This window comes from Gymnogyps californianus, chromosome 5 (assembly GCF_018139145.2).
Source record: "Gymnogyps californianus isolate 813 chromosome 5, ASM1813914v2, whole genome shotgun sequence".
In the NCBI taxonomy this organism is placed as follows: Eukaryota; Metazoa; Chordata; class Aves; order Accipitriformes; family Cathartidae; genus Gymnogyps; species Gymnogyps californianus.
In genome coordinates, this window is record NC_059475.1 from 22,536,920 (window position 1) to 22,681,098 (window position 144,179).

At 39.7% G+C, this 144,179-nt stretch overlaps 4 protein-coding genes across 8 annotated transcripts; 2 read left to right on the plus strand and 2 right to left on the minus strand.

The window, feature by feature from the left end:
* Positions 1-9,621: 9,621 nt before the first annotated feature.
* TRAF6 (TNF receptor associated factor 6) lies at positions 9,622-21,279 on the minus strand. Of its 2 annotated transcripts, XM_050898243.1 has the most exons (7): positions 20,984-21,279; positions 15,265-15,415; positions 14,496-14,654; positions 13,524-13,595; positions 12,076-12,153; positions 11,106-11,226; positions 9,622-11,042 (listed from the first exon to the last, which is right to left on the minus strand). In XM_050898243.1, exons 1-7 carry the CDS (start codon positions 21,277-21,279, stop codon positions 10,345-10,347), a joined length of 1,575 nt encoding a protein of 524 aa, XP_050754200.1. In that variant the 3' UTR covers positions 9,622-10,344. The 2 variants fall into 2 exon arrangements, with proteins under 2 accessions (XP_050754200.1, XP_050754199.1); XM_050898242.1 differs by having other exon boundaries at positions 9,622-11,226.
* Positions 21,280-37,588: 16,309 nt separating this feature from the next.
* Positions 37,589-40,699, plus strand: RAG1 (recombination activating 1). Its single transcript, XM_050897115.1, has one exon. The coding sequence runs from the start codon at positions 37,589-37,591 to the stop codon at positions 40,697-40,699; it is 3,111 nt and encodes a 1,036-aa protein (XP_050753072.1).
* Positions 40,700-48,991: 8,292 nt separating this feature from the next.
* RAG2 (recombination activating 2) lies at positions 48,992-50,599 on the minus strand. The gene has a single exon (XM_050898378.1). It carries the CDS (start codon positions 50,597-50,599, stop codon positions 48,992-48,994), a length of 1,608 nt encoding a protein of 535 aa, XP_050754335.1.
* A 419-nt stretch (positions 50,600-51,018) lies between these two features.
* Positions 51,019-97,148, plus strand: IFTAP (intraflagellar transport associated protein). Of its 4 annotated transcripts, none has more exons than XM_050897699.1 (7): positions 51,019-51,066; positions 64,068-64,220; positions 80,665-80,822; positions 82,221-82,292; positions 83,110-83,164; positions 89,829-89,959; positions 96,012-97,148. In XM_050897699.1, the coding sequence occupies exons 2-7, from the start codon at positions 64,118-64,120 to the stop codon at positions 96,162-96,164; spliced, it is 672 nt and encodes a 223-aa protein (XP_050753656.1). In that variant the 5' UTR covers positions 51,019-51,066; positions 64,068-64,117; the 3' UTR covers positions 96,165-97,148. The 4 variants fall into 4 exon arrangements, with proteins under 4 accessions (XP_050753656.1, XP_050753659.1, XP_050753657.1 ...); XM_050897702.1 differs by having other exon boundaries at positions 89,832-89,959; XM_050897700.1 differs by lacking the exon at positions 51,019-51,066 and adding an exon at positions 51,452-51,509.
* The last annotated feature ends 47,031 nt before the right edge of the window (positions 97,149-144,179 follow it).

Genomic DNA, 144,179 nt, shown 5'->3' on the forward strand with positions numbered 1-144,179 from the left:
ACAGGGCAGGTCTTTTCTACCCTCATGGTCATCCACTTGAGAAAACCTCCTGGAAGAGCTGTCAGAATGGGAAGAAGAGATTTCTCTCACCACCTCCCAAAGTCTGTTACCTTCTAAGTGGATAATTACCTAGATTGAGTCACTTCCCATCACACCGAATCTGTCTTTTCTTTTTACTCTGTCTCCTCTTCTTAAGGCAAAAGTGATTTATTCTCTGTGTCCATACAATTCTGTCATAAACTTACTGAGGGGGCCTCAGCAGAAAGCTGTTCTTAGTACAACTGGCCTTTTTCCTGACATCCCCCATAGGCAAGCAGCATGTTTTTATTGCCAACAAGCGGAGCTTCTTCAGTCCCCAGCTGGGGGGGCAGCAACCTGGTTTATTTTTTGTTTTTTCTGTCATCTGAAGAAGTGCAGTAGATCTTGGTGCTGGCACTGGTGGCAGCAGGGGAAGCGCTGCAGAGTTTGGATTGATGCTGAGGTAGGGTATTGCCCTTTCTTTTTAGGTCCGAATGGCAATGGGTTCCCCTGGAAGGAACGGTCTTTTGATGCTTACAACGCTGAGTCGGCAGACTGAAAATGCTTGGCTCTTACAGGCAGCCTGTGTTTCCCAGAGAGCAGAAACTGAGTGTCTAGTGAGGGACCAATTGTGGTGTTTATGGTGTACTTACTTACATGAACTTCTTAATTCTGCTGTAGACCCAGAGTAGCCAATTTCCCTAACTGGATTCCCTGTTCCTTCCCGACCTGGCTCCTTCCCTGTGCCAGCAGCCAGGCTGCTGGGCCAGGCACACACCTCGTATTGTGTGGGGGGGTTTCCAGCGAAAGAAAGGGGAGTTGAGCTGTGTAGAAACTCAGCCAAAGTTGATGACGCTGACTTGCACTGAGTTGCCAGAGACAGAATTGCAAGTTCTGTGCTAAGAGCAAAAGATGCTGCCTGTGCAGAGGGCTGCAGGCAGAGCCCTGCCGTGACAGTCACGCTCACACTTACGCTCTCTATGGGTCTTTCTCATACTTAAGAAAGGCTGAAGCAGAGTGATTATTAAGTATTGGTGCTATTCAAGTGAAAGTGAGCTCCTCTCCTCATTCACAACTGAAATTTAGGGGCAGATAAAGATCCATTCAGCTGTGGAAATTGCAGTCAGCAGAAGTGAGTGATTGTGTTTTATCCAGTGATTTTAGTGCAGCAGGCACCTATCTGTACCATGAGGCCAGGGCCCCTCCTCACAGAGCCAGAGTCAGGCCCTTTCCATAGCCCTGAAAATCTCCGTGCAGTTTGGTCAGCGGCATGCAACGGGCTGTGGAGGAGGCTGGGAGAGTGCATCTTCCTGTTAGCCTGCCCTTTGTGGTAAACCACCTACTCCTGAAAGAAATGTGCGTGTTATATCGAGCCACGAATTGGGCATCTAAACTCCCGAAAGAGGTGTCTGCGCTCCCCGGCTGCCCCCTTCCCTGCGCAGGATGAGTCTCCACAGAACCAGCACTGTTTCCCACGTGGAGCAGCCTGGCTGTGGAGCTCAGGAAAGTGGATGAGAAAGCAAGACTTAAACTGGCGCGGATGCCCCATGGTGCCCAGGGAGTTTCCCAGGGGAATGTGAGTTGGAAATTCAGCCCACAGTCAGCTTGTTTCTCACTCACAAACACTCCAGCTCTGTAGGAAAGTCGCTGCAAATTTTCCTCTTAATTCAAAGCAGGAAGAGCGTGGCTAGTATTTGGTATCTCCCTGAGCAAAGAGGAGATAATTAGTCGTCCTATTAATTTTTCAAATGTGGAAGGCGGATCTGGCAGCACAACAGCTTAAACGGGATTTTGTTACTTATCCACCCATTTGGAGAGTGCTTACTGTCCCCCTTGTTATCCCAACAGCTCCCAGTGAGGGCACCAAGCACTTAACTAAACAAAAGCTTCAAAACAGAAATGCCAGCTTTTAAAGCAGCTTAGCAGCAAAGGAACAGCACGTTCTCATTAATACAGTGCTCAAAATTGCATGCGGTAAAATAGCTGCCACTTTCCACCTGAGAATTGGCTGCCTTTCATTCATTACTTACACCTGAAGATACCTTGAGTACCTGTGTTAGTTATATCCAACCATTATTCCCACCTGGGAGAGCACGTGCTGTAGAATTGTTGTGCCAGTTTACATCTCCCCTGTGTGTAAATTCATGCCTTCCAGGGAACGAATCCTGCCCCAAGCACTTCTCCAGGTCTAGTGAAAGCTGTCCTAAGTACACAAGGAATGGCAGCTCGGGGTGTGTTAGTAGTTTGGGCTGCATTTCTCCAGTCCAAATGATAAAAATAAATAGCAATTCCAGTGAGGAAATAAGTGAACTGAAAATTGTCATTACTAATCAGCAGTTGCTAGTTGTGTATGGCCAACACATTCTCTGGGCCACAAATATGGGTGCGCATGTAGGAGACACATCTGTATGGGAGAACATATAGGAGAGGGCAATGAAGAAGAAATACATGCAAGTAAAGGAAATAGCTGACTAGATTAATCTTTTCCCAGATAACTGGTATAACAGAAGGTGGGGTAGAGGCTTAATTATAGTTTAGTCATCAGAATTTTCAATGAGCAAAAGGAAAGCAAACTCCTGAAAAAAACCCCAAAAATACAATGGCTTGAAGGGTCTCACCTACCCTAAGCTCCTACCATAGTACAGAGCAGCTTTGCAGTAGGTATAAATTGCAGCAATATTCAGGGAGTCCCTGTTTCAAGTGTCTGTCATTAAGCATCAGAGCTAACTCCCACTTATGCCAACAGCTAGATCGTAATTCTTGTGGCATAATTATAGACTGTGCAGTAACAACCTCTGTTATGTTGAAAAATAGATTGGAGTCACAGAATCATTCTTTCTGATCATGAAATTTATGAAGACAGCTGCATTGGCTCACACCCAGGAGTTTTCTGCAGTTGCTATCATCATTGAAAATTATTTTTTCTTTTATTTTTTTAACTCATACTTTAACAAAAACATGAGTTCTGTGAGAATTGCTTGGGCTCCTCAAAGAGCAGACAGGCCAGTTACGAGATGCTCAGGATTCAAGTCAGTACTGCACCAGGACTACCTGGAAAGTACCAGAATTTATATATCTTAAATGTCAGTGAGAAACCACAGAATCTGTGCCATACATCACCTACCCTGTAGGCCTCTTGGACTGATTTACACCCGTTATTGGTAAGCAAGCCCTCTTTTCCACTGTGGGTTTTTAATCCACTTCACACTAAAAGCTTATCGACTAACATATATCAATGGTTCTTGGAGCAGAAACAAGAAGTCTTCCCTTGTCTCCTGCATATCTGTCTCTAAGGGGCAGCTTCACTATTACAAGTGCTAAACCTGCTGTCTTTCTTTGGGCTCATCTCAGGCCAATGAATTATCATTTATTTGCTGTGTGGTTGGATATAAGAGATGAGAGGTTGGGAGAGGCTGTTCTGAAGGGGGGACCGACGGTACGTGTGAAAAGTTCCCCTTAGGTGGTATATGCACTATATTTACAAGAAACGCCCTGCTCTAATCCTTTTTCTTTTTTTCCTTTGGTGAGGATGGGAGGGGAGCTCCGATGTGCATATGGGACTTTGAATCCCAGGGATTCAGAATGAATCTCCTTTACAAGTTTGAGTGAGTGCTGGGGAGGGGAGAGAGGAGGGGATTTCTTGTGATTTTCCCCCATGCTCAGTTTTTTCTCAGAAGACAGTGGTGGGCAGCTATTACACGCTGAGCATCACTGCATTTGGTAGTGCAGATGGAGCTCCTCTGTTCAGCCTGGTGCTGGATATCATCAGTCTCTCTTCTGGCTCTTAAGTGTTAGACATCTTTTTTCCCTGAAAGCCCAGCGGCAACTGGAGGTGTGCTGCCCACCGCACCCATAGTCCTGGTTAAAAGCGCTGGCTATTAGGGGATAGCACTGTGGCAAAAAGCGGTTGCTACCACCTAGTCATTCCCCCGTCAAAGAGAGTGTCCCCTAGTATTTAAAAGTCCAGCTCTTTGAAATGAAAATAAATGCCAAAGTAAATGAGGCCTGACAGCATTTACCACGAGCCCCCTCCTAGTTTATTAGAATGTATAAGCTGGTATGAACAAGACACCCATGCTTGTCAGCCAAACAAACAAAAAAGCCCATCTTCAAAAGCTTATTTCTTTGACTTTCCCCAAAGCTTAATCTAATTCACTGGCTGTCTGCATCGTTATTGAGAGACTAGACAGTGAAGCAGGGCCCCAGGTTTTGAGCAGAAAGATTATCTTCATGATGCTGTATCTGTCTTCATCTGCTCCTCCTCCATCATAAAATAGCAAGGTAAATTCATTTTTACAATATCACATATTTTTTTGAAATAGAGAAAATTGCAGTCTTTTAGAGGGGATGAGAAGCAGTGATAATAATTCTGCTTGGAATAAAATATGAGTGAGAGTGGACTCAAGCTGTAACTACTACTACAGAATCTCTTTCTGTTTCCTTGCAGGCAAGAGGAAATGAAAAAAGAGAGAATAGGAGAAACCAGGACAGTTCCATCTGTGGGTTGGTTTTTTTAATTGTTGTTTGCAAACTGGAAAAGACTGCAGAAGTAGCACGAACTCTTCCCACATTCTGAGCTCTGACAAGCTTAAAGTAACTGTTAAATGGCTGCCTCTGTGCTCAGAGACATGCATTTTTATCAAGGAGGTTAGGTTTAATTGAAAAAAATTAAAACCAGTAAAGGAAAAAGACACAAAGGCCACAGATCCTGAAATTTTGTATTCCAGGTCACTAAGACTCTCAGATCCTACAAGGGTGGTGGTGGCACCAGGGTCCACTCAGTCCAGCCTGGTCAAGCCACCCCTTCCAGATGGAGCAGACAAAGGCTCAGTGGTGGAAAAATGATGAGAGTGAGACAGTGGTGACAGTGAAGTGTGTTTCCTTTGGTCATTTTTCCTCCTAGCATAACAATTTCCTCTTTGAGTGGCATGAGTGCAGGTTTGAGGTTTGGGGTTGGGTTTGTTGGGGTTTTTTTTTGAGCCAAAATGTGCAACAGGCAGAATTCATCAGCCATCTTACTCATTTCATCCAGACAGGCCTAGTTTCCCTACTCACCATTTTTGGTCCATTAACCTCGCATTCTATTGCCTTGTATTTATTGCAAATGTTAATAGCATACTTAACCCTCATCAGCGCTAATTTAGTAAGTTTTGTTGACTTCTGTAAATGCTGTCTTGGAAGAGGCTAAATAGTCACAGCATCTAAACGAGAAACACAGCACAGAAGAGCTCAAGTCTAGCACTGTGTGTATTCACCCAGGATAGTGTAGTAAGGAATTGCACAAGGAGTTTTCTCTTTCCAGATGGAACAGCCTTAGTGCTGGGGTAGTGCTTTTTGGAGATGAGTAAGGCAGCAGAGCAGGTGGTATACACTAGTAAGGATTTTAGCTAGAACAAACACATTCTTCCTGTGAAGTCGCTGCAATGAACTGTTATTTGTCCAATAAAATATTTAGTCAGAATATCCTGGTCCACATCTATTTTAGCAGTACAAAGCCAAGTTTTTTCAGAAATATACAGGTACATGAGACATTTGTATTTACACGGATATGAACGTACTTTTATGTTGTTGGCATCTTCAATTTCTGCATATTGATTTTCCATTCATAGGTGCAGCTGCATATGCCTATTTTTCCTGTTTAAAAAAAGGCCATTATTACTTCATCTCATCAAAAGATTTTAGTGCACTTAAAAATATGGAGCATTAAAAATGGATCAACACAACAGATACTGGTATCTGAGCATGCTTTCCTATCCATTACTCATGGAAGCTATTAGGACCAACTTGGATGAAAGATAAAGTCATAATTAACTTGACATTAACTGCACTGCATTAGATACTATGTTCAGTAAATACCACTATGTTTTCTCAGAAGAATTTGAAAGTCTTGAACATTATACACTCTATAGGGCATGGAGTCCAAGATCAAGATTTCCCTTACTGCAGATGCTGTTAAAAAACGAATCCAGAATGCCTCTGTGGTTGAGATAAATTAGCAGATTGCCACGAAGCAAACACTTACCTGTCTTATTGACAGAGGAACTCCCTTTGGTTTCTGATCTGAGTATCTTGCAACAAAGCTTCAAACCATAGTTGTTTTTGTGACAAATATAACAAGCAAGCAGGATGTGGCCAGAGACGTGATAGTGTGCAGTATTTTTCAGAGCTGCATCTTAAATTACAGGATGATCATGAGAACACATAGTTTATTATCAATTACACTAGCTATCTCTTCTAGTAATGAATAAAACTACACCCTTTATAAATGACAGAAGTTTTTTATCTTGAAATATATTCTTTGCCTTCTTGGTGCTATATGACACATGGTCTCTCCCTCATTAAAAACCAGCCAACTCTGAAACCCACAAGACAGAGAAACTACCACAGAAGTCCTGTTAGTTAATCAGGAGATTAGTAAGGGATCAGTTAATCTTTTTGAATAGCCCTCCATACGAATAAAGATGCAACACACAGTGCACAGTTTAATTAGTTTATTTTTAAAAATCCTGTCAGAAATATAGCTGTGCATTAATTACAAAATATATTAAACAATCTATCAATACTTGCAAGGGAACAGGAGTACTTCCATTCTGTTCAAATGCAAAGCAATACAAACCTTTAACACTGACCCCAGAATAATCTTTTGCATCCATCATGAATATATTTGATGTGGAAGCATCTCTAAATAAGAACAGAAAGGCCACTCTGATTTTATTTCATTAGCAAGTTTAATCCCTTGATAGCAAACATGACCAGGCATATTATGAGACCACTTGAAAAACAAGTCTATACATCTCACATTATCTGAGCTCCCACATATACATTACATACCAACATTTTTAGTAAAATAATTCTCCCTGCCCTGCAGGGGAAGACATTCAGAGGCAAAAAGAAAACACATTTGCAATATATTATAATTGGAAAATCTGTGCCATAGCAGCTTTGCAAATACACATACTAAGAGTGGCTGACTTACTTAAAACGTGTTCAAGACAACAGAAATTTGGAAGATAAAAGAAACTAAGCCACTTTCTAAAACACCTTGAGATCCAGTAATGCTGCAAAGCATCAAGAGTTACAGAACTAAGCTCCACTCCTGAAGAAATTACACAGGAAACTGGTTAAATTCCCATATTTCTTCGTATTTGTTTTAGAGACAACTCTTGACACTGTATACTGTTTGCTTCCATTTAAGTAGTTCTAGCAATTACACCTCAATCCACCATGGTAAAACAATTTCTCAAAAAAAAAGATCAGATTTGGAGGAAGGGCAAAAAAGAAGGTGCTGTTTCAGTGAAAATATATTTTCACATAGAAACTGAATCTCTTCATGCTAACCTGAGAAAAATTTGAGTAAAAGATAATAGTCGTGAAGACTATATATTGAGATGGTAACAATGTAGACTCATAAGTTCTTCCATTAGCTGAAGATGATCTTATTTGTAAGAGAAAGCTCTGGAACTGCAGTTAAAATGAAGAGTAGCTTGGAAGGTGGGGGAAGAAAGATGAAAATGGAACAAGTAGATGAATAAACATTTCATTAACATTTACAATTTTTCATAACAGTAGGATTTAACTGATATGTAGCAAATTAGCTCTGAAAGTCTCTCATGTAAAACTCTGGCATTACAGTAATTTGGTATCACTCAGAGTTCTACTTGGTAATATTAAAATACAAAACCAGTAGAATAGCAGCAGTGAATAAAGCATTCATATTACTGTGGCCAATACAGTATTATACATGCAGTAGCCTTCTATTCCCTATTGGTTTGTGCTATTGTACAATATTAACCTGAATCATTTAAACTCCTGAACCTGCCACCAAACTGAGCTTCCTCCCAAGGCAGAAGTATATCAGATCTAGCAGATAAGGCTCAAAGCAAAAATTCAGTTCATAATGCAAAGCTTCAAAAGGAAAGAAAGTATTAATGCACTTAGTGGGTCTTGGGTATAAACTATTAGAACACAGGACATTTTTGTTAATATCACTAGGGTTGAGAAAGGAACTGTAGCAGGAAGAAGCTCTCAAATTACAAGTGTTTCTTCTGCTCTTCCCCCCCCCCCCCCCAAAAAAAAAAAGAAAAAAAGAGAGGAGAATGGTAGTCTTTGAGCATCTTCGAAAAACATGGATAACTAACATAGCTCGAAAATGATTGGAGAACTCGTGTACAGTGCCTTCTGTATATAGTGGGTCTGGGCACTGTCACGTACATTAAAAGCTCTTGGTTAAGAATGGTTTAACTACTAGGAATGCTCTAACTGAAGACACTCCGAAACAATTCAGCTAATAGGATGAGGCTATTCAGTATAAAAACTACTTAAGACATTTAAAAAGACAGTTTTAAAGCATGGATCTTTTCCTATTTTGAGTACTATATGCTCACCTGTCCTCTAAACACACAGAATACACTAAATAAGTCAACAACTGACTGCATTTACCGTTAACCATGAAGTTCATGTTTCAGTAGTGACAATACTCCATTGAACACAATCCCTCTTCAACTAATAGGCTCTATCTGCAAAATAAATCTTGCTCATCTGGATATGATGAACAAAGTGGTAGGCTGGGTCCTGGAACTTTTAATCTTATGCAGGCACGCAGAGTATCCTCCCAAATCAATATAGTATAGTAGTCTTCCATTAGCGTTGTATATATTAAGCACATGCACTTTCCCCACTGATGATCCTCATGGGATTGCTCTGATGAGGCCAAACAGTTGGAATACTCTTCAGTATCTTTTAAGTTGCAGTGTCTCAAGTCTTTACGTTGCTTCGCTAGCTTGGAGAAATAATATACATTGCTTATGTATGGCTTAGTTCTTTCTTCGGTATCAGACTCTGTACTTAAGTTATTGGGTGAACAAAACTTTTTTCTTCCCTTGTTTTAAAGACAAGATTCAGAACTTTATCAGCACCATGGTAAGTTAAAATTTTTAGCACCAGTGAACTTGAACTACTCCACTTTGACTGGTCAAAACTAACATTTATATGGCATACAAACAATCAGTACAGAAAACAATAACACACGCAACATTAGGAAGCTCATGAATTCTTGACATAGTGAATCTAGTGTTTGGTAAATGAGTAACTATGGAAGCCAGATTTTTTCCTAAGAGCAAACAGGATTGCAATTTTTCCTCACGCTGTCTAATTAATAGGCTTTTCTTCCCCTCCAAAGTGTTGATGGTGGCCCAGCTTCTATTATCTAATGGGACAGGAAATGCCCACGACAGCTGGATGTTGATATGGCCAGCTTTCCACTAAGAATTCATAGGAGATGACATAGGTCATACGTCACCCGGAACACCAAGAGATCACTCAAACAGATGCACGTCACAAGTTCAGCTTTGGTACAAATTCAGGTTTCAACAACGGTAAAACAAATTCTGCATCACCCTATCTAGTTAGTACATACTTATGTACTTATGTATCCACTCACAACCTGAAAAATGTCCAGCACTAGGAGGAGATCCCACCAGCACAAAGGTATCTCATTCAAATGCTATGCTTTTATCTCTCTGGTGATGGTGATTGACATTCTGGGCCCAGAGCACACACTTACAAAAAGATTTATCAAAATAAAGAGAATTGGGGGGGGGGGCTTTCAGACCACATTACAAATATTTCTTCAGTGAACTCAGCTCAGAGTCATTTAGCCTTCTTGACAACATTACCACATGTCTTTCAGAAATACTAGTATCAACTCTACACCAACATGCAACTTCCTGAAGCTAACTCCACAGGAGAGGAGGGTCAAAGCATACCTCAATCCTAAGTGATGTGAGCAAAGTCTTAACCTGACTTCAGATTTCAAGAGAAGCATAGCCAATTCAAAATTCTACATAAGTCAATACAGAAAATGTCTCAACTTTCCCAAGCTCTGTGAAAAACAAACAAACAAGACCCCCCTCATCTTTATTAATTTAGCTATTTCCCTGCTACAATATCTATTCCAAGGCACTGAGGCAAAAGAATTTACACGTCTTTTCGGATACAACTTAAGTTTTACCAACTGAGATGTACAGGTACTTCAACAGGATTTTCCTGTAGGCAGTTAAGTTTTGATTAACAACACTTCATTTAGTTAGCTTGCTACAGAAGTAGCTTATTACTTTAATAGAGAACAATACCAAATATTTGAACACATGACCTCATACAGAAAAAAAAGTATACCAGCAACTACAAAGTTCTATTCAGGTGAAGATCAACTATGTTGGCAACTATGATCTTTTACAAATGCAGCCTATATGGATGATGAAGCACGCTTGTAATCTGTGGTGGAAGAACATGACTAGTGGCTCCATTCCTCCGGTTAAAACTTACAGGCTACATAGCTCCATCAGTACTGCGAGCTTGAAATCCTTCTCTGCGGAGACTGTTTAAATCTAGACGCGTTAGAACTTCACAGCGCACCAGAAGGGTATCATCCTTTATGAAGGTTCTTTGTTTCAAGGTTTGCAGGTGCATGAAAGTCACATAACCAAAACCTTTTGGGTTGCGGTGAATTGTTGGTCTCTGGAAGGCTAGTAACTCTGGCTTGGCTTCCATTACTTCTTCATGATTCTGCCTTTCAGGGCCTTCTGATTGATCCAAAATAGAAAGTCGTATAGTGCCTTGGAAAGGCCAAGGCAGATGGCTGTCATATTCTCCTTGCATAGTGTGGACAAACAGAGATATAAAATTAGCACAACGCTGAGCATTTGGTAATTGGATATGCAGACGCAAACACAGCTTGTAGCCAGGCTTTCCAGTATAGAAGCCAGGACTGTGCATCACAACAGGTCTCTCTTCTTCCTGGGCTTTCTGAAGTCCACTGAAGTTCTCAATCTTCCAGATATAAATACCATTACATTGCTGTGCCTCCATTTCAGTAATCTTTCCCTCCAAATTTCGGATAGTACGTTTGAGTTCTGCCATGTGAGTGTTCTGAGTCTCCATTTTAGCAATGAGTTCTCTGATTTGGTGATCTTGTCTTACCAGACGACCTTCCAACTGCTGAATAGTTTCTTTGAAGTTTTCAACTTCTGGATTACAATCATATGTGGCATGTGACACATGTGAGAAGAGGGCAGGCTCAAAGGGTAGGCCATTGATGAAGGGTACAGGATTTGTAGCAGTAACACTGATATTTTGAAAACTCTGAGCCATCATTCTCATGTGAACCTGAGTGAACTCCTGCATATGTCGTGCCAGTTCATTCCTTTGCATCTAGAATTTGAGAGATGTGGCATTAGGAACATATCAAACATTACCTGCAATCACATCTTAAATGTGGCTCTGAAGAAAATCAAACAACTAGTTGCTTCTGTTATGTTTCCAGAACTAGAATGTGAATCAAGGACAGGTGATGTGACAAAGTAGCACTTTACCAATGGAGGGCTCCAAATTTAAGACCACTGTTATGACAAATGAAAAAAGTTCAAATGCCAGTGGGCAAATATTGTTCAACTCAAAATAGTGACATGGTGAAAAAGTGTTAGCGATAAACATACATGTAGTATTTTTTCTGTGTTCTATATCAGCATTGTATTCCCTTCATTGATTTGCTAAAATGCTCCATAGTACCAAATACAAAGGTATATGAAAACTGATGTGGAAATGATGAAGGGAAAAGATCCATTTTTACAAAGAGGTATTAAACAACTAGAAATAAGAGTATCCAGATTAAATAATTTTAGAATTTAATCAAATTTAAAGCACTGTCAGGTTTTCTTCACTGAACTCTAAGAGCCATAACTGTATTTGGCCATAATGTGGAAGAAATGCTAGAAGCTACTTTATTGACATGAAATCTGAGAAAACACTCATGGTTTAATAAAAGCAAGTTCATCAAGCAAATCATTCACAGTTTTTTAAATTTGAAAAGGACCCTTGAAAGGCAATGTATCTACATGTATTGTTTTAGAATTAAGATACCTCAAAACAAAAAACCCCACAAATCACTGAGGATTTGGGCTGGTGAATGAGACAAGAATAGGAAAACACATTAAAAAAAACCACCCCAACAACAAAAACATGCAGAAGGTCTGCAATTCATCATTCTGACAAAAGGCTTACCTTTTCAGGACACCCAAAGGCACTGTAAAAACATGGCACAGGGGCAGTAGGACAATCATTGTCATAATGGTTAGGCATCTAAAACAAATCAGATTTGAAATTAAGTTTTCCATAGAGTGTATTCTTTTATAACAACCTAAAAGAATACAGCTGGATGGACTCTGAATAGGTACCTGAAGTCAGATCAGTTTATACCTATATAATTGCTCAAAGAAATATGGAAGTTTTGAACAAAAATATTAGCCGATAATAAAAATTCTGCATACTCCTTGTATGTACGTTAACAATTAATTGCCTTCGTTCTTACATTAGGCATCAGAAAGCATTCAGGTTTTCTTGCTAGAACAAATGCCTTTTGTTTCTAGCCTATCCTCAAGCTAGATCACAGTCCATTTCCTTCCCTTCTGAAGCACTACTTGCACATACTTGTGTCTCTCCTCATTGTCCTCTTCCCCAAAAAGCTCACGTTACTTCAATTTTTCTTACGTTCTGTGTTTTCCAGATGCAATTATCTCACTGCTCTGGATCCTCCCTATCCATCCCCACCTCAAAAGCTGGACAGCTTCAGCTGAGGCCTTACAAGCCCTAAACAGAGCAAAAGGTAATTCTGGGTTTCACAGGCAAAATACCTGTTTATACAACCCAGTATGTTTGCCTTGTTTAAATATCATGATGAAGTAGAACACAAGCTTAATATAGGTCAGCCATTAATTCTAAACCTAGTTTAGCATTCTCTGTTCCCTATTTTTGCAGTTCGTTATTCTACCTAACGACAGATTTTTGCCTTTGTTGTTACTGAACTCAATCCTGTTTTTCAGAGTATTTCTCCACTTTGACAAGATCATTCTTTATTTTAACCCAGGTGATTAACATAGTTGCCATCCCATTCAAACAGGGACAGGATGCAAATTAAATAACATTCATCATTTTCCTGTCAATGAAGTTACTATTGAATAGAACAAATAATAATGCCTATTACAATAGCAATGTACAAGCAGAATTCCAGCCAGCATCTACAGTTTGATAGTGAATTATTGATAGCTACTTTCCAACAGTGGCTTTCCAATTACAAATACTCTCCCTCTCTGCCCAAATCAAAGCCTTGTCTTCTAATGTCAGCCATAACCACTGGCAGCTGCTTGGTATTCTTTAACCTCCATTCAAGATCAAAAACATGCAGCACGGCTCCTGTCAAGAAGCAGTATAGCTAAACAATGTGATTTGTAGCCAAAAATCCTACAGAGGTTTACCAGACTGCAATTGCAAGCTGGAGCACCATTTAACAGAGTATTACACCTGCACTGGATGCAACATTTTCAGGGAGAGACAGTTAGAGATTTATTAGCTAGTAGACAAACTGTTTCTTCAAGTTTAATTTCAGATTATAGAAGCAATATAAATACAAAACATCTGACCCAGATTAAACACAGAGAAAGGTAGTCTCTTACCTGCTCTCTGATGAGTACTGTGTTGCAATATTCACAAAATACATTGGCGAGTGGGCAAGTTTGGTCATGAAGCTTAGTTATCAAACAGAAAAAGAGAGGAAAGAAAGAATCAATAAAGTTACACAATTTAAAAGAGTGCTAACCACCTCTGATAAGACATTAAATTTTTATTTACATTTCAAGTTTTGCATTTAGCAACTGTGAAACAAAGATAATCCTCTTACCCTAAATAGTATGTTTTCTGTGATTACTGTTTTTTCCTTGACTCATACAAGAGATTCATAAAGTTGCAGATATTTTATTTCCTAAAGCTCTTATGCTCCAAAGGAGTCTGAATTTATCCAGAAGTTTCTGAAATTCATGTTCAATTGTAGTGGAACTATATTAAAGTTTTTTTTGTATTGTTGGACTATATGAGGTATTTTTATTTGACAATTCACAATATGGTATCATAAAATTAATAGCCCTTGAGATAAAACCATCCATATACAGATAAAGAAATGGAAGCTCAAAAAGGAAAGGATTATCCTCAGTACCACCCAAATAAAAAATGCAGAGCCAGGAGAAGAATTCAGAAATGATCTCGGTCTTGTGTGTTAGCAGATATCCCCAAAAGATGCATCTCCTGACACATCCTTTCTGCCAGGCATAAAAACCTGTAAATGTAAATATTGCTTTGTGTGTTACTTTGGCAGTAGATACCGGCCTCTCTGATGGTAAGGCCAAAAATCAATGGTTCTTACACAAGTCTTCACACCACAGGGTTCCCAAAAAGTTTGTATTTAAGTACAATTCTCTCCCCAGCTTTCACCTGTTCTAGACTAATGTCCTGAGTTTGTAGCTTCTCACCTGTGCAGCACAAAGAGCTCTTCTAGATCAAAACCTTTTTTTTTTTTTTTTTTAAACTGATGTTCCATTTACAAGAAAACCCATATGAATGAAGGTTGAAGAACTGAGACTCCTGCTAAGTACCTCTTTATCTTCATAGGCCATAGATGTGGCACAGTTTGGACAACAGACTTGACGCCTCGGACACTCCTGTGTCATGTGCTCTTTCAGACGGTTCTTCTGGAAGGCTCCTTGGCACTGTGGGCATTCCACAGTGGAAAAATCACACTGCAGCTGGTGGTCCTGAACAAGGACAAAAGAGGAATTTGATACTACAAACAGGTAATATAGTCTCATCTGTTTTCAAGATAAAGCACAGTACAAGAGGAACAAATTGCAATCTTTCCTTCATGCAAGCAAATCCTTATACACTTATACTGACTTTAGCAATGGCCTGTTATTGACCCATTACTAAGATCAGGACTTCATGTATTCAGAGCCTTAAGAATGCTCTCAGGTAAAAAATCAGCTTTATGTTTATCCTTTTAACTTTGTATATTATTTTCTAAAACAATTATTTCAACTAATATATCTAGCTGCTTTGAGGGAATATTAAACTGACTTAAGGAAGCTTGTGTGAAGTACAGATACAGCTGATCAAAAGACAAACATGAATGATCCTAAAGAGAAAGCTGCATTAGTACAATTTTCATGCACTACGATGTGCACTTGAGAATCGCCTAATTACAATTAGAGAGTCATCAAAAAACAAATACGTGTAGCTATAGTCTTGAATGAACAATGCATTGAAACAGCATAAACAGGTATCAGGTACGACCATCTGTGTTAAGTTATTTTGAATTTTTACCTCTCCATGAAAACAAGGTTCCGTATTTCCAAAACTAATTCTCACCTCCAAATGCCTCAGCTCCATCTTCATACTGCAGCCCTTGTTGGGACACTTAACCATTAATGAAAGGATTTCCCGTTTAGCGAAGTTGTCAGGAAAAAGTTGATTTTCGAGCAGAATTTCATTGTCTACTGGACATTTGTGACCTGCATCTCTACCATGCAGAAAAGAAATGAAAAAAAGATTCCAAGTTTCCTTTGCCCTTCATTTAAAATATTTTTATACTAGCAAGACATTAGTGGCCAAATTATAACACATTAAGAAAGTCTTTGAAAACAATGGCATTTATGTGGCAATTCGCAGAAAGTGTACAATGTACATCAGAGAAATTGACAATACACAAGTTTCACTAGAGGTGGCATGACTGGGATGGCAGCACTTTTCTAATTCAACAGTTTTTATTTGGACAAATGCCTCTGGAAATAAACTTGAGGAGGATGTAAAGAAACTAAGAACTTACGGTCCCGTTTCTGTAAGTACTTCACATAGCTCAAACATCAAAGAATATTTCACAAACTATTTCAGAACAATCCTTTAAAGATTCTTGGACCTTCTCTCCTTTCTTTCCCACTTTATAAACAGCTTGGCTGTTGATCATAGCTGAGAGATCAACTTGGTGATCATAGCTGAGAGAAAAAGCAAAAATGTCTTTTTTTTTTTTCCAGATTCACTTCATCTATTTGGCATTACTTTTCATATAGCTTATTTCGCTGTTTTTGTTGTACAACCATTTGATCAGTTGGTCATCCTTCAATTTGTTTATTTATACAGCAAAGAAGGGTGAAAAAACTCCAGACACAAAAATTACTAATAACTATGAAAATTACACTGGATTTGGAACCGGATGTTGTATCTGAAGCCATTTTAACAGCAAACAGACTGAAAGTCAGTGCTAACTGGCAAAAGTTTGGAGTCTGATGGTGGAACACGGGTGCATGCAACTTGCACAAGGGAAGTAACAGCCTATTCCACTTCGTCAGGTTCTGTCTACCTGCATTTAAACACAAGAATCATTAGAAATGGAGTAAAAAAGGATCACCTCCACCAAATTTTCCTTTAAAAAAATATCCAGTATCAGCTCATTTCTGAAAGCAGTAGGTCAACATATCTATTCACAATTAAGTAATACAGTTAAAGAGGCACGAGGGATCAAAGCTTCTGAGCTGAAGTGCTAATGGAAACAGCAATAAAATGGAAAAATACATGGGGTGGAAAAATGTCAGAGAGCACTTGTGGTGCAAAGATCAAAGGCCAGATCATTGTCACTGCTTGCAAGCATGAGGGGAAGTAGAACCTAGTGGGCTGTGGAGACCAGGAGGGAATTTGTGTTCTTTGTTGGAAAAGGAAATAATTGCTCAGCAACTCCTTCATCAGCAACGCTGCTAGAGGAAGCAAGGGTAAAGTTGAGACTTCAAAAAGAGACAATGAACTTCCTTTCTTAGGTTTTGCTTGCAAGAGCTAGCTTGCCACAAGTCTGATAGTTATACTCCTAAACAAGTGGAAAAAAGAAAATACCTAGCGTGCCGTTTTGTTTCATAGCTCCCTGAGCTACGATCAGCGTGCTGATCTTTGTCACAACCCAGAAACGTTCCCTCACTTTGCAGGCAACCTACAGGAAATCAGTTTTCACAGGTATAACTTGGTTATAAATACCCTGTTTAGTGAAGTATAATGATAGTTCAGTAGGCCTGCTGATAAGACAGCAACCTCATTTCTACACAGAAAAGCTAATCATGTATAATAACAGCCAACAACAGATTAATTTTAAATAATGATTACCAGATCCCCAGTTTAAATAACTAGCAGACAAAGGGTAAAATAAGAATGAACGGCAATTTTCCAATGATTATAGTAAGGAAAGAGCAATAACTTATTGTAGTATATTAAACAGACTTCAAACACTATTTACAAGTATCGGAATTGTGTTTAAAAGGCTGCTTAGATCCATCTACAGACAAAGATGTTGCTATACATTTCCTATCACAGAATTGAGTTTATGCACCTCAATTCTAATTTACGTTACAGTGGAGGCTTTCCTATGCTGGAATTATTTATCACATTGGGCTGTGCCACCCACAACAGTACCTGTGAAACAATAATCATCTGCTACAAAGTACAATGAATATGCCTATAATTTGCCTTGAAATTAAAATATAGGTATGAAAAGTAAAGCCAGAATAATTTTGTTTGAAGAAAAAGCCTGCTCCGTGATATTAGCAACTGAGCAGTTTAGCCTAGAAGCTGAAACAGTTGGCATATACTTTAACTGCAGCCATGCTGGCTGTTTGATGAATTACTACCCAAAGCTTTCCTTGCTGCCCCTTGTCAGCTCATAATTCTGCTTTTCTGATAAACAGAGGTTTTGATATTTGGCGAGCTCTACGACAAGCCCTAAGTCAGCTTTGACCTAACATACAGGAGAAGAAAGACCAGAGCGAAATTTAATTAGCTACTGCATCTGAACTTAGCTCTTCTAAAATTTCTAATCAAGTACTTTGTAGACAGTAACATTCGTAAACTATTATTTGTAGTTACTTAGGTAGATAAGCTTCTTCACTACCATGACTCATAGCACTTCAGACAGCTTTATTTAAAAAGATGCCAAGACTTTCTGGGAGGCAAACATCTACTGTGATCAAATCCAGCTGGTCTAATCATGCCCCTCACCTTGTAAGATCTAAGACTCCAGTCTTTAAAAGCTTTTTAAAAAATCTTTCTAGTTGCAGCCACAACTTCTTCAACATGGACAACTACAATTGTTTAAGTCACAAGAAGTAATTACTCAAAAACTGCTTGTCCATCCTTTATCATTCAAAATCCTTAATCTCTGTGTTCACTTGAGCTAGACAGTGGGGAAATGAGGAATAAACAGAAGCAATTTTTTTCTGATCAAATAGAGGCTGTGACAATCACTTAATGAAAAAAACCAGCACTTAGAGAATGTAAAAATCACTTTCCATTTTCATTTTAGTTCTGTAGAAGCTTCTCAATGACATCAATCAACATTGTACTGTAGACACTATGTACTCCAAATCAATATTGTACTGTAGACACTACATACTCCAAATCAATAGCTTGATCCATGGATCTCAACTAGCATGCAATTCAGCCCTTCAGAGATTCAGAGGAGTCTGGCTCTTTAAGTTGTCTGCTCTGCTTTCAAAAGCATTCACTCAAACTGCACTCCAAAGACAGATTTCAGTGGGGAATGACGGAAAACATTTACTATCAATGAAACATCTGAAATATCACAGTGATGATCTATTGTCTCCAAGATGAAAAATGCTTTCCACCTGTGTTAAGTATCCACTGAAACAGTCAACACTATCCATAGAAATGAAGTAAAATAGGGAAAGGGTGTAAAAGAAGCAAAAGCTTCTCGTCATTGAAACTGTTTCTGGACCTCAAACTTTGAGCAGAGCAAATGCTCTGTTAATTTAGAAAGGAAGAGAAACCATTTCCCATGCCTGGGGTTTAAGAAGGAAGTTTCTCTACCTGCTAAGAGATGTTGCGTTCTGAGCATGGGTTCACTGCAGTTCCTCACTCAGTCCTGTGGTAAATTCTAACCAATGACCGTAACTGTGCAGCTCATCAGTAGAAGCAGAAGGATTAGAAAACAAGATCACCTTAGCTGTTAAGGATATGAAAGACTGGAAATGAGACACCCATTTTTGGTAATTTTAAGTTTAGTCATTTTCCCCTCAGTTTTCAACCTAAGAATTCTGTTGTCTTTGAAATGATTGGTGAGTAGACATTTCTAAAGCTCATTATACTTAAGTACAGACTAATTTACCTTCAGGATTTATAGACATCATACTCCCATGAGAAGGTTTAAAGATTTCTTTTCTTTCTTCCAGAAATACCAAAGTTAAACAAAAGTATAAAAACTGCTACTGCCAACAAATAGAGCAAGCTCAGAGAGCAAGTAAGGAATTCCAAAATTTAATGGCCATTATTAGTACAAACATCTAATTCAATGCTTACAAGCATGCATGAAATTATGTACATTAACCTCTTGAAAGAATTTAGGTTGGAATGTGCAAAGCAAAGGCCAGAAAGTGAAGCCAGCTGCTTGTGCCTAGGGAACTGGATTACAGTCAAAGCTAACAGGTTCAGGTTTGGGCTTTTCTGCCTTCTTCCATGCACCTGGCTGACGCGAATACCATTGAGCGATGCAGTTGGCTAAAGCCCGACGTACTTTTCTTGCAGAAGTAGGAACATAGTGAACAAGGCAAGGGACTAAGGGAGCAGGGTGATCTCATGGCATGGTTAGTGGACAACTGAATATCTCTCAGCTTCCTCCGCAGAATCCACAGGTGAGTCACTTTTCATGGGTGAACACTGGTGGTATTCTGCATTTTCTGGATAATGAATTTGCATCCTTTTCTCAGAAATATTGATGAAACTAATGTTAACAAGAACTGTGCTGCAAACACACACAATAAATTTCTGTGCTTGCTAGAAAGGAAAATAGCCTGCTCTTTTGCTATCATAAGTAGGGAATGCAAAATTAAGTTTGTCTTCTCACATTCAACTCCAACATTTCCCTCCTTGATCTAAAAGGGATGCCATGAAGAAATAAAGTAGCATCAGATACAACAGTGACAGAAGCCACAGAGAAGCCCACAAAACCCACAAAATACTGTATTCAGAGAACATCACTGCTGGCATACTATTCATTTAGTGAGCTACAAATGATGGACCATGGAGAAAAAAAAATGGAATAGAACTATGGATAAATGGTATGGCAAACCAATCAAGAAAGCACTGTCCATTTCGCATGCTAAAAAAAAATGCCTGGGAAAAACAACGTTGTACGGTAATATTGAAGAGAGTTTGATGATCTTTACACAAAGGTGTGCAAAGTAAGGTTGGAAATTAACCAATTCTATATGCGGGTCACACAGAATTAAATATTTAGATTCCTACCAAAGTACTGTGACATTTGAGCTAAGTGAGCAATTGATAAGAAAAAATCTGGCTTATGCTGAGAAGGAAAAAACCTACAGCATAATATCTAGCCTTCTATCAACGTGTTCCAATACTCACTGACATGTGTGGGACACTGATGACTGTATTTCAGGTTTGAGGGAAGTCCACTCTACCAGCGTACTTTCTGCCCTTCCTTGCTCTTTCATTTTTATGAGCTCAGCCTGTTCTTGCCTTCATATCTCATTCCCACTCCCCCATATGCCACCTAGTTTCATCTTTCCACGCTTTGTTCGAGACTATTCCCTCATTACATTCTCTCTTCCAGCTCAACAAGGAAGCAGCTGATTTCAATTAAAGAACTGAAAGCATGAACTGCTGTATCTGCACCAAGAAACCATGCTGTTTGTAGTTGCCTGTAGTTATAAACAATCATAGGGAAGACAGGTTTTATAATCCTGGGCTGAAAATGGAATTTATTTGGAGGATCTGACTACTTTTTAAAAATTATTATTTAATGTTTACTCAATCAAATTTTTAGATTCATAACCTGGGTAAATTTGTATAAATGGCAAAATATCTAAAGCTCATGCAACCTCCAAACTCATAACATTTTGGCCATACATGGTGTTTATTAGAAAGCATCTTTAATGAATTATAAATTCCCAGAGTTCTATTAGTACTCACTGGTAATGCACCTTAAGCAGTTCTATTCAGTTTACATTGCCCTTAAACTGCTCTGGTTTGGTAAGTGAATTTCTTCTTAAAAGCAACTTCATAAATTTTCCTTTACCTTATTGATTTGACAATGCAGCCTTTGCAGAAACGGTGTCCACATGGTGTCTGCACTGCTTCCCGAAGAGCCATCAAACAGATTGGACATTCATATTTACTTTCCAAGGGTGGATCAAACTCCACATCATATCCTTGTGTTTCCTCTGTGAAAGAACTTGGAGGGTTTCCAGTCCCACTGCTGACGCTTACGCTGTCTTCTTTCGCTCCAACGCTGCAGGCACTGGCCATGGCTGCACAACAGCCACTTTCCACGTCTCGAGCTCCACAACTGTTATCACTATATAGCAAGCTCATAGTAGCTAATCAAGTGCTACACAGAAATGCTCTGCAAGATGACAAAAAGATGTGTTAATTTAAAATATTCCAAGACCTTCCTTTCCAGTCAAGAACAAATTTTATTTCTGACCAGAAACACTGGAACAGTGGTGCAGATTTGGTTCTACTCAAAATTACTGGTTTTGTTTTGTCCCAGTTTCTGTTATCTATCTTTTTTACTTGTGATATATAGGAAAGAGCACTGCATCCCATCATCCTAGTTCAAACACAAACACACACACCTTTCTGTAATCTCTTTCATCTGACTACCTGATTTCTGTAAAAAGAGGAATACTCTTTCTCCTTGCTGTTTACTGAAAATGCCTCTTTACCCCTTCAGTATTATTTACTTCTAAAGCATTAAAATATAATTTGCATGAAAAATGCTGTATAAAACCAAGTTTTATTGGATGACAATAGCTCAATTCCATATTTCCCTTGCAGTGAATAAATGTTATTTAACATTTTCTGTATACAGCAATTCACAGTATAGGTTTCAAATCAGTTTAGGTGCACGTCCACAAATAAAATGCAAGTCCAAGTACCCAAACCAAGCAGATGCTGTGCTGCAAATGAAATTCAGATACACAGCACTGCTGATAACATTTTAAAACTGCCAATAGGACTTGAAATTGAGTAAGAAGCTACACATGAGATAAGGCTAATACTTTCACAGCTCAAAAGCTATCTACAAACTACTAGTACTCAAACAGAGTTCTTGTTCTGCTTTCCCTCTTCCAGTCTAGCTGGCAGGGAGCACAAGGGACATGACTGCAAGAACAGAAGTTAAAAGTCGTATTTCCCTGAAGAGCGCTGAATGGCATAGTAAAGCCTGCTTTTAAAATACTGTTCACAAAGCAGGTTGAACTCAAAGGTATGAAATTAAAAAAATGCTGGTATCCCCAAACAGATTGCCAATGTTTCTACATTGAATGAGGGAACTTTCTTTAAAGGTCTAAACAACAAATATAAAATCTAAAAGTCCAAGAAATTTTCCTCTCCCTCGATTTTTTAATGGTTATAACCATTTTCTCAGAATCCTATTGTGGTTAGTTTTCTATAAATGACACTTCTTTGAAACACAGAGGTTATCACCAGCTGCAAGGCAGTATGAGTAGGCTGAGGGTTACAGAGCCAGGCACGCGAAACAAGGCCACTAAACACAGATTTGATCTTCTTTTGCACAGCAGTATAGGCAAAGGTCACCTACTGCATTCACTGTAATACCATTGTATCATTTAAAGCATATTAGGGATGGAAATCTAAGGATTAATCAAGAGCTGAACTGTAAGGATTGTTGATCTGCATCACTACTGCAGACTCTAGGGGCGGTGAGGGATGCAGAATGAATAGGGTTACCTTGACCACAAGCTCACAAAACTGAACTTTTTCCTGCCTTTATCAGAATTTGATCATCCCAACTCATTTTAACAAAATGTTCATGGATAGGAGGAGGACATACAGGTAGTTTTATTTGGGTACTTATTATATGACATCTGACAATAACATCAACAGAAATACTGATCACACAAAGCCTCAACTAGCATTTACTGGAAATACATTTTGAACACATGCAACATTACAGAAATGTGCTTTAGGCCACCTACATGATAAAAAATCAGTAATACTGCCCATGCTAACAGTGTACAAGCTAATTTTTTTCCAGTTATCCAGACCAAAAAAAAAAGGCAGATCTACCAAACAAAACCAAACAGGCAAACTTACCATATTTAGGTCAGTTACATTTAGAATCAAAACAGAACTTTTATTCTGTTGTGTAAATATGTGACTTTCCATTTCATGGAGGTATGCAGAGGTATGAGAAGTATCTGAAGTGTAGCTCTGCTGGTTTTGGCTGGCATAGAGTTAATTTTCTTCATACAAGCTAGTATGGGGCTATGTTTTGGATTTGTGCTGGAAACAGTATTGATAATACAGGGGTGTTTTCCTTATTGCTGAGCAGTGCTTACACAGAGTCAAGGCCTTCTCTGCTCCTCATACCACCCCGCCAACAAGTAGGCTGGGGGCGCACAAAAAGTTGGGAGGGCACACAGCTGGGACAGCTGACCCCAACTGACCAAAGGGATATTCCATACTGTATGACATCATGCTCAGCATATAAAGCTGGGGGAAGAAGAAGGAAGGGGGGGACATTTGGAGTTATGCTGTTTGTCTTCCCAAGTAACTATTACCCGTGATGGAGCCCTGCTTTCCTGGAGATGGCTAAACACCTGCCTGCTGATGGGAAGTAGTGAATGAATTCCTTGTTTTGCTGTGCTTGCGTGCGCGGCTTTTGCTTTACTTCTTAAACTGTCTTTATCTCAACCCATGAGTTTTCTCACTTTTCTGATTCTCTCTCCCATCCCGCAGCGGGGGGGGGGGGGGGGGGGGGGGGGGGGGAGGTGTGCAGGGAGTGAGCGAGCTGCTGTGTGGTGCTTAGTTGCCAGCTGGGGTTAAACCATGACAGTAGCGTTCCTGACATTTCCAAAATACCGTTAAGGTACAGAATCTCAAAGCACAGTTTGACAGTTTAGAGTTCTACTGAACTGGTCAGCAATGCTCACTTTATGCAGAAATAACTCTATAGTAGAGCTGTCTGGGACTGCATCCAAGGAGTGACGTTTACTTCTATACCTGCTCTCTGCCCCCATGTATTATCCCTATACAGGCTTTATAATCAAGGCTCCTGAACACAACAGCAATACAAACTAAACACCAAGTAAATTCTCAGCAGTTGCTTCAGGCATAGTCCAACAATGATCAATTTAACCCCATGGAACTGAGTAGCTCCCCCAATGACTTAGAATGGAAGCAGAAGAATCAATGCTTAGAAAGATGCTCTGTGACAGAAAGATTTTTTAGAATGCCATCGGTAGGTCTCCTTTTTCTGGAGCAAAAAAAATTGTTTCCATTGTTAAACTAACATAACTTTTATTTAACAGCTGCTGCAGAGGATGATTAGCCCACAGGCCATATTTCACGAAAAATCACAGGAACTAAGTTGGGCCAATGGAGTTGGAATGTTGGTATGCAGGATATTAGAATCCACAGGCCAGCCTAGGACTGAAAAATTCACATTATTCTAAGCCAGAAGGGTATATTTAGTGAGACTGAGAAAGGGAAGAGGAACATATATCCCTTTAGCAATGTCACAAAGGAATTCAGGAAGTTGCAAGGAGGAAAATACAATAGCTTCACCCAAATTCAGCTGTCATGTTAATTGCAAAGAAGTGCACGACTCTTCCCTTGGGCTGTTCCTAGGAAAAAAACATACAATTTAAATATCATTCTTATAAGGAAGAAAACAGGATGGGACTCAGTATAATCTCGATAGTTGAACACTTTGTAGATTTAAGTGCTGTGCAAGTGGTGTCTCTTTGCCCATTTAAATTGTTTCTACAGACATAGCAGGTACGTACATTCAGTTTACAGAAACAAAAACCCTATACCAGAGTCATTCTAATGAATGAGTCACTGCAACCAGTCAACATCCCAGTCTCACACAAAAATCCCCTTGTTCAGTGATATACTCCACTCCCACATGGAGCTTTTCGTCTGCATATGACCAAGGGGTTCATAAAAAAAGAAGTGCAAGTATCATTGGCTCCTCTTTTTAAATAGGGAAATTCAGGCACAAAGAGGCAACTTAAACGAGGTGATTAAGAGCCAGATGTTTAATTTTGTTCATGTTTTATATAAGATAGGATTCCTACTACTACTCTTATCTATTTCATCTTATCTGTAAGGAAAATCCTGCTTCCTCCACACGTATTTATAGGTGTGGGGCAAGGCACAATTTTCCAAATCAAAATCCACACTGCTGTTACACAGACCATTAACTGAGGCCTGATTACTCTACCACAGTTTAAAACAATTCCTCTACAAGTTGTAACTACTGTAGTAGGAATTAGTTCTGTTTCTTGTGGCACTTATTTTACCCTCCAAGAATAGGAACATAGATTCAATCTTCTTGAACAAAGCAGTGCTAGTGCAAAACCAATTAGAGAAGAGTATACTTTGAATGCTGATGACAGGTCTTTCCCCTGATGAAGGTGGAGCAGACAATTTGTGGGCCTACTGCAGCAGTTTTGCATGTTCCTCCCCTGGGGAATTTAAAAAATTTTCAGGCTAGAAGACTATGGATTTTAAAACCCAAACCAGTATATATTCCAAAATTCACATCAAATTGCTACCCTTCCTTTTTGATTACCAAACAGATTACCAGTGAAGTAAAACGTAACAAATATCCCCCCAAAACCACATCAGTTTTTCTTCCTATTGATAATAGTTGTTATTCTTCCTCTGTGCTGAACAAAACTGAGTCAAATACAAGTACAACAATATGCAAATATTAATTTATAATACCTTGTCTACACAACAGCCTTTAGAATTTATCCATTTTTTGACGTTGGTAGTTTAATACATTAAACACTTTGGTAGCCTGCTCTATGACCTTTTTTGTTTGGACAACATCCAGCCTTCAGATCGAGGAACAACTGAAATTAAACTGGATCATTACGTGGTAATTCTTGGTTTTGCTAGTGTGAAGTTTCTCAGGCAGAGAAAGCTTTAAAACTATGTTTGGTAACGCACCTGAAATGCCCTTTTCTAGAGCTAGGAAGTCCTATCAGACTTGCTGAGTAGATACATAATGGGTTTTAGCTTGCACACACAAGGTACCCAAAGTCCTTGGGCCAGAAAAGGTTGATTTCTCTCTCCAAGGCAACAGCTGTATTGTTTGACAACAGAAAGGAAGGTGCTTTCCAGGCCAAATGGTAATGGACAGAATTTGTTTGATCATTATTTGTGCTGCAGAAATCTGGAATGCCCTAAGGATCAAACCTTCATGCCCCAGAAAAGACACAGTTAAGACTACAGAGAGTCCCCATACTACTCTTCCAACTTTAACATTAAACCATAACGAAACCCTTCTTCAGTAAGTAACCTGTGCTATGTTGCTATTTACACAGTTGCATTACAAAGTGATTAGGTTGATCTGAGATAGCACAGTCAGAGCACAAGAGCAAACTCCTGCAAGAATAATGTACCTTATGATTGACAAAAACAATTTCAAAACAATTAAAAACGACCCATATTTTAAATTAATACACACAACAAAACTCAGTACTCTGATTTGCGAAGTCCCATAGTATAATGGAGTTTAGGTAGGACTTTTACAGATTTTCACGCTCCAAAAAGCCACAGGATTGATTCAGAAAGTTCTCTAAATCAAAAAATATTACTGGTACCAGAAGATATCTTCAGATTGCCTGGAAAATTACACTATAGTTAGAGTAATAGCGAGGAAATAAAAGTAGGCATTGTATCCTATTTACACTGAAATATTAAATGATACCGTTGAGCATTTGGCAAAGGTGAAGGAACACTGTACAGAGAGTGTATCAGTTACCATGAAATAGAAAATTTTGAATATTAATCAGTAAGTATTGAGTACAATTCATTTCCACATGCCCTTTCCTAGAAAATTCACACTGAGCAGCCATATAAATAAGGAAATCAATACAGAAGACTATTCCAAATCCCTTTTCTTACTTCAAGTTCACAAACATAATTAATCTGCTTGCAGCCTGGCCAGCACACAGCCATCAGGGGAAATGCCTTCAATGCCGCACGGACGGAAAAACTGGCCAAATTTTTCTCTTTTCTTCTTCTGCCTCACTGAGAACAGTTTTGTATATATAGATTTCTGGGTCATGAGACTGACAGACCAGTGGAGTGACTTTGGATAATTTGTTTATGAAGCAATACTTGCAACGCTTATTCCCAGGCATATTAATCAATGATCTACTGACAACTGATAAGCACTGTGTGTTTGCATTATGAGGTTTGTAACTATCACCACTGTGGCTTCATCCAGGCAGAACATATAAAATGATGCAAGCTCCTTTTAATTAATACCTATAAAACACTTTCATTTCAAAGCTATCAAATGGCTAGACAAGCCAAAGCAATAGGAGGTTCGGGCAGAACTCGTAACTGCAAAAACCAAATTCTGGTTTCTTGTAAAAGCCTGCAAACATGTTGCAAACATTTTGTTGAGATATCAACTTTTTTTCTAATAGCAGTAACTGTTAAGACTTCCAAGTCTTTTGGATAACCACTATACTTATCATTTTAACACGTGAACCTAAAGACTTAAAACAAGAATTTTTGTTTGAGGCAAATACAATTGAACAACAATATTAAAAGCTCATTAGACACTATCAAGAGCTCCTGCTGCTGGAACAGAGCAGCCTTTGGGGGTTTCTGAAGCTTTCCAGGTGATTTCTGTTTGCTTGGAGAGAATGCTGTCAGGCTGTAATCTCATATGTATTTTTATGCTTAAGTGTTACTCAGGAGATTAGATAGTGGCATAGTCCCAGTTATGTTCCTATTTTATCTTACTTAAGTACGTCAAAACCAATTTAATTTTAGTGAGCAGTGGAAGTGCACTATACTGTATTTAACACCAAAATATTCCATGGATTTTTCCATAATCAAAAAACCAACCCAAACCAAAATCCCCCAAACCTTTCTTCAATTTATTAACTTCTAGAGACATTTCACTGAGAATTGTGCAGATTAACAAATACAAGGAAAGCATTGTTAGTGAGAAGAACAATACTATTTAATTCTTTACTTTGTCAGAGACTCTGCTCTCTTTGGCCTCTACTCTCCCTTTGCATACTGAGAACACTTTGAGATATGCATTGTGCCTTTCTATATCTTTCAGTAGATCTGCAGAGAATTTAAGATGCTGCCATAATGGGGACAAAGTAAACATCAGGACAGAAAGTACTTCAAAAAGAGGCAGGGAGAAATATGGCTATGAACAAACGTCATTTCCACAAGGCGCAATCTGCAGGCTAGATTTAGTAATTAATCTACCTCAACAAGCATTAAGCTTGTATCTGGCATTAGTAAAACTATTTGAGACCCTGGGAAAAGAAACAGTGAATTAAACACATATTCTGAAACAACTAAAACATTTCTCCGTTTCACTCTGCCTTACGTTTACTTTTATTTTCTTTTTGACATGCTTTCTACCCAGAATCTTTTATCGTTAGTTTTCACAGTCTGGATCTAAAACTTTTTTATATTTGTTTAGCTAATTTGTGTTACTGGGACACAAAAGTTACTCTTCTTGACATATTAAACTCATGAAAGTTCAACAAGTAAAGAAAAAGCATGTTCCCCTCAGACATTTTTTCATTCTGAAGTTCTATCAGCATAAGTATCTATTGTGTGCATTGTCTTTTTAAATATAGTAGCACATTTTTTAAATAGAAAGCAGTATTGCAGTGATGCAATACTACAAAACTTAAAAAGCCATTTATGTCTTGATGACTTCTCATTCAATGGAGCCTGACTGAGCTCCACAAATCTTTAGCTGCTGAGAAAAGGTGAAGGTAACGTGGAAGATGCACAAGAATTATGCCGAAAGTGATACCTGCCATGAAAATGATCCAAGTGCTTTTATCAGCATACTTCTGTGACCTTTTTTCCTTCTGATACTAGTGGGACTAGTTTCATGACCCTTTCGTACTATGGAAAGACAAAGCAGTTTGCTTGCAAGTGTTAACACAGTTGGTGAACACAGGGTAAAATGCACTGGAGACGTTAAACAAGCTGTTAGTGCAGCCAGCAACTTTGCCTCCCCCTGTTCCTTTTCCTACCTCTCCCTCACCAAAAACTTCAAATCAATACTTTCTTAATCATTCTGTCAATGGTATCTAAGACACAACAAAATCCACATAGCTCACAGGTAGCTCTGCAGCATGCAGAACTTGTCAGAGGCAAACACAGAGAAATACTTTCAGCTAGGTTTAACTACTGGGTATAAGGCATATAATTAGAACATTTTCCTCCCACCTACAGCTAAGATTTCCATTTAAGTATGAAAAGACTCAGTGTGACCTATCTAAGATGAAACTGATGGAAAGTACTATTGAATTCGTAACTTATTACTTGTGTTAATAAATTTACCATGAAGTACTGCCAGTCTCTACCAGAACACAGAGCTATCAGTTTTAGAAACAGTAATCTCTCTTGCAAATTATCCTTCCAGACCTTTAACATGTTCCCGAAGAACTTATTGAGTATCTCCATTTCACAGCTGGAAAAACAGAGCCCACTTTTAAGGTGATGTACTCGAGGCTGCACAGGAACTAACAATTCGGACTACAACTCGGAAGCTACCCGTTGCTAATGCTCCTACAGCTGTCCGATAGCACACCCCGGACAGTTAAGAGGCAAGGGAAAGTCATTCCAGCCAGGTTCCCACCCCACTGAGTAAACCAGCGTAACTCTGAGTCCCTGCCGCTGACAGGCACGGTTGGGCTTACAGCTGCTGAGCTCGCCGTGCAGACCGCGGCACAGTTTCAATTTCGGAGCAGCACAGGCTGGCGTGCCTCAGCCCGAGTAACCGCCCTGCTCTAACGCAGGCCCTCCTCACCGGCAAGTTCCCGGACCGACGCAGGCGTGAGCCAAGAAGCCGAGTCCTGCTCTCCGGGAAAAGGCCATAGAGCTACGCGCCGCGGTCCGCCTAGGCTCGGCAGGCGGGTGGCTCCGCCCGGCAGCGAGGACCGCGCTCCGCTCCCGAGCCAGCAGCCCCGGCCCGGGTGGGAAAACGCTCCGCGCCTCGCGCCTCGCCGCACGCCTGCGGCGGCCCGCGCCGGCGGAGCCCCGGCCGGCCCCTCGCTTGCCAGAGTCCGGCGAGCCAGGCCCGCCGCGACCCCCGCCGCAGCAGCGCCGCAGGCCGCGGGCAGGCCCCGCCGCAGCCTCCGCCCGCAGGCCCCGGCGGGCCGGCCGCTGCCCGGCAGCGCCCCTCCCGGCCGCCCCCCGCGGCCCACCCGCCCGTACTCACCGCCGACCCGCGGCCCTCCTGGCCGCTCCCCGCCGGGCGCCACTTCCGCCTTCTCCTCGGGAGGCACCGGGGCGGCGGTCGCCCAGACCAAGCGGGGAGCACCGAGGCGCCATATCCGCTGCAGCGCCCCCTGCCGCCGCGGAGGGGGAACGGCGGCAGGGTAGGGGCGGGGCGGCCGGCCCAGGCGCTCGGCCCCGGCCCGCCGGGCAGCGCTGCAGGTCCAAGGAGGTTCTCCGCCGTGCGGGACCGGGAAGGTCTTGTCCCTATTAGGAGTCGGCGTCCATCTCTGTATACCCCGGAGTGGGCAGCCTCGCCAAAGCTGCGGAAATCTGAGTGAAGCTGTCATCCCTTTCATAAAAAATAAATAAAACCGTCACCAGTTTTTGTGTCAGCAATGAATTTTACTGCCGTACCAGTTTTAACTCTGCGCTGCTGCTGCTGCTTTTGTGAATAACCATCAGGATTCACTCAGCTCCACTGTGGGTGCTATTAAAAATGAGGCATTGAAAGCTGGTTGAGGGGGGTTTTGCAAATGGCTTGGGATTCGCAAAAAAGCCATTTCTCAATGTAAAACAAATTCTTAATAGAAATAACTTTCCGTCTCAACCTCAGCTGACCCAAAGGGACTCCTGCAGGAACTAAAGCAAGGTGCCCTACCTCCCTCAGGGCAGGCGCTGAGGTTAGCCTTTCCCAGTGGCTTGCGACTAATGGGCAATTTTAAGGAAGTGAAAAACTGGGACAGTGTGAACACAAAGACAGCTTCATTTCCTTAAAAACGAACACAGGGAATTTGGTTGTTTGCATCAGTGAGTTTTCTTGGCAAGAATCTCTGACTAATACATATTTAAATCAAACACTTCTGTTCCCAGCATTTGGGGGGATATAATCTGGGGCAGTTGTGGGGCCACAGTTTTCCCGTGATTTTCAGTGTCTCTGGCCGCGTGCCACATTCCCTGGGAGCTGGAAACCAGGGGCTGGTGCCATCGCTAAACTGCCTATCTCCCTCTAAGTGCTGAGCTCCCAGGCACAGGCAGGGTGCTGCTTCTGGAGCAAAGGCGCATGCCAGACCCTAACGCACCACTCCAAGCACTGCTTTTGTCCAAAACATACTTACATTTTTTGTTAGGACCTGCCAGGAAGCTAAGAGAGGTAGCTGGGTCGTCAGATAGGGCTCCAAAGTACCACAATAAAGAAATAGTTATATTAAGAATAAATGAAAAAATTAAAACTTTGTGGACCCTTTCTTGGACAACTGGCTGAATTTCAGAGCTATCCTTTTTCTCCTGCCAAGTGAACAAACTGTATGTTACTTTCATTAGCTGTAAAATGAGGAAATTTATCATTACATAGCTTTGTAAAACAGATATCCTTAGATGGAGAGTTTTCTATGCCTGAAAAATACTATTTTTAGTAATCTGTAAGTTACCCAGAGCACTGATGTCCAGCCTATTTTAACTGAGAATTCAAGGAACTTATCTGGAGTTTTTATTTCAAGTGTAAATGAAATGTCTTTATTCAGAGCAGTTTTGAAATCTGTATGGTTTATGGGAAGCTTAGGCCCATAGTCATGTATTAATGCCCATGCTGTAATAGAAACCAATGCAAAAATGCTCTTCTCCACTCGGTGGTGCCAGCTGCACAGGGAAAACATTTTCCAGCATGATCTGTGCAGCTCAAACTGTTGCACAATTATGCTCATATGGACATAAAACATACCCAAAGCTGTAGCAATTGCAGATCAGTTAAAACCTTTAGTTGCCTGCCGTGTCCCTACAAGACAATATTTTTTCAAGGTGATTTCCTGGGTGCTTTGGAAGTAAAGCACTTGACTAGACTTACATATGCTCAGGTAGCTCCTTTGATAACGAAGCTGCTGCTTGCACAGCACCATTTGCACAGGAACTCGGGCTCCCAGGGGAATGGGGCAGGTAGCCAGCTACCTGGGTGAAGGTTTGAATAAGCACCCCAGAGGGAGAGATTTGCTAAACTACTTCTCAAAGAGCCCCAAATCCCTCAATACTAAAAATGCATATTGTCAGGGAGCTGTGTCTGCCATTTCAAGAGAAGGAAGGAAACTAGTATGTGACTGCAGAGAGTCATTTTGATTGATATCTGGTATTGCAGCCCAATCAGATACGTTTTTGAAAAGGTCTCTCCAAATGCTAGGAAGTGAATAGTAAAAATAGGCAGGTTGTTAGGAAGTCCAGGCAAAACAGGGACAGCAGAAGAGCTGGGCTCAGGACCCAGCCATCTAATGTTCTCAGAGGTCTATAATGCCTCAGCCATGACGTCCTTGTCCCACACTGCCTTGGCCTGGAATAACCTCTACGATTTCTGTTCTACCTTATCCTGACACTCCCATTCAGTTGTTTCTGACTGGGATTTATTTCACATTAGGGTTTTGCATGAGTCAGATTACATACTCCATACATACTTTGTTTACTTTCTCCATACGTTACTTGCTTTGGCGTGAATCATTACACTTGCTTACTGAGGAACTGTTGGCCTCTCGTGTGGCACACAGACTCAGGACTAACCACTTCTCCAAGACATCATCTTACAAGAATGGCTTGGGGACGAGTGGCTGGAAAGCTGCCCGGTGGAAAAGGACCTGGTTGACAGCCAGCTGAATACGAGCCGGCAGTGTGCCCAGGTGGCCAAAAAGGCCAATATCATCCTGGCTTGTATCACAACTAGTGTGGCCAGCAGGACTAGGGAAGTGATCGTCCCCCTGTACTCAGCACTGGTGAGGCCACACCTCGAATACTGTGTTCAGTTTTGGGCCCCTCACTACAAGAAAGACATTGAGGCGCTGGAGTGTGTCCAAAGAAGGGCAACGAAGCTGGTGAAGGGTCTAGAGAACAAGTCTTATGAGGAGCAGCTGAGAGAACTGGAGTTGTTTAGTCTGGAGAAAAGGAGGCTGAGGGGAGACCTTATTGCTCTCTACAACTACCTGAAAGGAGGTTGTAGAGAGGCAGGTGTTGGTCTCTTTTCCCAAGTAGCAAGCAAAAGGACAAGAGGAAATGGCCTCAAGTTGCACCAGGGGAGGTTTAGATTGGATATTAGGAAAAATTTCTTCACTGAAAGCGTTGACAAGCATTGGAACAGGCTGCCCAGGGAAGTGGTTGAGTCACCATCCCTGGAGGTATTTAAAAGATGTGTAGACGTGGCGCTTAGGGACATGGTTTAGTGGTGGACTTGGCAGTGCTAAGTTAAGTGTTGGACTCAATGATCTTAAGGGTCTTTTCCAACCTAAATGATTCTATGATTCTAAGAATTGGAAGCATTGTAAGATCAGAGTGGATAATAGAGAGTGAATCCTCTCACCTCTTTTAGCTATAGCAAATGTGAAATATTACAACTTTTGCTGATTTTCCCTCTGGCTGCCATCAGTGTTGTGTAAGATGCTGTCAGGTAGAAGCTGCATTAACTGGGAGATTGTGAGCCACAGGGAAAGCACAGTGGCCTCCCTCATAGCCTCCTTGTCACGGAAGAGTGTTAAAGTTGGAAATGGATTTGAGTCCTATAGGATCACAAAGTCTCCTGAGAAAGGGAAATGCTTGGGTAGGTGTTTATGTAGTTATGCTGCTATTGCAAATTCCTACTTCTGGAGTGTGAATTTATGTTCACATTTGGAAAGACTTGATGGATTGCTAGAATTTTTGCACAATGTTATGTGTGGAGACTGAAAACTTTCAGGGTGCTGTTGTGTGACAGAATTCGGTTTCTTTCCACTTTGAGTCAGTTTTTTAGACAGTTGCTCTGTTGAAAATAAGCATGGGTGTTCGACTGGGCTTCTCCAGAAAAGAGACTCTACTGCCCACTGTCCATGGCCACCTGTGGCCTATACCTGGTGTAGTATCTATCAGTTACTCAATATGTGTATAGCTAGCTTTTATATTGTTGATTTGTCCTCCCTGCCCAGAGCCTTGAAGACCCCAGACATACATCACCAAAGAGGTAATATTCTTGAAAATTAGATACCAGTATCAGAAGAAAGGACATTTTGTGATCCCTGTTGTCAATTCACCCAAACCTCAGAAGCGTGGCTGCTGTTGACCTGAGGAAGCGGGCCATTGGCCTTCAATGAAATAGCTTTGATGTGGGACAGTGGTGTGACCAGACACCAGGTTCTCCTCTCTGAGAGTTAACATTGAAGAAACCAGCTCTGAAACTATAAAGAAGAAAGCCAAATGCAAAACTTTGTATTAAAAAACAGTGCAGGTGCTCCTCAGAGAGAGTTTGCATACTTATCTCAGAGCCCAGGAGTCTCACACAAGAAGACCTTGTTTATATGAATTTTGTGGTTAAGCCTCATAAATTGCCAGGTGCCACCTGGATTTGAGAGTTCTGTACTGTGTTTAGTTGAACTAACCTGTGGTTAGCACCAGGGTGGTACTGGGAGCTCAGAGGGACAGGGATAAGTGAGATAAACAGCATTGCAGTTTCTTTAAAAGGCAGCGGGAACACAGAAAGAGAGAGAGCACACAGGAGAGAGAGCAAGCAAACTTGACATTTGGAGCAAACTGGGCAGACATAGCAGCAGCTCTACAAACCGACAGTGAGCTAAAGGTAGGCTGGCAGTACTAATGACAGCATCCCAGATGCTTGTAGGACATCCGAGTATTGGTCCCTTTTACTAGTTTACTGTGCAGGTCAATGATTTTATTTTATATGTGCTACCTCACCTCAGAGGTTGTTCTGTTCATTTCAGTGAGACTATCTATAACGCAAGGTCTTCCCTGATGTGAATAAAAGTATTGCAATCTTGCTCATCTTCAGAAATGTATAAAATATTGTGACCTGGGAAGAAAAGGGATTTCTTTTCCCTTTTCAAGATAAAAAGAGATGATATGGGACACAGCTGTCAGAGTCAATTAAATAACCATGGCTGGGGGTTCATGCCTGGGGTTCACTCCGTAAGAATCTGAGTGGGGTAGGCAGGGAGAAGAAAGATTGTTCAGTGTGACCCCCAACTAGAATAACAGAACACAGGCAAATTTAGCATGAGTAGGAGGAAATATTCCTAGCACTGGGAATATTTCTAGCTCTCCCAAGAGAGCTGCTGAAATGTCCACTGCCTAGGAGCTAGGCAATTCAAAGCATTTGATGAGTAGCCTGTTGGCAACAATTATCTACTGCAGGAGGTGAAGGGGTGACCTGAGGGGGCGGCTTTGTCATTCATTTCTTTCAGGGCATGTTCAATGAAAGAGAAAAAAAGAAAAGAATGCTTGAACTTTTCTTTAGCAGGGGTAAACCCTGTCTGATTTATTGGAGTTGGTGATTAATAGCAATGGTTTGGTCATGGGTATGGCACTACGGTGGCACTTAGTCAAAGGATTAGAAGAGTAGAGAAGGTATTAAATATTTTGCTCTAAATGTACTTGGTGCTGGCTGTTTCTTTGCAATGACTCAGATACCACCCTGAGGAGGCATTGCTCATGGTTTAAGAGATTCTGAAGGTGCTGCTGGAGATGGTGAAATTACACAAAATTGCATAGGGTGTTATGTAGAAGATAAGGATCTGCAGACAGTATAGAGCAACTAGCTATTCAATTACTCTTCAGATAATAGGAACACAGGACTATTCAGGGGCAAACGGGTTATTGCTCAGTGGATAGATTTTACCAAGTCTGCCACAGGATGCAGCCAAGAAAGCGAGACAGTAGTAATGCTCTGAATACACCTGGCCACAGCTGCACATCACAGATCTATGAACAGCAGAATACAAGCAAGCATGTTGCCAGGCTGCATCAGTGATGGACAGCAGGGGACCTCAGTGCAGACAGAGATATTTAGCAGTACAAGCAGCTGGATGGAGCAATGCAGGCAGATGGGGACAGTGGTATGGGCAGCTTGTTCTCAGTGGGACGAAATGAAGAGAAGCTGGGAAGAAAACAAACCTAAATTTTAGTTGCCAAAGCCTAATGAACATTTCTGAAGTTAAACACAGCTCTTAAGGAAAGAGTTGAGCAGACTGATATGTCATTCTGGATCTGCAACGTAATCAAAGCATGCAGTCCTTTCCCAACGGACTCTGAAAGACTGTACTGAAATGATGCTTTATTGAAAGGTTATAAATGAAATAATCTCAGAAACACCCTGGGCATCATCACTTTAGACCATGACTTGGATGTATTTCTTATGAAGGACACCTTCTGAATAGACACTGAACTGAGATTTCTAGCAAGTCATGTGAATTGCTAAGTGGCAAATTGTTAAAGAAACCACAGCTATACCCACGTCATTTCTAGTTCTAGTATATAGTCTTAATGTATAGTTTTCCTCATTTTTATTACTCACACAACAAACAAAATAAATCAGAAAACATAACTGAATCTTCTCTATACTGGTTGTTTACTTTGCACTTCTCATAGCCAGGTAATGAAAAATAGGTTAGTCACTTCTGTTGTTTCTACACAATTTTGTTTTCTAAGTCTGATGCAGTAGCAAATGTTTGAGGTGAAAGTCTTGTATTTATTTTTATACAATGTCATATTTCCATGGCAACCACATTGATATTACTTTTGGCTGCATCTCTATGAAAGCTAAAATTGGGGTCAAATTTGAACAGACATTTTCAGCTTTCCAGTACCAGTAATCCTTACAGAGAGAGTTCTCAGCAGTGTACTTAAACAGATGACTAACTTACAATGTATAAATATTCTCTGTAGAGCAAATCTGCAGCCAGTATAAATTGCCATATCTCCTTTAGAGTCCAGGGAACTATAGCACTTTGCATCAACAGAGGATACACTCCTCCTGCTTTAATGGAGCTACTCACATTCATTAAGCACATGTTAAAGTGCCTTACAAAACTGGGGCCTGAATAAAGTCTACACCAGGATCAAGTAGTATGTGCTGCTCTGCCCATGTAGAATGGCATGTATTAGACACTTCAGATCAGATCAAGGACTAACAAGTGGTGTGAGAGCAGTGGTCTTGCTGAGTTACATAATATAGCATGAGGCAGACAAAATTCTATCTTTCAGACACCAATCGAGTTCAGTTTCATATAAAAAAGTCACCAAACTTTCAGAACATAATTCTGTTGTCTACAGTAGCTTTACTTGTGGTAAGCTCAGCCAGGTATAAGAAGGAAGGGGCAGATCTGGGTATTCATACTGGATGACTAATGGCGTTATGTAAGGTGTATCAGTGATCTAATAGACATGTGGATGCCTCAGGATCAAAGCCAAAACACATTCGGGTACTTATCTGAGATACTGAGTGGAGAGCCATGTCTGGGCCTCTCAGTTCAGTAGGTGTCTTGGATGAGTAACTCACTTTCAAAGCATTTCTCAGTTAACGTGATTAGAACTGTTCTATTAAAAACCATGGCATTATTATTAATTTTGGAAGATAAGCTAACTTACAGCTTCTTTCTCTTTCTCAGGTGATCTGGTTTCTGCCAGATTGCAGATGTCAGTGGCATCACAAATGGACCTGCCTGAAGAAATTCAGCATCCGTATACAAAATTTTCTGAATGGAAATTCAAGCTGTTTAAAGTGAGATCATTTGAAAAAACACTTTCTGATGACAGTCAGCATATAAACAAAGATCGGGCAGAAGAGGTCACTTCTTCAAACAAAGAAATCATACTGCGTAAAGATGAAGCAGTGCCAAGAGGAGAAAAGATGGACTTAACGGGCAATAGGCAGGCACTTGAGAAAGATGCCAATGACATGAAAACTCAAGAAAATAAAGCTCATCAGAACAATCTGAAGCATCTTTGCCGCATCTGTGGAGTTTCATTTAAAACTGATTGTTACAAGAGAACTCATCCAGTGCATGGGCCGGTGGATGATGAAACTCTGTGGCTTCTGAGAAAGAAAGAGAAAAAAGCAACCTCTTGGCCAGATCTTATCGCTAAGGTTTTTAAGATTGATGTGCGGGGGGATGTTGATACTATCCATCCCACTCGATTTTGTCACAACTGCTGGAGTATTATCCATAGAAAATTCAGTAATACTCCATGTGAAGTATATTTTCCTAGGAACAGCACGATGGAGTGGCAACCCCACTCCTCAAACTGTGATGTATGCCACACTACCAGTCGGGGAGTCAAGAGAAAAAGCCAGCCACCCAGTGTACAACATGGCAAACGTGTGAAGACCATTGCAGAACGTGCTCGAATAAACAGAGGTGTAAAGAACCAAGCACAGATAAACAACAAAAATTTAATGAAAGAGATTGTCAGTTGCAACAATATACATCTCAGCACCAAGCTGCTTGCAGTTGATTACCCAGTAGATTTCATTAAATCCATCTCTTGCCAGATCTGTGAGCATATTTTGGCAGATCCAGTGGAAACAACATGTAGACACTTGTTTTGCAGAACTTGCATCCTTAAATGTATCAAGGTTATGGGCAGCTATTGCCCCTCCTGCTGGTATCCTTGCTTCCCTACTGATCTGGTAACACCAGTGAAATCCTTCATGAACATCCTTGATAGCCTGGGTATAAGATGCCCTGTAAAGGAATGTGATGAAGAGATCTTGCATGGAAAATATGGCCAACACCTCTCCAGCCACAAAGAGATGAAAGATAGAGAGCTCTACGGCCACATAAATAAAGGTGGCCGACCGAGGCAGCATCTCCTGTCTTTGACTAGGAGAGCTCAGAAACATCGTCTGAGAGAACTGAAACGGCAAGTCAAGGCTTTTGCTGAGAAAGAAGAGGGCGGCGATATAAAGGCTGTATGCATGACTTTGTTCCTGCTAGCTTTAAGAGCAAAAAATGAACACAGACAAGCAGATGAATTGGAGGCTATAATGCAAGGGAGAGGATCTGGACTTCACCCTGCTGTCTGCCTGGCAATCCGAGTCAACACGTTTCTCAGCTGTAGCCAATATCATAAAATGTATAGAACGGTAAAAGCTGTCACTGGGAGGCAGATCTTCCAGCCTTTGCATGCTCTTCGCACTGCTGAGAAAGCCCTCCTACCAGGTTATCATCCATTCGAGTGGAAACCTCCCTTGAAAAATGTATCCACTAACACAGAAGTGGGAATTATAGATGGACTATCAGGATTGCCACTCTCAATTGATGACTACCCAGTAGACACAATTGCAAAGAGATTTCGATATGATGCAGCCTTGGTTTCTGCCTTAAAGGATATGGAGGAGGAAATCTTGGAAGGCATGAAAGCAAAAAACCTGGATGACTATTTGAACGGTCCCTTCACTGTGGTAGTAAAAGAGTCCTGTGATGGAATGGGAGATGTCAGTGAGAAGCATGGAAGTGGGCCTGCTGTCCCAGAGAAGGCTGTTCGCTTTTCTTTCACAGTCATGAACATTGCTATAGCACATGGGAATGAAAGCAAGAGGATCTTTGAAGAAGTAAAGCCCAATTCAGAGTTGTGTTGCAAGCCCTTGTGCCTTATGCTGGCTGATGAATCAGATCATGAAACTCTGACGGCAATCCTGAGCCCCCTCATAGCAGAAAGAGAGGCTATGAAAAACAGTGAACTGCTACTTGAAATGGGAGGCATCCTGAGAACATTCAAATTCATCTTTAGGGGTACAGGATATGATGAGAAACTTGTGCGGGAAGTGGAAGGGCTGGAGGCCTCAGGTTCCACTTACATTTGTACCCTGTGTGACGCAACCCGCCTGGAGGCATCCCAGAATTTGGTCTTCCACTCCATAACCAGGAGCCATGCTGAAAATCTGGAGCGATACGAAATATGGAGGTCCAACCCATATCACGAATCTGTTGATGAGCTCCGTGACAGAGTGAAGGGTGTTTCAGCCAAACCTTTTATTGAGACTGTTCCCTCCATAGATGCGTTGCACTGCGACATTGGCAATGCAACAGAATTCTACAGGATTTTCCAGATGGAGATTGGTGAAGTTTACAAGAATCCTGCGGTGTCTAAAGAGGAGAGGAAGAGGTGGCAGTTGACTCTTGACAAACACCTCAGGAAGAAGATGAACTTGAAGCCTATGATGAGGATGAGTGGAAATTTTGCTAGAAAGCTCATGTCCAAAGAGACAGTAGAGGCAGTATGTGAATTAATAAAGTGTGAGGAAAGGCATGAAGCCCTAAAAGAACTAATGGACCTTTATCTGAAGATGAAGCCAGTATGGCGATCTTCATGCCCTGCCAAGGAGTGTCCAGAATTGCTGTGCCAGTATAGCTACAATTCCCAGCGTTTTGCTGAGCTCCTATCTACAAAGTTCAAGTACAGATATGAAGGCAAGATTACAAATTATTTCCACAAAACCCTTGCTCATGTTCCTGAAATCATTGAAAGAGACGGGTCCATTGGGGCCTGGGCAAGTGAAGGAAATGAGTCTGGAAACAAACTGTTTAGGAGGTTCCGAAAAATGAATGCCAGGCAGTCCAAATGCTATGAGATGGAGGATGTCTTGAAGCATCACTGGCTATATACCTCTAAGTACCTCCAGAAGTTCATGAATGCTCATAAAACATTAAAAAGCCAGGGCTTTACCATTGATCCAGAGGATAGTTTAGGTGACTCCTTGCCACTGGAGGTCTTGGAAAGCAATGATTCAGCAGAACTCTAAATGTAAAGTGTATTTGGTGTTGGGTTTGTGATGGTGTCTTCCTGCAAGGAGGCAGCTTCTTTTTCAGGCCTGTAGAGGTACAGGGAAGTCTGAAATGATCATTTTTACACTCCCTGTTAAAGGTGCTGAGTGGAGTTTAATAAACACCATGTCTGTTGGGAGTTTCCAAGAGGCAATGCAGTGGTGCATTTACCAGTTGTTATGTGAGATGAAAGCAGAAACAAATTGCAAAGAAAGAAGGGTCTTCAGTTTATTTTGGTCTTAGAGTGTTGTTTATAAGTGAGAAAGCCAAAGTAAACAAGGTTTTATATAAAGTAGTATTTTGGAATAAATATGATTCTGGAGACTTATGACAGTTGCTGAAAAAGGGAGCATGGCTATTTGTTCTGTTTGCATTTTTAAAACTATTTTGCTATTTACTTTTTAAGAGGGTTTGATTATCTTATTGATGGTCCTTTGGCTTTTAGAAGTAAATGTTCGTCAGTGAGGCACTTGGGTAATTGTTTTGGGATAAAGTTCAATTATTTTTGTATAAAATACTGACTAAAGATGCAAACTTTGATCTCGCAAACTTTGATCTCACAGACTTTAAAAAATATTATTATTTAACATTTTTATTGTAGTACTGCTTAGGAGCAGATGGTGGTATCACCATGCTAATTTACTATATGAAGATACAGGAAAGGTAGCTGGAATTTTTTAAAGATATTTTTATTGTAGTCTGTTTACTTTAAAATGCGAACTTTTACTTGTGCTCCTAAATCAGGATTTACAGTGCCTTGTGGTTACCTCACTATACAAAGTACATTCAAGCTCTGCTGTGTAGCCTGTTGCTTCATGAGCATTTTAGATTTCTATGGTATCTTCAGTATATAGTATAATTTGTATTAGTAGAGTTTATTGGGTGAATTCGTGGCCTCACTGAAGTCACCAGTAAATCGTCATTAATACCAGCAGGCCCACGGTTTCACCAAGTGACTTTAGTCACGGCAGGCCCATTTCTCAGGAGATGGATATTACCTTGATGAGATACATGCCAGTGTTCTGATGTTCTCTATTAGGATATTTCACTGACCACTGCTGATGTGCTCCAACTGTATCTAATACCGAGCTTTTTCACACCTGGGATACACCACACTCACAGTCTCATTTTCCAAATCTGTAAAAGAGGAATGATATTTATTAATCTCAAAGATAGCTGGCATACAAGATTAGTTAAAAAGCAATGAACTGTCTTGAAATTACTGCATACTCTATTTTACGTTATTACAGCAATGTTTAGTTGGCATTCCTCTGTACTGTATTAGATGAACCATTTTGTTGGTGGTATTTGCCTTTCTGAAGTGGTATTTAGTATATTCATATACTAAAATTATATGAATTTCATTCAATGACATATTCATGAAATATACTCAAAAGTACCTGAGAAGGCCTGAAATCATCTAGTCTTTCAGATTTGCACCTGTAGCTAGGGCATTACTGTGTTTGGAGTAATATTTCTGACACAAGATTAAATGTAGAAACAATCAAAGCACAGACCTAAAAGAATCTCCTTTTTATTTTGATGTGGCAGAAGCTGGTTTGTGAGTGTAAGTGAACAACAAACTTAAAGAATTAACGGTCTGAGGTTTGTTTAATAGTATCTTCTTCATGTTACTTACTGTATCTTTGAGGGTCTGGTATTTACCATTTATGGACAATGAAAAAATAGAGTTAAGTGTTAGTAATTAGTACAAATATTAGTGTAATTCTGATTATGTCTTTCTTTTGATTTTATTAATTAAAATACTATTTTTTAAAGTATTCTGTAATTTAGGATTTTGTTTTAATATGGCTTCTTTAAGCATAGTTTAACATTATGTCAAAATTTGCAGTTGGAAATAATGCCTTTTACTTAAAACATTTACTTTTCTAAGCAGTCTAAAAGACTACAGTGTTTTCATATGGTGTACCATGTACAGCTACACTTACCGAATGTTCATTTCTAGATTATTTTTTTCAATTCTTGGAATAAAACAACTATTTCCCACACAGCATAAATACCAGGTTTACATAAGTATCATTCTTTACCAATAAATGCACACAACATGTTTCCCAGGGAGTATAAATATCAGGTATAAAGAGCATCCTTTAGCAGTAAATGCACATATAGTTTCCATTTTTGGTCGGCATATATTTCATTATGCAAATAGTTGCACACTTTTCTTTTTTCTCTGTATGCATATTTGGGACAACTGTGTTACCTTATGTTTTATCCCTGACCCTGCTTGAATAACCTAGGGCCCAGTTTAACAATCTTGACTCACCTCATGGTGATTTTCACTCCATTTAAGTGGTACATACAGGTTTTGCTGCCTTTTGCGCAGGAGTGAATTTCACCCCCAAGTAATCCAGACCTGTTCATAGCAATACATATGTGCCACTGGAGTGACAGACCAGACTTTGTTCATTTTGCACATGTAATTTCAGTGACTCCACTGACATTTTCAAATTCCAAATTCACTTTAACAAGCTGCTGATGTAACAGCAAGTGATTCGTCTCACTTCCTTCAAAAGGGTTGAGTAAGTTTTATCCATATATGTATGATTTCTCAAGATGAGGCTTATATCCTAGGGTAACTCGTCAGACTGAACAGAACCTGGACGGGGACACAGGAATGCAGTGGCACGTGAAAGTATTCTTTTGTGAAATATTATTAAGCCATCAAGACACATTTCACATTCTACCAGCTTGGGGCAAGATAGCTGACACAGAGAACTACTACTATTTTTTTTTTCTTTTCTTTTCTTTAGACTTGAATCTAGTTTAATCTTCTTTTTCCCCATTGTTGACATCTTCTGTAAATCAAGAGACTCTCTTTGAGAGTTTTGAACTTATTGGAACAAACAGCACTGAAAGGGTAGGTACCTGCAAGTGAAGCTTTTGTAAACAGGGATAAAATAACAATGCTGCATGCACACAGCCATGCATTGGAAGGCAAACAAATTCTGACTGCAGACAGGTGTATCATTTGGTTACGCAGTCTATTGTTAAGCTTTTTGATTTTGAAGAGGCTTTAGAAAAATGGAGACACTTTTATTCATGGTACTCTTTCAAACCTTCACATTTTCTTTTTTATGTTAATACTTGGTACAAATCCTTCAGTAATTTATGGTAAATAATTTTCTTGTTCTTAAATTGTATTGACTGTATTTTTTATACAATCACATTATGTACCTTGTTTTCTTTGGTTTTATTCAAGGGCTTCGTATTGTGAATTGCCATGTTATGAAACGATGTGAACTGTGTTAGAAGCCATGATTCTGGTCTCACGTATTTTTTTCCTCACAGGAATAATTCTATTGATTTTAAGCAAATCAGCTTTGACTTTCAGTCAGGTAGTTCAGAAACAAATTCTAGGTATTTACAGCATCCTAATTTCTGACTACACTGAGTTCTGTGCTTTGTGTCACCGCACGGCTTCATAATTTTACTTTTCCTTACTGTATTACAGTTTCTTCATGAAACTTATTTAAAATAAATGTCTTATAAATATTTAAGTTTCCGGCTTTGTATTTCTTACCAGTTTTTCAACTATGCACATAATTTCTTGGTAACGGTCTTACTTCTCATTCAAATTGTGGATGCTCTTCATATTTAGGCTGTTCTAATACCCAGAGACAGCTGTGATTCCAGCCCTGTTCTGGAAGTCACTAAATTAACACAAATGAAGATTACTCTGTGAGTCTCAGCAGTCCTTTCAGCACCTTTCCTCACAGGCAACCATTTGACAGAAAACTAAACTAATTTAAAAATGGTTTTATTTAGTCTGTAAATGGCTTTTGCTTCATTTACAAATACCACCCCAATGTTTGTTTAAAATCAGCCTTGCACTGTTATGTCTGTGCTAATATGTTAAGCCTCTTTACTGGCTTCTGTGCATCCTTTGCATCAAATTTTGGCTTCTCATCATAGACTGAGCTGCAAAGATTAGTTCCAATCTACCTTTCAGTTAATGATTTGTAGCTTCCCTTTATTCCCCTTTAGAAAATCTTTCTTTCTTCCCTGCAATGATATCTCAGGGTCAAAAGACTTATGTAAACCAACTGGTTTGGATGGAATTAATGATGAGCAAATTAAGCTATCTGATTTCCTTGTGCAATCAGGTAATTAGACATCTAATTTCTGGACTTCGTATCACCAACTTAGTTCTTTCATCTGACCTTGAATAAAAAATGTTGGATGGAAAAACAGAACCCATATAAAACAAAAAAACAAGCCTCAGAGATTTTCTTGGTAAATTACGATGATTTAGGTCCTTTATTCCTAAATCTGTAATAACTGACTGAATTTTACTTTCCGTGTATTCCTATTAGAATCAGGATCACATGAAGAATAATGAGGCCTGTCGCTGCTCTTCTTCAGAGTACTGTTTTAGGTGACTGAATATGGCATAATTTTCAAACAGCTGACCAGCTGCAACTCCTAAGTGTGGGAGCTTTTCTACCTTCTGCATTAAGCTTAATGTTGTCCATAATACAAAAACACACATTAGAAAGGATTTAATTAGCCTTTTCTAGCAGCATTGGGCGAGAAGTCACGAGGTGTATTTTCAATGCCCAACTCTTTCTCTGAAGAGGGGCATTCTGAACCAGTGGACAAGGAAATACACAGTAACTACCATGTGAAGGAGGTCCTGCACACCTGTGGTAGTGGCCAGCATGTTCTGTATATGTGTAGTGAGAAATCGGCAGGTTTATAAGGTTATTGTCTTGCTTTTTTTAAAGAAAAAATGGGCTTCAGTGTGACAATTTCAAAAGTCAAGTAGAGACACCAAATTGGAGTTTGATTTTCAGAGGCTGTTGCTCAAGCCTTTCCCAGAAGTTAGTCTTGTTTGAAATGGGATAGAGTAGGAAATCAAATATGGAGGGAGCTATTCCCACCAATCATGAAAAAAAAGAAGCAGGCCAGTCCCTCTGTCTTTAATACATTGAGTACAACAGTAAATAACTTTACAGATTCCTTTTCAATCTGAATTCAAGCTTTTCATTTTGCTTTGGGCTCCCAGTTGCATTATTTCCACTCCTTTCAATGGTCTATCGGTGCAATGAGTTACTCTGAACTATGACACATGCTTTAGTGCTACCACTAAAGTTTGTGCTGTGCCTTTCCTGTAGATTAATCAGGTACTTCAGGGTCCAAGCACCTTTCAATAGCAGTAAAATCCATATATTATTCTCGTAAAAGCTGATAATAACAACATAGTGTTACTAAAATGTGGCTGGGAACCATGATACTGCTTGTTGTGGTTACAAAACACATAGGTCAGTTGGATGCAGATACAATAGAGATTTACTGCTGCACTCAAATCTACTTCATTTTACCTTCTTATTCTAACCTGCCTGAGGAAGAAACATCTTGTATTGATTAGCTGGTTTTGAAGACAATCAATGCTCTAACAAGTACATGACTCAAAAGTGTCATTAGAATTATCAGGGAATTAAGTACTTTCTGCAGTCTTGAATGCTATGATGTCAAGCGTCTTCTTTACAGGCTGATGTTCATATATCTCTTTATGTTCGAGTCCTTTGGAACATTATATTTTACTTTACTTATGACTTCCTTTTCCTGCAGTGACTACAGTCTCTGAGCTGTGATTTAATGCTGCTTGTACTGCCCTTCACTGTGAGGCTGGGACATTGTTTGACCAAGCAATTTCTCCCTCCTACTCAAATAAACCATACATTTAAAAAAAAGCACAGCTCAAACATACTAATGTTCGGGCCTAATGAGGAATATCGTAAAGTCTGACTGTGAATTGCTTTTTTCAAAGCCACAGCCTTAAAGTAAAGAACAACAACTCAGGTAAGAATTGGAAGGGGCTGTAATGTGTGCTTGTGCTTGCCACGTGCTGAGCATACCTGCTCTCGGCTCCTAGGGGCTCAGGGAGTCACTGCAGCTTCAGGAGTCAGTTCTGGAAATTCAGATATGCTCCCAACATACTGCAACCACACTACCAGTGCCTGAGCCACCAGGCTTTATCTCAGGCTGAACATCACTTCTGCTAGCCCAGAGTCGAGCTTTCCCTTTGGAAAATGTTTCCATCCTTTTATTTGTCTGCACTAGCAGACAAATTTGTCACACAATGTGGGGTCTGAGGAATATGAGATAATGACAGTAACTGGGAGAGGTAACAGCCAAAAACTCGGACTGGACATTGCCAGGGAGTTTGATAATTGTGAGGAGTCTTTCGTTGTTGTAAAAGGGAGAAGGGACGAGGGGTGGAGTTTTGTTGTGTGAATATATTGTCCCCCTTTGTTGGTGTTGTGATGATGTGGCTTTAATTTTGGTGTGGATTTTTTTTTTCGTTGATGGAAATGAAGTCTATGAAGAGTGCATGATGAATGTATATTTTAATGACAATTCAGCTGAATAAGACCTATGACTAACCTACAAAAGGGGATGTTGACTATTCAATTTCACCAGTTTGAAGGGACTTTACATGGGCATGATATTCATTTATTCCTTGGAAAAACATATAGCACTATATACTGTGAGCTTACGTAAAGTAGCACGACAAAGGAAATGGGAAGCTGGCATTGAAATCTGTGAATTTATACCAATATCAGACTGGTGAGAGGGGAGTCAGGGTGATATACTTCATATTTACAAGCTCTACCCAAACTATAATCTCCCTCAGCACATGACAATACTTTGGAAATGGAAACTTTGTATGGTTGCCCTTTACTTTCCTCTGCTGTTGACTTGAGTTGAAGGTTTTAAGGGGAGTACTGTGCATACACGTCTGTGTTGATAGGAATACTGTGCTACGCATGCTGCTTTGTAAAGGAGTGGCTGCTCAGGGTCTGCACATAGTGATCAAATGGCTGACAGCTGCTCCTATTTTTCTTTTTTATTCAGGGGTCCAGCATGAGAGCTGGACTGTGAATACTGAGCTATTATTGTTGGCTCACAAGTGTTGAGCTGATGGTATTGATTTTTTGAAAAGATGTTTGGAGCAGTAATAAAAATAAAAAATAAAGTTAAGAATGATGAGGCTTTACAAATAGCCAATAAAAGAATCCACAAAAAACTTAGTAAACTCTTGGGCTATTCAACCTTGACAATGTCCTTTTCAGTGTGAATCCAATCTTCTCCTCGTGCTTTGAGCAGCCAGCTGCATTTGTTGCCACCCTCACAATGCTCCACTGGCTCAATGAGTCACTCTGAGCTACAGCTTGCACTTTCAAGCTTTCACACTCTACAGAGTCACCCTGGGAGAGCAGAGAAAGAAATGCATAGTGGAGGACCTGGAGTAAATGATAAAAGTCCTGTTCATCAGAAGGAACTTCTTCTGAAGTCAACGGGAGCTCACAGCATGGGGTGGCTGTGAAGCTAGCCCCCTTATCAGAATTCAGATGGACCTCCCAAGCACACATGCTGTCCTTTCATAGACTTTGGGATTTACAGTGTTTGATTTACGCCATGAGTAGGTGAAAAAAATGCAGTCATTTTTATTATAAACTTTATTAGCTTACTAGATTTTTAAAAATACAAACACAAAGCAGTTGTTGAGCACAGTGGTTTAAAAAAGCAATTTGATTTTTACTATGAGATGATATTCTACAACTGTAGCCAAAACTGACATATAATCATTCAATAGCTCTTAAAATAAAAAATTAATTATCCAGAATTAAATGCTCCATATGTAAGCTTTCCATAATGGAAGTCCCTGAAGAAAACTGACCCTCAGTGTCTGAATATTTCATTATTTCTGACACAACGGACTTAAGCCACCACTATAGTTTAAAACCAGAGTAATTAGTCTAATTTTATTTCATTACACCAACATAAAATTGGAGTAATGCAGCTATAAATTAGGCCAAATATTTCTAGAACTACTCACTAAGATAAAAAATTAAAATGGGTAATATAATGTTCTTTATGGACAGATGCTAACAGCACTGAGTACATGGGATAATGTCTTATCCTACAAGCAGTTCCATTAAACTCACTGGGGATAACCGGGGAGTAAGTTATAGCATAAAATACAGCACACAGTTACCAGTAACTGGCTGTGTGTTTGCACAATGCCCTCTATGATGGGGTTCCTATCCGGCTATTACAAAAATACACATAAGAGACAAAATAAATTCATGAGCTGTAACTGAAATATTGAGATAATTGAAATTAATTAAATAAATAAAAAGATCTTTTTGAGCTCCAATAACCCATTCTGCTTCAACCATTACTAGCTGTCTTTGACTGTGATTTCATTTCCTCCCAGGTGAATACAAACCAGCAGTGTAAATCTATTCAAACAATCTCCGAAGAAAGGACTTTTTCGCTGGCGTTGTTAACTTCATGGTTGTCTTTTTGCGCAATGGTTTCATGGGTTGCTTTTTCAGGTGCACCACCTTTTTGGGAGTCTGTAGCCCTTTATTAAGGTCAACGTGCTCGTTGCAGAAGTACTTGACATTTGCTTCTGAGAAACGTAGGAGCATGCTCTCTGAGAGATCCATACATTGTGCGTGAACCCAGTGGCCAGCCCCGCTGGAACACAGGATCATTGCAGGCTTGTTGAGTTCTGTCGAATAGAAAGGGACCCAGGTGTTAATGTCAATATTGCAACTGGCAGAGCAGGTGATCCAGTAGCCTGTTTCTGATTCATCTTCTTCATCATCTTCATTGTAAGTATCAGTATCATCAACATCAAAGCTATCGGCTTCAGCACTAAAACAAAACTCTTCTGAATCTTCAAACGGAGTGGAGTCTCCAGGGTCTTTGGTCGATGTCTGACTGCAAATTTGTGCTGTCAGTTCTTCCTCCTTGTCCTCTTCTGCTCCTTTCCATCTCAAAATGTAGAAGTAGTTTGCATCTGAGATTAATTGTTTGTTGTCCCCTGGAATGCCCAGCAATACAGACCCTTTGCCCATATCACAGCCAAACCACATCCTGCAGTGTTTAATATCTGGTGTCCAGTCCGGGCTTGCCCTTTCAACAATCTCTATCTTATTATCTTCCAGAACTATGGTGTTACACACCAACCGTTTCTGGTTGTCAGACTGGTAGCCCCCGACAAGGACAAATTCGGTATCACTGGTTTGAGTCACTATAGCACTTGACACAGATATGCCCCCTGGCAAGATAGTGCAGGTCACGGCTGGGCTGCCCAGTGGGAGGTCAACTTTTAGCTTGTACAAGCTGGGGGACCTGGTGTTATTTTGAAGTGAATGGCCTCCTAAAATATAGATTGTATCATTTCTGGCAACTGAAACGTGGAAAGCAAGTCCATCTTGAAGCTCTGGAAGTATGTATGATGTACAGCATCCAAACTCAAAATCAATGAGAAACACAAATGGCAAACAGTCAACTACGCTGTTCCATTTTTCAGTGGTTCTTTGTGCAAGAGGAATATATGATCTCCCTCCAAATATAACGCTCATGCTTTTTCCCTGGCTATGAACTACGTTAATTGTATGCCCATATCTAGCTTCAGGGACGTCTCCACCCAGGTCTTTCTCAACACATTGGAACGTGGTTTTCTTGCTATTTTTGCTTACCAGACTCATAATGTAAATCTTATCAGAAAGGTCATTGTTAGGTGTTTTCCCACCATGGATGATATACTGGTACTCATCAGACTCCGCATTGCCTCTGAACATGCAAAGAGCAGGGTAGCGTAGAGGGGGGAGGTAACAGGAGTCTTTAGAGAAGAAGGCAGGTTTCATTTTGAGCTCATTCTGCTTTATATCGAGGAGGAAAACACCAGTGGGACAGCATCTCTTTGGCCATCCTTTCTGCCCAAAAAAGAAAACATGCCCATCAAAATTCAGGAGAGAGAAGCCCGGCTGAAGCAAGGACGAATTACTGACGGCTGATACCACCTGCAGCGACATTTTGTCTGCTGACTGGGCCATACTGTGGCCAGTATCTGAGAAAAAAAAACCACAAAAGAAACAGATGAAACATGCTTTAGACCCTATGAGAGTTGTTTAACAGTACTTGAATAAAGCGTATTAAAGTTGCATTTCAGTTCACACTTTGAGACCCAAAAAGAGACTCTTGTCTGCAACTCAAGACATGAATCAAGCAAGAGCTGTGTACCAGTTCCGCGCGATTTTGTACAAACTATGGCCTGTTAGAACGTAAAACCCGAACATTCGTGTGCGTGTCCCCGGCGCCGCGCCCCGCAGCGCTGCACTGGGGCGACCCCCCCGCTCCGAGCCCGGCCGCTCCCATGGAAACGGCGGCCCCGCGGCCTGCTGGGGCCGGTAGTTCTCGCTTGGCGCCTCGGCCCGGCGCGGCGCGGCGCTGCCTGGCCGCCGCTCTGCTCGTCCCCGGGCGTGAGGAAGCGGGACTGGAGGCGTTAGCGGGCAGGCGGCGGGTAAGTGGGGCCGCGGGGCCGAGGCCGGGGCCGCCAGCGGGCGGCGGGATTCGCCTCCGGGGGCGGAGGGACCAGCGCCGGGGACGACACAAGGCCGGCTGTTTCCTGTCCGTTTCTCGCCCCGAGGCTGCCGGGGCGGCCGGGGGTGCCGGGCTGGTGCGTTGGAGCCGCCCGGGCGCAGGAGGCCGCCTCAGCAGGCAGCGCGGCATCTGCAGAGAAGGGGCGCGGGTGGCACGGTCACGGCCCCTGGGGGCCTGCCGGGGGGCGGGCCACCTGCCTGCGCCTCGCTCCGTCCCTGGTGCCGCGTGCCTGAGGGGTTCGCCTGCTCCCCGAGACCAGCACCCCACTTGTGGGAAGGGTGGGGAGCTCCCCTCCCATCCACGCCCCTGAGCCCGGCCTCTGGCCAGGAACATGCGGTCGTGTTCCGTAGTGAGTGAGCTGAAGTAAGTGCGTGCGTAGCCGAATGCAAACTTCAGTTGAACATTTTGCAGGTTTACAAGGAAAACATCAAGATTTGTTGAAGACATTTAGGAGCAGTCAATGCCAGCTGTATTTCTAACAACGCAGGTATCGCTGAAGGGGCAGAGGTAGAAGCTGTTTGTGCCAGGGTGAATCTCACACACTTGGGCTGAACAGCCTGCTTGGGGTAAATGTGTGGCTTGGGAGTCTTGCTGCCAGGTGTTTTCATAGTGTGATCAAATTCTTTATCTTAGCTGTTTGCTAATGCTTTCATGAGTAGATTTCAAGGGGTATCTTTTACTTTTTTTTTACCTGTTTGTTCAAAAATCTAAAAGAGTTTATGTGGTCAGCCTGGATAATAACACTGAAAGCTTTGGCGAGCACAGACACCAGAGAGGGAAACAACTGGCTGGTTCATTGGCACTGTCCTTTGGTGACAGCAGAGTTGTGCCTTTTAGTAAATGTCCAAGTTCTCTGTCCCAGCCTTTGCCAAATCCCCAGAATTTAAAGGTGTGAACTAGCTTTCAAATACAATATTTGAAAAAAACCAAACCCCCTACATTTTAAAATATAATTCCTTGTTTTGAAATCTTTAGGATTCATATTTTCCTTGCTCCTGCTTTTCATTTTGCTGTAACAACAAAAAACAAGACACATAGGGTTTCTTTTTTAAGGAAGGATCGGTATCTTCTAGTTATGTGACATCAAAATCTGGGGACTCTGGAACAACATAGTGTACAGTGAGCGTCGCTATAAAATCATGGGAACTGATGACACTGACTACATCAAATTGCCATGAGTGCATGTTCTCATGCACCGTAGGAACTGTTGTACCACATTCCTGTACTGCCTGCCCGCAAACTGGTATGCAAACTGCTGTGCCAAAATATGGATCTGCCATTAAATGCTCGCAAAGGTAGGTGAGCCTCGTCAGATGTGCTTAGGCCAGAGCACACAGACAGAGTAGGCATAGCTGCTACTGAGTGTATTTAAAAAAATAATCTGTGGAATAGCTGTCTTACCTTTTTGCATGTTGTGGAATCATACAAAGATCATGGTCAAGTTCTGTTCACTGTGCAGCCAGTGCTAATGCCTCTGCCCTGAAGGTGGTCGTTTTTTCTACATTTGGATTCCTTTTCACAAGTACTGCACTGTAGGTGAAGTTCAGTTACGAGTTAATTAAATTAGTGAACCCTGTTCTGAGCATGTCAGTATACATAGCAGGTTTTGTTCTTATTATTTGCATGAAGAAGGACTTGCCAAGTTATTTACCTTCAGGTGATATGCTAAACAGGAATCTCTGCTGCTTGTTTCTTATAGCCATTCAAAAATATTATTCTTAGAAGAGGTTGCACTAAGTTGGGTTTACTGGATCAGATTTCCTTTGTCTCTTCTTTCATATTGTGTGGTTACTTAGCTTCTTTGTTTTTATAGGATCTTTAGAAAAGTAATACGTCTTCCATACTGAAGATGCCACGAGCACATCTGTAAGTTAGCGTTCTGTATTTTGTAACGCTAGTGTTCTACATTTGACTGATGGTTTGTATTTGAAGTGTAACAAGAGCATTAAAAATGGTAAACAATTTAATTGAAATGTTGGCATTCATCTTATATTCTTACATATACTTCAAGAATCTCCAAATATGGCAATTGTTAGTGTCCACAATGTCACAAACTATTTCCCAAATATCGAGCAGTACTCAGTTCTGAAGAGTATACTATCTGAAGAGACTGTTGCAGATACAGAGTGGAGAAAAGACCAATGAAAATGATTAAAAGTGAGATTGATAGACACACAGAACTTACTGGTTAAATAAACACACTTAAACACACTTCCTCCTTGTCATCCCTTAATATTTCGTGAACTTTACATAAGCAAGCAGTTCAGTAAGTAACGGAAAGAATATTTATCCCAGATTCTCTGACAGCACTTGCTGGAATTGCTTTGGCTTTCCAGGTTCTTTCACGCTAATTATGGTGTGTTAATACAGTGTGGTTGATCTTTGGCTATGCTGACCTCCACTTCTAACCTTCCAACACCACTGATTCCTTTGGGCCAATGCTCATCTGACCCTGAGCAGCTTCAGGGAGCCCAGAAGGTAGAAATCTAACCTTATAACCAAAAAGTTTAAAGTTTTTCAGTGGCATTATGCTCAAAACCATGTCAGTGTGGAGTCGGATTAGCATTAGTGCCAGTGTGGAGGGAAACAGACAAATGCCTTTATTGTGGTAGAGCACAAGATAGAGGGGAAAAGACACTACGAGAAGTAAAGATGGATAAATAGAGAAGGGTGGAGTTACATGAACAATTATCAGTTATGGTGACTTGAGTCATGCTTCATCATATTTGCTATTTTTACGAAAGATGAAGCTCCAAGGATTATACAAATAAGTGAGAATCTCAGGATTACTTTTATAACCCCTATATTTGAGAAGCGAACTGTAGAGATCTGAGCTAGAAGCTAAGCTAACAAGAAAACGAATATTCTCCCCTATTTTATTTTAAAACCAAACAGGATCAAATGAAGAGAGAAGGTGCTTTTTAAAAGCACTAGCTAATGTAATTTGAAATGTGCGTAGTATGGAAATAGATGGACATAGTTACAATTTTGTATGTGGGATATTATTTCAGAAACTATATTAAGCTTTCACTGAGAAGTATAGGATGAATGTGTTTTAGAAACAAGGAGTAGAATTCAGGTGCCTAAACATCAAGTGACATTTCATATGCCTTTGGATATTCTTCTTGTCTTCTAGCTTCTGCTATGGAAGGTGGCAAGTCTCCCATAGGTCCTGTGTCCTAGGTCCCAGTAAATCTAGAGTTTATAAAATGTCACTAGATTACTATGTTTAGGCACTGAGTCACTCTGAAACTGTGTTTACTACTTATTGTTCTCTTTGACCTTATGTAGTAATTTTTTGTTCACCTATGTGCTGTTCCTGTTACCTGATTAGGCAACAAAAACATTTTAAACAGGAGAACAATATTGTTGTTCAGTGTGATGTTTCATATTAATATTTGTCAACATTTGTCAACATTAAAAAATACCATATTAATAATAATTTCACAGTAATTTGGAGGCTACCAAGTAATGAATGATCTGATCTTATGAACTGTAGCAAACCCAAAGCACCTTTCATTTACACAAAGATAAGGCATTTGAACAGCACTGATTGGACACTGAGAGAATGGATTGCAGGATAGCATGGAGTCTTAGTTGGTAAATGGGCATTGCTGACCGTTAAATTCTGTCATTAGTTTGCAGTTATTTTTAACTTGGCATGAACACAGATATCTACGGTAGAATTAAATGCATTTTGCAATATTGTATATTGGGTTTTTTTTCCTGACTGATCTGCAGGGTCTCCCTTTGCAAAATGAAGAAGCATACCCCTGAAAAGCAAGTGCTGTTCCCAAATTCTTCACAATCAAAATCATATCCAGACACTCACAGAGCTCTGAAGTCCTCCATAAACAGGCTTAAGGAAGGAAATCTTTATATAGTATTTCTCAAAACATTCACTAAGTGTATCAACCAAGTTTGCTTTGGGCAAAACAATAAGTTAGACGTACCTGGCTGATAGGGTTTTTTTGCGTCCTCCGAAATCTTTCTATGTAATTAGGATTCAAATGTGAGCACTTTGAGGAATCTTCTCTGACAGCACAGGGGGCTTGTGGCATGGAGACAGCCTGATGGAGGGGAATCTATCTGCTTAATTTGCAGATGTGCTCCTGAGAACTCAGTCTACTGTGGCTAACTGGCTGTGACCGGTTTTTTTTTTCTTTCCTCTCTTGTCTTCAGATGGCACAACAAGAAACCCACCAGCCTCCAGAAGCTTTAACTCTTTGCAGTAGAACCAGACCAGAGTGACAGTAGATGTCTGTTAGTTAGATTGTAAATGTCTGCAGCATACGCTCCTTTATAGTTTAATTTTTTACACTGCTAAACCTGTCAACCTCAGGGTCTTTTTTGGAATTTTTCAGTGCTATTGTAATATAAAAATGTAATCTAAAGTAATTTTTGAGTTCAAAGAAAAATAATTTCAATAGCTAGTAAAAGAAAACAACTCCTGCTGATTGGTGTACTACTGCTTTCCCCAGGAATGCTCCGCTGCTAGTAGGTAGTGACATTGAAACAGAGCAAAGGAAATGACAAATGCATGCAACCCTGTGAGTGAGGGCTGACTAAAAGTCTAATTCAAAGTCCACTGAAGTAATTAGGAATGTCTTTTTTCTACTTCAGTGGCCTTCTGATCAGACCTTAGAAGACTAATAAAACTTTTGACCCTTCTGTGGCATTTTTCATCAGTTTCATAGCGCTTTTCTCTGACAAAAAATAACTAGACTCTGGGAAGTCCTCTGGGAACATATCCTTTCAACAGCTAGCAGTGCTGGGGCACAGAGGATAAGCCACTTGCATAACATAGCACAGAAATAAACAGAAAAACCTGGAAAACAATTCGCTCTTCATAGCTCCCTGCTTTTGTTTTCCTGGCCCTACTTCACCCACTCCTGAGTTACAACATCTGCTGCACAGTATTTTAGAAATATCTCATCTCCCATTTGAAACTGCTGTGAGAACAGAAATAGAAAGAGCTTGAAATGGAATTTGATTAGTGCAGCAAAGCAAACATACTGAATGTTTGCGAAAATTGTCTTGAGACGTTGAATAACTGTAATCCAGATAGGATGTGGTGACGTTTCTCATCTGAAACACAGCAGCTCTAAGGCACTGTGCCCTGTAGCATCCCTATGGGCCTATTACTTCTCTACTGAAACAAAGTTAGAAGTAGACTACACTGCAGACTTGAATGCTGAAGAACTTAACTTCCCCCAAATTTAAGGGCATTCAGATCACATTTATTTCTATTTTCAGTAGCATCTAGATATGATATCTGACAGCTTCTTATTCAACTGCTTGACATAGTCTGACCCTTGTTTGGGTCTGTGATCAAAGATCTACTGGCAAAAGAGATAAAAATGTTTAAGCGAAAAATCCAGCCCCCCAATTGTGTCTAATGTTTTGCATTCATTTTATTCTCCTTCTACTGGTTGACATGCCTTATCTTTAGAAATTCTTTTTGTAATTATTGTGGCTGAGAAGATGGAGAAATTAAAGTTTGTTGGCAACAGCATGTCAGTTTTGGATGAGGACATGGTCTGTCCAAGCTGGTCTTTGTAACTGTCAGTGACAAACTGCTTTGGAGGAGCTGCAGCAAGTAGCTTCAGAATAATATATCTATAAGGCAGGAAAATCATGTTCAGAACTGTCCAGGTCATAGCAAGAATGTCTAGGATTTGCATCCTGAATTTATTTGGCAGAGAACCCATGCAAAAATGAATAAATAGACTTCTCCTTCACAATTTCTATTTTAATAACATTGACATAGGTAGTATGCTTTCAGCAGATTGCTCACTGTTATGGAAATGCTTTGTTTCACTTGATCTTCTACAATTAATTACTTAAAATAATATGTAGTTTACATCTTCTTCATCCCAAATCATTCCAAATTGCATTGAGATATTTCCAGGCTTTTCTGCCAGTAAAAACACAGTCATCTCTGAGCTGGAACGAAGCTGGCTCCCTGTGGGTTGCAGTAATGCACTCCAGCTCAGCAGGGAAAGGGAAGGCTGCCTTACTCGTTTGTGTAGGGTTAGCTAGCCAGAATGCAAATATCGTGGATATTTAGCCAGGACCCACGGGCTGAAACCTGTGAAAAAATGGCACAGGGAGTCCAGCGTCCTACAGTCTTCAATTTTCTGTCTCATCTAAAACCATCAGTAAACAGTATTTAACATGTGAGGGACAGGGCTTTATTCGGAGGCCTCATCTAACATAGCTGATTGAATCCAGCTGTGCTTTGACTGTCAAATCCAGGATGATCGTATTCCGGGGGACAGTGGCTACCGCATTTTGGAGGAGTGCTTGGTGCACAGGAAACGTTACCCTTGTCATAGGCCTCCAGGTGTTCTTTAAAGGGAGCAGCACTCTTGAAGCCATTGGAAATTCATTAAAAAAACCTTCTGATCATGTACGGGACTAACATAATAGCACTGAAATCAAACAGGATCAATGTGCTTGCTTGCAATTAAAGGCCTTAGATATATCCCTCAAAAGGTCATACAAGGTGAGCATGAGAGGCATATGTTTTTGACCATCGCAAAGGTCGGCTCTGAGGCTCAGTAAAGCACTTACGCAAGCAGATGCAGTTCCCATCCACGCAAATTGCTGATGAATTAAGTGTGTGCCCTCAAGGCCTCCTGCTGAAGGCAGTGGCAAACATCCAGTTGATTTAAACAGGATTAGCTCTTGCAGATCACATTAAATTGAGAGATGCTGCAAGGAACCTCATCTGGAAGTTTTTGTCCTTTGTAATTGAAACTTTTTCTTTCAGTTTGTTCCCATAGTTCAGTTGACCCACACCTGCTCGTGGCCAGTGCTTGCCGCTGTCGGGTTCGCTGCAGGAGCTCTGCCTCCCCGCAGGTGGTGGGTAGCAGGGAGGAGGGGGGAGAAAAGTAGGGCAGGACAGTAGAGCAGGGAGGGCTTTCTTTTGCAACTGTAGCTTTGCAGATGTCTAGACAAGAAGGAACACTTGACTGCCTTCTGGAAAGTGGGTAACCTTCCTGTGCTGCCCCACTGAAAATGTTTTACATCTTTCTCGAGGCAGGAATTCCCAGAATCACTCCTTTTACTTGGCCCACTTTCAAAGTGCCATCCTGGCCTGTTTGTTAATGTAGTGACCACAGTCCATAGCTAACAACAAATATTTATTAAGGACAGTCTTGAGTTCCAGCTTTGCATGCCTCTTTGCACCTTGGGGGCTGATGATCTGCACTCCAGGCTCCAGCTCTAGCAGTAGTGCGGGTACGGGTACCCTGGTAACATCTGCTTTTGCTAGCATGGAGGAAGCACAGCATTCTGTGCCATTTGTGAGTGGTGTTTCTGATGAGGCTGTGTTTTCAAGGTTGCATAAACAGCTATGACAGGCTGCCGAAAGGGCCAATCCTGCATCCTTCCCTTGCTCCCACTGCATGTTCCCACTGTCCCCTTGTGTAGGCACTCACGATCGTATGGCTGTAAGGCAGATCAGAAAATGTGTATTTAAAACAGAACATATGTATTTGCTCAGTTTAGTTTCAGGTTTTATATTGGTAGTTTATTTTGTCTGGCCAAGAGTTGGGCTGGAATGAAAAGCGAAGGGGTAAAGAGGGAGAGAGGGGAGTGGTGGCCTTTTTGGGAGCAGCCGGCACTTAGATAGGCTTAAATTGATTATGACTGCAGTCGTCTGATACAGGCTTATTCCTTTTGCAAAGGTGCTACCTCATTCTTTACTGCTGTAATAATATTGTAGCAAATCCATACTCCTTTAGAGTCTCCTTGACTCACTAATGTAGTAAACAGTAATAAGATAGCAAGGAGTGGAAATCAGATACTTTTCCTCCGAAAGTACTAATCCCTGCTTTTCAGATTGAGTTTACTTTTGTTGCTAACAATATAGGACCTAAGTCACTCATTTTGTGTGTAATTAAACCAGCTTCCTTGAGCAAGCTTCACACAAATATATGTGTACATATATTACATGGAGTGACTTCTACGGTACTGCTGTCTAGAGGGCAGATTGGGATATTATGGTTTTTTGTAAAAGACAGCATGCTGTTACGGAGCTCCTCGAACAGGTTGGAGAGGAGACTCTAATGTCCTGAATCACAGTCTGCTTTCTCATCGTCCTTAGCAGGCAGTAACCAGCTCTGGTGCTGTACTTGGTCCCTTGACAACTTACTGCACACTTAAGACTTGCCTATACGCCTGCAGTATTGCCTAACTACATGAGTGGTCAACCCGCAGAGATCATTTCTGCATGGCCTTTACCAGCCCGCCCCGTCACTAGTGACAGCTTTTATGTTGCTGAACTAGCCAGGCCAAGAGAGTCCCCAGAGTCAAGGTCTTTAGTGCAGACTGACATGTAAAACCTTTACAGATGAGAGATGTTATAGAAATGCTTGTTGCTTAGTTCTGTATTGTGGGTTGTAAGAGAGTAGGATTGCTTTTATGAGAAGTTAGTTAGATCTGAAGTATTAAAGACCCCTTTGAAAAAAGTTAGTTGTGACAGGTGTAGTGACTGTGCTAGCTCTATAGGGAAAAAAGAGCAGGCATTGTGCAGTGGTAACAGAGTATAAGATGTAAAAATAATGTATTTGTGTTCGATCTGATTTTTGGACACATAGGTTATAAAATGTCGAGAGCAGGTGTATCTAGTGATGTTTTCCATGAACCTATGAGTGAGGTATAAATAAACATTTCTGAATATCCTTTTTTTTATTGAGAATGACTTTTGGGAGAGCAAATTCATAGTGTGGAAACGTGACTTTAACCTATGCCAGAAATACTAGTGAAGTATATTTTTTTCCGAGAAAAATAGAATTATGTAAGGTTTTAGTGAGTTTGTAGAGAGGATTAGCTTATTGCTCTTCCCATGTAAAAATTCAGAATCTTAATTTTTCTTTCATTGCCTATATTATATTTAAAAGAAACATAATAAAGCACTCAAAAACACAGCATAAAACAGGAAGCCTATATTCCACCACATTTTTTTATTGTCTAATAGAACTAATAACTGCATAATTGAAATCATGCTAATACTTGAGCTGCCTCTCTGATTCAATGCAGAGATTTCTGGTTTGGCTTAAAGTGCTGGGAAGAAGACTGCATTTTGAGAAATAAAATTGATTTTGCACAATCTGCTGATGATCAGCAAGGCTTAATGAATGATCGCCTCAAGAAACCTCATTACAGTAATTTGGATGAATGAGCAGGAGTGAAATGCAAAAAGAAGAAAGTACAGTTGCTGCTTGAATGCATCACTTATTGATATTTGGCTCTAAAACTATCCAGAGCCAGCACGGGGAAAGGATCAGATATCCTTGCCTTACTTTCCTTGAAACCTCCAAGTTAGTTTGATGCCTTTTGGGAAAAAGAAGATAAGTTTTTTATTTCAGTAGTAGTTACTCTCTAGCAGAACAATGCAGTCATTTCATTCATAGAGGTGGGATTGTATCCAGTTCATAAATTGTGGGTGATTCCAATCCATTATTGTACATTTTTTTCTTTTTTCATGACAGTTCAAAGAAGTCATTACCTTGAGGCTGTGAATTGGATGATTGCTGAAGCCTTTTACTTATGTAGAATCTACCGGTTAGCTCCTTAGCAAATGTGAGAGTTTTCTGGTCAGCCTGGTTTCAGCTGTTCACATCACAAAACTTCTCTGCAGCTGACACAGTATAGTGTTCATTTGAGAGAGACTCAGGAATAAAGTAGGTGGGAAGCAGCAGAAAACCAAAGTGGAATGAAAATGAGAAATACAAAAACCTTGATAGGTTGAGATAAGTTTCTGAACACCTCTATTGTACCATCCATCCTAACCATATGTTCAGTTTCAGGGACAGTACATGTTCTCCAAATACCATTCTCTGTGCTTGCTTTCATTTAGGGTGATGCAATAGCACCCTGAAGTTCTTCAAAATAATTGAAAACGCGGGGGGGACACAGGTAGTTCTAGCTGCCAGTCTCTCCTCTCTATTGTTTAAGTGAATGGCTGTTCTTCTGACAGAACTTAGGCTTTCATTAGGACCTAGCTGGTTTTTCCTCGCCATGAGGAGATGATTCTGTAGATGTAAATAACAGCTGTGCAAGGGAAGATTTGGTCTGTGTTGGACTATCACGTCCGTAATCCATCTTGCATTTTATTTCTTGCTTTAGATTTTTGAAGCAAAACTGTGAAGTTCTTGTAAAAAGCAATGGAAGATGGATGCCAAAATGGCAGATAGGGTTTTTTCCCCTCTTTTCCAATTTAGGATTTATTAAAATATGAATAATTTAGTGAACTCACGTTCCAAAATATATTCTTTGGGGTTTTTTTCCGGAAGAAATAATGAGGAAGTGTGGCCTATGAATTACAAGCTATTTTATTTTCTTAACCCAAGATGAATACCTTTGACACAGGTGATAGCAGATCTCATATACTAATGCCTGTAATAACTATATTGGCTATAGGAGAGCTACTCTGGATTTACTGCTTTGACTCGGGTAAAAATTTCGTCCATTTTCTGGTAAAAAAAGCTGTTAATCTTGAGAAAGTAATCTTTTCCCGTGCTTGGAATACCCAGGGAATTTTCTTTGCAATTTTTTTTAAAGTAATACTGTTTTGATGATGCTTCTCCCAATGCATACATATTGAAGTGCATGCTAGATGAAAATATATAGGCTCAGTGAAATGTATGTTTAAAACCTTTAGGGGTAACTTCCTAATCTCCATATGTCAGGAGATTTCAGGTATTAAATGCTAGATTATACTCCAACAGCATGCAGTGCTTGTTTTTCATGAGGCTAATGTTCAGGATTTTGTAATCGTAGTTTGGCTAAAACTTTGTCAGGTTGAATTCAGCACTGCGTTTCCCAGCTAACTGTAATGAGTCAAAACCTGGTGTTTATCCAAAGTCTTGTGGCAGTGTTGCTCCTCTACAGCTTAACCAGTAGAGGATGTTAAAATCTGAAGTGAAGTTTCCCAAGTTCTGTAGGAAGTAGAGGCTGTGCAACAGGGTAAGAATTGAGCTATAGCATTTTGGTAACCCCTGGTCTGGATGCTTAATCTTAGGCTGATGACCTGGTGGCTGTAGAACACGGCATTCACTGAGAAAGCTGCCGTTCAACTTGGTTAAGGATACAACTATTTCCCCAAGTTGCTTATCAATTTTCTAGCTTTCTAGAGCATTTTAGAGTAAAGGACTCTAAGCTTTACTGACAGCCCTCCTCTGATTTGTTTATAAGTCATTTAAACTCTTGGTGACTCAGTTTTTTCATCTGTTATTGGGAATAATATTTGTTTGCTCTTCCTCATGGGACTATTGTGAAGTTTATTTCATTAATGTTTATAAAGGACTTGGAGATCCTAGACGCCAGATGCCAAAGAAAAACAAAAGGTTGTTATTACCATTTTCTTGATTAAATATATGTATATATTTTTTCTTTGACACTAGCCTTACAAATCACTGCAGTCTTTCATATAATGAAATTTACCTCAAATAATAACTGTAATAAGTGAACAATAATGAGGAATAGAAGGCATTGGTTCCCTCTGAAACCACTAATTTGCATAAACCACTCTGAGAGTCTGGTAAATTATATTCTGCTTGATCAGTCCACAGAGAGATTAATACTGGTTTGTTTTTTGTAAAACATTAGAAAACTTAAACTTTAGGTCATGTGGGTGTGCATGTGTTTTTATATCTTCAGAACATTAGTCTTCTTTACAAGCTGGCAATCGAACAAAATTAGAGTTTTACATTAGAAATCATGCTTTATTTTCCTACTGGGCTCTGAACAATTCTTGTTCGATCTTATTTAACTTTAAAATCAAGTTGGCAGCCTTTCCTTAGTGTAGTTGATTTGAAGTTTTACTGAACAATTAAGCTTTCATTCCCAAAAGCCACTTCTTAATGCTGTGGTAAATCAAGAGAAGAAACACGGCAACACATGAAAATCAAGCACTTAGTGTATAATGCATTCTTGCATCTTTCTCACTTTTATGTATGCAAACTGATAATTTACATTTTTTAGTTAAGTTGCCACTGTGTGAGACAATGTGCCAGTTATGCGTGTCCATGCCCTTACCTGTGTTTTTCTGCTTCTAGTAGTCTGGTCCTATGTGTATAAAAAATTAGTAGTAGTATTAACTATTTAGCATCACACAGCTGTTAAAATGCTTTTACCCAGCTTTTTTAAGTGAGGGGCAAGGTTGACTTCAGCATACTTCACCAAGAGCTGTTTCAGGGCCATTACTCTTCCCTTAGAGTCTGATAAAGTGATGAAGATGGGCTGGAAAGCTGTTGCTGTGTGACTGAAGAGTGGAGCTTTCAAGTCCAGAAAAGCCTCCATGGCGTTCCTTCAGCTCTCAGTATTTGTTCCCTTCTCAAGAGTGGTCCTCGCCTTCCTACGTGGCTGCCCAGTTCCATCATACCCTCCCCGTCCTGTGTGCTGTCTCAGCATACACACACATGTCATCATGATTTAACATTACCTCCAAAATCTGGGTTTAGTGGCTTTGATGGTACAGTGAGCAGTGCACCTGCAGAATGATGGATTCAGTCCAAGTTTTGAATGTACACGTGTCCCAGTTGTTAAATCCAACACGCTAGTGAGTGGTGTCACTGTTTCTGCAAAGAAGGCGGGGGTTGTAAGACTGAACAACTTAAAACGAGGGGGAATGAACACCACCAAGAGAGGCTGGCACTTCTGTGGCCCATATTACCCGAGGACATAAATTTCAGGCATAGATGATCACAGTCTCTCCCTTTGCACTTAAAATTACTATGTCCACTTGAATTGTGGGGGAAATGTTGTGCAAAGTCCCACTGACAAGATCAGAACTTCACAAGGAGAGAGGAAAAATTTGACATTCTGGTGGTCATCTATGTGAATTAGGGACTCTTCAGTTAATTTGTTTTCTGCTTACAGATACATACGGCTCTTTTCTTTCTGTTGCAGAAGCAGCCTGCTAAAGCAGATATACCTGTTCGACTGTCAAGGTGTGGATCATGGGAGAACAGCTGTTAAACAACAGCATCCTTGATCGATTTATTAATAGCCATGAGCAGTCATATGAAGAGTTTCTAAATACATTCACTTATCTTTTGAAAGGTATGTAACTTCCCAGGTCTCCCATTAGAAATCACAGCCAGAAGGGAAGGTAAAAAGAGAAGCAGTAGTATTTAGTGTCGTTCTGCTACTCACTTGCTTTGTGACTGTGGGCAAATCCTTGTCATGCTTTTGTTTCTCCTATCAGCAGTGGTATCCCTAAGGGCAACTTTCCTTAGCTTGGTTCACGGACTGCTAAGGTAGGTCTCTACAGGTGGTCAACCACGTTTTGCTCACTTTAGGGAGGTGGGGGAGCATGCACTATTTGGAAGGATAAGTTTTCCTAAGTATGCCCTGCATTGTTTTGCTAGAGAAGTTTCCATAAAAGAAGAAGAGCCTAAGGAAAGTACTTAATAGTACGAGATGGCCTAAGATTAGGAGTGTGCAATTTGGATACTTTCACAGGTTTACTAACACTAGCTTGCTGTGCTATGCTGTTGTGTGCGCCAAGCTAACAGATAACTTGGATGAAGGCACATCAGGACATCAGATTAGGATGATTAGACTGAAAAGGTCTCATGCTCTGCAGATGAAATAAAAGGTGGGGCTTAACCTTGATCTGAGCATTGCTGAATTACAGGCAGTTCAGATCTGGATCCAAATTCTGTAGCTCAGGTTCATTTCTTTTGGCCATGTTAAGTCAGGTGCCATAAAAATAAATGTGAGCTACATATTACTTACAGTTCTCTTTACCACAGCTTTGCACTAAAAATGATGTCCTCATATTATTGCAGAAGCACTGTATTTTTCAATTACAGCATGTGGCATGCTCCATTGATTGGCGCTCAGAAGTCTGTCCTGTCCTTGACCTTCAGGCAGAACTAAGTGTCAGTCACAGGCATTGAGCAGAAAACCAGTGGGGGAGTCGAAGCTGCCATAGAAGTAATCTTGTGGCAACCTTCGAAGAGAAAGGACACACTGGGGGATAAGTTAAGAGGATTGAAAATTAGGTTTTGGTCTTCTTTATGTATGATTGATACACTGGGGATAGCTCCTATCTTAGAAGCATGCTGCATATCATGATGCTACTTGCAAAAAGCCTCAGCATGTATTTCAGTCACTTTCATTGTCACTATAGCATCTGCCACTAAAACTGTATAAGTGTTGTGGTTTAACCCCAGCCGGCAACTAAGCACCACGCAGCCGCTCGCTCACTGCCACCACCCAGTGGGATGGGGTAGAGAATCGGAACAAAAAAGTAAAACTCGTGGGTAGAAATACAGGCAGTTTAATAGGACAAAAAGGAAGAAAATAATAATAATGATAATAATAATAAAAAAATAAAATTACAATAATAATAATAAAAGAATTAGAATATACAAAACAAGTGATGCACAATGCAATTGCTCACCACTTGCCGACTGATGCCCAGTCAATTCCCAAGCAGCGATCTGCCCCTCCTGGCCAACTCCCCCCAGTTTATATACTGGGCATGACGTCATATGGTATGGAATATTCCTTTGGCCAGTTTGGGTCAGCTGTCCTGGCTGTGTCCCCTCCCAGCTTCTTGTTCCCCTCCAGCCTTCTTGCTGGCTGGGGATGAGAGGCTGAAAAATCCTTGACTTAGTATAAATACTACTTAGCAACAACTAAAAACATCAGTGTGATATCAACATTATTCTCATACTAAATCCAAAACACAGCACTATACCAGCTACTAGGAAGAAAATTAACTCCATCCCAGCCAAAACCAGAACAAAAAGGTAGAGCTTTAGCTGAATCAAATGCTTAGAAATGCAGTTTCCTATGCTGGTATAAACAAAACAGCTCAGCTTGTTTTCCTCCCACCTTCATTTTCCTTTAAAAATACCCGAAGGTGCTGGTTTGCATTATAAACTAATGACCTGCAAAAATTCCACTTAAAGCACAAGGCATTTTAGCATCAGAACAGTGCAAAATACTCTATAAAATATCACATTCTTAGTTTCTTAATTTTGCATTTGAAAAATAGTCATTTGACTTGAATTTTTTTTTTTAAAAAGCAACTGTGATAGCTTAATAAGACTATCTGCTAATAGGCTCCAGAAATTTTCACTTTTATGTATGAGTTCAGGTATTTGCTGTGGGGATATATTTGTCGTTACTGTCAAGCAAAATCTGACCATTTTCAGATTACCTTTCTGAATTTGGCCTGATAATGGTGTTGATCCACACACTAGATCTTTGTACAATGAGCATTAATGTCAGAATTTGCAGTCCTGCTTAATTAGATACGGAGATAGCTGTTTGTATACACAAATAACCAAGCCCATTCAGTTGTGTGTGTAAATATCATAGAATCATAAAATGGTTTGGGTTGGAAGGGACCTTAAAGATCATCTAGTTCCAACCCCTCTGCCATGGGCAGGGACACCTTCCACTAGATCAGGTTGCTCAAAGCCCCAACCAGCCTGGCCTTGAACGCTTCCAGGGATGGGGCATCCACAGCCTCTCTGTGCCTCACTGTTCCAGTGCCTGACCACCGTCACAGTGAAGAACTTCTTCCTTACATCTAATCTAAATCTACCCTTTTTCAGTTTAAAGCCATTACCCCTTGTCCTATCACTACATGCCCTTGTAAAAAGTCCCTCTCCAGCTTTCTTGTAGACCCTGTTTAGGTACTGGAAGGCTGTTATAAGGTCTCCCCGGAGCCTTCTCTTCTCCAGGCTGAACAACCCCAACTCTGTCAGCCTGTCTTCATAGGAGAGGTGCTCCAGCCCTTGGATTGTCTTCGTGGTCCTCCTCTGGACTCGCTCCAACAGGTCCATGTGCTTCTTATGTTGGGGGCCCCAGAGCTGAACACAGTACACCAGGTGGGGTCTCACAAGAGTGGAGTAGAGGGGCAGAATCACCTTCCTTGACCTGCTGGTCACACTTCTTTTGATGCAGCCCAGGATACAGTTGGTTTTGTGGGCTGCAGACTCATTACTGGGTCATGTTGAGCTTCTCATCAACCAACACCCCCAAGTCCATCTCTTCAGGTCTGCTCTCAATCCATTCTCTGCCCAGCCTGTATTTGTGCTTGGGATTGCCCCGACCCACATGCAGGACCTTGCAATTGGCCTTGTTGAACTTCATGAGGTTTGCACAGGCCCACTTCTCAAGCCTGTCAAGCTCCCTCTGGATGGCATCCCTTCTCTCCAGCGTGTCGACCTCACTGCACAGCTTGGTGTTGTCAGCAAACTTGCTGAGGGTGCAGTCAATCCCACAGTTCATGTCCCCGACAAAGATGTTAAATAATACTGGTCCCAATACGGACCCCTGAGGAATGCCACTCATCACTGGTTTCCACTTGGACATCGAGCTGTTGACTGCATCTCTTTGAGTGCAACCATCCAGCCAATTCCTTATCCACTGAGTGGTCTATCCGCCAAATCCATACCTCTCCAATTTAGAGACAAGGATGTTGTGTGGGACAGTGTCAAATGCTTTGCACAAGTCCGGGTAGATGATGTCAGTTGCTCTTCCCTTATCTACCAATGCTGTAACCCTGTCGTAGAAGTCCGCCAAATTTGTCAGGCACGATTTGCCCTTAGTGAAGCCATGCTGGCTGTCACCAATCACCTCTCTTTTTTCCATGTGCCTTAGCATAGTTTCCAGGAGGATCTGCTCCATGATCTTGCCAGGCACAGAGGTGAGACTGACTGTCCTGTGGTTCCCCGGGTCTTCTTTTTTTCCCTTTTTAAAAATGGGGGTTATGTTTCCCCTTTTCCAGTCAGCGGGAACTTCACCAGTCTGCCGTGACTTTTCAAATAGGATAGATACTGGCTTAGCAACTTCATCTGCCAGTTCCCTCAGGACCCTTGGATGCATCTCATCAGGTCCCATGGACTTGTGCACATTCAGGTTCCTTAGATGGTCTCGAACCTGATCTTTTCCTATGGTGGGCAGTTCTTCATTCTCCCAGTCCCTGCCTTTGCCTTCTGTGACTTGGGCGGTGTGGCCGGAGCACTTGCCGGTGAAGACAGAGGCAAAAAAGTCGTTGAGTACCTCGGCCTTCTCCATGTCCCGGGTAACCAGGTCTCCCATTTCCTTCTGGAGAGGGTCCACATTTTTCCTAGTCTTCCTTTTATCACAGATGTACATATAGAAGCTTTTCTTGTTGCCCTTGACATCCCTGGCCAGATTTAATTCTATCAGGGCTTTAGCTTTCCTAACCTGATCCGTGGCTGCTTGGACAGTTTCTCTGTATTCCTCCCAGGCTACCTGTCCTTGCTTCCACCCTCTGTGAGCAAGGACAGGTAGCTATAGGAGCTCTTTAAAAAAAAATCCTTGAAAAACATCACCATCTGATAGCTTTTTGAATGTCATAACCTTGGAAACAGAAGACACACAACTAATTTCCCAGGGTACCGTATTTAAATAAGGTGATTTTTACTTGTGCATGAATTTGTACTGGCTCCCTAGTCGGGATCACAAGGATATTTTCACCAGGAGTTTCTACATTATTCTTGAAAGCATCTCATAAGTATCTGATTTCCTAACTAATGGTTAACTTGTCTTCATTAGATAAATTTATACACAGTGAAACTGAAAAGAATATACCTTGAGTACAAAGACCCAAGCATCCTTTACTGTTCTGGCCTATCTAAAAAGAACCCTTTGAGGCTATAAATGTCAGCCTGGAGTAGCCCCTGTGAGCACATTAGGGTATTTTGCTGACAGAATGTTCCATTCATGTAAATATGGGAAACAGTGTCAATGAATTTTTGCATTCCTGACTTTCATTGGCTTTTTAAGGATTGCTAATATCATAATCAAGAAAATCACATTTTTAGAATATTGTCTTTTTATATCTGAATGTGTGATATTACCTTTGGCTACTCCTATTCTTCCTTGTGTTATTTGAAAAGATATTCTCTTAGCTCAAGCAGAACAAGATTTGGAGTCAAAATAAGGTCCTTCTAAATTTTGTGCAATTAATTTAGTGATATGTGTGTGGTTTAAATAGCACACAGATACGTTATAACTTAGTTGGACCATAAAATTATATCTTTCATACAGGAATTTAATCTTCCTGATTTTAGTATTCCTAAAAACCCCAATGATTCTGTTTTTTAAAGTGTGCTTGGTGCTGTGACAGAATGAGAGTTCATAGACTAATTGACAAGTAAATCCTATAGTAAGGCTTTTACGTCACTTCTACCAGATCTGATGGGGCATGGATGAACATACTTAAATGTCATTTTAAAACTCTGAGCTTAGCATTTAAAACATAGACTCCAACAGAACATGACCTATATATCTTAAATGCATAATACTCAAAAAGTATGGGAGCACTCCCTCCATAATTAGGAAAATTTTTAACCCTTTTTATTGATTCTGTAATGGATGGACACTTGAGGGTTAGGTTAAGATTCCAGTAAGTTTCTTAGTTTTCCTACTTACAGCATCCAAAGTGTGTTTTTTGTCAAAAGGATAATATTAACAGGATTAATAGATAGGTGAAAGGGCTGGTGAACCCATGGGAATATAATTTAGTAATTAGAGCACAGGTCCAGAAAGATGAAATTTTTCATGCTCGCTGTAAAGCTTTGCAGAAGTTTTCAGCATCTGGAAAAAAATGACCACGTCTTGTGCAAATCCAAAGCAAAGATATTGGTAAGAGGAATCATTTTATTAGTCATTTATTTTAATACATTCATTTGTGCTGCTCTTAGAATCACTGAAGCCCCTATGCTTACGCCAAGTTACATGCTTAGTTTTGTTAGTTTGTTCTTTTAGGTTTGAGTATAGAAACAATCTGATAATAAAACAGCTACCTGGCATTTCCTTTGAGGTTGTACAACTCCACTATGTTTTTTAAGTCCAGAGAAAAATCTTAAGAGTGATTCTTGACAGTGCAGTTGAAGAAGCCTCAGAAGAGTTAGATTTACAAAGGAACCGATGACACAGATTTCTGTAGATGTGGTCAATGAGTGGTCTCTTCAGAACTAAACACTTCCTAGAACAACTTCGAACAACATCTCATGGAAATAGACCCAATCCCCACTTTTTAAAAAATTGCTACACAGGGCAAGAGGCTCTTTCAAATCTTAGGAAGAGTGTTTGAAGTCTAGTGGAGAGAACTATGATGTCCAAAATTAGAAGGCAGCATCTGCTCATTTTTCTAAACTCAGAGGAAGATTGGGAAATTCACTGAAGCATAGAATACCTCCTTTGACCTTTGTCCTGGTTTTGGCTGGGATAGAGTTAATTTTCTTCTTAGTAGCTGGTACAGTGCTGTGTTTTGGATTTAGTGTGAGAATAATGTTGATAACACGCTCATGTTTTTAGTTGTTGCTAAGTAGCGCTTATCCTAAGTTAAGGATTTTTTCAGTTTCCCATGCTCTGCCAGTAAGCAGGTGTGCAAGAAGCTGGGAGGGAGCATAGCTGGGACAGCTGACCCGAACTAGCCAAAGGGGTATTCCATACCATAGAACATCATGCTCAGTATATAAACGGGGGGCAGTTGGCCAGGAGGGGCGGATTGCTGCTCGGGCATCAGTGAGCGGGTGGTGAGCAATTGCATTGTGCATCATTATTTTCTTTTTTCTTTTTTTTTTCTCCCCCCCTTTTTTCTTATATTTCTTTTCATTAGAAATATTATTATTATATTTCATTATTATTATTGTTAGTATTATATTTTACTTTAGTTATTAAACTGTTCTTACCTCAACCCACGAGTTTTACCTTTTTTCCCCATTCTCCTCCCCATCCCAGTGGGAGTCGGGGGGAGCGAGGGAGCGGCTGCATGGTGCTTAGCTGCTGACTGGGGTTAAACCACGATACCTTCTACAAAAAATACAGAAAAAAAACAAAAAAAAAAGATTGATGCTTCAAATTTTTCATCAAGATTTTAAATTACCCCTCTTCCACCCCGTAAAAATACGGGATCCTGGATCAGTCAGCTGTATAGAAAAATGCTGCCATGAATAAAATTCTTATCCAAACCCAAGTTTGGATTCATTTTTTTTCCACGGTCCTGGGCATTTGACCACTGGGATTAAATTCAGTCCATTCCTGCTGTTAATTTTGCTCTGTTTCATATACCTCACACTGCCTGGCAGTGCGTTGAAGTCTGAGGACTTTGATCAGACCCATCTCTAAGCAAACTGAACCTTGGATATAAACTTATCAGTGCTGTGGTTTTGATGCTCTGTGCCGAGCAAGCTGTCAAGCGGAGGATGTTGGAAAGTGGCTGACCACTTCTCTGCTTCCAGGTGGCATGCAAGAGCCATATTCTGTGTTGTGATCAGATTAATTTAATTCCCTAGTGAAAGCTGAGAGATGTATTTAGTTCACAGTCCATTTGACGGTAGCTGTCTGCTTCCTTTTTTCGTTAACCACATTTAGGAAAAACAACAACTTTAAACTTCCTATATAAGTGTCAGTGGAGGCACTTTACAAATGTGAGTCTTAACAGCAGAAAGCATAGCAGAAAACTATATAAGAAATGACAGTAAATTCGCTTTAATTTTAAAAATGGACCAGTAGGACAATGCTAACCCCAAGAGAAATTTGCAGCCTTCTTCCTATGAGTGGATTTGCCAATAAAAGCAACTAGACAGTTCAATAAAACTAATTAAATTAATCTGTCATCCCCAGGGAACTTAAACAGGGCATGAAATAGGGAAACAGCGTCAATTCAGAGGTTTTTATTGATGTGTTGTGCTGGATCATTGGAAAGAATTGGTTGGGAGAAAAAATTTGCAATTTTCTATTGATCATAAATTCGGTAGCTATCTCTATGTAACCTTCACTCAATATAGTATAAAATCAAATATACAGAGCCCCTAAATGTAGAAAAAAACCCAGACATAGGGTTGCAAACGTAATAGATTATTTTTGAAATAATAATAGCTGATCTGTTTTATGGATATTTGTTATCCTTAGATCTCAGTGTTATTTGCTATGCAAAGTACTTAATCTCCATTGTATAGACAGAAAAAAATTAGGCATAAACAAGGGAAATGACTCATGTTCGTTTGCACAGTAGCTCACTGGCAGCAGCAGATAAGAACAGAGGCACTCGGACTCCTGGAGACAGCCCTTGAACAATAGTACTTCCCTGATAGCAATTCTTTGTTCTTTTCTGTGATACCTGTATTACTAAACAATTTCTAAAGATTGTTTCAGATGGAAAAAAATGTATTTTCTTTCTGTGGCATAACTTAGATTTTCTAGAATGTAGAAAAGGGAAATACTTAGTAATTTTGCTGTTGATACTTTGATACAGATTCCATCCTATAGCGGCATATTGGCTATGGTTGAATTCTGTAGTACTATAAAAAGCAGTAACACAGAATGAACTCTTGGTCTAGCTCATCACCTTGCCTTGAAAGGCATTGAAGTGTGCTAAATGCAGCTGTTGGCTAAGTTTCATGTCATTGCAGTGAGGTGAGGAAGCCCTCTTTTCCAGATGTGGAAATGAAACAAAGCAAATAATGTCATTGATCAGAGCCATATAGTGGCTCAACAAGACAATCAGAAACAGAAATCAAGTGACCTCACTCCCAGTTTAGTGCTGAACTCTTTATAGAAATGTGTGCTTTTCTGTGTCCAGAATAAAATCACATAGAAATGCCTAATTTCAAGAAAGTAGGTATTTGCCTTTAAAAAAAAAACAGGCCTTTTGAAGATGCTTTAATGTGTTAATTGTAATATCCAAAATCGAGCATTTTTGAAACTTTTGGGCTCTCTGACATTGTATTAATTTGTTCCCACCTGCTGTAATCTTTTTATGATATTATTTGTTAATAAGGAATACTTTGTATGGACATGTCAGATGCTTTTAATTATAGACAATTCACTTGTTTCTTACAGTGCTTATCTACTTACCTGCTAGAGCTGAATTCTTCTAGAATGCAAGTACACAGAAGGTTTTCAAAATCAATTCTGTCCTGATTTATTAGTCTATCACCTGCTCATTTAAAGTGCTCCTAACATACGTATTTAATGTAGTTTCCTTGTGCTGAGGATGAATTTAAGCACATTTGTGGTTGCTTTGACTGTAAAAAACAAAAAAAAAGTGTAACAAACACAGTGCTTATTTAAATAATAAACTCAAATACATTCTGTTTCTTTTAGCTAAGGTTCAAAGTATGGCTTAGTGTAGCCAAGACTCAGAAAGAAGTGTGGAGTTCCTGTACGCTGAACTAGCATTCTCCCATTAGTTACTGTCTAATTTAAAGCTCTTCCTAAACTATCCCTCAGACACAATTTCTGAAATATAACACCATTTGCATTCTGCAAAGGACAGTGTAGATTTTCTGAAGCCATCAGAAGCAGGCACACCTTTATCAACTTCTGGAAAAAGTCTTCCAGCTTTTATATCCTGATACACTCTCAAGTTATAATTGCAAAATGCTGTCAGTTGTACAGCCTGTGCCTTTACGAAGCTGTTTTTTTGCTCCACCATATAAACACTCTTTATTGTTAGAACTAGAAATCTGATCTGGCATGTTGGCATTGCTTGGTAGTGATAGATACCACTTGATCCCTGGTAGATATTAAGAGGTGTAGCTTCCTTAATGGGACTGTGCTGGTTAATATCAGCTGAGGATCTGCTCTAAGATTTCTGTCATGGCTTTCTGAATTTTTTAAAGATTATTTTTCATCATCATCAGTTGGAAGAAGCAGGATTTTTCTCATGCAGGCTGCTGAAATGGTCAAGTGCACATTTGCCTTGTTATTTAACTGACTGCATTATAGTATTCAAATGGAGAAGGTATCCAGCAACAGCACTGTTGAACCGTGGAAGAATAATACATATTTTTAAATGATCAGCTGGGGTGAATGTGGTATAAACAGGAAATATTGCCCCTTTTCTAACACTGACACTATCTAAAGCACAACAGAAACATAGATATCGATACAGATAAACACTACATAAAACCAGGACATATAGGTTCCATTAAGGAAAAAGGGAGAGATACTGGTACAGTAAAAGAACGGTTAAACTTTTGAATATTAAGAGCTGAGCTAGTTTTGGAGAAGTATTGCTGTACATTAAGCTAAAGCAGGTGTGTGAGAGTGGTTGAAATATACTTGAGAGTTACAGTCATTCGTCTTTCCCCTGAAGGAGCACATACAAAAAAAAAGTCCTTTCCTGTCTGGTTTTTAAACATACTACAGTAAGGGAAGTATCCAAAAATGGCAGTCAAAAGTAATAAATGGGACTTAAGAGTTTACCCTTTAAGTCATAATTAGTCCCACTGAAGTTGCTTGTCCCAGTCCATGGAATATATATTTATCCTAGCTGAGGACATGGTGTAGTGAAATTTCCTTAGGAAATTGGCATTGCTGAGTAAAGAATCAAGCCCATATTACTGATTATAGTAAAAGTTGACCTTTTTTGAAGGGGGAAAAAAAAGGTAAACAATACTTTGTGCTGACTATTTGTTATTTAATCAGGGTAAGATCAAAGACATTAAGGGAAAAGGCTGCACAAGCTGAATCTCTGTTCTGGTGTAAAGAGCAAAGAATTCCATAGGCATGAGTGAGTTCCACTGGGGAAACACTGCAGTGAAGGAAAGGGGATTCAGCAGCAAAAATGGCCTTGATAATTAGAGGTGAAGTGTAGAAACGGAAGACCACAATGTTTGACGTACTGGACTTTCAAGATGTGTTACAAATATTAATTTGCATGCTTAGGCAAGTTGTTTTTTTCTTTGCTGTATAGATCAAGTTACTTTGACAGAAGAGTTCTACTTGCTCGGTGCTACTGCGAGATCACTGTCATCAGAATTAGTGAGGATTTTGGTTGAGTAAGGTTGGAATTGGACTTCAGGAATTCAGATAGCTAGGGGATAGACAATTCAGATGCTGAGGGTTGGCAGATGTGATATAGTATCTACGGAACATCCACTGCCTTTTTGGGTGGCAGGAGGAGGCTAGGCAGGATGCCCTAAGACTCTTAAAACAGTACTACATAATGAAGTTTAGGTGCCTGAATTGCACCTGGATTGCTCTTACTTATGGACAGGCATATAGGACCCTAATACTGAAATCCTCCAGGTACTTACTGTATGGGATACTTGGGCTTTTTGTCATGAAAAGTTGGAAAAACTGCATTGATTTACAGAGATTTATGCATTTAAATACATGGAAACAGGAAGATAGCTCGAGAATGTAAATTAGAGCAGGTTTTCTAGGCTATGTAACTTCAAAACACTACGTTCTGTTCTCAACTGGGCAATATACAAGCAGAAGGAGGCTGCAAGTTTTGATTGGGTTACTGCAGAAAATCTGGGAGCTGGTTTGATTGCATTATCAAAAAGAAATAGAAAGCTTTAAAAATTATCTTCCCAACAAATTGGATTTTCAGCCTTGAAATTTGTTTTTTCCTCTTACAGCTTGGCATTTAGAGTAAATGAACTCAGCACCATGCAGCGGTTTACATAGTTGCAAATAGGTAAATACAGGTACTTCTCCTACAGTATGTTACCGTCTTGTGAACATCGCAAAGTGATATTTTTGGAAACATTTCAGTGACAGGATTTGTTCTTGTTTTAAAATGTGGCTGTTTGCCCATGATGTGTTTGAAGAATGGAGATAGTGAATAAACATGACATTTGTACTCGTGACCTCTGTGCAAGATAGTTACCATGCTACTATGAGTAAAATTATTTTTTGTTCAGGAGTCCTGCACAAAGTCACTGTATTATTTGAATCCCAGGTTTTCCATTAAAGCATAACTTGGAAGGGATTTAAGGGATTCACAGGCCTTCTGCTGGCTCTCAGTCCAGCATTTTGACGACAAAGAAGTAAATTGGAACTTAAAATAGTAGCTTTGCTGTATTTTTTTTTTTTTAATAGTTAAAAGGACCTGTTTCTCATTCTCACCCAATTTTTGGTTTTGGAATGAATTCATTCAATTGAAAAAAGGTGGGAAATACCTGGTAGTTTGTATTGTTTTGTCCAGTGTATTATCCCAAGCCAGGTTTTCTCCAGTATGTTATTGATTGCTGCGTCTGGTCTGGCTTTGAAATGTTTCAGACCATGAGACTTTTATCATTCTTCTGGGGCTACTATTTCATCTAAGAGATTTCACTGACAGGAATTTTTTCCTGATAATCCTGGTAGCTCTCTTCTCTGGCTTTGTGATAAGTGACTTCATTATTCTTTGAAATATGTGGATGATCAGTGGACATTTTCAAAAGATTCCCTTCCAAATTGAAAGACAAAGAGAATTTTAAGCAATATAGAGGATAAGGTAGTGGGAGAGAAAAAAAATTATCAAGCTGGATATACTTTCTGATAGAAATATGTTTCTGAAGTCTGCAGCATACTTTTCAGTGACACACAATTATGATGGATACTACTCTTGAGAGACTCAGATTTACTTTTCTAGAGACCTAAGCTGGCTTGTTATTTCATTGTTAAGGTACTGACAGTGGAATTTCTAAAAAGTAAGACTGAAAAACTGTCTGCAGAGTGAATATGTGAATTTTTCCATCATTTCAACCTTCTTCTGCTATTTTTTTTTATGTTTGTATCCCTTATTTTGGACTTTTGTCACATGTTGTAAAGGTCACTGTTGTACATCTGGGTCTTGGCACGTTGAGAACTGTGACTGTGAATAATGAGTCAATTATCACTTAGTCAGGGGGAAGGCAGAGTGATTCTTTTGCTGGCTTGAATGTGATCCTTCCTCCTTCCCCTTCTCTTTCAAAAGTAAGGACAGAAATGGTTGAAATTCAGAACACTGTCAAAGAATACAGCTGTGATACTTCTCTGCAGATTGTAGTTTCTTTAAATTTAGAACAATTTATGTGAATTGTTTTTAATAATATTTTTTAAGATCATGACTGTTACTGCTTCAAGAGAGCCAGTTATGTGATGCACGCATTGAGAAACTATAGGTATCAGTAGTTACTTTGGACATCTGAAGGTGGATCTTACTGGCCCTGAGGAACTGTGCTTGAGGCTAGCAACGTAATGTTTGATTCACCTCTCCTGCTCCAATTTATGTGGCATAGCCTCATTATGCATATGGTTGCATAGCTGATATTCTGTCCACAGCATGCATTTCACAACTGCTTTGGGTTGCTTAGACTTTTTTTTTTTCCTTCTGAATTTTTCTTCACTTGTACTTATGAATCTAGTATCACATTGCGGTTGTGAATGTTTCATCAAATATAATGTTTAATATTCTATAACCCAATAACTCTGCAATGGTCTTAACCAGAAAAAAGTTTCTGACAGCAGTTTATGACTGATCTCTTAGGAAAAGCGATAGTGCTTCTAGCTGTGGTCTGGGGTTGGTAAATGGCACATAAATACTATGAATGCACTTGATTTCTTATTAGCTCATTTAATCTGTCTAGCTTTTTAACTCTGACAATAGCTCAGCTGTCCAGAAAATATATAATAAAATAAGTTTGTCAGCTCATATGTACTGTCTAATTATAACTGCCCAGCTATGTGTCATAGGTCTTTTGATGCTAAAAGTGATATTATTTTATTTGGAGAATTCAGAACCTATATTTTGGAGAAGGATGATCTGATTTCTATCCCAGAAGAATGACCACAGTGGTGTCCAAGATATGCATGGGCTTGTGCAGGAATATCATGTTTATTCAGAGCCTATTGGCTGTATGAATTATGTTGCTGATCATTCCAGTTGATGATGCCTTTTGTCTCTCTGTTGATCTGGCTGAGAAAAGTGTATGGCTTCCAGAAGCTTTTTCTCACTTCTCATAACATAAAGGCTCCTGATGGGCACAGGGAGGATACTGGGTTCTCAGTCCCTATGGTTACTCTATAGGTCTGCACACATTTGGCTGTGTAATTTGCTAATACACACATACCCTAAAATACATTAATATCCTTTTGTGGCTGGTCAGTCTTTAATATAAAACTTATCAGTTCTTAGTATAAAACAGGAAGTCCATCCTGTTTTACCACTACAATAACAAAAGATTGAAGCTTTTTGAGCTAGTCATCTAGTTCTTCCTATAAAGTAGGGTGACAGTAAAAAATATCTTCAAATAGTGGGTGACCATTTTACCTGTTAAGAATTTAAAAGAGGGTTTCTTGTGTAATACTGCTTCATTTCCATGGCTTGAAAAAGAGAGTGTGTAGGAAGAAGAGATTGCCCATATATATTGCTGTTTCCAAATACTGTTTTAGGAAAGTACTTGCTAAAAAAGCAGGGAGAAGCCAGATGTCATATCAAGAGACCTGGGATTTAGGAATTATTCAGAGGATCCATCTGTGGTCTGAGCATTAAAATCTGTTTGCTAGATTGCTCTGATCTGGTGCAATTTACTTTCTACGAACCTTGACTTTTATGAGTGCAGACTTCAGGTTATGCCCAGACTGCTGGCCCTTTCTATGTGTCATAGTAACTGCAGCACAGAGCTGTCCCTGGGGATTAATAAGTCTTTGGTGGATGGCTCAATGTAGTAACCCCAAGGGCATCATTAAAACTCTCCACAAGAATTACTTCAATGCCTGTAACATATAATTATGCTTTAGAAATGCACTGCAGTGTTTCTTATTGTTACAAAGTAGATTTTTCAAACTAAACCCAAGAAACTCTGTTAAATGAGCATTTATTTTTCATTAAGAACATGTGGTGTGAAGTTCATTTGAATCGATTGTCTTTTAGCTGCTCCATATTTGGTAATGGGACTTTTAAAATAAAAAGTCCTGCATTTTTATTGTGGCCACAATTAGTATATTTTTTCCCATGTTGTAGGAAAAAAACTATTCAGCATGGGTTCAGAAATCCATACTTCCATGCACATACTTGTCCTGATCTGTAATCAGCTCCTAAGATCCAGTCCGTACTGTTGAGATTTCATTTGATGATCACCTAGCTGTATCCTAATTCTGCTGGCTGCTCTGTGCCCCATGGACCTGGCTGGTAGGACAGTCAGAAGCACTAATAGTTGTCTTAACTTTGCTCTTGTTGTCCAAGGAGTTGTTAAAGGTCTGAAAGATGTCACAAGCTATCATTGAAAGACTCAGTTCTGTTTCTGAATACTTCCCTATTTTCAGTGAGGGCCCAATTAGCCACTATTGATGTATAAAATAAACACGAGAGAAGTTATTCCAATCTTCTGTCAATGCACTGGCAAACATTTTTCCAGTCTGTCTTTCAAGACCAAAGGAATCCCCTAAGGGAACAAACCCTGCTTGAACATCTGTATTTTATCTTGAATCTCAGGACCTAAACTGCTGGCAATTAAATATCACTGGTGTATTGCTGTTTGTTAGTCTGGTCCCAATAAAAAAATATATACTTGCAAAATTTTCCCACCCAGTCAAATTGCTGATATAGGGAGGAAATCAAATTGGTAATAAGCGAAATCAAGAGCATACTATAGTTGTTAAACACTGAAAACAGCAGTGCTGAAAGAAATCAGCTCAAATGAGGTGTTTTAGTAACTAAAGATATGGGGGCTAGGTTATAGGACCTGTCAGTGCATCTCATCACATGGTCCTGGACTGGTGGAGATTCTGGCAGTGGTGCCCATGGACACCCAAGAGCTCTGTGGGTGCTGGCCCCGGGTGGACCTACAGTCAGTATCAGTATCAGCTCTGACAAGAACTGCCAAGGCTCACTTCTATACTAGACAACATGGGCATTTGCTCTAATGGTGTGAGATTCACACACAGGGCACACGTCTGGGCTGATAGTCAGTATAAACAGGGTGATACCGAGATACTGAGGTAGAAAATACAAGAACTGCTCCATTTTTGGACCAGATCATCGCTGTATTATGATCAAAATCAGAGTCCTTTCTTGTGCTTGATAAGAAGGTACACCATCAGTTAGGTATGTGAAGGAATATGTGCACTTGAACTGCTTAAGATGTCAAGTGATTTTGTGAGCACAGATCCCACGTAAGCACAGTTGCTGGACTTTTAAAACTAGACATGTAAGTGTTGGAGTGTGTGTTGGTGTTGGGGAATGAGGGGGGTTTCCTGGTTTTGATTCTAAAAATGTACATCTAAAATAGCTCTACTGAGCGTGTGCAGTTGCTATGGGGTTTATAGCGGTGTCGCAAAGAAGAGACTCTCTTCATATGTGCTGGTGTTTGCAGTGCCAGATGAAGGCATGGGCACAAATGTTATGTGCCATTTTGTGTAGAATTCAGAGAGCATTTAAACAAAGTTTTTAAATAAAAACTAAGGTGTAACCTTACTTACTATATTGCTTTTTTGGGTATTTTCAGCTCTCAGGTTATTTTATCAAGTTTTCTGTATATTGCATAAGCTTTTGAGACAATGAATTCTTCAGTATTGAGGAATAGGTGATACTTTGTGCACTGGAAGTTCAAACTGCGTATTTGGTTTTATGATAAAGATTGCAACATACATGTATATGATGCACATGAAAGCTCTGAAGGAGCTCACCTCTGAGAGGAAAAGTGAATGTGTAAAATAAGTCAATATTACATCTACTGAAATTCAAATTTTTCTTTTTCTTGGATAGTGCATTGTGTTATCTGATCTGATGTGATTCTCCTTGCAGAGGAAGAGGGGAAGACAATTGAAGGAAGTAAAGTGGACTCCTTAAGAAAAACATTTTCTACTTCTGAATTATCAAATAAAAATAAAGAGGATGGCTCACCTGGCAGAAGCAAAGAAATGTGGGTGTATCTTCCACCACAGATGCCAAATGAGAATGAGGTAATGAGTTAACATTTGTCCATGTGGACAAGCACCACATTCAAACAGATGAAAATATGGGGAGATACACTGTCCAAATGTTAGAGGCTAGTGGTGTTTATCCCATCTGAGGCAAATATTTAAAATACTACCTAAGTGTGTAATGCTTACAGAGGCACCTGCAGGGATCATGTTTGCCAGTGGCATTTGCTCTACTTTTTAATGCTTTCACTGAAGACTGCAGTTAACAGTAGAAGTTGGCAAAAAGGAAAAGATCTTGAGAGTATGGGTGCCAGCATGCACAGATTTATTTTGTTTCTTGGGGATTTTAGCAAGTACTAAGTTCTGTGTTACTGAAGCTAGATTGCTTCAGCTACCTAAAGTAAACAGTAGGCAGGCCAGAGGCATTTTTAATCTTCTGAAACATATGAGATTAGGGATTTAATGTGTAGGGACAGGAAAACAACAGACATCATCTGGAGAGAGCGAGATGGAAATCTGAGTCCACTTGTTAAGAACTTCTGCCCTCCTGCCTGAATAACAACTAAGCTGTGATCTAGCCTGTACTCAAAAATTCCCTTCATTAAACTTTTTATTAAAAAAGAAGTAGCAGGTCATTTTGTGCAATACACAGAGCAACACACTTAATTGCCTTCAAATGATGGGTCTGCCAGGCCTCAGTCAAAGAGCACAAGCTGTCATTTTCCTCCCTACTAGCATGTGCCTTTCAGGTGGAATCAAGCAAGACTTTTAAAACAATCACATTCTGTCGGTTGATTGTGTAATAATAATGACAAGAATCTTTCTGCCATTTTTCTCATGAAGAAATATGGTTGCCTCATTGGGATAGACTGCCTTTGGGTCACTTACTTTAGCCACTTTGAATTGGCTTTCTGCCCTATAAAGCAATGTCCAACTTCCATTATCCTTTATTTAATGGAATGTCTTAATACTTGTCTTTGTTGCTACAGAAAAAAAGTTTCAGGCATGGCTGCACATTTTTGTTACATTAGCAGTTTAAGAAACAAATACAGTAATAGTAGAATGCATCAGAAAAATTGCTAGCGTAGCAGCAGGAGGCAGCTGTAATGCAGTAAGTTGGCCACTGTAACCTTTAAGCCTGCCCTGAGGAAAGGAAAGAGGGAAAAAACTGCTATTGAAAACAATGCTTCTGTTCTAAATGCTACTTTTTAGGCATGTTATGATTACTTGCACTGTTGGTCCAATTGATTCAGTCTGGTCCTGTGGAGGATTTCAGAGGATTACCTGCATACGTTCTATTTTCAGGAGCATTGCATTCACTTTTTAAAAAATTTTAAATACACCGTAAAGGATCTGTATGTGTAAATCAGTAGGAGCTTTGACTGTGATTTTGGTTCTGTTTCATGCATGTAAGTATTTCTGCTTATCTATCTACAGACAGTGACGAAGGAGAGCTGGAAAGCTGGTGGCTCTGATGGAAATGATCTCAGTCTGTCTGAAAGAGTGAAGGTGAGGTTTTCTTTGATTTTCTTCAAAGTGGGGATTATGAGCAGAACATGACTGATTTTTCCTTTATTCATTTGCAATTTGTTGATGTATTTCTTTCCCATCCGTGGGAAAGAAGGATGAGAGCATCACCATGCAAAACTTTTTTCAAATAATGAGTATGTACTTTTAAAGTGTAAAGGTTATGTAAGTGTTGATGAGAGTGATGTCAAATCACATTGGAAAAAATTATCTAAGAGCATTTGTAATTACTTCATGAAAACACAGAAGACTACCCAGTGCATATAGTAAATCCTCCATGGCAACACTATTTGCACATAGGCTGGGAAAGGCCTTTCACTTTCACCCTGTGCATCTATTCAGAGTGCTACCTGAAATAAGAAATGTCTTTTCTTGTGGTATGTTTTAGATAGTTTAGACTGTTTTCAAGAGACATCAGCCTGAAAAAACAGTAGTGCAATGTCCCAGATGAAATACTAAAAATTTAATAATTCTTAGCTTTTTTTATTTCCCATTCAGTTCACCATTAGTATCAAAACAGAAGGATCAAGCTCTACTTTGCCTACAGCATGTATTGTCTCTGTGCCATATACAGTGAGCTTGCAATTTTGGCAGCAATTCTTTGCCTATACGTGAAAAAGTATTTCCTTTAGGTTCCACATTTCAAAGAAAATTCATATGCTTTCTTGGAAAAATGCAAGGGAGGATGGAGAAGATGAAGCAGACAATTTAATGCTTTTTTACTTTGCTCTAGATGGTACTATAAGGAATAGAATTAATACATTTTAATCTATTTTCCAATTTGGGGTTTTCACGGCAGGTGGACAAGTACTTAGATTTGGAAGATACAGACACAGATGAAGAGACATGCAGTGGTAGGTTTTCCCCCCTTTCATATTCACTATCATTGTCTGTCTTTGGATGGAAGTGTATGGACATTGTTTAAAGAACTGTTTCTCTTCTAAAAAAGATGTTCTTCCTCAGTTCTTCTATTGCTAGAAAAATCCCCAAATTGCCCAAGTTCCCCAAATTAAAGTACTCATTTCCTCGCTCTAAGAGGTAATGAGATAATGAATTATAAGGAATATTTATTACACTGTGTCCTGGTGAGCAGTTATTTTTTTTCAAGATTTTTCAGAATTGCAGAACACTTCTTGTTAGCAACGTTTCTACATTTTTCTGCACTTCTATTTTGTACTGAAATAATTTTGATTACAAAAGTTTCTCCACAAAGTAACATAGGTGCTAAGAGAGAGTTCTATGAAGTGGAAATACTTAATGAAAATGTTGTCCCTACCTATTAAAATGATTTCATCCTGGGCTTAAAATAGATGAGACTAATTTTGGATTCACAGTGAACTTCTTTAAGAATTCCAATTATTGGAATTTTGAGTTGTGTTGAACTGTTCCATACATCTATAATAATTTTAACTCTCCCACTTTTAAAAAGTAAGTAGAAACCTAGTGTCTGTAGTTATTTGTCTATCATAGGTGCTTGTGTGGTCTTTATTACCATCAGAATTGACAACCTTTTAGTGATTAAATTCATTTTCCTCATCTATACCTGTGTCTGCACAAAGAAACCAAGCCACACAGATTAAGGCATTTGCCTAAGGTCACTGAAAGAAGCTGTTACAGAGCAGGACTTTGGTCCTCGGTTCCTTGGTTATTGCCGTTTGATTAGTCTGTCTAATCCATTAAAGATTTGATTAGTCTTTCCTTTCTGTATTTGCAGAATTCCTATGAAGTCAGAGGGCTTAGGGACTTCCAGTTGATTAACATTTGGAGCTTGGCTGTAACTCACAAGAAAATAAACCAACATAAGTCAGGTTTACAGCAAATATTCTTTCTCCAACCTGGGTGGGCATTTCAGGAAGGAGGGAGTAAGATAGCAGTCCTGTATCAGGTACAGACATCAAAGATTTCTTTTGAGTGCAGTGTTCATGTACCCATTTTTCGCTTTGTAGGACATTGTTCTGTGTTTCTGTCTTAAATTCTGGTAATATCTATTAAAAAAACATGGGGCTTACTGGTGGAAGCCTAAACCCACATTTCACTTGTATCGTAATGAAATGAGAATGGTCTATATCTAGTTCATGGAATATCTGTAGTTCAAAACAGGCCACAAATTGGATGAGAAATAAGCCCAACACTAAAATACCAAGCAGGGCAGTGAGGAAAGAAGAGCTCTGCCAGAGCTTGGGGATAGCTCGCCACTTTCTGGACCATGCCAGACCTTGCCTCTTTCCAGGCTTTTCAGTCATTTCTGTGTGTTTGTGTGTGTGCAAGAGTAAATGTTAATCACATACGTTTAGAAACCCCTAGTAAAACAGACTGCATTTGAACAAGATGAGAATTACAAAAATGACCATCTGCTTGTACCGTCTGAATAGCACTTTATGCAAGCCACACTGGGAAAACCTTTCAGTTAGTGCTTTTATTGCTGATCATAAAAATAATAAACGTAACATTATACCACCACTACTGTAGATTATCAGTGTGCTAACTACTCACTTTTTACGTGACATTTGATTTGGCTTTCAATCTCTGCTCTTCTCAGCTCTTCCCATGAGACAGCACTCCCTGCACAAACTCCCTGCACAGACTGCCTCAGTGCAGAAAGAAGCCATATCAACTCCTAAGCAATCAACAGTGCTCACTAACAACATTAAGCATTTAGATTGTATTTTATAACATCAAAACACTGCATAACCAGAAGCTAATTATTCCTTCTAAACTCTGTAAGGAAAGTGAACAGCATCCATATTTATATCTGGGAAACCCACAGCCTGAGTCTTGCCCAGGGCTTCTTCAGTGGAGATAGCTATTGAGTCAAGATGAAAAATTTCCCCTTGACTCCTAAGTGCAGAAAATAGGACTTACAGTTTGATAGTTGTCTTACATGTCAAAATCCACTTGATAGGCTTCATAGTAAGAGAGGTAAAATCTTACTCCTGTAGAAACCATAGCAACAAAATGCAAATTAAAATATAAAATGGTGTTGCTTCTATTGTTTGTAATAATAAAGTAATATAAAATAATATACCTATTGACCACCTTAATAAAGGATTAATTCTGAAGAAGTCCAGTTAGTTTTTAAGTGAGGCAAAATGTGACACAAATTTGAAAGACATTCTGTTGCTGGCCTTTTTAAATGCTGCCACTTCTGTGTCAGAACAAATGATAGATTTAAGACTTCATATTGGCAAAACAAGCTAGGACACCCAGTAAAAAATATCATACCTTGCTAGCATAATTACAACAAGCTTTTATCTCTACTTGTTATTGGCAACAGTTCGGTATCTCCATACTTCATTTAGCTTTAAAGGGCAGATCAGTTAGCTGAGTTAGCAACTGTACAGGAGTACAATAAATATTCACACTTAAGGGGAAGTGGCTCAAAGTTGACAGTGTGAAAAGCATGATAGAAAATAGACGTTAGAACATCCCATCTAAACCAATGCTTTTTGGGAGATGTCCTGGAAGAATCATTCTAGTGGGTTTTTTTCTCTCCCCCCCCCCCCCCCCCCCCCCCAACTTATTTTCCTAAGTCCAATGTCTTTTAAGGTGTGAATGAATACAGCTGCTTCTTACAAAAAAAAAAAGCAGCCCATAGATTTGGCCAATATACAAATTCATTGTAGCTGTTTTCGTTAGACAGCACTGGGCTGAAAGCCTGAAACCAGGGCAATGCTTTGTGCATTGTGGGACTTTGGCACAGTAAACCATGATTGGCAAAGTAAAACTGCTGCCCTAAACCATAGCTTTAATGCATCGTGTAGAGACAGCATGTGTATGGTGGACTGTTTAATTGCTCTTTCTCACTGAATTTAATCTGTAACTGTAAGTAGCTTAAGGCAACAACAGAGATGATCGGGCTTTCGGCAGGGATGGATGGAGAATGCCTAGTACCTATGTTTTGGCGACAGAATTCCTTTCCAGGACTGGTGACAAATCACTTGCTGCAGGGCTGGAAGGATAGTTAGGTAATTATAGGTAATATTTTTATAGAGTACAAAATATGTAAAAAGCATGTCTAGAGACCTTGAGTGTGCTATTTTTTAAATACAAGAGAAAATTAAAATAGGACTAATTAAACGTATGGGTGAGGCTGCATAGGCAAGGATATCAGAGTCTCATCCTAATCCAGCTTGGAGGTACTGTAAAGTTGTCTTTTCAAGGTCCCAGTTCTTTGTAACCCCACGGAGGTTGAGGAGAATCCAAGTGACTCAGTTACTTTGAAGCTGAGGCCAAACATAACTATTTGATTCTTTAAATAATTCTTTAGGCAAATTATATCAATATCTATTATTTTCCATAATCTGTGCCTTTCCATTTACATTTTGAGCCTATACATCTAGAAAAATCAGGTTGAGGAAGACGATTTGGAGTTAAATTATGTGGATTTTTTCAAGTATGGGGCTCCCCCCAGCTGGCGAATCGCTTTCTTTTTTTCTCCTCCAGTCTCTGCAATCCATTTAACACTGCCTCTAGATGATTTCACACTAGGCAGCTCTTTGGGGCTAACAGCCTGAAGCCTGAAAATCAGAGGAGACAGCAAAATTTAGCTTTTAAGCTTTTTTCGTTATCACTACCTCCCTTCTCAGCTCCCCATCAACAGCATTTTTGTGAAATGTAGTGTCTGAAAGTGGTAAAACCTGTGTTAGTGTATCTATAGCTGGGCATCATTTGGCTACAGTAAAGCTAAAGATATAGACAAGACTTTGAACTTCTTCACTCTTGAAAATTCAAATCAGGTTTGTGCCAATAGATTCTTTTTTTCTATACTTATAATTAATGTCAATGGTACACAATGAGTAAAAAACCCCAACTCAGCAGTGTTCACAGATTTAGTAATCACTTTCTGTGGGTCTATCATGTGGGCAGGGAAAGGGACTAAATAGAAGAGAATTGCTTAGTTTCCAAATATGCCCCCATTAAAGAATGCTGAACTTGAGTAAAATCATCGGACTTCACTGCCATGTCATCTAGGAAGTTGATTCTTCATGGTATGAGAGGTGCATTTCAAAATCTCTTCTCAGAATTTTGGTATCACTGCCTGCTCAGTTATCTCTATATATGGTGCCATTGGCAGTATCTGCGGCTTTCCTGTTGCTAATTAATCACCTCCACAGAGAACATAATTAGCAGCTTAATTAGGATGATCATCCTCTAGTGCTGTAGCATCAGCCTAAACCAGCTGTGAGGTACTGGCTAGAACTTACAATAGCCTACAGTTCCTTTGGGAACTCCCACTGAGGACGACGACTGTCAAAACTTCCTAATTTTTCTCTCTGAAGGAGTTTCTTGATTAAATGTTATCAGGGAAAGCAGCATTTACCGATTAGACTTTCCTATGCTGTCACGCAGCCAGGATAGAGACAAAGCTCATTTCTGGCACGTCTACTGGCAAACAAAGGTTGATTACCGCATTCTTATGGGGTGATTGAAGGGAATTTGAAATATTGTTTACATTACTAACGAGCCTTAAAATAGTGGAATTGACATTCTGAGTATGACAAGCACTTCTTGCTAAAAGCAAAAATAAATTTCCTTCTGTTGTCCTAATTTTTAAGAGTTGTCTTTCTGAGCTATTGCCAGACTGCTGCGTAACAGTGCTTCCTCCTCATCTTCTCTCTGCAGATTGGTCTGTTGAGGAGCGGGGGAAGCTCTTAGCACAGAAATAATCAGTGTTTATATCAGGAGGTGATACAAACCTCCTGATGTCCAGGCTTTCCTTCCTTCAGTGAGGGTATATGTTTAGGGTGCAAGTTTGAAACAATAGCGGAAGATGCCATTGTCTTTAAATGAGCATTCACATCTTCCTTCTGTCCTACAAATAGTTTTGACCTAAGTTATGAAAGATCGAAAAAAAGCAGTTGCAGAGCATGTGAAGACATAGCATATATACCTGTGGACTGCACTGTTCTTTTCAGAAAGCTTTCTCATATAACTCATGCAGAATAAGATCAGATGCTATGCTGAGAACAAGTACTGAAAGCACATAGATGACTAGAGACAGATATAAGCAACCAAGAGAATAGGGATGAAAACTGGAAACCACTTATATGTGAATCATGAACCAAAAGACAAAAATCCAGGAATGAGATACCCAAGGGAACGAATTCAGCTCTTTTTTAAAGAACATTCTACTTTACAAGTCCAAAGCCCCGCTGGCTTTGAAATAGTACACAATTCCCAGAAGAAAACTAAATGAAGAATTTGATAATGGATTTTTTACAAAGGCCTAGCTAGGATTATTTTCAAATGATTATTTTTTTCAAATTATTATTATTTTTATAATACATATATTTCAAATCATTATTTTCAAATGCAGATTTACGAGAGTGAGAGGTCTGTAACTCCACTGCTGTGGTAAAAGTGTGCAGGTAGAGATAAATAGCCACTTCTTCCTTTTCACCCTGGATCTATGTACCCTTTTATTGGTTCCATTAACTAACATTTAAGCAACACTTTGAAAATTTATTCTGAGATTTCAAGAGGAAATCAAGCTACTAAGATGTAGTATAAAGCTGTAAAGAAACTTGTGTATGAGCCAGAAAAAATAGTAGGTAATTTACATAATCCTTCAACTAAATTGCAAGACATATGGTCCCCTTAAGTTCCTTCATAAAAACGTTACTGAGACAAGATGGACACATCTGTGCTGTAGCAGAGCTGAGATTGATTCATGTTAAAAGATATTTCTAAATCTAAGGCATATCCTTCTGAGCTGTCACAGAAAGCAAACCCACGGGTCTCAACATGAACATTTTGCTTAAGTATGTAAAGGAAAAGTGATTGAGAAAGTCTGTGCATTTGTGAACTGTGGACCAAATCCTGCCCGTGTGGAAAGGTTACATGTTGCTGTGTCCCAGATATAGGGAAGTCCTCTCAAGTACCTCTTTTTGGAAAGCTCAGGGAGGAACAAACATCCATGAAATATCCTTGGACAAGAGAGTCATCTGGCACTGTAGTGGGGATATTAGTACTTCTACCAGGTATTTTTACTTCATGTTTTGGGAGAGTCTTGTTAAGATGCTTTGCAAAGATTCTTTATGCCCAATGTACATGTGGTGAAACTCTAGCAAAAGAGAATTGAATGAGACTGCCCAGCTAATCAATGGCAAGACCCAGATTCAGTGCGGTATTTTATAACTCCTACTGCAGACTTCTCTGCTCAGGACCTTCCTTCTTTGTTATGAAAGAGCTGAATCTAATCCCAGGTGTTCTCTGAGTTTAGGATCATCTACATCCAGATTTTTAATTCAGTGTCCTCAAGAAAGAAGAGCTACCTGTCTATTTTCAACAAAGTTTGATTTTTCCTTATTATGGTATATTTTATTATCTAGATTTTAGCTCAGGACTGCATGGATCTGTTTTAAAGATAGCTACCTATATTATATAGTATGCAACAATAAGTATAGCACACTTTGACTAACAAGCTTCTGCCTGTGTCTGAGCACTACAGGATTTTACACAGGATTTTGCCAATTTATACATTGAATAGAAGGTTAAAGTTGACTATTTTTTATTCAGCAGGGTCATTAGTTCTCCCAGGAGAGGTGGAACAGACAGTGACTTATTGTACACCCTTTTTTGATAAGCCTATTCAGCTGAAGTTCAGAACCTTGTCAGTTCCACAGCCATCAGACAGCAAAGCCCAAGAGGTATGAGGTCAGATTTATTTATTTAAACATTGGTGTTTGGGGTGGGTTTTTTTACCTATTGGCTTCTCATGTTATTTCCACAAGAACAGAGAGATATAGATGGAGTGTGTGGAACTGCTGTGAGTTAACAAAATTTTTAAATTGATAACAATATTTTTAAATTAATAATGAATCCTTAAATACATTAAGAATTGAGATAAACAGTCTAACAGAAAGGTACTATTTTATCTTGCACACTGCTACTATATAATCCTACATTTTCAAAATGTGTACTTCAATACTTCAAACTGTATGTGAGCTTTTTAATATTTAATGGGTGTAACTCACAGAATATTCAAGTAAACTCTTGCACTTCCTGACCTTTTAACACATCATTACTTACATAGAATGTTGGGCCATTTAAATTTCCAGTGATCTCATGATCTTACAACATCCTCCGGTTCTCATTGCATCTTCTGCAACAAGGAGGTAGTGAATGATCCCTTTAACGTGACATTTAAAAGAAAAAAAGGCTTTAGAATATATTATGATCAGAATTGGGATTTGTCCTCTTGGAAATGAGTAGTAGCAAGATACTGCTGAGGATCTGCATTGTCTAGGTTCTGGTGTGGAGAGGTTTGCATTATGGAGTCTGAGTCTTTTAATCAGACACAATCAATACAAGCTTTAATTTAGAATTGCCATTTTCCCTCAGAATTTCAGTTCTTTTCAACCTGGAACAGAAGGTGTGGATTGCTCACAGGGTTATTTTAAGTCATTAAGCTTCCTATCCAAATAGTCAGTGTGAATATTAACTTTTGGGGATGTTTCTATTGCAGAGAATTCTTCACCACTCTTTTCCCCTGCCTGATCATTGTAACAGAAGCTGAAGTTAGCTTCCAGCTAAAATGGGCCAGTTTTGATAGTTTCATATGCTTATTGATGTCCCATGAGGCTTAAATCAAGTTTATAAATGACGCGTGACCAATGAAGGTTTGATGTTATAGCAGTGCATATGGTGCCTCCTTTCCTGAGCTCAATTGTGTTTAGTTCTTTGCAATAAACTCTTTACTATAAGGAACAAGTCTGCTTTGGGAGAAAGGAAATGTTCTAAAATGACCTTTCAAGCTTTAATACCCACCATTCTGTGAATAAAAATACTGACTCTTTTCCCTAAGGATTGACATAATTCAAGGTTTTTGCCTTGAGAAATATCCATTGGCACACAAAAAAACCCCTAGAATGAGGTTTTATAGTTTTCTCATTTGATAACTTCTCTATAAAACGAAAGAAGAAGGAGGGTTGCAGCAGCCTGCAGTGTTCATAAAGGATTGCATATGACTCTTTAAACTATAATTCATGAAAAATAGATGAAGATCCCACTGCATGCAAAATTCATTTTCATTTGAGGAAAAGTTGGGTTATGAAAGAGAAACTGAGTATTATTACATTGGTTAAGGCTTGCTGCATTTTTCAGGAAGAAAGACTTATGATTTTCACAACCGTTTGGTTGGTGCCAGGCTACTCAAGATGAAGGCAGTCTTTCCTCTAAATTATACACATATTTGTGCCTTCATTTAGATAATATAACTGTGGTCTGATTTTTAGAACTGTCAAGACTGAACAGGTCCATTTAAAAATCCCTCAGTGCTTCAAATTGTCATTGCCTTGAAAATTAAGTCTTGCATTGCTTATGGCAGGACTAGTTTAGAAAGAGAGGAAGATTTTCCCTGGAGACGTCCCTGCTTTGAAATGAGACTGTTCTCTGTCTATCAAAACAAATCTGTTAGGGAAGGGCAACAGAATGTGACTGCCTAGTCAGTTTTCATAGAGAACGGAAAACCATTCCCTATGAAAAATAAACAAGCTTAATAGTGCAATGTAGGATGTCAAATGTCTATGCTATGGACATATTTGTGAAGGACTTTAGGGGAAGGTGTGTATCTCTGAATGTATTGCTAGGGAAAGTTTAAAAAAAGAAGCTCTGCTAAGAACCGGTGTATAACTTGGCTAATTGTTAAAGAACAACTTGTCTCCCTGAAAATGTTTTTCTGTCAAAAGCTGTTGGGAAGAGGCTTAGTGAATGACACAGCAAATTTGTGTTGTCCACCAATGTTGCTTCATCTTTCTTCCCTGGTTTTAGACATAAATATATTCCTGGATTTCAATATCGACAGTGCAGCATACATGACCTCCCACAGGCCACTGCAAATTGAAACAGCATTCACTCCATGGTTGAAGTACATTATCACAGAACATTTACCTTTCCTACCCAGATATTTATTCTCTCCTTTATTTCTACTTAATACTTTCTTTCATAAAAGACATCATAGTTCTTTTAATTAACAGTATGTCTTAATGTCTGCTTCCTAGGTCTTTATTTGTTCTTATTCCCCCGCCTGCATACATATGAGTGCAGTTGAATGCGTATTTTCCATCCACTCACTATAAACATGCATTCAAAGTGGGGTTCATCTCACCTAACTTCAGCTTTAAATTTAATGATTTAGTCCTTCTGTCATCAAGAGGGGGAGGTAAGCACCTCCAGAAAGTGATTCATTCCGCTTGCTGTAGGCATTTGCCCTAACATGTAATACATCTCCGTCCATAGGCTGACTCTCAGGCTGGGTCTTTTTTGGCTAATTGACTATCTTAATCTAGAAGCCTAACTTTTACATGGCTGGGATTAGGAAAGATGAATTCTACCCTTCTATTCTCCTTTTTTTGTCTTTAGTTTGAGCATTCAAAAAAGTATTTACTATGCCTATCATTTTATCTTTATCTGTGAAATGGCAGCATCTATCACCTAAAATACAGCTTCCATTGAGTTCCTTTGGTTTAAGGTTTTACTGATAGGCCTCAACTGAGGTTTGTTTCTGCTAAGTGCTATGCATAAATGCAACAAGAACAAGGAAGAACTTAAAGACAGGATTGACTAAGTGAAAGAAGATGGAAGAGTTACATCTTCTCAGAGGCCAGTAAAGTCACAGAGATTGAGTGACTTGTCCAGAATGATGAAGCAGAAGTGGAAAATTGGTCAAGATTTACTGACTCCCAATCCAGTGCCCCAAGCTCAAGACGCCCAAGTACCCCAGTATATATTAAGCTCATATGACATAATAGCATACATGCCTTCCCCCTCCCCTTTTTTACCTATTGTTATTGAACTACTAAGTTTTCCCTTGAGTATACAATGAAATAATTGGTGAGTGTATGTGCATCCTTTACATAATTTGAAGAAGTGAATCAGAGTGCCATAGTTACACAGAAATAAAGGGTTTAGGAGGACAGAGACAAGCTGTTCAGTTAACTGTAACTCCACACAGGTTAATAAAAAGAACTGAGTTGCCAATTATTAATAGACTTCTGAAAGTCTCAACTTTAAGGTATTTTATTTACAACATTACTTTGTAAAACAGCCTCTAGCAAAATACTTCAGTTATTAATATGAATATTACATTCTTTTCCCCTTTAATTTGGACATGCCGGAACGGTAAATAAAAATGATTTTTTCTTCAGAGAGTAAATCACAGGAGCAATCTTAAGCAAACTGGCAGTTTTCTAATAGAGCAAAGTTCTATTCCCAGAGAGCTCTCAAAAAGATTTCAATTAGATGTTAAATTAGACACCCGAAATTCACATATTTCTCTCAGCTCCTTAGGCAAAAATAACAAGATAATAACTTGATCAGCTCAGAGAATTCGGTGTTCTATTGCAAAATGTCTTCCTTTTGAAATAGATCAAAATTGCATTTTGCAGTATAAAAATTTAAGATTGCTTCTCTGCGTGGAAGGTTGAAGTGAGCGGCTTCTTGGGAGAAGAAGCAAAAAAAGAATCCCTAGTGCTTTGAATACTCATTTGAGAGATGAAGTATGCTGATAAATATGCAATGTGAATAAACTTTTCAAATGTGCAATGAGTGGGTAAGAGTAAATTGTTAACAGTGAAGTCAAGTATGTTCTACTTTGGCATCTAATTTCAGTTAGCGTTTTGAGGTCGAGTTTTTTAAACAAAAGTTTTTCCAGTATTTCTCTGCATCTGCATAAAATGTTCCTGGAATGACATGAAGGTCAACACAAGGGCATAGCGAATGTGTGTATACTTTCCATAACTATGTTGGCAGAGGAAGAATAGATTTGTTTTTGTAGAATCCCTGTGAAGGCTTACTGTAATTTAAACTTTTCTTAGCTTAGTTATGTATAGATGTGGTAACAAATATTGTTACAACCAAACTAACTGAAAAATATTTGCACCTTGCATCATATTTTAGAAGAGTGTTTTGTATTTCTGCAAAGGAAAGACAGGTAGTAATGAACCTTGGTTGCTGGTACCAGTTGTTACCCAGTTGCTGGTACCCTTACTGGCATGGAAGTTTAGGAGGCTTTGCCTGTGGAAAAGATGAAACTGGACATGAATATGGTGAGGAGGCCAAGGAGTTGACCTTAGCCTTAATGGGAAAGAAAGCACGTGTGCAGGCTTTCTCTCATTGTCACATTTCTTGAATGTGCTATTTATCAAAGTTAATGGTGGTTTACCTGGGATAGTCTATGGACGTAAGCAAGATAATCTTTGCATGCAGAATGAATACCATTTTCTAGACCAACTCTATCCACAAAGTTTGTTTTTCTCATTTCTAAATGCCCATGGTCTACAGGCCTGCATCTAGGATCATTTATATGCTCCAGCATCTATTGAAGCCAATGTAAGCCAGGTCCCTAGAACATTAAGCAATACAGATAATTAATGAAATTATACAAAACCAGAAAAAAATATTTCCTGATCAATCAGGCAATATTATAGTTTATTAATAAAGGATGTAGATACTTGCAAGATACTCGCTGCCATGTCTGTCAAGTGCCTAGCCACCGGAGAGGAATCCAGCTACCACTTCTCTGACTTACTAGATGTCATTATCTGTGTCAATGCAGCTTCTTACAAAATGTTACCAGAAATTGTGTGGGATACTGTGCCTTTTAAACTGAGCAGTGACCATAAGATGCTGAGTGTTCTTCCTCCCTTTCAGCAAAACAAATAAGTGTATTCTTAACTTCAAATACATCAGTAGTCATTGACTTCATTGAGGATTCATCAGAAGTTTGAAAAAATAAGCATGTGTTTAAATGTTTTGCTGATTTGGTGCTGAAGTACTTAAATCTTTGAAACACAGAACCCTTGAGAAGATGTGCTGTTTGTCATGGTTGAAATTTCTAGACATTTTATATTAACTTCTCAAAGGATAGGGAGCATTCCTGTACAGTTGAGCAGTGAGGATGTGTCTCCTGTGTGGCTCTGGAATGAATTGTACGTAACTGCTTACCATAAACCTTTTGTGTTGTGGCCCCCTTCCGTTTCTTATCAGCATGCAGCCTGCCATAGTTATTTGTTTTCATTATTTTATTTTATAGGCAGCACGTTTATTCTAAGGTATTTCAACGAGAAGCAATACAGAAATGCTATACACTATGTCAACAAAGCAAATATTGGCAAATGCAGTAAGACTCTATGTTCATCATGCAAGAAATCTAAACCAGCCAATTGCAGAGATGGTGAAAAGAAATTATTAGAGTGTGAAAATTGATTGTGTGTCATTTTGCTCATTCCAGGCGTTTCCTTTGCTGAAATTGTGTTCTGGGAAGCATGTTACATTAGTATCAGATGTATGCACACTGAAGCTTTATGTGATACTAGCCCAAATTTTAAGGATATGGAATCTATCTTTGAAATTTAACATAGCTGTACATAACTTGTCCATATCCCCACAGCCCTGCCACTACAAGTGGCAGGAATGTAATAGATGTGTGCAAGGGAGGTTTTTAGTTTCCTTGCCTTGAGCAAAATTAGCTAATGATATTCATTCAGATACAGTACAGTACAAATGGGGCACATTAAATGGCTTAAATTAGGTCAAATTGAATAATTGAATTTATTCTTTTACTTAAAAAGAGCTTAATCAGCTGAGAGCGCTAGTCAGAAAAAATAGTTTAATTAAATATTAATTAGAAGTTTATATTTTGAGTTCCGTTATCATCACTTGCAGCAATATTATTTATGTATCTGTTTTTCCTCATTACAGCTACTAGGGGATGATGTTCAACCATTCTCACTTGATGAAGAATTTGATTATGACAATATGGCACTGACCCCTAAGTTCTCTGAAGCTGAGCTGAAGGCCATTATAGAATTGTCTGAAGAGAAGAAAACGGGGACAGATGTCAAGACAGCATGAACTGAAGACTGAGTCAAAGGCATTCTGTGCAGTGCTGATGAAATAACATTTTTAGGGGGTAAATCTAGCTCTTCATTGTACCCTTATTTAGTGTTTTTATCTGTGTGGCCAGTAAATGACATCCTCAAGATTTTTTTGTTTTTTTCTACCAAAGTGCCTGAGCCCAAGGTTGCCTTTCCCTGTACCTCCTCCTAGTCCTAATGAAAGCACAGAATAGGAAGACGGTGCTTGCCCAGAGTTGCTTGTATAGTAGCCCTTCAGCCAGAGAGGAAGTATTTCCATCCTTTTTATATGTCTGTACACTGATTTGCTGAGGCATTCAGGTTGGCTAAGGAGGTCTGTATTTGTCCCTAAACCCAACGGGATTTTTGTGTAGATCAGTGACCTTCAATATTTTTAGGCCCCAGTGCTCAGCTACTTTGTTGTTTTCCAGGTGGTACAAGGCAGTTGGAAGGATGTCTCAAATGACAGCCATAAATTCCCTTTTGTAGAAAAATCCTTGAGCGGGATGAATCCTGTATTGGCTCAGGCTAGGTATGCTGGAGTAATTGCTCCATAGGACCAAAACAAGCTGGTGGAATTCAGAATAGCACTATGGCTACTCTTGCTTATATGTGGTACTGACTCAGTTCCTGACTAGCGCAAAGCTAGTCCTAAAGCTGCCTTTTACCTAGTTCTTTCAGTAATGTAAATAAGAGCTTTTTGCAGCTGACAAATCAGTCTATAAACTCTTTCCCTATCATTATAAGACTTAAATATACAGTTCTATGAGTGAATAAATCTGGGAATATTGGGGTTTTCTCTCTGTCTTTTGAGTTACTTCAGTTCTGCAGAGAAATAAATATTCCTGTTTCCAATAAACTTTTTGAGTTGATGAAAATTGACATGGTGCAACTCCTAACAATTAAAACATGAACTGCTACAAAAAGCCTTCCACACAGAGGAAAAAATAGTGATCTCATCCATTAAAGGAATTGGTGTTGAAAGGCTGTCAGATTTTACATTTTTTTACAGGAGATGATTCCAAATACCAGCTTATGGCTTACACTCAGCATCACTGAAATACAGCAAACTCTGGAGTTAAGGTCATTATGTCAGTACAAGTATGTACTCTTGCTATGAGGTGTTTAGAATTCATTTTTTTCAGCTTACTGTAGAAGCTTTGCTATTGAGGCTTGGTTTAACATCACAACGCTGAATTGTATTATTGGTCGTTTTCTGGTATAACTGCATTAGCTAAAGTTTATTGACCAACATTTTGTCCTTGGCCTATCTCCATTATTTCTGAAGTGGGTGATTAACATGATGAATATGGGAAGAGTGCCTGAGCAGAGAGACTAGAGACCAAACCACAAGTTGTTTAAAGGCTCTGGATGAAAACCCTGTGGCTGGTTGGCTGCTCCATCGTCAGCAATTTATAAAAGCAAAGAAAGGTGCTTCGATGCTCTAAAGGAGATTTTCTGGATCAGTAATTTTGTAGACCATAATCACACACCACTGAAATCTGAATAGCATTTGTTTTGAGGAATGGTATTTACCTTGATTAGGGGGATATAATTTAAGAGTTAGATTAACAAACACCAGAAAAGAAAGTGGTCTCAGATAAGATGTTTAGGGAGAGTGATATAAAACTACAGGTATGTAGTATAGAAAAACTGATCTGTATAGGACCTTGCTGGTAGAAGGTAATGAGAAATTTATTTTTAACACCTACACTCAAAAGGATGCCTGTGCTGTAGTTAAAACAGTTTTGATGCAATTGATGAAAATTGCAGATTCTGCTGTTGTTTGGGAAACATAATTTTTTTTTTTTTTTTCCCAGTGTGAATTCATTTGAATTCAATGAAGTGTTTTGTTGAACCCAAGATATTTTTAATTAAGTGCTTCAGATCCAACTGGAATTTTGCAGTGAAACATTCAGCTAAAAATTCCTGAGCAGATCTAATTATTAATTCATCTTCTTCTGGAAGACACAGATAATGTGTATAAATGGGAGGGATAAGAAGTAAGTTCTGGAAGAGCTCCATGAGCAAATCTGGGAGGAAGAAATTGAGAACTGCTGTACAAAGATAGCAAGGTCAGCCTTTAAAAGCCTCAACAGAAAAATAAGGGAGACAACCTCATTATGTATGTATAGCAAAGATAAAGTAAGGAACCTTCAGTCTAAGAGACCTCTGTGTACAGAGTTTGCTATCCTGCAGACAAAGAATCAACCATAAATAAAGGTGAACTTTTGTGGGTTTGTGGAATGGTGAATTTGGTGAACTTTTTTTGTGTGTTTTTTTTAGAAAGGTGTGAGACACACAAACTATAGATCAGTCCTGTTGGAATCCTATTGCCAGTAGAGTCAATGAGAAAACTTGCCCAGGGATTCATAATGATCTTCAGGCCAAATCAGCTCTGGAATCTTTCTATTAATTTCATTATCAATTTTTCCCTGTACATTAGGGATACATCCAGCTATTCAGTTCCTTCTCTCATAGGCAGATGATTCTCTCACCAAATGTTCAGAGTGCTATGGACCTGTTATGCTCCGTAAGTGTCATTCAGTATAGTCATTATATGGTTCTGTTTGATATAAAGAAACACTTTGCTGCAGAATACAGAACAAAATTGGAACTCTTTAGTGACATCCATCTTACGCAGAGGAATGGGGATAATTCACTTACATTTACACCACTCATGAGTTAGATTTTTGCTCTTTGTTAACAGAGATGAATATCACAATAGAGATTAGGCAATGTAGGCTACATTTTCTGAACATGACATTTTATTGGCCTGCCCCTGTGGTTGTTTTTGGCTTGCACCTTTTGTTTGATTATCCTTCACAGAGGAGGCATACTTTCATCTTCTCCATTACCAGGTTGTCATTTTTAAGAACATACTTTATATGTATGTTAAATTTTATACATGTACATGGAGTTAGTTACCTGGAACTGTTTCAGTGTTTGCGAGGTGGTTTGGAGTCTGAATAATATACATCTTTTCCTCTTGTAGCTTGTATTCTCTTTAATATTTAATATTTTCAGCAGGAGTTGATGATGGACAGTCTCCTTTTCTATTTATGGTCTTTTCTAAACATTTTTCCTGTTTTCTGAAAGAATTGAAGGCAAAACTCACACATGGAACAGGAAACTTTGAGTGCTACTGGGAATTGACTTAGGGGCTGCTGCAGTAGGGAATACGATTTTCTCCCTACCACACTGACAAGGATTTTGAACTGCAAAATCTCTGATGTTGAGTGAACCCATTGGAAGTGAAGGCTGCGTGATGCATCTCTCCAATCCCTTTGTATTCATGACTTCATTGATGTCTAAAGTACAATAGAGATATGCATCCATATCAGTCAGTGAGCTTATTTGTATTAAACTTGTTGCTTACTTGGGTGTTACCAGAAGGATACTGAGTGTTTCTTTCCACAGTCTTGATGGATCCTGAGTTATGGGGGGGAACTCCTTGAGTTTTATGGGAAGTGTAGTAGTCCTTCCACTGGGTCAGGAATCTGAAGGGTTGTTTCCTTGGCTGGTTGTGGTGCAAGCCTGGATATTATTAATGCTCAGAGTTACTCCTTCTGGCTGTAAAAGGAAGAGTAATTATTTGTTGAGATAATGCTTGTGAAAGAATAAGATAAAAATTGAAGAAATGAAAAGAGGTGCAGACAAATCTGACTCAGACATTGTTATGGTTCTAAATATATTTCTATTATTGCACAAAGGTATCATTATATACCCTTGTATACACACAGTGACACTGAAAGAAAATAATTTTAGTATGGAGAGTATTCACCAGATAATTCAGAACCTTTTGAAGAAGATGGCATGGAAACAAATCCCCGCTCTTACGGAAAAGACCCTTTGATCCTCTGGCCTTGATTTTCTGCTGCTATAAACTGGCAGAACTCCACTGGGGCCATTTGTATTCATACAGAGCAGACAGGACCCTGGTATTTACAGTCTTAGCTGAAAGAATACGGAGCCAAATCAATTCCTGATTTAACTTCACTGAATATATAGCTGTGTATATGACCCATTATCATTATGGGAAAATATTTAAATGCAGAGCCAATGCAAATGAAATGTAAAAAACATATCTTTAACTGTTCAGTTACTAATTCTACACAGGTCATTTTGGAGTTTCTGTAGTGGTGTGTGCTTAGAACGTTGATTTTTGCTTTAGCAAAAATACCACGTGTATTTTCAAGTCCTGTTCACATCATGAAACTTGATTACATACATAACTACTAAAGATTCCCACCTCCTTTAAAGTTTTTTTTTTTCCCTCTGCATCTTGGCAAGGATTGGAAGTGGACTTTGCTTTATCTTGGAATTGTTTTAAAAAGATCTGACATCCTTTGTAAAAACATATACTTTCTTATAAAGGTGGACTCTCTCAGTTAGTGATGCAACACTAAATGCAGAACTAAAAATAGGACCAAATTCCTAGCTATTCAGCAACTTCATGTACGTCATGGTGTGGCTAAACAGCCACTTGATATCAAAGCATCTGCTTGGATAGCAGGCTGATTTGTATCCTGTTGTCCTCTACCTTCGGTTTTACTTGGGAGTCTAAGCAGTAGCTTGGTCCTACCTGGGTACGAATTCTTACAGCCCTGCAAAGAGACTGCAAGACAATTCAGTTACGCTGACCAAAGAAGCTGAACCAGCAGTCTTGTACTGAGGCTCTGTGCATACTCCAGCCTCCTGAATAATTTAGCTGAGTGTGGCTGTTCACCTCTGTTCAGCAGAGATTTGTGTTACAACTGTTGTGAATGTGATACTCCTGAAGACATGCAATGGAAAAGTGATGACTGACAACGGTCGGGGCAGAGATTCATTAGACCCTGTTCACTTTCTGGGGCCGTGCTCAACAGGCGGCTTACTACCCTCCTTCACAGGCTGCAGTTCAGCCTCGGCGTGTTCAAGCCACCCAGTAAAGTGAGGAAACCCATGATAAGGGTTCTCGCTGGCCTCAGGAGGCGAGCTCCCTGCACCGCAGAGCCGAGCGCTTGTGATAGCGAAGGGCATTCCCACCACGGTGTGCTTTCTTGTGGCGAGGCGTCAGTTAGCACAGGTGGGTGTGAGGTGCCACATGTGTCCTGGGCTCCTACTGGAGGGATGCGCCCTCTCACTGAAAGGCGGCTGCCTTTGCCGGTCTCGGGCACATGCAGTTCTCCCAGGTGCTAAATGTCTGCTCATCCCCTGGGAAAACAAGACAGACATAGTTTTCTCTGGAATGGTATTAAGTTGTAGAACATCTCAAAAGATGATGAGTTTGGTAGATTTGTGATTGCTGGCTGTTGGAGGTGACACCTTGTGTTTTGCTGGCAAGGTACTGTAAGCCAATGTTGCAGGTGTATGAGCTGTGAAATGCCACGGAGTTAGACTGGAGATAGTTTTAGTGCTTATTTATGACAAGTTTGCAAGAAGAAAAGCAAGTGTTAAAAGTACTGTCAGTTTTATAGACAGGCTACTTTATTTGCAATTGCAGTGCCCCACAGTTAAAAAGGAAATCAATTTTAATGCCTTATGAAAATGCAGAAATATTTGTCTCATTTACAGCACTTCCAAAAAGGACAGATAATAAAATCCCCCTGATTAACAATCTATAATTTATGTGCTCTGTGGTGTCTTGTTCAGTACATCTATCCACATAAACGTTTCAAAATAATAAGCAAAGATAGATCTGAACAAAATCCCTAAATCTAACTTCACACTGAATTTCAGGTTGTAGAAACTCTCTCTATATATTCAAAGCCCTCTTTGATCTGAATATTCCCAAACTTTGGGGAAGTAGGTACTCTACTTTAAAAATCTCTAACCAAACATTTCTCAAGCAACTACTTAGTACTGATCTGGACTACAAAAACCAAAGCAGTAAGGGACCTGCCTACATAAAAAGAACCTGTGGAATGTAACAATTGGAATAACTGCACTCTACAGGAAGATAATGGTATTCTATAAAAGGACTCTAAAGATAGTAGAACTAAATGGAAAATTACATTTTCCTAGAGAGTGAACCATACTAAAATATTCTGTTGACTTCATACAATTCTTGAGAACCCTTGAGTGCCCAACTGAAAAATTAGTGTAATCATTTTGTAATTCATGTGGATTTACAACATGGTTATCTCTTGAGCCATTAAAATGAGATTAAAAATTGTGTGGGATTCTTCAGTGTATTTTATGGCAGTGCTAACACCATAAATTAAGGCTTTAGCCTCATTCTATCATATGTTACAACAGAGTTTGTTCTTTTGTGGCTGTTGTGGTTGAGGACTCTGGTGGCACTGTTTCTGGAGTGCAGGTGTGTACTTGTAGCAAGTAAGCCTTAAGTTTAATAAGTTTTCTTGAATCCATCTGCTTTTCTGTCCATATGTATGAAACCTCGTAATATGCAATATGATGTGCATAATTCTTAGAAAGAGGCATCTTTTATTATGTTGCTTATGCTCCTCAGAATAACTTAGCTAGAGGACAAATTCTACCCATTACTTGGAAGTGTTGATTCTGCCATTTAGATTTGCTGCAGATTGCACATTTGTTCTTTGAGAGAGAAATGTTGAAATGCATTTTTTCATCCTCTTTTTGTTACTTTTGTTTTTGTCTTTCCTACGTCAGATTTGCAACTACCTTTCCTAAACTTGACAAGACACTACATTAATCCGATGAGCTACTTTCCTGCTGGATAAAATTTTAAACTAAAAAAGATGGAAGGCTGGTGTCTGGGCCAGGAAACATGAAAGCACCGTTAGCATTTCATGCACAAGCTTACCATTTGCAAAGCTTCCAAATCAGGAAAATACAAGTAACGGTCAGCCTGCTTACTGAAAGAAAATTTAATTCCAAATTGCCTTTGTTTAAGTCAGCTGCTTACACTTAGGCTCCTCTGCCCACCAAGGATTCTGTTAACTAACATATTTCAAAATGCAGACTGTCAAAAATACTGACAGCTCGCACTAGCTGAATAGCATTTCCCGCAACAAAATTGTGATCCATTTAAGGCTCTTTGTTTCGGATTGTGAAACACTTCCTGAATTCCACAGGTTTATTTGCCATTCATGAACATTAATAAAGTAAACTGTACAAAAAATAATGGCCCAGTGGATATCTTTCTGCTGAGAGCAGGAAGAAGGGAGCTAGTGGGAAGAGAGGTTGGCTGAGCAGCCAAATATTGCCTGTGCTCTGAATGTGATGCTTGATGTCTTGCTTTTGATTCTTTTGCAATATTTGTATGAGAATCTTGGTTGTCAAAAGAGCTGGCTGAATAACACCCCTCCCTACCCTACCCCCAAACCCACATGTATGAATGTGCTGGCAAACAAGCTATCCATTGGCTAGTATTCCAAGGGTAATATTATTCATTACAGGGTGTGTTTTACAAGGTGCTTGCAACTGAGAGCATTTACTAATTGACAGGATTAGGCTCTGATGACAAATGTTCAAATGAGTGTTTATCTGGCGCTGCTTGTAATCCTCTACTTCCCAAAATTTCACTTTTGATATGTATATTCTTTTGATGCTTTTCACTCACTGCCCCAGAACCAACAGATCAAAGTCATCCTTCAGAGATGATACTGAAAAAACGTAACTTCGAGTGCTCTGAACAGAAGTGATGAAATTAAGAATGGAATAAAATTAAGTAATATTAAATTTAGGAAAAACAACTTGCTGAAATTCAGATATACTAGACTCTGCAAGTACCACAAAGGGAAGTCGGTGGAGCTGATTTGCTAAAGTCAATTAAAAGAAATCGGAAAAAAATATTGGAGAATATGTTATAGGAACAAAACACTGCATCAGCCAGGAGTTGGATTTGATTAATATTTTCCCTCAAAAACCAAGGTACATGAAAATTAATGGTTGAAGTCTGAAGAATTTTGCTTGTTAAGATTGTTATCGTCTTGGGATTCCAATTCTGATAATGGAAAAAAGGATGGTTCAGTTTAGTGATGCAGGTTCAGTCTGACTGTTTTAGTTCCAGAGCATCTCTACAAACTCTTGATTTGTACACAGGCTGACAACCCATTTATGAAGCATCACTGCCAGCATTTACAAAAATGAGAAATGATGTGTTATTTAAATATTCTACTTTTCTGAACGGTCTAGTTGCATTACAATTGCACAGTAAGATAGGAGAAATGGCTTTTTTTGTTTTTCTGCTTTTAAAAAACCAGCTTAATTTAGAATTTTGAAGTGGAATGTTGGATCAGAACCACATTAGGGCTTTCAGAAAACCTGTGTCTGTATGTAGATCTGTGGCTCATGACTTCATGGCTCAGCCTTCATCTCTTTGCCTAAGAAAATGACATCACATTTGATCTTGCTTTGGAATATGTGAAGTTAATTTTTTTCCAGAATCTAAAACCACTGTCAAATTTATATTTGCAGGGCATGCTTCTTTTACTGTTTTTTCTCCTTGCCTTTATTGCTCTTAACTGCCACACTATACAGCAATCAATGTAATATAATGTAATATACAGAGAACAGGGTATGGCATTGCTACATTTTTCAGCAGGAAAAGGGAACCTTCTCCGTACTGAGAGCTGAAGAGGCCATTGAGACCCTTTGGTTGGCCACTTGTCAATTTGAATAGATGTGTATTGAGTTAAGCCCATATTTTTATGAAACATTTGTATTACTCAAATCAGGGAGGTGCTGCTGGTTGAAATAATTCAGAACAAAACTCAGTTCAATCAACTTCAAAATAGTCTGTCTTTTGGTCACTATAAATTCCTCTTGGTACTCCCATCCCACCATAGCTCTATCAGAATTAACATAGCAAACACATGGACTCTCACTGCCGTCTCTTGTAGTTGGGGTCTTGTATAATGCTGCCAATTCTCTGGGACACTTCCAGGGAGCTGCAGCTTACCAAGAGGCTCCCTGGAGGAGAATGTAATTTTTATTTATTTTCTGTTCCAAAACATGCCCCCATGTAACCCTGCTTCACCCTGTCCTCCCCAAAGGAATGGCTAGGGGAGAACACCAACACCTAGACTGATTACCACTTGTTGGTTTAACTGAGTGTTCAATTTTGCTTTTCAGTTCACCTTCCCTAACCTTTCTTTTCCAGAAGGAATTTTACCTCTGGTGCCAAGCACTGAGAAAACAAAAATGTGTGTTTCTTCAAACCACCCTCATCTTATTAACATTCAGAAAGGTGTTTGCTGATGTATTCAACAGGAGAGGAAACTGATTGCTACCTCACAGTAAAGTTTCTCTGTTTTAAATGTTAATTGTTTTGAGCACTCTGGAGTTTTCTGTGACCTCTAGGTCATTTTTTTTTAATGATGGTTGATACAATGTTTCAGAAGAAGGGGAGGAAAAAAAGTACTTTGATGGCCTAGTTTCAGGTAACCTCTAAAAGTTCAAGTGGACCAATTACACATAAAAGAACAACAACTTTTGTAAAGCTTCATTTGAATCCCAGAGGGGAAAAATGATAGAAAATCAATTAACTTTCCACATGAAAAAATAGCTCATATTGCTAAGCTTTCCTTGTATAGTTTCTTGATTATGTTTGGAAGCAAATTGCCTTGATTATACCTTTGACGGGAAGGAAAGCCTTTTAATTAATTTAATACATGCTATAGCAGTGCTAAATTGTATCATGGAACAATTAAGTGGGCCTACACCGATATTTTTGCCCTGTTGAAAATGGATATTGCTCACTTAGTGAGTCATGCTCTTGCTGGGTTGACGCAATTATCTGTTCATTGCAGAGCATGTGACATGAAAGCTATTAGGGCCTTTTATATAGAAGAGAGGCTAAATGGAGTAAACAAAAGCCAATTTCGGTGAAGAATCTGAAATGTCTTCTCCGGTCAAAAATTTGGAGAAATCTGAGCTAAACTTCAGAGCCTGTACCCACACTGGGGACTGAACCAGACCCCCAAACCCTAAGAAAGACAGCCCCTACTTTGGGAATAATCAGGCTTCAGATCTATTTTCTATTGGTCCTGGACTGAAATGAGGAGTGGAAGTGATTCTCTGTTTGTCGTGTACTGACAGATGGTCCTCAAGCTCTTGTGCAGCTATGAACTATTGATAGCAAATTTGTAGCAGCATCTACAGTAGCTGCTGCACTAGCTGCTTCTTAAACCAATTTTTGCCTCAAGCTCTTAGCCGAAAACAATTACATTTGTTGTGTTTGCTGAGAATAGGATTTTTAAATGACACTTTTAATTCAGATGTTCTAAATATAACAAGAAACAACACATTCTATTTCTTTTTTTTACAAATAATGTGTGTTCTTCTGTCATTAATGTTGTTACATTATATTGTTGAAAGAAAATAATATTAAGAATCTTCTTGATTTGTCTCTGTTGATAATGTACATTTTCTTGTCTTGCTAAACTAGTACAACTGGGTCACTTTACTTTCCCTGACGGATCTTGCCTGTTGGGAATGTATTCGCCTACACTGTGCTTTTCATACTGAGGTCTGCTGGGTCTTTCCTGGTGAGTTGTAGAATCAAATATCCAAGAGCTGAATAATAAAGGAAAGAGTCCACCACCAGAGAATCTCTCTCATGAATTCACTCATAGCTGTCTAAACTCAGATAAAATATTATCACACATTTTTCTAATACCCCAAGGCCATAAACAATGAAAAATGAAAACCTGTACAAGTGAGGAACAATACTCTCATTGCATGCTCTCTGTTCTCTCTGATTTCTTAGAGAAGGGCCAACTGGTGAGGGACTTGTTTATAAAAGGAAGCTATTAACTATGGTTAGGGAAAGACTTGAGATGGGAGAGGAAGCTTTCTTGCAGCAGCATGGAGGCGAATCTGTGCTAGAAATGAATTTCAGAGGTGCAAAATCGTGGCTGTGAGTGCTGTACCACAGGACTGATATGTTCTGAGCTAATGCGTTCTGCATTATTTAGAGATTTAATTTAATTAGAAATCTTAGATTTAATAAGTAGAATTTTGAATTGTGACAGAATTGGGCTGGAAAACATCAGTATGCAAGGAGCACTGTCAGATGCACTCTCTGGGCTTGTGTACCAGTAAAAATATTTAGTATTGACCAGAATGGCAAAGCCAGTAACCAGAATGGCTGCATGACATTGCCTGGCATTAGGTAGAGAGGTGCAATTTGCACCACTTAATTCAGTAAAGATTGACTTTCTTGAGGATAGGTTTCAAATTTGCTTGTGGCTCACTGAGGGAGCCAATACGGTGAAAGGGCTAATGCAGTACCTACCCCTTCCTGGTCCCAGCTGGTTGCTGCCAGTCTTTTGGACCAACTGGGGACTGTAGCTTCAGTGACCTTGACTGTGATGATCAGGCTTAATGCACTGAGTGCAGTCAGTAAATGTATCTGAGAAAACAAATGTATTTGTTTTCCACACTGCTGGTACAAACGCGTATTTACTTTTTGCATCTGTGGCATGAATGGTCCAATATAGCCCTCTACCTTCCCATCAATAGGGATTACGCAAAAAAACCCTTTTTCCTTTTTTGTTCTTTAAATTTGTCTTTCCTGTCATCACAGATGCCATACATTTATGTACTTTTTTAGTTCTCCCAAGTGAAAAATAGCAAAAATACAATATGCATTCACACTACTGTTTTTTGGTTGCATTAAGGTTCTGTTTTTAATGTTTAGCCTTCTTCATTAAGAGGAAAAAAAATACATTCTCATGTTGTTGAAAGGCAAAGATAGATGGTTTGGGTACTCTGTTAGTGCTGGGAGGAGCATCACAGTTAGCCAAGACCTAACCCCTCTGAAAGACGGAAGAGTGTGTCAAAGATGATTGAAAATGTCACAGATGCATAAAGGCAGTCATGTATGGCTAGTCATTCCCACTGTAACTGGAATGTGATTTCCATTGGGTTACTCTAGGAAAGATGCTGCTTGACAGTTTCAGCAAAAATATTAAAAAAAGACAGTGTTTTTAGAAAAAAAAACCCCCTGATCTATTTAAGTTCTTGAATTTTCCACTTAGTCCTGGGATCATTAATTCCTAAGTCAAGTTGTGCCCCATGAGAACAACAGACCAACAGGAGACTCCCAAGTGTGCTGCTGGCTGGCTGACTCTCTTAAGAGACTACTGGATGATGGGCAGGGTTTAAGAGAAAGCTGACAAAGGGAGAGAAGAAAGGTCACTAACTAAAAAGTTTTTTTTCTCTTGGACAAGAAAGATTAAAGGGGTGAGAGCAAATATGTGATTCAGTTAGGGAAACAGGATTAGAAGATCAATGCGGGGCTTGCTGAGCATCACGTAAGAGTTCCAAAATACTCTGGGCACCGTTTCCCGGTACCTAAGTCCACAATAAAAAAATATTTTGTTGGGGAGAAATTACTTAGTTACCCTTAACTTTTTTCTTATTTCTCTAAAATATCACAAAAAGGAGGGTAACTGTATTGACACTGTAAAACCAGTTCTCAGTGCAGAACACGTGGTGGCAATGTTGCACCACTCCTGAATGACTGTTGTGCGGCACTTACCCAGCCAATATTCATTTACTGAGAATAAATAGGTAGATGCAGTAGAGTGCTGCTTTACCCAGGGAATATTACACTTGTACATGGTAGCACTGATTGTGTTTTCTATTAAAATAGAGAGTAAGGTATAGGAAAAACACTTTTTTCCCCTTCTTTTTACCACTCTTGTATTATTTGCGTGCATCCTAAGCACTGATACAATTTAAGTTTTGCAGAAATAATGTAGCTGGTATTGGAAAAATATATGACTAATTAGTTTCATTCCATAAAACCAAATACACCTGCCTTAGACGAGGACTTAGGATAATAAAAACCTCTCCCCATCACACACAGAGAGAAATTAGGAACTGTGAAGGTTTCTCCCTCTCAGAATAAAGCTTTATTGTTCAAACAAGCTAGCCATGAACTCTCACTTTCAAAAAGATCTCTAGCCTAAATATAAGCTTCCCTAAATGTCTACAAAGAAATGGCATTGCAGAAGAACTTAGCAGGAGAAGTTTCGGGCACACATAAGGGTAAGTTTCTGGGTTCAGCAGCCGTGGACGGCTCTCAGCACAAAACCCCTCAGAGCTAGTGTGGTTTGGCTGAACCCTTCAGGTGATGACTGCAGCAGAGCCGCCAAGGGTTCATGCACCTGTGGCTTTTTTCTCTGTTCAGCCTGACAGGAGGGCCCTTCAGAGGCAGACCGAGTGGGAGAGGACTTGCATTACAAAGACAACACTGACTGCCGAGTGTTTCAGGTCTCTGGGGCTGTTGTCTTTCATATTTGTCCTGCTTTTGGTGTGCTGTTGCAGCTCCACCGGCTCAGTTCCCAAGCCACGGTCTTCCCTGGTTTTACCTCTGCCTTTGTCGAGCTCTGCGCCCTGGCAGACAAAGCCTTCTCTGTGCTTCTCTCACGGCTCAGCTGATTTCCATTTCACCAACACAAAATTAATGAGTTTTTTTCCTTCTGTTTTTCAGCCTCTTTTAGGCCTAGACATGTTATCAGCCACTGCCAGGTTATTCCTATCATCCTTAGCTCTAAGAGTCTAGATTCAACTCCAGATCTTGGTGGCAGGAGCAATGCATTCAGCAGGTATCCCCAAACTACCCACCACAGCGCTACCTTACTCTCCGAGTGGGAGAGGCCTAGGGGAATAGCTAAGCTGCAAGGGCTCAAGATGTCTTCTTACAGTGCAAGCAGAAAAATGCAGGTTTTGTCAGCTAACAAGCAATGCCATGCTGTCTTTGTTCCCTTTTCCCCATTCTACCAGTCACAAATGTAAACTAAAATGAAAAAAACCAAATCCCAAAGCGTGAGAGCAAGCACTCCAAGTAAGCCACACTCAACCAGCTGCTTAGATTCATGCTTGGGAGTTCAGTACTTTCAAACTGGTTGGTACAGGTTGATTTTTGTGAGCAACACATACCCACACAGGCCAGCAAAAAATAAATATTAGGAATTAAACAAGTATTTGGATCATGTTGCTGGTAAGGTTACTGTAAGTAAAAGCTGGCTAAAACCACTGAAAATGTGTTGAAGTAATTGATACAGCATTATTGGGGAAATTAAGTGGGGTTTTTTCAATGCCTAGAGTCCTTTTTAGGTGTACATTTCCAGGATGAAGATCAAGAGCCCTACAATTCCATGTCTTCTTTATTGATTCACAGGAGGCATAGCTTAAGTGGTGGTGGAAAAAATCGGAATGGAAATTTGCCAACAACTGCTAATCAGGAGTTTGGTATCTTGGTAGTTCCTACCTCTCCCTGCATCCAACAACCAAGAGTGAGGTCTTCAAAAATATATTGAGGGAGGAAACATAAGTGCCATACAATTCTTTTTGAGGTGTGTAACATAACCCATATGTTATGATCATTATTTCTACTGTCAGTAATTTTTAACAAGACAAATGAATAAGAAATGAATTTTCTTGAAATGTGTTGTCCTTGAGTGATTTAGCTGGAACTGTAGAGATCCCACTTCAATCCCTGCACACGAGCCAGACCTGCCTGCCATGCCACTGTCTCCCTGGGGCAGACTGACACAGTTACCAATCTTTCAATCCTATTACCCACCCTAAGAGCAGCCTCTCTGTGTGGCTGGTGAAGCTCCTTCCAACTTGCCATCCTCCCTGCCTCAGAAATGCTATGATAGCTCCCATCATACCCCTTCACCCAGTGTTTTTTTCTTTCATTTCTCCCTATTCAGCCTCTGCCAAGTCCCCACTTGCCCAACACCTCAGTCAATAGTGCATTGGGATTGTACTACTTTATGTGATTTTCTGCACTCTTTGCTTTACAGGCCACACTGCTGGAGATTAACAATCTGGATAAATTTCATTAGGAGCTCTTGGCCTAGCTGCCTACACAAAACAAAGAAATGCACCACCCTGTATGCCTAAGCGATTTGGTTTACCTGCATCTTTCTGGTTTTATTTTAAATCTGAGCTTGAACTGCCAAGAAACAAACTCAAACACTACTAGTAAGAAAATGATAAATCCCTTTTGTAAAAATTATCGTCTGTGAAGTCCAGAGAAATAGCTAAGCTAAACATTTGTAATTTAGAAAGAAGGACATTAAGAAGATCCTTTCCAAAACACTTACACATCTTAAAAAAAATTCCTGCTGGCTTTTGCTTGTTTTCTCCCCTCACACATAAGTAAAATATTAGTTCCCTAGTCTCAAACAAATGCTAAAACCCCGAACATTTATCAGTTGCTCTGTTATTGCTTAGGATAAAAAATTATGCTTTTGGCACTTTGCATTAATGGCACCATGATCTTCTGCAGCATCTTCTGCCAATTTTTTTTAAAGGACAGTACGAGTGTCATTTTCGTAGTTGAGGCATTAAGTCCCCAGGATGCCCAGCAAGGCCTCCTTGGTGTACAGATTTATTTCCACTGAGCAGCTAGAATTATTTCAGCGAGGGAAAGATACTGAAGAGAAATACAGTAGCTATAGATAGTAAAGGCAGACGCTGTAGAGTACTGATTGAGGGCTAGAAAGTTACAGAGATTGTGATATTTAACACTCATCACTAGTTCACAGCTGATGTACCTTTACTCTCCTACCCTGATAATATTTCACTCGGTCAAGGTTTGATGGTAACAAACAACAAAATCCATAGTACATCATATATTTTCTCTTCTGCGGGAACAGCACACGGAAAAAGTGTGAACTTCACATACAGATGCTGAATTAACAATCCTGTTTTCACAAAGTACATAGAAAGGATTTATTGGGTGGGTTTCAGATATAATATAAGCTCTTTTAGAGGCAGAGGGTGAGATTCCCCATTCAATTCTGCAAGTGTGGTTGAAAAAAACCATGAGTAGTTCAGACAGGACCATGGAAATGCAATTGCCCAGCCTGCCTCGCAACTATAACCAGTTTGTCCTCATAGGAAGTGACACAGGCTAGAAAATGGCTAGTGGAGACAATGGCTCTGCTATCCTGATTATCTTTCTCTTTATTCTTCTCTACTACCCTGTGATCACTGGGCAATCTGTTTTCTAGCAAACACCATTTGAGGTTGCTTTGTCTTTGGGTCACTTCCTTTTCATGCTTTATTACTTCTCAGTGGAAGCTGCTTGATTTGGGTGGTCTGGACATCCGCAGCAATAGAAGAGAGCTCCTGCAAGATGCTTAAAATATATTCCAACATTTTCCACGCTATTCTGTGACGGATGTTTTGTCCAGTTGTATTAATCTATCATCTTGAAAATTAGGTCCTATTAAAGAAAATGCAGACCTCATTTCCCCCCCTTTTCCTTACTTCAGATATCTGTTCTAGTGCTTTATTGAGGTCAGAGCAGTGGACCAGCAGTAGCGTGCATTAATTTTTACCCCTTCCATAAAGGTATTATCTTTCTGTTCCCAGTCATATAATATTTTCCAAATTGAAAATTTATTAAAAATCCTTACTACTCAGATTGTGACTCGATCAATTGGGTTTCTTGCAGTTCTGGGATGAAGTGTACCTGGTTCACTTTATTGAGATCACTGGGGGTTTGCTTCTTCCCCAGAAGCCATTATTCTACTTTTGAGATCCTCAGTTCCATTCACAATCATGCTTTTGCCCTCATGTTCAACATTCTTGTTGCTACTGAAAATAAAGATTGAGGTTTAGTTTGTGGGCTATAAATAGAGTGTTTCTGATCTCCCTGCCATACTTCTTGCCCACTGCATGATGGTCCCATTTCTTCTTTCATTAATATCTGTGATACAAAAAGGATGTGTCTGCTAATAAAATTTACTGGTGGCAATGCTGGGAAGTGCTTTCAATATAGAAAAGGGCCAGAACACCACTCGGGGCAATGGTTTCCCTTGAGAATAGAAGCAACATGAATTAGATGAAATTCAGTAATATAAAGTGAAAGGAAATTCACGTGAGGAGGTATTTGCCAATAACCAGCCCTCCTGGGAACTCACCAGACTTCCAGCAAGAAGAGTGGGAAGGGGACTTTGACATTATCAATGTAACAGAAATTCAGCCCAGCTTCAAGTTCAGTCTTCTATCCTGGCCCTTTAAAATGTAGGCTTCCTTAGCAAATAACATCTTGGACAATAACAAGGAATTAATGGGGTTTTTTCCCCATGATATGATAAAAGCATGTATCTGTTTGTTTAGTTTATTAATGGCTCATTAGTGTCTTTGCAATAGGAGATTTTTGCTGTTCCAAACATTTGAAAGACATACGGAAGGAAAAGCCTATTGTCTAAGTTTTTGTTTTCTTTAAATGTTATCCCTGAAGGTGCATGTATTTGCTTGAAAATAATTGCAAATGTCACAACTCCGATTTCATCTTATGTGTTGCCTGACTTTCAGGGACAAGGGCGCTTAAGTTGCTAGTAAACTCCAGCCTAGAAATACTCTGGCCTTTTCAGTTCCTAAAACATATTTCATAAGCAGCATTTCCCTTCTAGCCTGCAGCAACAAGATTTGACATTTACATATTGCCCCACACATACATCACATAACGTTGCCAGATTCTTTATGATTAACTGATGTAATTGACTTCTGAGATAAAAAGAAATCTATGTGGGAGAATTCAGAGAATAAAACAAAAGTTTGGATTTAACTCCAAAATTGAACTAAGTAAAGGAAGAAATAGGTCTTTCCTGAGAACACCCATTTCTTCAGGAAAACAAGTGTAAGAAAAGCCACTGCATCAATACTGGTGAGAAGCAAGGGCATGCCAAATTTATCCCACACCTAGGCAGTGTATCAGATCAATGTATCAGAGAGAATGCAGGAAAATACAGAACAGACATCAAGGAAGTCAGAGCAGATACGTAGCATTCTCCAACTTTGCAGAAAGTCTTCTGCCCTCAGGAAGGACTGACTCACACTTATTTTTTTGGACTAAACTTTTACTTCTCAAGTATTAAGCTTACTGGTATCATTCCATGCCACATCTGTCTAAATATACCTGCCTTGCATCTGGATGTATTCCTGGTGTTGTTAAAAAAGAAAGACTTGAAAATATACAGTGGATGTGAGCACCACCAAACTTGTACCTGAAATTGCAAAGCAGGGGGTCTCACATGACATTCTTTTACTACCTGATGCATTGAGTGGGTTTTTGTTACTGTTACTAGGAAAATTCCACAATTAAAGCATTGAGCACCACTCCTAACAAACATTTATAATTTGCTTTGAAACCGCCTGAGCAGCTCTGGGCTCACAACTGCAGATTTCTGCAAGAGCTATATTCATTCAACAATATTTTTGTGGGAATTCAACAAAATGGGAAACAGCAACAGCAACTTTCAGACAGCAGTGTAAGCGTAAGACACAAGAAGTCAGCCGGGAGAGTAGTCATTTGAACATTAGGAATATTTCAGATCTCATTGCAACTATGATGAGAAGAAAAGGCTTTTGTTGGTGTCCTGAAGACTTTACATCTTTGCTTGCAACTCTTGCCTTTTACCACTGTGTGCCTGCATAAAAGACTATCAGGATGAATATAATTTTCCATTTGCTTGATGATGAAAGGGTGTCAAACTCATCAGACTGATAGGAAAATGGCTTTTGTTGATTTTTTTATTTTTCCCATTGGAACACAATGTGATTCTAGAAAATTTATGTTCCCGATGGGGACAAACCGTGAGATCCCACAACTCCAGAGGGATGATCAGTGACGCTGGGGTAATTTGTATCCAGGGAGTGGTGTGCCTCCTATCTGAAGAGCTGAGGAAGTCTAACCTTCCTCACTGCATATATTAAGGGCTCCTCATTTTGTTTCAAATCACAGCAACTGATCACAAGGAATGACAGACTGCACAAACACCCAGCTAGTTAGTTTTTCACTATAGAACTGAACTTCAGCAAAGAGAAATAAATAAAAATACTTCAAGACCTGAAGAAACCTGTTGTTCTTGTGTTAATAAAAGAAAATTGAAAAAAGGAAGGAGTAAGACAGACAAGATTAAGTGACTCCTTATCTCATAGCGCAGTGACATTTTCTTATCCTTCTTAGAATTTGTGGTCAGCTCTAGTTGTGGTGTTAGTAAACTTGTATATTAAAATGCAAACTACTTGCTGAACTTTAAAATATTTTCCCTAATGCCCATTAGATTGAAAAGAAATCTTCATTATTTCTCTATTTGTGAATGGCTTCCTTCTGTCAATGTTATTTTGTGAGTGACCAGCAGCTGATGCATTGCTTTACCTTTAGAGAGGTTAGAAATACAGAGCGATACTGTTGTGGTTTAGGCCCAGCAGGCAACAAAGCACCACGCAGCCGCTCGCTCGCTCGCTCCTCCCCCTCGGCAGGGTGGGGAGGAGAAAATACAACTAAAAGCTCATGAGTCGAGACAAGGACAGGGAGGGATCACTCACCACTTATGGTCACAGGCAAAACAGACTCGATTTGGGGAAAAAGAAATCAATTTAATTTGTTACCTATCAAATCAGAGTAGAATGATGAGAAATAGAACTGTATCTTAAAAACACACCTTCCTCCCACACCTCCCTTCTTCCCAGGATCAGCTTTGCTCCTGATTCCTCTACCTCCTCACCCCTCAGCGGCACAGGGGGGCGGGAATGGGGGTTGCAGTCAGTTCATCACACATTGTTTCTGCTGCCGCTTCCTCCTCGGGGGGAGGACTCCTCACACTCTTCCCCTGCTCCAGTGTGGGGTCCCTCTCACAGGGGCCAGCCCTCCACAAGCTTCTCCAATGTGAGTCCTTTCCACACGCTGCAGTCCTCCACAAACTGCTCCAGCATGGGCTCTCCCACAGAGTCACGGCCTTCTCTGGGCCCAGCCACCTGCTCTGGCATGGGGTCCTCCATGGGCTGCAGGGGAATCTCTGCTCCACCATTAACCCTCCACGGGCTGCAGGGGGACAGCCTGCCATCTCACCACGGGCTGCAGGGGAATCTCTGCTCCGGCGCACCTCCTCCCTCTCCTTCTTCACTGACCTCAGTGTCTGCATGGTTGTTTCTCTCACATCCCACTCCTCTCTTCACTGCAACTCTTCTTCCTCTCCTAGCAGTCTTTTCCCCTTCTTAAATATGCTATCACAGAGGCGCTACCACCGTTCTTGATTGGCTCAGCCTTGGCCAGAGGTGGGCCCAAGTTGGAGCTGTGGAAGCTTCTAGCAGCTTCTGACAGGAGCCACCCCTGTAGCCCCTCCCCCTCCACACAAACGCAACACAGATACATACTATGAAGTAAGTAATAATTTATGACGAGGTGTGCAGTATGCAAAATGTCATATAGTTTGGAGAGATTAATGCATGAACCAAGTGCAAATACATTAACTATCTGGAAAGCAAGCTTAATGAAAGAGGGAAATGAATGCAACATAGGAAGAAAAAGGCATTGTAGTGACAGAAAACTGTATATAGCTTATGTATTTAATATAGGGACCTCTATGAAATAATAGCTCATCTCTGAGTTCAAGTACACAGATATTTGTCTCTGGTAGGGATGGTCGTATAATTCAGAGTGGGCCAGTTATGCCTGACAATCAAAAATTGAGCACTGAAGGCTGAGTTTAGCAAATCTTAGTCTGTTCCAGGATGTCACACATCAAGGTATAGCGTTTCAAAGCATGTTTCTACAACATTTTAGAGCAAATATCCATGTCTCATTCTGCTAAGTCCCATTTCTGCAATACAGATTAGTGGAAAAGGTAAGACAACTCAGTGTCTTCAAGTCTGTGCATTTCTAATGGATTGCTGCATGTTGAGATCTTTGGGAAAGATCTGCTTATACCTTCAGGCACACATGTAAAACCATGATTGCAATTTTTTTGAATATGTATCTGTGGTCCATCCTGAAGTTATCTTCAAAAGACTCTAGGTTTCGTGATTATACTCTGAACCTGGCATATTTTCTGTGATAACACCAGAATTTACACTGTAAAGCTCTTGACCTTCAAGTCAGGTGTTTTACCTGAAGTCTTTTATGTTGACACTACTCGCCTTACTATTTACTATGATTGGCACAAGCTAATTTCAGCCTTTACAGACACCAGTAAGCTTAGGCTTAATGAAGGCCATCAGAATCTCAAAAAATTCACTATCAGAAATGCAGACCTGCCCTCTTACTCTCTCTTCCTATAGTGCCTGACTCTGTTTTCCCCCCAATACTTCTGGCCTCAAGTGCTACAGCTTGTTAGGCTGCAGAAGAAGCCAGTCTGTATTTCAGTAACTTTTCATGGTTGCAGGCCCATGACACCCAGACTTTTATGTGAAAGCAGCAGAGACATGAAAGAAAGTGAGCCTGAAGAAACAGGTTTAGAGAGAAGCATCCATTCTGGCTCATGCCCTTCTTCTGTCCTAGAAGCTGTGGCAGTCCCTCCCTGTGTACCCTGCGGGCTCTGCCGGTATGGTTTCTGAAGCTCATTACAAATTGCCATAGGTGATAAAGATGACTAGCTGTGTATTTACTCCTGCATTGTGGGCTACAGTGTGAAATTTAAGAGCCCCTCAATATATAGAAAGTCCAACTAGATGATTGAATGGGCCTTTCTAGCACCATGAATCTCTGTCTATAGATATATAACCATTAGGATCCTGTTTTCTGTAGACTGCACCATTAAATTTATGGGACTTGGCAGTCTGCAGAGGTAGCTGCCATTCTGTGAGACAGAACAGATGCTGCCTGCTACACTGAAACGCACAATACCTTGTTCTGAAAGTCTTTGTGGTTCATATTAATCTAAAATAAATCAAATATATTGAAAACATACCCTAACTTTAGGGGCAAGGACAAATATAAGGTAATCTTGTTTGACTGACTTCTCTCCATTTAGAATTTGGAGCAGAAATCATAAAACTGTAACCAGAAGATATCCATCAGTAATCAAGATTTCCTCCCATGGTATTTTGTCTCTGCTTATAGTTTTATTTCCACAGTTGCTATTTACAGTGAAATCTTATACTTAGCCATTCAGAGACAGTCTCTCGTGGCAGATAATGTTCTCAAAAACCCCTTATGGAAAAGACTGTCACAATGGCTGTGATAATATTAAGACACTGTTAACTTGAATAAGCAAAAGTAGAAGTATTAAATCTTACTAGTCACTAATACAGTGATTATCCATGTTTCAGGAAAATACAGTTTTAAAATTCTGTATGTGTAATTTAAAAAAAAAAAAGACACTAAGGAACAGAAATATTTTCTATTTTAATTCCTGATTTTAACTGACAATAAATAGAACTGCTGACAACAGGAACTATTTTTCCATATCACTAGCCGAACAGTAGGTGTTATATATGGAATAGAAGAAGTGTATTATAGACTGGAAATTCTATGTTTTTAGCAAAACATACCTTGGAAACCATTAACTGCAATTATTTATTTCTCAGCCACTAAAAATATGTGTGGTCTGCGTTTTAACTAGCTCATTCATAATTTCCCTAAATGGTTTCTTGGTTAATATGGTAATAGAAAGAAGACATTCTAGTTCCTTTTTTATCCTTTCAAACCACATGTCTATAGCATACATTTAATTTTGAAACCACATAGTAAAAAGCTTTTTTTGTGTGTGTACACTTGACTGAAAAATGGTGAGAAATAAGAAAAACACATGTGAAAAAAGCCATGTCTTCTGCTCTGTCTTTGCTTCAGGGACTTAGATGACATTGGTAAGGAACAACAGTAGCTACTAAACTGGCTTGCACATGGATGAACAGGAACAAAATCACCTTGGCTAATGTCAGACAGTGGGTCTGAAGTTTATAATCAGCCCGTTTCTGGGCCCAAGATTCAGGGAAGTCCCTTCAGTGAAAATCATTTACGGATTTTTTTTCTCCCCACACTAGTTAAAGAATTCCACATATCCTACACTCACAGCTGTCACTAAGCCAATGTATCTCAAAAGTTTGTGTGCCTATTAGAGAAAAAGATAGGTCATATTCCTCTTAAATATGCACTGAAGGCTACCTTTTGCCTCGCTGTTATAAAATTCATTAATTGGCTTTTTCTTCACAATGCGTTCTCTCCTGCCTTTTGTTGTGTACACTGGCTGTTTCGATTGTATCTAATCATAATTTTCAAGCGTTGTTCAAGGCACGAGGGAGAAACTGCACTGACAATAGTGCTAAGCTTTGTTTGCTTCCGGCAATCTGGAGAGATTTGTTGGTTCATTTGTTTTCCCCACAGTAACCTCATGATATCCATGCTGCCTGATAGTTCTCAAAAGAAAAACATTAAAAAATACCTACTTTTTAACTTTAACTAGAGGCTGTTTACCTCATTATTTCTTTTTGTATCCTTCTCCTTGGAATAACTCATAAACTGGCTTTAAACTCTTTTCAGTTATTATTGTTTATATTTAGGATATAGAAGGCTGTTCAAGGAATCTACTCCTGACTCATACTGGGAAATATATATAAAGTGAATTAAGCCATATATATTTAATGGATGAAAATCCATAAGATATCTTTTATTAATGTATGTCTATTGATATTCCGTTCTTCGTTCCATTTTGTCAAACAAATTTGGCACACTGAATCCTGTCACTTCTGATTATACTGCACTATTATGCTTGCTATGCTTTTTCTTGAGGTTTGCCTCGAGGACTCTCCCAAAACAAGACTTGCAGCCCAGCCGGAGAGCCTGCCTGCCAGTGCAGCCCAAGGGCGCACTCTGGATCTGGACTCGCTGCCACCCTGTGCCTGGGCTCTCCCGGCAGTGTGGCTGCAGCCGCGCATGCCTGACCGGGCAGGCTGCCGCATGCGCGGCCATAGCGATGGGAAGTGAAGCGGTGAGTTGTGCATCTGTGAATCACGGCTGCTCGGAAACTGCTCTAAAGCAGCAGTGCTCCTGTCTCAAGGGGCAGTGGTTGTAGTCCAGCTGGGGCCAGGCTCTCTTGTGAAGAACATCGTAAACTTAATGTTGGGCTGTAGGCAGGGCAGAAGAAGACAGGAGGAGACTCGAATGAGGGGAAGGACTCAAAAGGAGGAATGGGAACTCACTCTGCAGCATGATGCTCCAAATCACTGTGGTGGAACTACTTGGTCCTCTTGAGGAGGACAAACCCTCCTGAAAGCACTCAGGCAAGGTTTGCTGAAAGGACCCCATCCTATTTTGTTTGCATGGCTTTCAGTGTTTCTAATGTCTTACAAATACCCAAAGGCCTTATATTCAGCCTCAGGGGATGGACTATTTACTTTGCTCTCCCTTGGCACACAGCGCTGGATGATCTCCATGGTGCGCTAAGGGGGGCAGAGAGCCACCAGGATCAAGTAGCTACTCTCATAACAAGGCTACAAATGAACCCAGCTATGTATGAGATCAGTATCTGCATTCATGAAATAAAGACAGAGCTTAACAGGTGCAATTTAAAGACCAATTAGGCATTTCTGCTCAGTAAGATTTGGAACAGCCTCTGGGTTTGGTTATATAGTTACATGTTTTTGGTATCCATTTCCTTCTTACATGTTTTGTGAAATTAGATGTCATTCATAGAGGTGAGGTTAACAATGAGCATAAGTGCTAGTTTCTTTTATCTTCTACTCAGTAAATGTACTGTGATTTTTCCTAATTTAATTGACCAATAAATGATAGAGCTTTATTAATTCTGTTTATTTTCTGATGTGTAAACTTTTGATCTCATTATGTTTAACTATGTCCGTTATAAACTGAATCAGCATCCACAATAGCATCATTGCACAGTAGGTCTGCATAGTATTTATTCCACAATTTGTGGCTCATTTGAATTTTGAGATGTAGTTATCCACCAATTCTTTCTGTTTCTTGAGGAACGATAGTGAAAAATACTGGAAGAAAACTTTATTTCATGAACTTTTATTTCAATTATCTCTATTTTGTCTGCTAAGAAAAAGGAAAACTGCTTCAGGTAAATATTTTATTACTTGATGAATCCCTTCAATTGCTTTAAAATCAGTCTTTGAGAGATAACTATATGTCTCAGTCCCTTTTGTTTCTGTTCAAATATACCCAGAGTAACAATACTGTCTGTATTCCTTCCACTTAGCTTCATAACTTTTCTTTCATGTCATTTATCTTATAGCCAGAAATTAAGCCATATTCCTTTATTGTTTTGAATAGTTCTTGGATTGATTTTGAAGGGATTGAAATATCCTATAAAGCAGCACCCACATAAAAAGGAAATTTTATGAATGACATTTCCTGTTTTTATTGCCCTTGTTTTTTCTCCCTCTCTCTTAAACTGTCTGTCAATGGTTCTGCTGACATGGCAAAAGGTGCTGACAGATACCCCATTGTGGATAGGCCTCAGCATAAATAGCTGGGCTGTACGTGAAATGTCCCTGTTCCTTCTTTCATCGTCTTCCTTCTCTCCAAACAAAAAACTGGAGCAAACCATAGGGGATGCTGGGAGTCATGTTTCCGAAAGACAGTGGAGATAATAGAGGAAATTATTTTCCACATGGATGAGGCAGAAGGTGTATAGGAAAGGGGGTGACCTTCCCTACAATCTCCAAATTGCAGAACGAAATTCAGAGACACAGGGGAGAAATCTTAATCTCAGAAGACCCCCTGGGAAGGCTATTTCTGTGGTTATCCTGCACAAGTGGGTGGTGAAACAAGTCAATTCACCACCCTTTTTTGCCACAGGATTCTTTCCTCTTTTTGGAGTGAAGCCAGATCTGCAGCTAGCTAAAAATCTGCCTCCTTTTAAGGACTCAAAAAATCAAATATGGAGGGTCTGCTATTTTCAACAAGTGTTCAAAACATGCAGAAACTCTATGATTATTGGTAGACAAACAGATTTCAGAGTCTAATATATATCTCTACTGTTGTATTTCTCTCCCCTCCCTCCCAAATTGTACAGAAACCACATTGTTACAAAAACCACTGCAAAATCTTTCTGGCTCAAAAAGGAATCAGGCAGTCATGAACAAAGACACAGAGTTTGGGTCAAGTAGGTGTCAGGACAGCTGGTTTCTTATGTGTTTTTTAATACTTTATAGTACAGTGATCTTTCATGTAAGGGTGCAAAGGAACTGCCTATCTATGTCATGGCTCTTGAATGCTGTGATTTTCCACAGTGTATCACAATTACTGAAGAACTTCTGGCTAAATAATCATGACCAAGACCTTAGAATTTTCCATTTCCTGTCTCCTGTGTGATGGTTTAACTGACAGAACAGACTGCTGTATAAATCACGAATGGAAATGGAAACGACTAAAATTATATGTTCTCACAAAGCTACTGCTTAGATCAGAAATTTCTCTCTTATTCTTTGCCGTTTCTCTGCAGCTAAGGCCAGCTGTAAGTTGTAATGGTATCAGATTACTATTTCCTTGAACCTCCAAAACTGACTAATTGCTGGAAATCACCAGCAAGTGTCTCCACACAACCCTCTACATTGTGCTGTACCTATCTATAAGGAAGCCAGGGACTGTATACAAAAAACACTAGATAAGTGTGCATGGTTATGTCCCTCTCTGTGGGCGGCTAGCCTGTAGCATGTCATATGTAATACTGTTTATCAGACACACTCTTCTGGATGCAGTGATGGGAGGCCTATGTTGAAGAGCCCGTGTATCACCCACAGACTACTTAAAGCTTATTTCAAAAGGAAAAGTGTGAAGTTGGAGTATACTGCATGGGCTGCATACACAGCCACAAACATCAATTAAGCCCCAAACCTTCCTTTTAGAAAACATAGGGTCTTATGCATTAATCACAGTTGAATGAAAGATGTGGTATGGGATTTTACTAATCAGAGATGGTTCATTCCTCAAATTATGCAGCAAATGTAAAACAGACTTCTAGCAAAGATATAGGTGCTTAGAAAGGTACAGTGCGTAATTCAGATTTGTCACTGTACTTTGTGGAATATAAGAAAAAAGAAAAGAGAAAGAAGAGAGAAGAGAGAAGAGAAGAGAAGAGAAGAGAAGAGAAGAGAAGAGAAGAGAAGAGAAGAGAAGAGAAGAGAAGAGAAGAGAAGAGAAGAGAAGAGAAGAGAAGAGAAGAGAAGAGAAGAGAAGAGGAGAGGAAAGAGGAAAGAGGAAAGGGAAGGGAAGGGAAGGGAAGGGAAGGGAAGGGAAGGGAAGGGAAGGGAAGGGAAGGGAAGGGAAGGGAAGGGAAGGGAAGGGAAGGGAAGGGAAGGGAAGGGAAGGCAGGAAAAGGAAAAGGAAAAGGAAAAGGAAAAGGAAAAGGAAAAGGAAAAGGAAAAGGAAAAAAGAAAAGAGTACCTGTCAGCTATTTTTTCAGTCATTATCTCAGATCCAGCTCTAACATCAGAAGGCCACACTCATAAAAGAAAACAGGGCTTTTGGTAACTGTAGTTATGGGCACAAAGCTGATAATTGGGATGATTGAAATTCAGTCCTAATCCTTACTGGGAAATAGTTACATTTGATATAGTCCAATGAAAGGCACAATGGCATAAGGACAGATGGGTGCAAAGACTGTGACAGAGTTGGTGGGTGGGTAGAACAGATGGAGGGCTGCAGTGAAAAGCATCACTGGAAAATGGCACTGATGGATAGGGTTAGTGTGGAAACGTGGAGAGCACAAAAAACAAACGGGGGTTTTTGTGGTTTTGTCATCCAGTTTTCAGCTGATTATTATATTTTGCACTCCTGCCCATCTCACTGTCCAGCCAATGCCATTGGATGGTCCAAAATAAGTGTATAAAAATAAGGTCTGGATAGTCTGTCCTATTCACATGCAGCCCACTGACAAGACTGGGACTGATTTACCATTTCCACAGACTTGTCTCTGAAACATTAAGCTCCCAGACTCTATATGAGAACAAAACCTATGAGAAGCAGCTGAGGGAACTGGGGTTGTTTATTCTGGAGAAAAGGAGGCTGAGGGGAGACCTTACCACTCTCTACAACTATCTGAATGGAGGCTGTAGCGAGGTGGGTGTCAGTCTCTACTTCCAAGTAACAAGTGATAAGACAAGAGGAAACGGCTTCATGTTGGGCCAGAGGAGGTTTAGGTTGGATATTAGGAAAAACTTCTTCACCGAAAGGGTTGTCAACCATTGGAACAAGCTGCCCAGGGAAGTGGTTGAGTCACCACCCCTGGAGGTATTTAAAAGACGTATAGACATGGTGCTTAGGGACATGGTTTAGTGGTGGAGTTGGCAGTGTTAGGTTTACGGTTGGACTCGATGATCTTAAACGTCTTTTCTAACCTAAATGATTCTATGATTCTATGAATGTGCCACCCCAGCAAACTGTCAGGTAGGCTTGGGAAATGAGAGTGAGGCCCTGGTGCGGGCTGAAGAGGGTGACCACTGTGTTGCCTTGGAAGCTGCACTGCAGCCAAAAGGCAGATGGGCAGTGAAATCCCTCTGCCTGTTCCTCTGTGATCTGGCTCTGCAAGAATAAAACTGGCTGAGGAGGATGGCAGCCTTTGTGCTGGCACCATCTTTATACTGTGATGTGTGCTGAGGTACAGCCAAATGAGCAAAAACATTGCTAATCAACAAAGAAGACCCATTTTGTAAGGGAAGCCATGACCTACTTCTGTGAAGACAGCTGTTCTTTTTCTGGTAGGAAGAACAGTTTATTCTATATTTAATAGCAACATTTAAGGAAACTGTAGCTGAAGTGAAGGCATTTAGGGAGAGAGGGAGGGAGGAAGGAAGGATGGATGGATGTTTGGGATGGAAAATCACTAGATCTGTTAGACCTGTTCAGAGGTTTCATGCTTTCTAACCTGCTGTTAAAGACTTGTCTTCATAGATGAGTCCCCCTTGTATTAGCCAGTGCAGTTACTGCCTGAATGTATACACATAATAAAAACAGGCTGTGCTTCAGATAACCTAGTCCCTACTTGGCGTGAGGAAGAATCCTAAGGTGGTAGCTAGGTCTGGTTTGTGGATGATCTGAGGGGAGGATTGGGAATGGCCCCCAAAAATGGGCAATTGTTTGTGACAGTGTTTAATGACCTTGGAAGGCAGAACATCGGGCATACTTCTGCGTTTGCCTCCAGGTGATGAGCCATCCAAAGCTAGGAGTCATGCCAACATGAAACCCTGTTGGCTTTCTATATAGCTTGCCTTTGCCTAAAATGGCAGTTTGAGAGGTCTACAGCTCTGAATTGACCTGTACAGCCTATTTAGACATATGGTTTCTGGGTGCCATGGTGTAATTTGGTTTCCCTCCTTATACTATAGTCTGCAATCCCTAAATGTGCTGAGGAACCGCTTGAGTATTACGAGCAAAGAAACTGAGGCAATAAATGGAGAGAAGAGGTATATCTGGGCCTAACACTTCCCATCAACAGTTCATGGCTGTGATTGGAAGTACCTATAAAATCTAGGAACCAAATTCTTCTTTAACAGATAGGAAAGAAAAAAAAATCCCCTTCTATAGCATTGAGGAGGAGATGAGAATAATTTTTAATTTTAGGTGTATTTTTTCATCTGCTTGCTAATACAGCTTAATTTAACAGGGCTTCTTAGGAAAAGCAAGTGAAAAATGTAACTATGGTAAGGGATTAAAGACACCTCCTGGGTAAGCAACATCAGGAAAACAAAGGAAAAGTTGTTGCTAATTATGAATTGGCAGGGCAAAGCTCAAATAAGCCATCAAAGTAAAAGGCAACCCTTGAACAAACTAATGAAGTATGTCACATCTCTCTCAAAGCACAGTGTTGCTGCAAAGACACTATTCCTGGTACTCATGGTGCTCATATAAGTGAGCTCTTGTGCCTCTCTGGGGAGTGCCTGACTGGGGAGTTTCACTACAGAGGTAATACAAACCTATTGATGTAGATGCAGTTAGAAATATTATAAGAGATATAACACCTCTTTGTCCCATGCTTGTCATAGTATTAGCAAAAACCCCAGAAGTTATGGCTTGGTGACTTACGCAACAGTGGCGTAAAAACCAAAGTTGCACTTTTGTGGAGCTGCAGGTAGGGGCCTATCTCTTCAAGCGAATGCATGTGAAAGGGGAAATTCTAGGTGCAGCTTGTCCTGAGCTGTTCCTTTAGGATAAGGGGACTTCAGCAAAACCAGACTATTTTTTTTGAGTGATTTTCACACAGCCAGTCTTTGTAGCCTTTAAAACCAATTTGAGCATTACAGCTCAGACAAATATCAGATGCTTGGTCTTTTATTCAGTATCTGTTTACACTGACATCTGGAGAGTCAAGTGAGTTGTTTAGGTCAGCTAGAACTTTGTATGGAGATGTACATACAAGGCCATTAATACCCTTTCAGTAGCTGCACATCAGTATGCCCTGCTGCGTTAATGTTTTCGATTCATTCAAAGGCTCTCAAGGGCACATGTTAATACATAAGAACTCAACAGGCAGTGAAGTAGTGAATCTGAAAAGATGAGATGCAGTGAACATTAGACAGTAAATGTGTCTCGTTTCTAGTTTCCTGGATAATCACAGCTTGGAACAGAGCTGCTGAAATATCTTAAACCTTTCTGTAGATTGAAAGCAGAGCTTGTGAAGCACAGACAATCATATTTAAAGAGGTTTCTGAGATGTGTAATTTTTTATAGCAAAGCAGTGAAGGTATTTTAACAGACTGAACCCCGTATGCCACCTTAAAAGGAAGAAAACCATACAAAAAACCCCCCACCAAACAATGGATTTCTGCATGAAATGATAAATTCACCATGGGTTTATTACTCTTTGTGAGTCTTGCAAAATGAGCTACCGAACATGGGACTATTTATATTACTAACCCTTGCAAAAAACAAGGGCATGTGAGCAATGCATTGAGACTGTGCATAGAACCAGCAGAATTCATTCATCCAATATATCCATTTCAGAAGGCCATGCATTTTTATTGCCAAGTTAATACATTAGCTTTCCATAATGCAAATGGAACTGAATGTGTCAAGGAACACAACAGTATTTTAACATACAGTTCGAAGATCTGTATTAATAATAGGCTCGTATCCCAAGGCAGATTTACTCTGTTTAATTTTGTCTGTTGCAAAGGAGAGGTTAAATCTAGATACATTATTAAGCAGATAAAGCAACTTTTTATACAGTGCTTAGAAGAGCAACATCAGTTCCTAGGAGATTTGTCATACTGCATAGACAAACCGCATGTTTATCAAACAGCTCCTCGAGCAGCCTTATTAGCTAGAGGTGGGCTTTATTTATTTATTTATTTATAATAGTAGATCTGAATAGGAAGACAGTTTTCAATCATTCTAAAATCAATCACTTTTTTTTTTCTTTTCTTCCCCCAAATATTTTCTTTTTGTATTTTTCAAGGGGGTGAGGAGAGGGGAGAAGGAGGCAGGAAAAGAGATGAGAAGGGAGAGAGCAAACTCGACAACAGCCCTGTGGTTAGAGGTGTTTCCTAGGCTTAGCTCCTCCTGGAAAGCAAGGGGACTCAGAGCTGCCCTCTCCATCCCAGCGTACCCAGAGTCAGGGCCAGGCACATGCATTTCACGCAGGAGAAAGAGACAGCTGAATGCCTGTCCTGGAGGTAACATCACTTACAAAGATCTTACGCCTGATTTGAAGCAGTGAAGTTGAATCGAAATTAGGTCTTTTCTGTGCCATCACATTGAATTAATATTGTCCAGATAGCTAAAGCAAACTTTGTGGCAGAAAACAGGAAGCTGCCACCAGGTCAAAGTCCTGGAAGTTGGAAGCAGAGGCAGGATCTTCCTCACCATATGTGCTGTGACTGCCTGGGTAATGAGCTCTGTAATGCACAGGTTTGGTGTACGGTCTTCTCAAGTGCACAGCACAGTAGTAGATAGTTGGAGCAATTTAGGGGAAGAGAGGTATAATGCCTTTTCAACGTATTTGTTCCCCAGATAACAGTGGTTAGTTTGTTGAGCTTGATCTTTCCCATGGCAAAGTTCACTTTTATCTGTTTTTTGGAACTGAGTTGCTCTATAAGCTCTTAGAGGTCAAATTTGCTGCCTACAAGCAGGACTATTTTGTCTGAGCATACAAAGTATTTCCCACCTTCACATTGACACTCAGGCACAGAGGATCTTAAAGAGACAGCTTTAGTCTAGCCTGTCCTCCTCTTCTTATCTCTTTCAAGATTATTAATTATTCATCGGCAGACAGATGGGAGCTGTTCTATATTTCTGTGTGTTTCCACAAAGCTGAAAGATGAATGTTAGCGGTGGCTTCATAAAATTCATGTCAGATTGTTGTTATGTTTTATTTGTCAGAGTTACTTAGCTTATGACATCCACAGGGCTCAGAATATATTGCAGTCTTCCCTGGGAGTGCAAGAGAGGCATTTGCCAAAATAGAGAGCCTATTGTCTCCCCTGCCTGCACAGCCAACTTCTCTTTGATGCTGAGAGATGAAGACACATATCAAAGGGGTGAACTGATGCCCTACAAATTTACAAGGCCTGGGGTCAAAGATAAAAAAGCATCAGAAGGCAGCAAGTTGTAAATAAACAAACACTATCCGCCCTGACTTTCAGCATACACTGAACTGTGTACTTCAGCTTGTGAGAAAGAGTAAGAAAAAAGACAAAGACAAATTTGCATTGAAGCTACTACAATGTTTCATAAAACATATACTTGGGTATATGCCTATAAAGTATGCATTGATATACATAGCAAAAACACCTACCACTAAAACCAGGCAATTTTGAAACATATTCTGCCTTTTGTGACTCCTTATAAGAGTAGATTTTATTTTTTAACAACAAAAATACATGTTTTTGATGGTAATAAGATTTCAATACTTATGCTACTGAGGGTAAGCGCCTGAAAATGAGAGCTGCAGTAGGAGATGTCAGGGATGCATTCCCTAAAAACTAAGGTAACTTGTCCGGCCTTGTGGCTGATAATAGGAAGTGTTGATCTAGTGACTTTGCATGCATCTATATTTACATGGTTAGTTAGACCTTTAAAAGGCTTTTTACTGGGACAGTGCCCTCCACTTCTGCATATGTATATTGAGTACCGAGAAACAGTCTTCCAAAATGCCTTGCCACGTTAGAAATGCACATCATTTGGCCTTCTTGCAAGAGGCATAGTTCCTTCTTGTCATAGTGTATTACAAAGTTATGACTTCATTATATTTTGTATCTCTCTTTCCATAAGCCAATTTAATCAGACACAAAACACAGAAGTCCTTTTGCTTCTGCCTCATTTTATTACACTGCTGTTAGCAGATAGTTTACAGTAGTGTCACCGGTCCTTATTTCTGCTCCATGTAGCCTACATTATTCATGTGCTGCATCTTCTTCATTAATATAAGGCCCTTTGCAGTTTAGAGTGGCTTAGCTTCTCTGTGGACTTCTAATAATCCAAAAAGGAAAAAATGATGTGGAGCCTTTATGTGCCCCTCTCCTCCTGAAAAATGAGGGGGAGCATAGGATATACAGAAGGCCCACCAAACTCTGGTTGCTATAAAACTGAAAATTTCATTTCTACAATCCTCAGGGACAAACTGCAAGGAGTAAATCCCATGACAGTATCCATTTAATGGTGTGTATTTCAAAAGCTGTAAGACCGAAGTGAGAGAGAGAGAGGCACTCAGTATGCGCGAGAGAGGTGAACGTGGAGAAATGGGAAGAACTTGGTAGCATTAAATTACATGACAGAAAAGTCCAATATTAACTGCTCTGCAGCAGAGCTATTCAGAAGTTGTATTTCAAAGTCCTAAACTCAGAAATGAATGGCTTATAGGGAAAAATAAGACTGGATAGCAACTTATTGCATATATGTCAACACTGCATAGACAAACTTTATGTGAGATTTGTTTATTTTGTCTGTGGATCGATGTTTTACAGGGACAGGCAGAAGTCTGCATAGAGATGGGCCCATAAAATGAATCTTGCATACTTTTAAGGTGACCAGTTTTTCATCATGCAGTAAGTCTACTCAGGGGACACTTCCGGCTTACAGACGTAAGTACAACTGATCTCTGTTGCCCTAAGACTGAGAAGCCAGGGATGGATAAGAGCTGTGGATGGAGAGCCCTATGGAGAGCTGGGGAGTTCCTCCTCCCCAGCAGCTGCTGGAGCCAGCCTTGGCGGCAGGCTTTGAGGCAGCAAGAGCACCTTCTGGCCCAGGCTGCGCTGTCAGCCCTGCCCATGCCCCACACCAGCTCCCTACCCCTCAGGAGAAGCACCAGATGTTTTAGCTTTCTAGGACTATGACAGACTAAAGAAACAGGCCAGGTCCTGCTATTTTGCTGCCCTTGCAGGGGAGCACTGCAGAGAACCGTCTTCTTTGCTACATCCTGCGATTTAGTTACGCAGCTACTGAGATAGAAGGAAATAATTCACAGGTAGGCAAAAAGAAGCAGCAAAAAATATGGGAGTGCGACTTCTTTTCATCTCTAAATTTTAAGAACTAGCTTAGCCAGAAGGAGCAGTCATTTTTAACATTGAAGGAATGACACTGTAAGGCTGAAAGGATTTAGAAATGGAGATGGCAGGGGGAAGGAAAGAAATACATTACTCCAGAGATGTTAAACTATTAGCAAGAAAGATTTTTTTTTGGTTATTCTAGTCAGAGAGCGTGTGTCTGCCAAATCCAGCACAAGAAATTCTGGTAATTAATCCACAGAGACACTTATGCATCTAATCAGATTTGAGATACCTGTGTTCTTGGCACAGGTAATGTTTCCTCGTTACTTAAAACTGGTATAAATTGGCATTTAGCTGAAGCTAGCACCTGCACTGAACATGTGAACTTTTGCTTGTCAGTAAACTACCTCAGACTTTTTTGATAAGAGAAGCAGAGAGGAAGGTATAAGAAAGCACTGGGAGATGCTGAAAACTTCGATCCCACTGGTAAGAGCAGACAGCATTACAGACTGTATTTTACCCTCTTTCCCCAGAAGATGCATCCCAAAACAATCGCCAAGCCCCAGCTCTAATCACATAGTTCTCATGCCACCTCACTGCCCAATGGAAAGCAAAGTTGATTTGAACTCTGATTATGATGATCATCATTACCCTGCAGTCAGAGGTGTGCCGGCAGCACAGTGGCTATATTAATGTGAGCGAGAAACTGTCCTCCAGTCACACATTTTTCTACAGGGTGGACGCTCCCCTGGGCACAGGGGAGTCTGCAGCAGACCCAGGAATGTAATCTGTTCTCTCTGGTAGTCTCTTTAAAAGTAGTTCATCCTTTTTCATCATGTTGAGGAAAGATGTAAGAACAACAGCTGGGACTCATCACACCTCACTTAAACAACTTACGTGCCTTAAGTTAGGGATATAGCTGTTATAGGCATCTTGTATAGTCAAGGAAAAAGGGAAATTCTGTCCATGTGTCACCACTGGAGATGCATTATTTATGTTTGTTGACTAAAGGGAAGCTTAAGGCATTTATGCTTCCAATCTAGGGACATTTGTCAGGTGCCTCAGGTTAGAGTGGGTAAAAATGTGTCTACCAGGGCTTTGAAAGGTGCTATAATTAGTAAAGCCTTCCTAAACCTCAAGGTAAGTTTTAGGTTGTTGACTCTGCTCTGTAGTGACTGTATGTGTAAGTACTGGAAGATCAATATTCTTTAAGCAAAGGTTTCAGTGTTCAGCAGCTGGTAGGGATTAGCAGAAGGCAACCAATGGTGACTGGCAGGACTTTGAATGTGGACCACTACATCCAGTGATCTCTTTGTTTTAATTGTGCCAAATAATATCTACATAGTGATCCTGATATAGCCACTGGAGATTTGTTTAGGGAGTAAATGAGACTTCTGAGCAGTGATTTTGTCCAGTGATCTCAAATAAATATTGAAACTAAGAATTTTTAAGGAAATATTTCAGCGTGATGCTTTAAATAATATCTTCACATGATTCACTATCAATAACGCATTCTGGCAAAGTGGAATTGTGACATTAAAAGCACACTGGACTCAGCCAAATAATTTCAATTCATAACAGTCTGCAAATTCTTTGTACTTTGTAAGGCACTAAAAATAAACTGGAAAAAAACCTGGTATCTCCCTATAAACTTAATATAGTTGAAAATAGACTATTGTTGCAAGGCATATTTAATACTGTCACTAATTCACTCTCATAAATGGTGCAAGAAGCAAAGGTTTTATTTCCCTCAAGAGCTGGAAGTTGGTGAATAGTAAAAAAAAAAAAAAAAGAAAAAAGAATATGATATTCCTGTGAATAAATTCCACTTAGGTCATATTCATTCCGATGGAATTGAGTATCCTTTCATCAGCTATCCAGGATCACCTACTAAACAAGTCTTTTAAAGCAAAAATGTCACTAATATTATCATCACAAGTATTAGTCCAGTATTCACATCTAAAATGTCTGACATTTTGAACAAAACAATTTATTATTTTCACATGCAAAAGAACTATCTCTAGCAATTAGTGGAATCAGTAAAAAGATTTATCATAAAAGATTTCTCATAAAACTTAGGTTATCCAGTCTGAGAACCAAAAGCTACCATGTCACCTTGACGCCTGACTGCATGGTGTGAATTATGTGCTAAAAATCATCAGCGTGTCCCGAAAACAACTTAGTCTCAACAAGTCATAAAAGAATGTGTATTGCTGATTGATTGTCAATTCTTGTCTTCACAGGAAAACATTCATCAAGCAGGAGGGCCAGATGAGGGGTTCAGATTAGACACTGTGTGAAAATCACTGCTCTCATGAATTAGAGAAGGTGAACCTCTGGACTTCTGTGATAGGTTTTTAAAACAGAGGTGACACAGTCTTATAATATAAAGCTTCCTGTAGTCACAAAAAAGTGCTTTTCTTTCTTGAATGCAGACAGATTTTCAAGCAGAAGCCACAGTATTACCAAGCGATTTACATATAAATTAATCCATATTAGATCATATGAATCATTCATTCCTTCAGGGGAATGATCACCATCCAGTTGGTCTGATTACCTAAGCCAAGTGAATATATAATGTTAATTGTGGTACACACTCCCTACATATCCATCATAATCATTAGTTTTAAATCATTAGGTAGACACTCTGGTTAATGGGTCTTGTGTTGCAGTCCTACCAGAGATGGGCCTAAGTAACAAAGTCCAGCACTGCAGTTCAAGTTTCCAGTTATTTGGCAAGATCAAGAGTGATACTTAAATGTGTGATGTTGCTTCAGATTGTGCAAATACGATCTAATGCACAGTAACACCAGGGAAGGTCTGGACCTTGCTGGCCTCCATTAGAGACTCTGAGTCAAGGTAGCAATGCTGAATGCCCTTCTCACACAACATCAGCCAATCTTCACTGCTTCCAGCTTCTTCTTTAGCAACGACTGCCTCTAATTTCTGCTAAAGAAACTGCTCAATTACTGCCTCGGCACCAGGAATTTCATTTTCCTGGCATACATTTCTTTTTCTGAAGTGGACCTGCTTAGGTTAAGGAGTGAAGTTGTTTTGAGAAACCAGAAATTGCTGGGTAGTGGAGCCATAAGCCTGACAATTCCCAAACTCAACCAGCTCCCTCTTGGAGTTACATGTTGGTTTCTATCACAGAAGACAGTATTTCAGAATTAAAAAACAAACCAACCAATGAAACCAGCCCCGATCAATCTTGACTAATTTGCTGCAGCAGACACCATGTGAAAAATGCATAGAATTAAGGAAGGAGCTTTTCTTTCTTTTTTTCTCTATCTCTGGAGTCAAGTTAAAATGGAATACAGTCATTAAAAGGTTATCTAGTGTAACAGCCTAGCCAGTAAAAGGCAGAAGGAGAAGGCTATATTCTTCTGTGAATTGTTTTATGAAGTATCTCATGGCTGACAATCAGTGAACTAAATCCTTCAACAAGGAGCGATTTACAAGGACTTGTCTACAGAGACAAAGTGTTTCTACAGACTTCAGGCAGCCCTGGGACCAGGGATTAGCAGAACTGCGCATAAATATGGTTTACAGCTACAGAATGCCACAACTGGGAGCCTTTGATAGGAAACTATGTGTAAACATGCCTATGGAAACAGGCTTCACATACTGATCATGAAATGTACAGGGTTTTAATAGCTTTACAGACCTTTGTATTGGACTTTGAAAAGGTACTTTCCTTCATTAACTCACACTATGTTACTTATGCCCCTAGAATTTTGCTGTCAGACATTTTTTTGTTCATGGCTATTGCAAAGTCTGCCACTTGGAAAATCCCAACCCGTGATACTCCTGTTTTGATCAAGGCTGAGTGTTATTCTCCACCTAGCACTGTCTTCTTAAGGGGCTGCATTTTTGTGGTTTGTGTTGGTTTTTTTTTTCTTTTAATGAGTGATCAGCATTAGAAGATGGATCAGATAGAACTTAAATATCACAAGCTGTTAAATACTAAACACTTGAGGAATACTTAATTAAGCAGCAGTATGCAGCAGGTGGTCAGGTTCTGAGTGGCTATCGCATTCCTGGGATGGTACCACGCTGGAAAAGCCCATCTGATTACCTTTATTAACCACCTCAGAGGGGTAGTAATTAACTACTGCAGAAATTTACTGTCTAAAAAGCACATTGTTATCAATGAAACGAATGCAAATTTTCACAACACTGCACTTAATGGGCATTACTGCCATATACAAAGCAGTACTGGCAAATCATTTCACAGCCCATTTGTGTTCAGGTAATATTAAAGCTGCTACATAATACTCATTTTAAGCGGGATTCAGCTGGATAAGTAAGTGGAGTAGAGATTGCTGCTACCTGTGTGGTGCTGGTAATCTGTGACTAGCATTCTTTGATAAATGAAACTGGTGAATCTTAAGTCTGGTCTTCAGAGACTGTGGCTACATCCACCCTGTGAAAATGTATTCTTATTGCATGACTGTACTTTGACATTAACTGCCAAAACTGCAGCCACTGTGGATTTGATGTGGCTACACATATCATTACAGCAAGAAATTCATTCAGGAATCACCATGTCAGGGCAGCATAGTGATTGGGGTCTGGTGTACTGCTGAAAGTACTGAACTTCCTTTCTGAGCAAGGGAAACTATCAGACCCCAAGAATTAATGGTCACTTTAGCCATTGCATCCTCCATCACGTGTTGGGGCTCCTAACCCCATGTGTTCAACAAGGGACAAGTTACTTTCCACACAACTAAATCCTCAGTAGAAGCAAGGAAAGATGCACGCCAGTGTATCACAGCTGCTAATTAAATACATCTCTGCATCAAAATCTTAAATTGCCAATTTCTTCTTTCAGCTGGATGTAGGATCCTTTTCACTTCTTGTGCTAAGCTGCTGGGCATCATATGTCTGTGCACTGTAAAACAGTTACTACATGTACCTCATGGATGATTGCTGGGCAAAGTAGTCTCTCCATTTACTTAGTTCTGTCTTTCCAGAATACATTAGTATGCCAAGGAATGAACTATTCCAGCTCCCTGAGCAGCTTCAAGGACCCACCATCTCTTTTAAAATCTCTCTGACAGAAAATATGTCTTTCCTCTTCCCTCAGAGGGGAACAATTACCCAAGCCATCCAGATGGAGCCAGGGACAGCAATGGGTTTCCTAACCATAAAAATGACATGACTTTGAAGCCCATTGTCTCGCTGCCTTGGTGGGCCAGAAAGCAAGATTTTTATCCTTTTTGAAAGAGGAGAATTGCAACTTGCTAGCACTTGCTTCTGAACTCTGGAATGAGCAGAAACAACAAACATAATGTCATGACACTGGCACAGTTAAAAAAGGAATTTGAGAAAGGATTTTGTGACACATACTGAGCCCTGTGCTGTTTGAGTAAAAATTACTGAAACATCTGGCTTTACTCGATGGGTTAGAAAAATTCTCATATAATTACTTAAAATTATCTGAAATGTTGCTGAAATAGTCTTTTTCTAACAGTTGTAGTGAAATGACAATGGAAGGAAATGGTGCACGTTTGTATTACGACCATTTCAAACCAGTGCCGATCACCTTTGTGTCATACTTCACCAACATATATTTCTTATATATCAAGTTAGCAAAATACTCTAGTATCCTTCAGGATTATAAGCATTACATCAGGGCAAGATATTATTATTTAATAATATATTTAATGCATTAGTTATCAAATAAATCAGTGTTACTATTGATACTTGCTATTTCATACATGCTATGCTTCCTAAGGATTTAACATCAACTTATTTATGCAGGTGAAAAAGACAAAAAGGAAAGACAGTAACTTGGGAACCAGGAGACGTTTTTTAAACATGTCTTTAAACTATACTGCTGTTTTTTAACATCTGCCTTTAGCAGCCTTTCCTCCCTCAGCACAATTACTAGTCAAGGCATTATTATTATTGCGTATATGATGAGGGTATAGGATACTCTTTAAAAGGCTTTATTTAAAAGAAATAAAATCTGTAAGCACTCTCATTCCCAACAGCACAGTAGAAATATTTAACAGAAACAAAGCAACAAAAATCTAGGCACCAGCGTATGAAAAAACAGGAATTCAAGTTCATACTCATTCTCATTAAACAGTTTCATCTTTGCTCTCTGTACTATTTCTTTCTCTTATTATGAAGAAAAAGTTTGAGTCCCTGAAGGGGGACACTGTAGATGTTCTAGCACTCAAAAGTGATTATAAAGAGACTGATAGTAAAAGTAGCAGTGGATAACTTGACTGACATCGAGTTACTACTGGAAGTACTGCACCACCAGCTTGCCTGATGCACAGACAGATTTTTTCTTCAGTTCCCAGATTCCTGCAATTAAGTTGTTGTGTTAAGCAAAAAATATTTCAAATAATGATAGCAATTAACAATGAAAACATACATTATGGGACACATGCAGTGTGCTCAAGGTATAAGCACACACAATCCTGCTTTCTCTTGATACGATGGAAATATCTTTACACTGTAAGATAGCATTTAAAGTCTCCGTATATTCTTTTCCTTTTGGATTTGAAATAAGAGCTTTACATTGACAGAGCGAAGTTTTTGAAGTATGTAAGGGTGAGGCTTAATGTCATTTACAAAAATGAACTCTCAATATTTAAGCCTCACAGAGCACCAGGGGAACATAAGCATCCTGGAGCTTTGCACTTGTCGTGGTTTAACCCCAGTCAGCAGCCAAGCACCACGCAGCCGCTTCCTCACTCCCCACCCCCCCATCCCGCCCCTCCCAGCTCCTGGTGGGATGGGGAAGAGAATCAGGAAAGAAGGCAGAACTCGTGGGTTGAGATAAGAACAGTTTAATAACTAAAGTAAAATATAATATTAAAAATAATAATAATGAATTATAATAATAATAATAGTAATGAAAACGAACATGACAAAAAAAAGAGTGGAAAAAAAGGAAAAAAACCCAGTGATGCACAACGCAATTGCTCACCACGTGCTACAATCCCCGGCTATGCTCCCTCCCAGCTTCTTGCACACCTGCTTGCTGGCAGAGCATGGGAAACTGAAAAATCCATGGCTTCTTAAGATAAGTGCTACTTAGCAACAACTAAAACATCAGTGTGTTATCAACAGTATTCTCACACTAAATCCAAAACACAACACTGTACCAGCTACTAAGAAGAGAGTTAACTCTGTCCCAGCCAAAACCAGGACAGCACTCAGACCAACAATCAAGGCCTGGGTGTCCAAAGTGAGATAAGGTGGCATTGCGTGCCTGAAGTCCAAGACTGTGGTCCTTAGACCAGCTCCCTGTTCCTTATAGAGATGAAGTTTGCAGGAACATGAGCTTTTGACAGGAGCATTTCCTGGGAGAGCTGTCTCCACCTCAGGGGTGATCTGCACCCTTTCCCTTCTCAGCCTCAGGAAGACCAAGCCTGTAAGCAGTGCGTGTGGAGCACTGTGGTGCTTTCACTGCACTGCCCGAGCCCTTCCTGGGTCCTTCAGATATCCTTACATGAGTGCAGCACTGGAGACCTAAATAAGTTGCAAAATCCACTGTTTAAAACCAAACAAACCTGTAGGAAATAAAAAGCATGACTTTTAGGTGAAATGATTTGGCATTTGCAGGCTGGTTGATGAGGGACTGGGGGTGAGTACTGAAACACAGACATCTCAGAGAAGTGGCAAAATCTTTGTAGTCTTGAGTTATAACATCACTAAGAGATAGGAAGCCTTTAATAGAACAGAATAATGAAGATTGTTCTAATTCTATTTTATTGCTTATACCAACCAGTGTTAGTGACATGTAAGAAATGAGGACTTCTCTGTTTATGCTATTAAAAAGATGCTGAAAAAATTTAAGGCTGGTAGTTCTTGAAACAGATCTTTCATACTGGACACAAAGCATCAATGCAGCTTTCTCCAAGAATTAAAGACTTTAGATTCTCTTTAAAATCAGCAAATCTAATAGGAAAATCCCCCTTCATGCTACAGTAAATTTGTTTACTCACAGTAGGTATTTAAATTTTTAACATGTTTGTACTACAAATGCACGCTCTTATCCTCAAAGTGCCCAAATCAGCTTTTTTTTCCTTTTTATGAAATGAGATTTTGATTCAGCTGAGATTGTGGATAAATGCCCTTGGACTCGCTGTCAAGGCCACTCATTGGCTGCAACTCCCACTGAAGTCAGTGGGAGTTTTTTCACAGACTTCAGGAAGGGATTAGATCTTCCTTGTCTGGCTCAATTAATGGTAGTGAAAGTACTGCTATAAAAGCAGAATGTCATGACACCAATTCTGATTGCTCATAGTGAGTTTTGCTGGTCAGTCTGGAGGGGAAGTCACGAAAGAATTTAGGAGGCTAAATACAAAGGGAGCACTGGCTCCCTTAAAAGAAAGGTTACAAGAAGAGACTTAATTTTCAGGAGGAAGTGGAAATAAATACAATGTTTTAAAAGAAGCCATAAGGGAATATCTGTCCTCTTGTTTGCAAGACAATTTACAGGTATTTGAGCTGATTGAGGCAGGAATGGGGGAGTGGGGGAGGGAGGTATTACTAAAATAACTGGAAATAAGGAGGTGGCCAAAGTCATGTGGGCAGCTGAAGCTTCGGAGAGCATCGATGCAGATGGGGGACGTGCATTTACAGGAACTCTCGGGGCTCGGTGCCAAGCTTTGAGCTGAATTGACTCCTTCCTGGAAAAGCCGCCACGTGCTGAAGGCATTCCCTCAGCTGGGGTCTGGAGGGCCAGGAGAACATGGCTCGTACAAGTATTTAGACAACTTTAACTATAGGGCACCTGTGTCAGCCTGGTTCAGGTCATCGCCCTTCCAGTCTCTGCAAGGAGCCACAGGCTACTCTGTAGCTAAAAAGAGATCTTTTAATCTAGGTCTCCTTGGTGAAATAGCATTTAAACTGACAGGAGGAGGTAGCGGGCATTGACATGCTTAAGCTAGTTTTGTGATACCCTGTGAACTGAAGATATCACCCAGAAAGGTTTGTAAACCCATAAAGATTGCCTATTCCTAATTATTTATTATCTTTGCTGTTATAGACTTTTCCTGTCTTACATTTAGGACATCGCTTCTTTTGCAGCCATCTTGTGATAACATTAATAATCCCCTTCTTTCATTTGTATTATCTCCTTGGAAATATTTATAGACTATGTTCATATTCCCCTGAGTCCTTCTTTCTGCAGAGAGAATTAATTCTGTTTCCTCAGTCACTCCCTCTCTTATGTGTTAGCTTATAATCCTTCCATAGTGTCATTTTCTTGCCCTTCTTTGCATTGTCTCTGCTTCTATAATATTTTTAATCATGGACAAGAGAACTACATATAACTTTGTAACTATAATTGAATACGTCACCTGCTCTTTTAGCTCCTTGACTGAACAAAGTGTAAGGTTAGGATCTTACTTTCAACTTCCTTGTTGTGCGAGAACTTCCATTTGGAGACAATATATTGTATAAACCCCAGAAATTATTCAATAGACATATGGGAAAATGCAAGAGAAAGATCTAGTTGTCTCTTTACAGTCCTACAGAAGGCCCACAATTCAAAATGACCAAATGTAATTAATATCCATTAACAATCTTGGACAGGCAGGATAATAGATATGGTCCAATCTTCTTATCAACATGAACAGCACTAATTAAAGTAACAATATAATAAATTGTGTGCATTCTTGGTATGTTTCTGTGGCTGTACTTAGCTCTGAACTGAAGAAGACAGATTACACTGATAAAAAGTTTTCATATTTCTTCAGCCTTATATATAAGAAACAAAAAGATGCCACCCCAAAAAATTCAAGAGCTCTTGTGCTGGCTCCAAGAGGACCCCTCACTGTCTCTGTGCCAACTACATATGGCCGTGCGGCACCAGCAGCCACACCAACCCACATTCATCTCTCAGCACAGTAAGCAGCAGGGGTTGGACCCTCCTGTATAGCACCACTCATAAGGTGGGGTGAGTGTCTGTAAGGAGGGCAACACTGGCCTTTGACAGTAGGATGACTGGGTGTCCCTCATTTGACAGGACGAGGCCTTCCTGAGTAAGGCAAGATAGGATGGTTTTTTGGGGGTATGCTGAGTGCAACATTTAATTTGAAATGCTAAACTGCACTTGGGTTATTTTAGTCTCAAAATACTATGGAGAAGAGAGTTTCAGTCACACAGTGTTAACATTTCCAACAGGTGAACAAAAAGGGGCAGAAGGAATGAATTTTAATCCATTTTTTATAATTTCACCTGTAAAAATGGAGCCAGAAGCAGCTATCATCAATACTTTTACTGAGCATTTTTCAAGGCATATTGGAACAACCCCTGTGGAGGATTTCGTCTGTTAATTGCCCTTTAATACTTGGTAGGTGTCCAGCTATTGTCTTATAATTTAACACCTAAGCCAGCACTTTAAGTTTCATTCAGATAGATTTTCTATACAGGAGTATTGGTTCAGTTTAGATTAGAAAAATTATTAAGAATGCAATCTGTTCTTGTGATTCATATATCTGTTCATTTGTTCCTGTAATAGTGCCACATCTACCAGCCTCATTAACCATAATAGACCTTTAAGCTCCTGGTGGGTTATAGGTTTCTAAAGTGTTACAAAGTAATTCTTGTCACTGTAATTTAAACATGATGTTGTTGTTATTACTGAATCTATTTTATGAACTTTTTTTTCCTAACTAGATATATGCAGAAATGCTTGGTTGTATATTGCACTTGGCTGCAATGGTAACAAAAATCTAGGTAATTACAGGTGATGAATGGTGGATACTGAGCTCTTGAATATCCAAAGCAACCTTCTGCCCTAACACACCTCATAGTGAAAGCGCTCCGGTATAATACTAATGAAGAATATTACATACCTGGCTCTGAAAATGAGCCCAAATTGTGTTCATTATGCATGAAGATACTCGTATTCACTGTTAGGAACTTTGCCAATTAACCTTTTTGATATGATCAAATGACAGAGGATCCTAAGGCATTATTGAATCCCACACTGAGATCTTGGAAGATTTTTGCCCATAGAAAATAAGATTGCTCTAGTCATTAGTCAACAGTAGTCACAAGAAAATGCATGTTCTATTCAGTGCAAGGAGATTCCAGTCAAGCCCTAGATCAAGATCAAGACATTGCTTGTATTCTGCATTATATTTTGTCCTTGAAGAGTAGCAAGCAAAATAATGTATTTTGCTTTTATAATATTAATATCATTTCTTCATCTCATATAATCATACTTTGTAATTATTCAGCATCTTTTACTCAAGGATCTTAAAGGCTTTCTCAGCATCAACTAGTACAACCGAACAACCTCAGTGTTTGTTAAGTATGTTCACTGTTGCTATTATATACACTAAATGCATTCATTTGGCAGCTATCCACCATTTCAAACATCTGTCATGGTGAGATGATTGTTGGAGAGCCAGTCTCTAATATTCAGGATCAAGCCAGTCCGAGATCTTTTAGATACTCTATTTGCATAGGGCAAACTCCAGTCAGCATCAGACTTGCCTTTAAAGAGCATGAAGTATGCCAAATTGCCCACTACAGGTGACTGTTTCTGTTGACTTCATGCTCTGGACCTCTATATCCCATTAAGCTATCCCTGTCTGGGGAACAGTATGTTTTTTCTTACACAAGGGCCAGAAAAGTGCTTAGGAGTGCAATAAATCAACAGGGATCGGTTGGCATTTCAAGGAGGACCAGGTAAAAGTGGACACGAGATGTAGCTAAACTGAAAGTCAAGAATTGATCATCTTCACTACTTGCTAATGGATTCACATTACCTTAGAGGTAACAATGCACTCTATTTTGATAAAACCTGGGTAAACAGCATGAGCAACACATTTAAATTATTCTAAAGTAGTTAGAACAAGCCCTGCATATGCTCCTGCAAATAAATGGTCAAAACCAATGGACAAACATCCTTTGTACTCAACAGGAAAAGAAATACTAGGCCATTAAATGCTGGAATTGGAGATCCTTTTCACTGAAGGACACTGAAGGATGCATAACACATGGAATAGCTAAAGGACATGTTCACAGGAAAAACACAGAATCCAGGAGAACTAACTCAGTCTGCTCCCGCTCAGTATTTTTGCCTAGATCGTAGGGTATCCTACAAGGTTTTGGGTTTTCCCAGCCTGTGTTATCAGTTGTTCTAGTTAATAATTCTGTCAAGTTCTTCTTTGCCTCAGAGTTTTTTCCAATGAAATTCGCTACTTTTGTTTCTGGGATTAATTTATCCTTTGTTCTTCTCTAACAATAGTACATAGCAGATGATAGAGGAATATATACAATCCAATACTACTGGTAGCGACAAAAGCCTTTGCCTGACAAACTTCACATCTCCTTATTTGTTTATGATATCTCACACTTTGTGGACCTGTCAGGAATGTCATAGAGTGGCAGATCTTTACTTTTTTTCCTTTTTTCTGAACTAAAATGAAAAAAAACCAACCAGAGAACATAATTAGTTTTCCTAGTATATTAGCTTTTCCCTGTGCTTTTTCTCTCAGTCTTGTGTTTAAACATGGGAGATGGAGAAGGAAATATTTGCCAAAACTGTGCTATTGCAAATATGTCAAAATGTTCAAGAGAATAAGCGGATTATTAATCATCTGAAAGGACTCAGCTGACAATCCATAAAAGGCAGAAGTTTTTTATTTCTGTGAAAAGTATCTGTTCTCTCAAATTGGTTCCTCTTGGCAGACTGACAACTTTGGGTCAATAATTACTCCAGCTGTTGAAGCTGATTTTGAAACCTTAAATCAAATTCAAGCAAGACCTGTTGTATAATAACCACAAGCTTTCCTACTGCTTTGTAATACTAAATAGATCACACACAACAGAAAACTACAGATGAAACAGAAGTCAGTGGAAGCATCTTGGCTAAGATACAAGTAATAGACCATAAGACTTCTTAACTGGAATCTCCTCACACTTCCTACGCATTTACTGTTTCTAATAAAACCTCAGGTATTCTGGAAAATGATCAGAAAGAATGTAACACTCTAAATAAAACTGGGCAGCTCAGAAGATGAAGGCAGCCAGAGCCATATTTTACCCTGGGAACAAAACTACAAATCTACCTTCAAGCCAACACTGGTAGAATTCATCATTCAATGAAAATTCTGATTCATTCAGAAATTTTATGCTGTTTTAGGAAAAAACTACAAAAGAACAAATGACTCGACAACAGTGGCCTACATCTTCAATCAATGAAGCCATTTTTCAAATCCATAAAAAGTAGAAAATTTTGATTGCTCTTTGTGAAACTTGTGAAAGGAGGTTCCTTTTCCTTCTTTTAAAAGTGCAGAGGAAGATTATAGCCTAAAGGGAAAGACTGAAAGCACCAGAAGGAAAGTAAAAACAGTGCTGTCTTCTGTCACTGGAAAAATGTTTGTACTGGAAATGTATGTGTTTTTCTGTGTGTATATTTTCCCATAGAGAGCATGGGTGGAAAAAAGTGACAAAAATGAAAACAAAAAAAAATCATCACAGAGTTTCAGTGAGATAAAAAAGTTTAAAGAACTTTGCCCCTCTGTCTCCTGAGCCCGTCTGAATCAACAGGGAGAGCAATAATGCTGGGAAGGCGGTCTTGCTGCAGGGCAAAGTAGCCTGTCCCAGTTGGCATGGTTATTAAACTTTGAGATTATTGCTGAGGTTATTGCCTCTGAGCAGGACTGGATTGTGGCTGAACACTTAGATGTGCCATGTCCCCACCACTGGCCACTTAAAGTCTACGTGAAAGCAATCCTGGTACCCTTAAGTCTGGCAAAACATAGCTATTCTGTTCTGACCTGAAACAATAAATGTGGTCTTGCAACTGAAGATGCCCAAGAGACCAGAAATGCTCCTCTATCATCAGTACTGACGAGTAATCAATGTCTCTAGCAAACCAGGCTTCCTACTGAGAACTCACAAAGTTGAATAC

Coding starts and splice junctions, on each gene's coding strand:
- TRAF6 (XM_050898242.1), bottom strand. CDS start 21,279: ATGAGCTTGCTATATAGTGATAACAGTTGTGGAGCTCGAGACGTGGAA. Junction 15,416..20,983: donor TGCATTGTCAAATCAATAAG/GTAAAGGAAAAT, acceptor TCTGCATGGTAG/AGATGCAGGTCACAAATGTC. Junction 14,655..15,264: donor TGGAGCTGAGGCATTTGGAG/GTGAGAATTAGT, acceptor GTCCTTGTTCAG/GACCACCAGCTGCAGTGTGA.
- RAG1 (XM_050897115.1), top strand. CDS start 37,589: ATGTCAGTGGCATCACAAATGGACCTGCCTGAAGAAATTCAGCATCCG.
- RAG2 (XM_050898378.1), bottom strand. CDS start 50,599: ATGGCCCAGTCAGCAGACAAAATGTCGCTGCAGGTGGTATCAGCCGTC.
- IFTAP (XM_050897699.1), top strand. CDS start 64,118: ATGGGAGAACAGCTGTTAAACAACAGCATCCTTGATCGATTTATTAAT. Junction 80,823..82,220: donor AGATGCCAAATGAGAATGAG/GTAATGAGTTAA, acceptor ATCTATCTACAG/ACAGTGACGAAGGAGAGCTG. Junction 83,165..89,828: donor AGATGAAGAGACATGCAGTG/GTAGGTTTTCCC, acceptor TTTTTTATTCAG/CAGGGTCATTAGTTCTCCCA.